The 144,179-nt window shown below is 38.1% G+C and overlaps 1 non-coding gene and 1 pseudogene across 1 annotated transcript; both read right to left on the reverse strand.

Moving 5' to 3' along the window:
* Positions 1-45,430: 45,430 nt before the first annotated feature.
* On the reverse strand, positions 45,431-96,266 carry LOC118631476 (annotated as a pseudogene).
* Positions 96,267-96,450: 184 nt separating this feature from the next.
* On the reverse strand, positions 96,451-96,554 carry LOC118631971. The gene has a single exon (XR_004959953.1). It is a non-coding gene; the product is annotated as a U6 spliceosomal RNA (small nuclear RNA).
* Between the last annotated feature and the right edge of the window lie 47,625 nt (positions 96,555-144,179).

The following is a 144,179-nucleotide window of genomic DNA, read 5'->3' on the forward strand; positions in this document are numbered from 1 at the left end:
TGAATATCAATTCCCAGTCCTTGAATGTCAATTAATTCTAACAACAATAATAATAGAGGAGGAGGAGAATGGTCCATTTATTCTTTCCTGTATGAGTTTAAGCAGAACATCAGTCCCTTAAAACATGAAATGCTCATTTAGTCAAATTGTCAGATTATCTCCCCCCACTCCACACACACACACACACACACACACACTCACAGTCACACACACTCCACATCTCTATGTTTTCTTCTGCAATATAACAATCTTTAGGAACCTCTCCAAATAAGAAAGCCTTTCCAAACTCATACTTGGAACAAGTATAGGCTCTCAACACCAGACCCTAACAGTATTAAGTCACAACCTAAGGCAGTAGGGAAGGTGCTGGTCCTGATAAGGGATAAAAGGGATTATTTCCCCAAAGAGCTGCAGGACCTAGCCAGCATGCACTGGCAGGATCTGGAGAGAGGATGCATAGAAGTAGATTCCAAAGATGTTTGATCAAGGGGTCAAGGGGACTGGAACATAAGATTGAATAAGGAAGAATTTACCAACTTGAGAACACTCTCCTGATATGCAGAAGTTAACATCCTGGCAAGAACACCAGATGTCACAAATATGATACAAAGATGACTTCTGGGAGAATGGAAAAAACTATGGCCAGGATTGCTGTGACAGATGATGGAAGAGAATATTAAATGTCTCAAAGATGTGGACATGCTAAAATGAATATTTTATATAAGGCCAGAGAACTCACCAGAGGTCCCATGGGAATACAAAGAGGATGTACCATTTACCAAAACAATAAAAGAAATGCACAGCTGATTAGGGCACCAAAGTAATTTAGAAGTTCAGTGGTAGCCCCTCATAGACAATAGGAGATGCTATTTCAGAACTGGACTCTGTAATACAGTAAAGTTTATAAGATCCCCAAACAATAGAGGTCATGTGGTTTTGCTTAACTGTCAGAAGCCAGGTAGACAACATCAGATGGATAGCAGGGGTGCTTAACTACAAAGAGCTATAGAGAGAGTTAATAGAACATGGTGTCTTTACAAAGATGGGTGGCCAAAAAGATTACTAGTCAATATGCATAATCATAAGAAATCAGAGTGGGATGATCAGGAAAATAAGGGCAATATCCCCATTAGAAATCATGATCCTTTGCCCAGTTTTTGGAATTGAGCCCCCTTTTTTTGGACTCAACACCAGTTGATTAAAAGAAAAGTTGGATCTATTATTATGGAAGGATTCTACAAACTCAAGGCAAATTTCCATGGCAATTATTGCACATATCTATTATGTAACTGTGGGTATAAAAGAAAACAGAGCTATAATAGATACTCCAAATCAGATGAGAAGAACGGGAGACATCCAGCAGTTACTGAGTTACCGAAAGGAGAAAATGCAGCCTAAAGATATTGTGAGACTCCATCATCTGAATGTGAGAGAAGTTCCTTGATTCAATCCTGACTCTGCTCTTTGGGAGCAAGTCCAATGTTTAGTGTTCTCCCTAGCCCTTGGTTATGCCCTCTGGAAGATTCTCACTCCCTGTTATCTTTCAGGATGACAGCTAAAGAAGGCATTGGGATCATGTTCCAACTAAGGGGTATACCACTTCTAAAGTCCATTCCAGTTGGTGCATGCAAGGAGCCTAAAGTCATTTTAAGTCTTGAAAACATAATTTATTTTTACTCCAAGCTCATTTTTTAGTGGCAATACAATTCCCACATTCCCACAAAAGTTTAGTAGGCTTCTGTTCTATTTGTTTCCAGACAAATTTATATTCTAGTACCCACACTGATGCTATTTTTTATTCTACCTTTATTATTTCATTTGTTTTAAAATATGCTATCTTTTCTCCCTCCCCTCTATGATTCTCTTTCAAGTTTAATGATGGTTATTTTGAAGCTCCTTGAGATAATATTCTCTAGTAGCAAAGACACATCTCTAAGTTTATTGCCCAGGTCTGAATGTTAGAGACTTTTCTGTTCTAATCTTTTTATAGGCCTACATCTCATCACTTGGGATGGTAGATAAAACATGTTCCCCTTCTTCAAAATTGCCCATGCCCTAGAACCTATGATCATGTTACTTGACAGGCAGAAGAGACTTTAAGTATCTGAGATGGAGAGATTGCCCTAGATTACCCAGGTGGGCTCAGTGTAATCACAAGGGTCCTCATAAGAGGCAGTAGAATCAGGGTCAGAGAAGATTTGCCATCAGAAGCACTAGTTAGAATGATATGAGCACAGGAGCCAAGGGAAGAGGCAGCCTTTAAAAGCTAGAAAATTTGGGTTTCTGTTTGTTTGTTTTTTTCCTTCTACCACTCCTACTTCTTAAATACTTCAGCCTGAAAATGACATATCCCAGTTCCATTCTAATTCATTAGAGGAGTACTAGTCACATGTCAACTGAGATGCAAAAATGTTTCTGTAGAAAGCTAGGGAACACTGGGAATTCTCTCTCATTGACAAAGATGGTGCAGGGGATTGTTACAATGAAAGCATCGAAAGTGAGAAAGATGAATGAACAGGGCCCGAGAATTCAAAAAGCTAGAAAGATGACCAGATAGAAAAAAAAAAAACAAAAAAACCCTCCCCTCTCTATTCCTACAAGAACCATGGGCTTGAACAGGAAGGGAAGATGATCTTTGAGATGGGAGTCCACCATTCTCCCAGGTTGCAGCACCTGAATAAACCCATTTCCTTTTGTACCAGCACCTGTCTCACAAGTTTGGCTTTCATAGTGGCAGGCAGACTTTAGTTACAAAAACAGACAGAATTGTAGAACTGTGACCAGGAATAAAAGTAAATAGGTTTTACTGAACACCTAGAAGTTTCTGTCGTAGTCAGATGAAATCTTCTTGTGGAAGTGGTTTACATGCTACAATCTGAATACAGGAAATAACGAGGTAAATAGGAAGAGAGCTGCTTGATATTTAGTACTTAATATAAATTAAATGGGTGCATGGATGAAAGAGAAGACCTTTGGCAGAAATGAGTATAGCAGTTTGAGAAACAGAAGATCCTGTAGGTGGAATAAAGTGTGTAAGGTAAAGGGTATTTGGTGGCGAGGATGAAATAAAGGCAGGGTCAAAATCATGGCAGATTTTGTAGATCATATAAATTTATTTATTTAAAATTTTTTTTTAATTAATTTATTTTTGTTACAGACATTTCTCCTTTTTTTCCCACTGATTCCCCCCTCCCCCTCCATCCCTGATTATGTAAATTTTTAAGTTTGTTATATGTGTGAAGAGATTTACTGATGGATTTTAAGAGTGGGAGTGACACCAATGATTTGCATTATTGAAATCTCCTTAGACTATGGCATGAAACTATGAATAGACAGGTACAGTGGATATAAGAAGATGAATGTGAGATTTTTATAGGAGTTTTGGTGTGAGAAGAGTAGTTACACTATGACTTTAAAAAATTAAGATGAAAAAGGATGGAGAAATTCATATTTTTTGGAATTTGTTTCTCCCATTGGAGTCAATATTCCTTCCAGTTTAAAATCACACACTCACACACACAAAATTTTCTTTGTTTTCATCACCATCATTCATAAAAAAATTACTCAGTATTTTTATTCCAAAGAAACACCTGATAGTGGGGACAAAATGTGGAAAATATACATTAAATTTAAATTAAGAAGGTGATAGTGCCTGCAAGTAGATAGAGTGCCAATTTGAGCTGACTAAGTTAAATGTGCTGAGAAGAATTCACAACTTTGAGTCTGAAAGAGTATTGTAATTGACCCTCATTGTCTACCTTGGGCACAGAGAAAAGGAGAGGCAGCAAATGTGCCTTATATGTACATTAAGACACTAGAGGTGAGGCAGAACATCCTATTTCCAGTCTGCCTCCATCTCTAAGTCTTTCGTTGGGTTGAAGGAAGTAGAACAGGGTATACACACACAGAGAACATGCCAAGAAGGGCCATTCAGGCACTGGCAGTAGCTGGCCGGCACAGGGACTATAATACATGTCCCGTGATTGCCAAACCATACTGAATTCCCTGTTCATTTAAGTCATGTTTCACATCTGGTCCATATGTATAATTGGAAATCTTAGAATTGCATTTTCATAAAGGAAGATAAAGATGCCAAATGCTTTACTAAGAGGATTTATTTATTTGTGAGTAATGTGCATGGAAATGTGACAAAGGCAAGGCTGTGACTGGAACTGGGATTTAGCACTAGTAAGTGTGAAGAAACCTCCTTGGTAAGGAGGTATAGAAGCAGTTGAAAACTTGCACGTGATTTAGCATAAATTAATAACTGAAGACTGAAACAAAACATAAATGACATAAAGTCAATCTAGAGCCTTCTGGGACCCTTTATTAAGACATTTAAAAACGTGAGAAAGAGTAGAGATTGAAAGTCTGAATTACTCAAAGCACATTGCTCAAACTCAGAAGACAATTCCCTCCTTAATGCAATGCTTAAGTTAATTGAATCTACACAATGCCAAAGCATCCAGATAGTTCAATAATTAGAGATGAGGATAAAGAATAACTTGATGAATAGTAGAATTCTTGACTTGTCATCCAGATGTTCTGACCCAATAATGAATAAATATTTTATTACAGATGATAGTAATTTTGCTTCAACGTGTTACGTATAAACCATCGAAACCCTACAGCATTCTTATAATTATCAATAATTCTGACATTTTTCACAATGAGCATTTTGCTGCCTTCATTGTCTCCTTACGTTGAACAGGCAGGTGAAGCAGAGCCATCCCCTTACCCAGTGGCCACAGAGTTTGCTTGTGTCTACCCTGGAAAAGGCAGGGGCTCCTGTCCTGTTCTTCTCACCAAATATTTCTATGGCTCCAGCCAAATGGCTTGTTCTCACTGAGCCTCAGTTTTCTTCTCTTAAAAAAAAGAAAAGGAATTAATAACTATAACAGAAATACTTTTGGCTGCGAGTAGCAGAAACAAAACTAACAGTGACTTAAACAAATATAAGGTTCATTTTTTTTCCCCATAAGAAGTAGACTGGAGATGAGCAGTCCAACACAGGCCAGTAGTTCTATCACACTTTCATGATTCAGGCTCCTTCCAGACTTCTGCTGCACCATTCCTAGCTGTTTGCTTTTTACCTCATGGTCACAAAATGGCAGCATTAGCTCCAAACATTGTGCCTACATTCAAGCAGCAGCAGAAAGGACAAACAGTGCTGCCTGCTGTGCTGGCTTCTTATACTAGGAATACATAATTAAAAAAAATTTTTTTTTATTAGATTTTGTCTCATATGTTAGTAGCCAGAAATATGTAACGTGGTCACATCTAGTTGAAAAAGGGACTCTAAAAGCAAATACAAATGTGAACACATTTTAACTCCTACTCCAAAAGGTGTTATCAGCAAGGGAAAGATGAGGGGATGACTAGTTCATATGCATCTGTTGCTCTCAGGGGGATTTCTAAGGCCCCATCCTGATTCAAAACTCAACTCTGTGATGAGGAAAGTTCAGAGAGATAAGGTTTAGTTGAATTGCCAAGCTGGTGTTAAGAAATCTTTGTGCAATTGTAATGACTATTTGGAGAGTTGCCTGTAACTGAGAAAAACCCTTTGGGTCTTCTCATTTATGATTACAAAATATAACTTACACCAAAAAAAAAAAGAAGTAACTTATAATAAAAAGTACCAGGATAGCTTCTAAGTTTTTTGGAAAGATTATCAGTATCACTTCTAGGATTTATGGATTTTGTGAGAAAATTCCTGCACAACTTTCAATTAAATTAATAGTTGTCAAGATGTTGCTTTTTAATATGGGAGCCAGATGTCTCCTTTCAGTCTGGTTATGTTCAGTTCTTCTCTGCCTTTCTGAAAACGATTGTTGAGAGAGTAATATTATAAATATATAAAATTTTGGTTTTTAGTTGGCTATATTTCTTTATTTGTGTGTGTGAACGCGCACCTGTGTGTCTGATGACCAAAGATAAACTACGTTGCCATAGGATTCTGAAAGTTGAGCATACAGAAACAAAACTTGGCTGGAGTTTTCAAAGGGTGCAGATATATCAACAGCTATTCTCTTCTGCAGAATTACTAGAATCACGAAAGCTCACCTTAATATAGGGAACTTTAGGGCATTTATCCATTCCTTCAACAAATATTTATAGAGCACCTACCATATGACAGGCACAGTTCCAGGCTCAGGCAGGTATAGTAATCAACAAGGTGGACACATTCCCACCTTCATGAAGCTTATACTTTAATGAAGATATCAAAGTAAAAAGTAATGTATACTCAATTTAGATAGAGCAATGGGATAGAAAGTAATGAGGCAAGGTGGGGGTGGGGTGCAATTTGAGATAGGGTGTCTAGCAAAGGCATTTTAGTGACTTTTGAACTAAAGACTAATGTTCCTTTCCTCTGTTTAACCCCAGTTCTCTCTACATGTTGTTAAACAAAACTCCTTTGTAAGAGCTTCCCCTTCTCCCTCAGGTCATTGAATAATTTATCACTTTCCTCCATAGGTCTCAGTGTACACTTTGGGGAAAATCCAAATTTTGTGGAATTTGATATATTCTTACTCTGGAGGACACTCTTTAGGAAAAATAATACAATTGCGGTGAGAAAATTAGATATAAATATGAATATTTATTCATACTAAGAAAAAGTACAACAAAGTGGAATTTTTAAAAGCTGACAAATCACAAAAAAGTCACAGAACCCAGGGAAGTAACGAACAATATTTTAATTACCTAACTGGTTAACATCCCTCTATAATCATTTTCATTTGGATTTTGGCTACACATCTTTTATTAATTTGCCATAATTCAACAACCTTATAATACTATTTTAGAATCGTAATAAAAAAGATAATTTAGTCTTCTAGCTACATAATTTTATCTTAAAAGATAATTCTAACATGAGAGATTGATTTTTATGTATGTTTAGAATGCATGAAACATGAAAGTTCCCATAAAATATACTTTCACTTTATATTACAGATTGTGTTGTAAAAAATAAAACTATCTTATTATCACAAACAGTAAAAAAAAAAAAAAGAAGAAAACTTCTTTTTTGATTAGTTATCAATTAATTAAATCACACTTATACTTTTACACATCTGATAATTTGAAGAAATTTCCACAGAACAGCTGCTAGAGTAAGACATTTCAGATTTGCCTTATCCTCTCATTCCCAACCTGTTCCTGGCACCTGGTATCATGGGACATATTAACATATGTTTCTGTTCTCAAACTAACATTATCTATATTAACATTAGCAGTAGAACTTCTGGTCTTGAAGGTCTGTGTCATGGATGAACCTATCCTATATGGGAGAACCAGCAAGAACTATACCTATAAGTAATGTTTCAAAAATCACACAATTCTATTCCACTATATCCAATCTAACTGTACCCCAGCCCAAATTCCACTTAATCATATCCCATAAATGCCAAGCTCTGTTCCAATGCCCTCTAGATATAAAGGGGACTGTGGCAGAAGGAAAAAGCAATTTACTGATCTCACAGTTTTTCCTTGTGCAAAGCCTTCCTTCCTTTCTTATTTCAGGTAACAGAAGAAAGAGTTCTGGCATCACTTAGATGATCTGGTTAAGACCCGCAGAAGTCCCATTTGAAACACACCTGGTTCACTGGCATTCCACGTAGAACACTGGTGAAAAGGTGAGCATAAAAACAGGCAACCCATTCAAATTTCTTTGCTGTGCATTTGAATGAAAATAAATCAACACAAATAAAGTCAATTACCTTCCATTTTCAATAAGTTAGAATGCTTTGGATTTCAAAAAACAGAAATCTCAAATCAACTGGCTTAAAATTATAAAAAAATTTATTGGAACATATATCTGAAAAGACAGAGGCAGGGCAGGATATAGCATAGTTTATTAGTGTCTACTCCAGTTCTCAGTGATTTTCTTGGTTTCACCCTCATGGTAGTAAAATTGTAGAAGCTTCAGGACTTATGTCCATATCCTGTGTGATCTCGGAAAAGAGAAAACTTCTAGGTCTCATGCTCACATCATGACTACATCCAGGGGGCAATTCTGTAGTAATTTTCACAAGCCCAGATATGAGCTGATCCCTGAATCAGTACTTGGGGGAAGGAGGGGTACCGGTTCACCAATCAGATTTGGCCATTTAAGTCAAAGCCTTTCACGAGTTGACTTTAAAAAAGGAACAAGTGGAGTGGAATCTGAGGGTACAAACACTAGTTCCATGTCTAGAGAGCATTGCCTAATTGACAAAGTACCTTCATACATCATGTATGTATATCTTGTTGGAGACACATTTTCTATATGCAGTGAAAAAGTTTAAAACTTAGATATAATCTCCCAATAACTCTTTGGGTCTCTTAATGGACTATTTAAAATGTTTTCCAATTACACTAGTTTGAGCAACAGGTCCGAGGAGAATATGAAATGGCTTAAAAGAGCAATGGGGAATGAGAAAATTTGGGGCAAATTTGGGTTTTAAAGCTTAAGCTGTTTGTCTTATTCTGCACAAGTCACACAGCTTGCCTAGGTCTCTTTTACCATCTTAAAATAAGAAGTAATGAAATGCCCTATAACGTTCCTGTGTTTTCAAAACCAGAGGTATATGAATGTTGACTTTCCGTTATTGGAATGCAGCAGGGTGGAGAAGGAAGGGGATAAAAGATTGATGGGTAGACAAGATAAAACCCTTGTTGATAACCTCCCTCCACTTCCTCTTTGTGGAAGCCCTGACAGGTAGATGGATACAGATCGCCCAGCGCAAAACTCGTTCTCGCAAAGCCTCATCCCGAGTTACTGTGCCTGAAGTTAAAAGATAAGAGCAAAATTGCATCCATAGTGATTGCCAAAAATTAAAATATGGAGAAGAAAGTTAAAATAGGTCAAAATAACAAGGGTTTAGTAACTCCCCATTTTCCCCTCGCCCCAGCCCCTGGCAAATACCATTCTATTCTTAGCTTCTGTGAGTTTGACTATTTTATTTTTTTAACTCATCTTTATTGTTGACTGTATTACAGATGTCCCCCCCTTTTTCCCCATTGACCCTCTCCTTTCCAATGCCACTGCCTTCCTGCCTTCCCCACACTATTGTCAGTGTCTATTTGTCATGCATATATGCATAGAAGTTCTTTGGTTTATCTCATTCTGCCATCCCTCCCCCATTCCCTTTGAGTTCATTGGTCTAATAATCAATTTGTACTTCTTAATTCCTTCATCTTTTTCACCCATCCCTCTAGCCCCCACCCATCTGGCAAACAACAAAAAGTTCTTGGTATCTATGGGTCTGTTTCTGTTCTGCTTGTCCATTTTGTTTGTAGATTCAATTATGGTAGATATGTATTAATTGCCATTTTATTGTTCATATTTTTGTTCTTTTTCTCCTTGAAGAAGACCCTTCAAAATTTCATATAATACTGGTTTGGTGGTGATGAACTCCTTTAGCTTTTTCTTGTCTGGCAAACTTTTGATATGTCCAACAATTCTAAATGATATCTTTGCAGGATGGCAAGAGATTTCAAGGTAATGAAAAGCAATGACCTACAACCAAGAGTTTGACTATTTTAGATACCTCATAGGAGAGTATTTGTCTTTCTGTGACTGGCTTATTTAACTTAGCATAAAGTCCTTAAGATTCATTCAATTTGTCATATATTGCAGGATTTCCTTCCTTTCTTTAAGGTTGAATAGTATTCCACTGATATAAGCATTATGTCAATAAGTAGCAATACTGTATTGTATAGTTAAAAATCTGTTGTGAGGACAGATCTCATGTTAATTATTCTTACCAAATATTTTTTAAAAGAAAAAAATGTGATAAGGGTTTAAAGGAGATATTGCAAGGTAGATGATTCACTATTAAAGAAAAGTGAAAAGTGAATAAACAAAAGATTTGGGAGTCTAGGCTGAGCAGATTCAATAGCATATGAATGATTATTATAAATTCATTTGCCAACATGGGACACGGTATTGTTTTTGAACATGATAAAAATGGAGGTGTTAGTGAAGTCAGCGTTTTATTGAGACATTTTATATTTTGAATCATATTCAGTTTTCAGTAGCACACCTTTCAATAGGTATGCAGAGAAATATTCTATAGAACTCAGAAAGGACATTCATTTGTGTTGGGTTTATAATAGGCAGGCCTCCCCAAAGTAGGATAAAAAGCAAAAATCATTTGTATAATTTTTAGACATTATATTAGATAAATACATTTGCTGGGTGGTATGCAGAGTTAAATCTTTGATAATATTTTTGCTTATGGTAGAAATATAGTTGAAGTTATGAAAATATGAAGAAAATAAATACTCTTTATTCTTTTATTTATTTATTTTTAATTTTTTTTCCTTTATTGATTTTAGAGAGCGAGGAAGTGAGAGGGAGAGAGAGATAGAAACATCGTTGAGAGAGAATATCGATTGGCCGCATCCTCCATGTCTCCTATGGGGATCAGGCCCACAACCTGGGCATGTGCCCTGACTGGGAATCAAACCGGCAACCTCTTGGTGCATGGGTCAACACTCAACCACTGAGTCACACTGGTCGGACAATCAACTAGCCAAATAATCTAAATACAGATGCTTCAAAGTAAAATGTTAAATAAAATATTCAGCAGTATAATCTGGTTTGTTTGCTTTTGGGAGGGGTGTGTGTGTGTGTGTGTGTATGTGTGTAAGAGACAAACTCAGAAGTGATCTTTCTTTCACAGTAGAGAGAGTATATGAAAAAGAAGGTTAGAGTGCTAGAGAAATGAAACTCTTGTGCTTTGTATATTTAAGATAAAATTGCCCAGTCTTTGAGATATGCAACGATGGCTTCCCCAATAGACTGTAAGATCCACAACAACAAAGAACATGTTTGTTCTTGTTTCATTTTGTTGTTAATGTTTGTAACCACTGAGCATCCACCATCTCCCACAATGCCTGGGACTGGAAATGATCAGATCTGTTGAATAAATAGATGAGATAATTTCCAATGAGTGAATATCCACCAGAGTATCTACCATGAATAAATAGATGTTGTCATTTACATTCATCTTGAGGGAATGAGTTGTTCCTGAACATTTGGAAGGAAGTTCTTCTATCTCAGGGACTAGGAAGAAGTAGATTCTGGGCCCCAAGGACTAGAAATGAGTGGCTTTCAGCTCACAGAAGCAGCAGGGGCTTGGAACGGACTGTGATGGTGGAATAGTAAATAGTAACAATGAGTTCAACTAATTAATTAATCAGTTTGTTTGCTATATACCAAACTATATAATTATAGTTATGTGTAGTATATATTTAAATATAGTTATATATTTATGCTTTACAACTATTACCCTAAACATTTTTAAATACTATAACCTTGTACTAGCAGCATTTGACCTAAAGTCACAATTTTTAGGTGATTTTCAGAGAGCCAGTTTAAAGTAGGATGACCAATGGGAGAGACAAGAGCCATACAAGATAAAGTTGAGACAATACATATTTTTGAGGAGAAATATCAGGTAATGCTCTGGAAGAGGAAGCTGGTAGAACCAGAAAGGATAGGAGTTTGAATTTATTGAAATTTAGGTATAAAGGAAATGTTACCTTGTTTCTAAATACAACTGATGAGATCTGTGGCTACATCCACTCTATACATGGCACCTGCAGAAGAACAGTATCTAGCATGTACCAGATCCTCCTCCAGTGCTTATCACTGTTACTATTGTTATTTTTATAATTATTGCTCTGATCAGAGTTATTATTTTTGTAATTATTATTCTGTTTGGTGTTGCGCCGAACCAAATAATACACATAAAAGCATTTATTGAATGACCCACACTTTTGTAGATGTGATGGGTGATACCAAAACTTGATGTCTAAAGTAAGAAATGTAAATTCAGCCCTTTAGATAAGGGTCAACAAAGACATAAAATGTATAATAAAATACAAATGTATTTAGCACTTAGATTTTGTATGTGAATGCTCAGGAAGCTCATTCTGTTTCATGACTCTAAGTCATGACTAGTTCTGAAGGCAAGTGGTCATAGACTCCTAGAGAAAAGTTGCTCTGTCACTAGTTGAGGCTAAGATAAAGATCATACAAACCTAAGGGCTGAAGGCGTCCTTCAAGAGTGACAAATGAGAGGCAGGACATGGTTTTTGGGTCTTCCATTTTTGCCCAAAAAACCAAAAAACCAAATGTCATTTTTTCAGTTTTCTTTTTTTGACAGAGACACAAGCAATTGTAAGGAAGCTTGATTGCTGCAAAGGGATTCCGATAGTGAAATACATGGAAAAATGAGGTGTCTTTTTCAAGGGCCATACATCTCCAATCCCTTCCCAAGAGTTGAGAACAAATGTGTTCTTCAGTGAGCTGGGTATTCTAATTAGAAAATGAGCTAACAACTTCCTTTTGAGGAGCCCCCTGTATTGCAGTTGTCTGAAGCAGAAATGTTCAGAGAGGCCAAATCTACGTTCACATGTTATTGAAAACGACAGCACAGGAAACAAGATTTTGGCCAATAAATTTAGCCAAAATGATTTTTTGCATAAATTATGCAAAGAGAACATAAATCTTCTGGTTTCTTAAAGGTTCAGCCAGCCGTCCCCGAACAGAAATATTTTATATCTTTCTTTTGGATCACAGACTCGTTAATGAAAAGTAGGAAGGGACTCTAGAGATATAAAGCTTAATATCTTTTTTCTCTGAAGATGTAATAAAAGACTGATTTAGTGGTTTTTATGAAGTCTTCTTTATGCTTTTTACCAAACTAGAATAAAAGGGAAACGTGAATTGAGTGTATTAGGAATGTTTTAAGAACAGCAAACCCTCAAAATGCAAGCTTTAGCTTTAGTTTCCAAAAGGAAAATGTGTTTTTTTCTGGCACTGTTGTGGCAGAAATTCTGTTGGTGGGAAGAGACAGACTACGCGCACTCAGAGGATTAGAAAATGACTGTTTAATGAGCACCGATGCTGGCCCAGCAGAAGGCTGAGCCCCAAGCCTGGGTTCCAGCTGCCTTTTATACATGATAAGCCTCTGGGTATTTGGGGACTTTCTAGTTCTGCTGTAGTTTAGGTGGTTGGCGGATGTAAGGGAATTACAAAAGCCAGGGGCGGGGTCTCCACACTTCCTGAGGGGGTTGTCTGCACCTGGCTGGCCTTCTCAGTACCTAACAGGTGCGCATCACAAATGCTTACTGCAAACTAAAGAAAATAACTTGTACAGAACTGGGAATGGAGAAAGTGAACCTAAGTATAAACTTGAAATTCTGAGATAACTAAGTGGTGGGAACAATTTAAAGGTAATCAAATGAGAAATTTGTATAAACAACCTAAAGGCGAACAGTGAGCCTCTCTTTCTGATTTAATAAATAAGAACTAAAACAGAAAGATATATTTGAATAGTTAGTATGTGGAAGGCATACAAATTGTAAATGAGAGGTTAATGAAACATTTTAAAAAGTGTGGTTTACAATGGGATAAAGAGAGAAACTGACTGTTGATTATTTATTTATTCATTCACCAAGTACACCTTGGCCACTACTAGGTACGTGAAAATGTCCTAGGTTCTAGGAACAATATAGTGTACCAAAATGATAGAAAGGAACATTTAAAATGAATATCTAGGGGGCAATAACCAGACTCTTTCACATCTACCCAGGACTACATCGGTGAAAGCAAAATCTAACAAACACAAGAGAGGCCGTCCGTCCTTCTCTGTTAAACTGGTGACCTGACGGATATAATATATTGGCATTTTTGGGTTATGTGATTCTAAGGATCTCAGAAGAAATAATAAATCAAAACTAAAATCTGGGTCAGATGCAAAGGGCAAGTGCTGTTTTCCCTTGGCCTAATGTATTAAAAGCGTGCCATCAGGGATCTTTGACCTATTCCTGTCAATTCAAAAACAAAACAAAATAAAACAATGATGATAAAGGAAAACACACTATTATGTATTCATCGTAGCTACCAAATATTCTCCATATTACCTTATGGTTACAGGATTCTTGATCTTCTTCTACTGTAATGTTAAATTTATTGTTACCAGATGCTTGGCCATGTGCCTTGGGTTACCCAGGTTCACTGGCCCAACAAACAAAATACAATTGGAATCATATTGAGTACATACATTTGATGAAATAATGATATGTAAGAGAAGTCAGAAGGACAGAGCCAAAGGGGAACAACAGACCGAAGTGCTGTCTTGGAGGGTAGAAACACCAATTCCAAGAACCTTGAAGAACTTAAATCAGCGTTCTAAAGAAAACTTTCCTGTGATAGCAAATTCCAGTGGCTACCAGGACAAACTGTACTTACAGATGTATCAGTCCGAAAGCTTTGTTTTAAGGGCCTGGGAGGACTGACCATGTAAACGATGAAGTACACATTTCCCCCACTTCCAAAACCCTCTTTCAGGGATATGTGTCAAAACTCGTCTGCATAAAATTCGATTTTTAATTCATTTTTATATTTACATTAGATGGATCTTGGCAGATGGCTTTTTGTAAACTTCTATGTTCAGTAAATCATGCTGAACAATTTACCTTAGAGCACAGACTTCCCTGCTGCTCAAATAAGCAAGACTGTGTGTTTCGTAAATTAAAAGAACTTTCAGGCAGTCCAATTGACCCTCACCTCACAGCTTGCCCTCTCTCCTGCTCCTATGTGCTAGCGTTACTCCTTCAGTTGGCCACTTGCCTTCCCTACCTCCTGAAAGATGACAGACAAGAGCAGTCTGTGACCTGTTCAGGGTAATGGAAACGAATGGGTGACTGGAGCCAGAAAACCATAGGAAGAGTAATCGCTGTCATACTTCCAAGGTACGGGACCTCTCTGGGTTTCTGCGTCGGTATTTTTATCTAGGAAAAGGCGAGTATAATGCATTCCTTGTCTATCTAATAAGGTAGGTGTGAGGACTAAATGAGAACATGTGTGGACGAGCTTTGTTTATTAGCAAGTGCCTTACCGTTGCAAAGTAATTGCAAGGTGCGAGAATAACATTTAAATCTGAAACTTGAAACTTAAGTACATTTGACGGTGTACTATTAATACTTCAAAAAAGATTCTGGAGACATCTGAACACATCCTGTCACATCCTTCAGTGTGATTTCAATTCCATCTGATTTTCGAGAACCCTGACTCCTTGTTGTTATAATGCCCATGTAATTGTATATTCAGAAAATACCAGGCTAAGAACCAACGTTAAACCACGCCATGCTTCTCTGGAGGTGAATTTCCGGGAAACAAAATGTATAACAAAAGCCAGATCTATAACTTTTAACTTCCCGATTAAAGAGACCATTTTCTTAGCCAGGACTTGGAAAGGTGTTTAAACTTTTTGGCAGTAAAAAAAAAAAATTAAATATACTATCTTAATATTTAAGCGTACAGTTCAGTAGTGTTCAGTATAGTCATATTTTTGTGTAACAGGCTTCTATAACTTTTTAATCTTGCAGAACGGAAACTCTATACCCATTAAACACTAATTTTGCCTTCCCCAGACCTTGGCAAGCACCTCTTTACTTCCTATGATTTTAACTGCTTTGGATACTCAATACACGTGGAATCATATAGTATTTGTCCATTTGTGACTGGTTTATTTTGCTTAGCATAATGTCCTTAAGGTTAATCCATGTTGTATCATGTGACAGGACTTCCTCCTTTTTTGAGGCTGCATTATATACCATTGTATGTATAAACCACCTTTCTCTACCTGTTTATCTGTCAGTGGACATTCGGTTTGCTACCGCTTTTTGGCTATTGTGGAAAATGCTGCAATGAACATGGGTGTGCAAATATCTCTCCGAGTCATTTGAATACATACTCAGAAGCAGGATTTCTGGATCCTACAATGATTCTCTTTTTATTGTTTTGAGGAGCGTCTGTGCTGCATTTCCATAAAGGCGGCACCATCTCGCATTCTCGCCGACGGTGCGCAAATATTCTAATTTCTCTCCGTTCTTGCCAGCCTGTTATTTTCTAACTTTTGATAGTGGTCATCCTAACACTGCTTTGATTTTCCTTCTCTTATGATTAATAATGTTAAGCATATATTTATATGCTTGTTGGTTATTTCTGTATCTTCTTTAAAGAATTGTCTATTCAGGCCCTCTGCCCATTGTTCACTTGGGTTATTTGGGTTATTTATTTATTTATCTGCTATTGAGTTGTATGAGTTCCTTGAATATTTTTTTATATTAATCCCTGGTCAGATATATGATTTTTCTCCCATCCCATAGGTTTCCTCTTCCCTCTGGTTAGTGTTGTCTTTGATGTGCAGGTTAAGTCTGATACTGTTAAATGTTCATACTACCCAAAGTTATCTACAAATTCAATGCAATCCATACACAAATCCCAATAGCATTCTTTGCATACATTAAAACAAAAAAAAACTATCCTAAAATTCATGTAGAATCTCAAGGGACCCTGAATAGCAAAAAGAATCTTGAAAAGAAGAACAGAGTTGGAGGCCTCATACTTTCTGATTTCAAGACATATTCTAAAGCAACAATAATCAAGACTGTAGTTTTGACATAAAGGTAGATATATAAACCAGTAAAACAGCATAGAGAGCCCAGAAATAAACCCTTGCATATATGACCAAATTATTTTCTTCTTATTTTTTAATCCTCACCCAAGGATATTTTTTTTTATTGATTTTATATAGAGTGAAAAGAAGGGAGAGAGAGAGAAACATCGAAGTGAGAGAGATATATCAATTGGTTGCTTCCCAAGCAACCCCGACTGGGGCCAGGGATTAAATCTGCAACCCAGTCCTGGCCGGTTTTGCTCAGTGGTTAGAGTGTTGGCCTGCGGTCCAGAGAGACCCAGGTTCAGTTCCCGCTAAGGGCATGTACCTCGGTTGCAGTTTGTCCCCGGCCCTGGTTGGGTTGTGCGGTTGGCAGCCACTTGATGTGTCCCTTTCACATCGATGTTTCTCTCTCTCTCTCCCTCCCATTCCATCTGAACAACAACAATGACAAAAAAAAAAAAGGAAAAATGTCCTCGGATGAGGATAAATAAATAAATAAATCTGCAACCCAGGTACGTGCCCTTGACTGGGAATCAAACCCTTGATATTTTGGTCTATAAGCCAATGCTCTAACCACTGAGCACTTGGCAGGGCCCACATGATTTTCGACAAGAGTGACAAGATTACACAATGCAGCACGCACAGTTTTGTCAACAAATGGTTTTGGGGAAACTGGATGAAAATGAAATTGGACCCTACCCATATACCATACAGAAACTTACTCCAAACGAGTTAAAGACTTAAACATAAGACCTAGAGCCACAAAACTCCTAGAAGAAAACATAGGGGAAAGGGTTAGCACATTGGATTTGGCAGTGATTCCTTTCTTGGCTATGACCCCAAATGCACAGGCAACAAAAGCAGAAATCGACAGATGGTTCTATAGCAAACAAATACGTATTTTAAACTAACAAAAGTACAGTATCATGACAATTATAGTATGAAACCTCACAGTGTGTCAAATAACCACAGTAGGAGGCACTCTAGATTATACAAGGGCCTGTAGACAAGCGTGGGGGAGACGGTTGCATTAGCTAAGTGAGGTAGAAAGGGTGGACATAGCCTGAACCCCTATGAGATGGTTTAGCGACCCAAGGCCATGTGACCCAAGTGAGGAGGTTTACGTGATTTGGTTTGGCTGGAGCATACCAAGTATGTAAGTGAGAGAGACTGCAACTTGCCCTACTTTTTAGGGGATGCAATTTATCATAGTCTAAAGCAAGTACATTTATTTTTTGCTTGATTACTCTTTATCTTCATTTATGACAGATAATATAAAATTTTTATTCATTCCAACATTTCTTGAGTACTTGTTATATAGAAGGAGAGGACCAAAGCTACACTAAGATATAAATCTTATAAAACCCACATTTCCTATTATCTATATTTCATTCAATAAAAAACCTCTTTGTGTTGTTAAATGTAGTTCTTTCAGCAATTTATTGAGTTTCTGCTATCTCTGAGGCCACTTGGAAGGTACTGGGGGTACCAAGATGAGCGAATGTAAGTTTTTTCATTTGTACCCATAGATTCTATTTGTCAGTGTTTTATCTTTTCTCTGAGTCAGGCTCAGATTCTTCACGAACATCTTCAGTCATACATCTCTGAACTAGCTATAATGCTCTTCCCGATGTCTTACAGATAGAATTTATTGCAGGTCTTTACACTTGCTGGATTCAATAATCACTTATTGAGCAACTCTGTATTTGAAGATAAAGAAAGTACCCCCCTCCCTTTAAAATATAAAAGAACAAAACGGCAGTATAGGAATTTCTAGTGTTTGCCCCTCTCTCCAAACATCAATTTAAACAACTATTTACATGCAAAAATACCTTCACAAGAGCCAAGGGTTCCAGGTGAGATTATTGCACCTGAGTGAAGCACAAAAATAAGTAAAGATTCATTGAAGAGGGTAGAAAAGGTAGATACACACGAATCCATCACCTTTTCCCCAAGCCCAGGCAGCTCAGTGCAGAGACTGACTGTGGAATAAGGGAAGCAAAGTGAGCTCTGATTTCACCATGGATCCTGGATCTGGTCTGTCCAGTAGCAGCTCGACTCCTGCAGCCCCAGGGGGGCTCCCTGCAGGCTCCTACAAACCCCGACCCCCACTGCCCTCAGGTAGCAGCTGGGGTTCCAGGCATCATCCTTGCCATCAGACCCCCAGTCGCTCCCACACAGCCAGGCCCCCAGCTCACCCTAGCGCCTGCCTTCTCCAATGGACCAGACAACTCCAGCAGCCAGCCTCCTACAGCACCAGACTCCCAGTGGCCTCCTGTGACCCCGGGCTCCGGGCTATCCCCAGGGCTTCGGTGGTCCCAGGAGGCGCCCACGGCTCCAGGTGGTTTTCTCAGCTCCAAGTTCCCAGAGGGCCCCTATGAACACAGGCCCCCAACCCACCTGGGTACCGGGCAGCTCCAGGAGGCTCTGGAAGCCCCAGGTGCCTCCCATGCCCCAGGCTCCTGAAAGGTTCCCACAAACTCATGCTCCTAGCCACCCCTGCGCCAGCCACTCCCATGACCCAGGGCAAATTCTTTGGTGCCAGGCTTCCAGTCAACCCCCAAGAACGCAAACTCCAGGTGGGCACCTGGAAACGCAGTCTCCCAGCCAGGCCAACCATGAGGCCAGTTACCCGGATACCCAACAGCACGTGGGTCCCACAGCTCCAGGTCTCCAGCCCACCCCAGTGCCCGGCTGGCCCCATGTACTTAAACTTCAGACTGGCTCTCCTGGACTGAGACTGCCGGCTCCTCCATTTCCAAGCCAACGCTCATGGTCCTGGCCACGCGGTCGGCTCCCACAGACCCAATATCTGGCCTGCTCGGGGGCCAGGCTGGCCGCTGCAGATGTGAACTCCAGGGCAGCCCCACGTTACAGGCCTCGCTTTCATCGTGCATGAAGGAAAGACAGCACAGAACGTTCTTTTCTCAGGAATCTGGTTGAACAACCAGCTGCTATATATCAAGATTTTAGAATGGTGCTTGGCACTGGTAAGTGTTCAGTAAATGTTGACTATTATCTATCCTGTATGTGAATTTTTTTTTCAAATTTAAAGTTTACAAATGTAAGCGCATGACGTACAAAGAAATACATTTCCAATTGTATGCATTTCTGTCAGAGATTTAACAGCTCGCTCCAATGTTCCTTTCAAGCATCTTAAAGCTCTTCTCTGGAGTGTGAGATCCATTGGCCCAAGGTGGAGTAACAGAACTTGGTTCAGTACATGAAGACTGAGATTCTTAGGAGTTGTGAACCATATTGTCTGAGAAGACAATCTCTGGGCCATGGATATATGATGATTCATTTAACTTAAAGGAGATAGGGGTGGTATAGTCCCTGAATGAAAAGGACACGTGACCACACACGTGACATTAACTCAGATTAGGTGACACAGGAATAGTTGGGTACTAAACAGCTAGGGACTGGGCCTTGGCTGCTCCAAGGCTTGGAGAAAGGGTTTCAGTGGGCAGCATAGAAGTCGGACACCAATCCTCAAGCAAACCACCCAAACTTTGACAACACCATGTCTTTGTCACCAGAATGAAGAGAAAAACTGTAGGTTTCCCCCCAAAATGTGCATTACATAAGCTCTAGCATTGATGTGTTTGCTGTGAATCATAGAGTTTGTGTACCCAATGTACACATCAAATACGATTTCCTGAAAGATTTGAGAAAGCTTTATTTTAATAAAGCAAAACAATGTGATTTTTTTTGCATCTGAGTATCATGGAGCATAATTATACCCATCATATTGAACCACTCTATTAGGCCCATGCCAATGTCACTTTAGAGAGCATGGCCAGCTTTGCTTCATGTGTCTGTTTTTCATTGTGGTGATGGGGTAAATGAGTGGAAATAATACTAATAACATAAAATGTTCTTTCCACAAACACCGAAAACAGAGATTCAATAAATTGAAACCATGTTGGGTCTAAGGTCATGCTTAATTAGCATAAAGGAAGCCCTGGAGGATGAGAAAGACCCCCATACAGATGAGCAAGTCAAAAATTAAATGGTCACATGTGAAAAAGAAATGGATGACAACAGCACAATGTAGCTACATTGTATCAGGAAAGTTTCACCGGCTACGCTGATAGCTGTGTCTGAAGACGCACAGGGCACCTGTAGTGGGAGCAAATGAAGGTTGCCAGCATGCCATACTGTGGCAGGACTTCAGATTCCAACTGCCATTTACCACTTGTATATTTTTGGGTAAAATATTTCACCATATTCAGCTTCCATTTCTTTTATAGAAAAAACTGCGATAATACCAACCAACTGGGCAGGTTTATTAGAAGAGTTATATATTAATTCATGGATGAGAGTCCCTCACTCAGTACACAGCGCATTTTAGGGGCTTTATTGGTTTGGTTCCATTCAGTGGAGAACATTCGAATAGGCAGTAAATCTTTTTTAAAATGTTGGTCAAACATCTGGTTATTTTGGTTTCATCTAGACATGTTGGATTGACTCTTCCTTTCCAAACAGATGTAGAATCTTTCATTATCCATCCAGATGTTTGATGGTGTGCAGACACACTGGGATTACATGTTTAATTATGAAGGGACAGCCAATAACACACTGTCTAAATAGATATGCATGCAAAGACCAAAAAAAAAAAAAAAAAGACTGGACCTAAAGCATTTATGATGCTCTGACTCTCTTTCTCATACATGTAAGTGCACCAAACTGTGGAGAAGCTGAAGAGCACAAGTTTGATGGGTTTTTTTTTATCCTCACCCGAGGATATTTTTCCATTTTTTGTTCAGGTAGAGTGGGAGGGAGAGAGGGGAAAGAGAGAGAGAGAGAAACATCGACGTGAAAGGGACACATCGAGTGGCTGCCACCCGCACAACCGACCAGGGCCAGGGACAAACTGCAACCGAGGTACATGCCCTTAGCAGGAACCGAACCCGGGTCTCTCAGGACCACAGGCCGACGCTCTAACCGCTGAGCCAAACCGGCCAGGGCACAAGTTTGATTTTAAAAGCTACTTGTGTAATACTCGATCTAACAAATACAGGAATCAAATAGGGGGGATGATCTGAAGAACAATAACAAGATGGAGCCACTAAGTGTTAGTTCTACATTTTAGATGCGCGACTTGAAAGAAAACATATAGATTGGCAGAAACGTATCAACTATACAATGGCAAATGACACAATCTTACCTCAAACTGGCTTGAGCCAAAAATAAGTTAATGGTTCCTATAAATAAAAAATTAACACTCAAATGGTAGAATTATGGTCAGGCTTGACAAGACCCAAAAGCTCTCCCACTATCAGCAAGTTCCATAAATCAATCATATCACCAGAAAAAGTGAGGCCATTTCTCAGTGGTTTCAATAAAAGTACTGAAATGTAGCCAACTGTCCAGACTTCAGTCATATGCCCTTTACTCTAGGAGATGGGGCTCGCCAACTGATTGGCTCTAATATTGGGAGGAATGAAGTTGTTACTAGAAGGAATATTATGTCTACTTGAACCAAATGGACTGAGAGTGAGGGGAAAGATTCTCTAAAGAAAAACAATGGTGTTATCACTACAAAAGGGGGAATATATTTCCACTATAAATCTTTTTACACAGATGAAAAAATCTTGGGTAAAACTTAGCATGTAAAAGATACAGAAGTCTGGAGCTGATGTGATTTAGGAAGGGATGAAGATCCAGAGCTCTGCCCTCTCAGGCTCCGAGATGCCCTTCCGATACCCTTGTACCTTCTCAGATCAGTAAAGAAGTAATTGCAAACACCTTCTCCCTCCTTACACTTCTGGCTCGATAGTATTTGCTCTCAGTTCGACAAGCTCATTCAGGTCGATTGTTTAGAGAGATGCCTGGAATATAGTAAATCAGGATATGCCGACCATTAGTGTCATTCAATTAATACAGTTCACTATATACTTAATTATAATAATCCTTAATAATAATAATATTGTCTTATTATTTACTCAAACATTAATTCCAATGTATCTATGAGTAGCAGGTCATTAAGAGTATTCTTCACCATCTCAGGAACCATTTGAAGGATAATGCCAGTTGGTGCCAGGATGGTGTCTTTTGAGAAAATATCACCTAACTGACTCTGTTATATAAAATTATGTGTCTTCTTGATTATCAATACAGGGCCTTAGCTTCAAAGTCTTAAAGACAGAAACACTAAAACATGATAATGTCAACCTCCCTAAATGTGCACATATACCCCGTATTTTATTATTCTTTGCTATAAATTTTCCTCCAAGGCCCGTGCTTTAGGCTACCTCTTCATACCTAGCCTTGATCACCTCCCATGAAAAACTGAAGTTTATATTATTAGACACTCCTGCCAACCCCAAATAACTCTAACACCTCCTAAGTGTTACGAGTTCTACCGTGACTCTAGAAAGTAGTCGTACCTATCCACTCTCTATATTCTAAATGACTGATAAAAGCAAGAGCAGAAAAAACAGGTATTAAACAAAACATTTCATATTGTCTGAATGTTTTGACTAAGGTCCCAAAGGTGAAAACAACTGGTATCAAAGTCTCTTACATTCTAAAGAGAAGCTCTCAACCAACTATACAAGCAGGGGTTGCTGAGAGATGGCCCACACAGTTTCTTCAGTTCATTGTCTACTGTCCTCCTCTGTCTTATATAGACAGCAAGTCTTGCAACGCATGAAAACTTATGAGTAAGTTATTTCTGGGGAAAATTTTTCAGCCTGGTAGGAAATGCTTTGTTTTGGTTTCCTCCTTTTTAGGGGAGGAAGAATAGATAGGTTTTATCCCACCATCAAGAAAAGTAAGGGATAGAGTAGGGACTGTTAGAAAGAAGAAAAGCTAGCATCGCAACTCTTGTCTGGATATTTGATGATAAAGGAATTTGTAGCTGTTTCAAGTCACCATCAGAGAACAGTAGGAAGACATTTTGGGGAGCAGCCTGGACTTCTAGGGTTTTATGTGGAATAACATGGTTTCTCTTGGCTTAGAGTAATTATTACAGAGAGTACAGTGATTGAGTTTGAGCCATCTTGAAAGGAATTTGAACAAAAGGGCTATTTTCAAGGTCTAGGTCACCTTTGCAAAAAGAATCTATACATTCTGTGCCACTGAAGTAGAAATTGAGGAGAAATTGAAAAAAGCTAGTCAGACATAGCATCTCTTCTTTCGGGAATGATGAAAGTTCTTGGCTATGGTTGTGGAAGTGGGCAGAGGAGCTCCCAGACCCAATGACTGTGCTGGTACTGAATGTCTGCTTGACAAAAGTCATTCAAGAGCTTGGGGGGAGGAGTCTGAATAACACCATACAAGTAAAAAGTCATTTTGTCTTTTCACTTCTTCCTTTTCCCTGCTCAAGACTTGGAGGAGAACGGGGTGGGTGGAGCTGGGAGAGTGTAAAAGGCCAGAGAAGAAATCAATGACATCCTCTTCCCCACAGCAAGCGACTGAGCTTGGATCAAACACATGCTGGGAAGAAAGTGGGGGGAGGGGGAAAGAAAGAGGGGGGAGAGGAACAGAAAGGGCAGGAAATAAACTTACACGGGAAATTGAAGTATTATGATGAAAGCACAATCTCATAGTACCATACTCTTTTTTAAGACATAAAATACAATTGTGACAAAACAGAGTAACTCAGAATCTTATTACATTTTTCTGATATTCTGAACAAGGACAGGGATTAGGTCTGAAGGGTTATGTTAAAGAAAAGTAAAGCTCTGGCCGGTTAAACCTCATCAAGACTTTTAATATTCATATGCCATTTGCTAATATATTCCAGAAACCGTCTCAGAACTCGCCACCTCCTTCATGACTGCTCCCCAAGGATTCACACTTGCGCTAACAACTTTGGCACACATGCAGTAATTCAGGACAATGGCAGGTTTTTGTGTGAAGAGGTTAGATTTTAGCTATATTCCATATTCTTAAAGAATGAAGAACAAACATTCACCATATTTTAATTCAGTATTTGCTAAGTGCCAGACACCATTCTAAAGTCCTCTTGATTCAACAATAAACTGAATTGACAAGGTTTCTGACTTCCTTGCACTTATATTTTGGAGGAAAAAGAAGATACGGCGTGAATAAACAAGACGAAATATCACATGGTGATAAGTTCTAAGCAGAGAGTTGAAGCAGAGTGATATGATACAGCATGACAGCCTGGCTTCTTTAAAGTGGGACTCCGAGAGGCCTCTGCGCATGTGAGGAAGTCCTTTGCGTTGATAAAAGGCAGCAGTGGGTCGGGCAGAATGTGACATGAACCACAAAGAAAGGTGGGTTCTGGTCCTCCCATCCTGCCCTGCCAGGATTCATTTCAGGGAGAACGTTCTGCCCTTCCTTTCTGAGAACGGAACCAGCAGAAGCATCTTCTTTGGGTCTTGCTTGGTTGTGGATACGTTTATACACATACCGCTATGTTCCTAACAGAATGAGACGAGATGACCCACATTTTTTCAATCAGGAAGAGGGATCATTACTCAACCTCTTTAGAACACCTGGTGCCTACATCACAGCGAGTTGTATAGTTTCAGTTGGACACACTTTCCATTAACTAGAAGAGATGAGGAAATTGAGTTCCTGAAAAAAAAAATGAGTCATTTAAGGCTGAGTGTTGATTCTGGGGCTCAGCCCAGGCCAAGGTTAAGCTTTCTGACTCTAGTTTAAAGCATTGGAATGGTCAAACTCCTCTAACTAAGCTCAAGTGACACTGTTTGCTAATTTTATATTACATATTGAATGTCCATTATAATGGTCATTGGACAGATTGACAGAAAGAAATTAGACAAGCTGTTAGAATATCCAATGACTAACTGCTAAAATAGAATCAAGGAAAACAATGTCAAATACCCAGAAATACACAATTTGGACTACATTTTAAAGGCATCTTGTGGGCACATCTCAGAGAAACAAAATAGCAGTTCGCCAAAGAAGACTTATTTGGGCCTTAGCCATTGAGAAAAATCTGGGTTCCAAATGCAGTCACTCTAAGCACATATGTGTGTTTTTTCCCCTTGTTTCAAACCTTCTTCACCATCTGTTTACTTATCAAAGGTAGCCTCCGCCCGCAAAGTCAAGGGTGCAGATACAGTCTTACCTAATAGGTAAAGGCCAAAATCATGCTCTCCAGATTCCTTAGAGACGGTGAAGGCAAAGATGATCTCTGTTTTACCAAAGGCAATTAGTGCTTCAGCAAAATTTGTGATCTCTGCTAAGAAAGTGGCTTGATCATTAATAACTTGAAAGCCTGGCAGAGACTTTGATAATGATAGAATGCATGTGCTCTTGATATTTATGGATGCAGATTTCGAAGGGTGTTTAAAATGACTGTATAAGGGTTTTGATGTGCGTGCAACAAACAAACACGACCAAGAAATTGGGCTTTGGGAGAAGCCCTTCATTATTGAGGAGAAAGAGGGAGAAACGTATGCTGGGGGTATTCTGCCTGACTCAGAGAAGACATCTCATAACTTCAGCAAGAGGTATTCATGTTCCCAATTGAAATGATTTAAGGACCTTAACGGAATGGAGTGGGGAAGGCAAGTGGTCAACAAATGTATATTCAGGGCTTCCTGTGTGTTTGAGGATCTATAATAACCAAAAAGAAATTAGACTGTGTGCCCTTGGGAGCTTAGAGCCGAAAGAGAAAGCCAGCTCATAAGGAGATATTTTGAATTACAGACCAACATGGGGATAAGAGAGGTTTGCTGACGTTGTTAATAAAACACAGGAGGGAAGACATAGCTTAGGGACGTCAGGAAATATTTCCTGGGGAGTCTATATATTATCAAGAGTTTGTTGATTTTTCCTCATACTGATTTTGTATATGTGATAGAAAGTAAGTTAAAATGAAATCATAATGTTGATCAGTATTTAGAATAGAAAACAATCTTTAAAATCACGTGTTATCCTCAGATGGAGGGAGACCTGGTCCATGAGCCCAAGAAAGTCAGTGACAATGGCCAAGACAAATTGAGCCATTACATGGCATGCAGCTTCCAAGCACATTCTCACAGGTCCCTCAGGGTAACCAGGCTAACTGCTCAGAAATGTATTTGGTTGGATTAAATTTCGTTAGCACTATTAGGGAAAGTCAGCTTTGCTGACTTTTCCCCCAAGGGGTGGGATTCAAATATTTCCTGGGGCATGTTGACTATTTTTTAAATGTAAAATCGTTTCTCTTGTCCCTTTAAGTATGGTCCATTTCTGCAGCCCTCAAGACTAACTTCACTCAGTCTCATTTATTTATACGAGGCTCCCAAGTCTAGTGGTCAACAGATAATTTTTGGCATAGGAAAAATTTTCTCAAATGATCTTAATCTAGGCTGAAAGGAAAGCTTTGCATATTAGCTCAGGATCAATTAAAAAATTTTTTTCTCGGTATACTAGTTTCTCGGTATACTAGTTCTCAGTATACTAGTTTCTCGGTATACTAGTTCTCAGTATACTAGTTCTCGGTACACTAGTTTCTCGGTATACTAGTTCTCAGTATACTAGTTCTCCGAATGTGTTTGATACTCACATTTCAGACCATACCTGGCATTTGCTTCTTCTTTGTGGGAATAAAGAATTCCTTTAGCTTAAATCTTAGGTTCAATAGCTTGGTAAGAAGATGTGCACGTAAGTACACGAGAAGCCCACTTGGGTGTTTAAGAACCCTCATTTTGTTTTGTTTTTTTACTTTGGAAACATGTAAAAAATATTTTCTAATACATTGCATTCGTTTCATATTGCTGCCATAATAATCAATTACCAAAAATGTATGGCTTAACTTATTAATACACATTTATTGTATAGACCTGGAAGTCAGAAATCTGGAGAGTCTTGCAGGCTGACATCAGGGGTCAGAAGTCTGCTTCTCCTCTTCGGGACCGATGCTCTCGCCGCTCAGCTCCCATCCCACATTCCTTGACTTGTGGGCCTTCTTCCCTCCAACCTCTGCTCTGGTCCTCACACCTCCTTCTCTGACTCACCTCCTCCTTTCCTCGTATAAGGACACTTGTGATTAAAATGAATCCACCCAGATCATCTCCCCAACTCAATAGTCTAAAATTAATTGCATTTGCAATTTTTTTTTGCTATAAAATATTCACAGGTTTGGAGGATTAGAATGTGGCCTTCGTTGGGGGATCCATTATACAGGACATACATCAATAAGAGAAACTAAGAAAAATGAACAGCCTTCAACAAAGCAATAACTTTGAAAGCAATAGCCATGAAAGATTTCTTCTGTTCCCTTTCTTTCTCAAAAAATAAACAAACAAACAAAGCCAAAGTCATCAGAGTATCTTTATAACCAACACAATATGAACACAATACAAATTAAATGTAAGATCTTAAACTTCTTCCAAAAATTAAATGAACTTTTGCCAAGTAACATAGTTTCTACTTTCTAATGTGGTCAAGGACAAGCAAAAAAGTCACACTGCTGTATGAGGAAACTATTTAATACACACATTGAGAAGAGCTCATTTAAAAACACATTATCTGCCAAAATAAAATTGCAATTTTAACCTACCAACCTGAAATTACACAGAAATTTCAAAAGTAATTTAAAGTCATGAGCTGGGAGGGATTACAGGCAACACAATATCCTCAATGTGCAAGACAGATGCTTATTTGTGCCAGAGGTCAATGCTCAATTATACTCTGTGTGTCATCAACTGAGCCAGATAAAGAGAGGATGCTATGGGGGGTGAGGGGGGCAGATGAAATCGAAGAGGAAGGTCAGATATTAAGGTACACACAAAAAGGGGAAAGTAAAAAAGAAAAGAGAAAGAAAAGGCTCTCTAGAAGAAACCGAAGAGGAAGAGGAAAATACAAAACAAAACAAACAGCAACAACACCACAATTATTTTCTACTGGGCTGATTCCTGAGTAGATGAAAACAGGTAGGACACTGACATTTGTTGGGCATTCTACCAGCATTTGACATGAATCCTGAGTTATTTAATTTAGTTCTTTTGGAAATTCTGTCAGGTAGACCTACTTACACCTTCTTCGGAGAGGGACCTAGAGAACAAAGATCTATTGATGGGATGAAGTTCACCTAGCAGATCTGGCAGCAGAGAATTGTAAATCAGGTCTCTTGCTTCCGATGCCCTTTTTAGCATGCTATTTCTTGCTGCTGTATATTTTCTAGAAAAATGCTTCTCTAGTATATTTCCTTTACATTAGAAGATATAACTAAGACATACTATTTTTTTCAAGGCAACTAAAGTAAATTTTTTAAGCTAGTGTTACAGATGATATAATAGTAGATAGGACACATAATATAGTAAGTCAAAAAAAATGCTGACTCATGCCTACGTTCTCAAAACAAATAACAACCGCTCAAGCGTTGTCCTACGAGTTAGAAACCAATGACGAACATGGCACACAGAGCTCCTGCCCTTGTGGTGCCCACTGGTTAAGCAGGGGCAAAGGCAAATGATTAAATTAAAATTGATAGTAAAGATGGACAAGTTTACGATGAGACAAGTTTGAGTCGCCATGGGTATAGAGCAAGGGCACTAACTTAATTTCTAGAGAAGCAGGAATGGCTTCCCAGAAATGGTGTTTAGACTGAGATCCAAAGGGTAATTAGGAGTTAACTAGGAGTAACGGTGAAGTTGGCTATTATCGAATTCATCTTTGTATTTCAACCATCCCTAGTCCAGTGCCTAAAACATTTAGACATTCAGTGAGTACTTGATAAATTGATTTTAAGAAGGACATTTAAATGAGGAGGACCATTTGTGTTGGTTGTGAAGAGGGTATGTGATTAAATCCTGTAAGGATGCTGCGTCTGGGAATGGAGAAATCCAGAGTTCTTCCCCATGTCCTGGTATAATAGAAACGGGTAGGCCCTGCTAGAAACATGCTGAAAAACAAACAAAACCATATTTTTATGGTTTTAGAAGCATAAAGGAACTATAAACTTTGAGATACTATAGAACTTAGGCTCAATGAGACCTATTTTACATACTTATTTTAAATATTTAAAATTAAAAGTTTCCAGTGCATATCCAGCACATAGTCAAGTGCTTAACTGGTGCTACTCTGACTCTGTAGTAGTGCTGTCCAGTCGGATTTATCACAGTGATGGCAATGTTCAATAAACCTGCACCACCCAGTGTGGCATCCACTCGCCACATGTGGCTATTCAACCCTTGAGAAGTAGTTAGTGTGAATAAGGAACTAAATTTTTATTTAACATTAAGACATTTAAACAAAAATGGCTAATTGAATAAATCATATCTATAGTGAGAGGGGCCGACAGAACACATTCTTTCCAAGAAGAGTCTTAGGTTAAAAATGTAAAAGTGGCCCTGGCCAGTTTGGCTCAGCGGTTAGAGCGTCGGCCTGCGGTCCGGAGAGACCCAGGCTCGGTTCCCGCTAAGGGCATGTTCCTCGGTTGCAATTTGTGGGTGGCGACCACTCGATGTGTCCCTTTCACGTCGATGTTTCTCTCTCTCTCTCTCCCTCCCACTCTATCTGAACAAAATATCAAAAAAATGTCCTCGGGTGAGGACTAAAAAATAAATAAATAAATAAAAATGTAAAAGTGATCAGATGAATTCACAGTTTCATTGTTAACATAGTTGTTGTTGAGATCAAGAGAACCATCATGCTCTCCTGCAGTGGACTCCAAAGCATCAGAGTCAAGGCCCGAGTATTACCTGGAAAACAACACGTACACAGTCCTGTGGCGACTGGGAGGCCTAGCGCTGACCTAAGTGCCGGGAATGTGGAATCACCTTGGATTAAACTCCCCAGAGACCCTCCACTTAATATCTATAGGCTTTGGGCAAGTCTTTCCATCTCTCTGAGTATCAGTGCCTTGATCTGAAAAATGGGAATATTCATAACCACAAAATATAGCATATGTTATTTGACTAGTTCAGTGTCTGTTATGTATTAGGCCCTTAAGAGAAAGAAGTCGATTCTCCTTTCCAGAAGTATCCAACTTACTTGGAAGAAAAATAGCTTGATCTCTGGACCTCATTTCATATTGAGGGTTCATTTACTGGGACTTTCTGACAAGTCAATGAAACACAAATAGGAGTGACTATTAAGATGTTGACTGTGAGGAAAGAATAAGGCAACTGGTTAATTTCACACTGTCCTGAAGAGCCAAACTGGAACAATAACTGTATTTATCTATCACAACTCATGACTGAAGTTAAGCTGCTGCTAATCCTTAGAACTATTCAGACTTTCCGAGGAGGGCGGGAGGGTAGAGAAAGAGAAAACCCACACAGCACTAGCTAGGTAAATCTTTGCAACTGTTTACAAGACAAAAAGGAACTCTCTATAGGAACTGAAGATAAACAGCATATGTTATTAAACTCAAAACACATGAAAAAACAAAAGAAAGTCACATATATTTTCTCAGTGTGACAGGGTCTGAGGCAAGTTTTGGGAGAAGTTGAATAAGGCCACAAAAAAGGCCTTAGTTTCTTCCAAAGATCATTGAAATACACACACACCCCAAAAAGGATTTTGCCTCTTTAATATGGATGCCTATCGGAAGCCCACAGAATACATTACATGTTCAGAGCACACATCCATTGTCATGTGATGGAAAGCAACTATATCTGCACAATGGAAATGTATAGTTGGATAATGAGCGTCTTTCCTGATGAACCCTTGGAAAAGATGGAAATTTTTCTCTGGATTTACTTTTCATTTTAAAGGTTTCATTACAATTTCATTAAAGAGAATAGTCAATATTGTTTATTTTAGTATTAGTTCTTATAAAAAGTTAATTGTCCTGTAGATCAGTTCTTTACTGTTGTATAACAAATGATCACAAACTTAGTGGGTTAAAACAACACTCATTTACTAGCTCACTATCCTGTAAGGTCTCTGCTTGAGATCAAGGTTGAAGTCAAGATGTTAGCTGACTGCATTGTCATCTGGAGTTTGGGGTCTTCTTCCCAGGTCATTTCTGTTGTTGGCAGAATTTGGTTCCTTACAGGGACTGAGCTCCCTGTTTACTTACTGGCTGTCAGCTAGGGACCCCCTCAGCTTTTTTTTTTTTTTTTTTACTGATTTTTTAAAGGGAGAAGGAGAGAGAGAGAGAAACATCATTGAGAGAAAACAGTGATTGGCTGCCTCCTGCATGCCCCCTACTGGGGATTTGGCCCACAACCTGAGCATGTGCCCTGATTGAGAATCGAACCCAGCGACCTCTTGCTGCATGGGTTTCTGCTCAACCACTGAGCCACTTCAACCGGGCCTTCTCAGTTTTTTAAGGCCACTCACACCCCTTTTCAGATGGCTCTCTCCATCTTCACACCAACAACAATGAGTCAAGTTCTTCTCAAGTTTTGAATTGCTCTCTGCTTCTATCGTGGTTCACATGATTAGATTGTGCCCACCAGACAATCTCCTTATCTTAAGGGGAACTCTGCCACTTAACATAACATAAAAACCAGAAAGTTATCTCATGATATTTATGGTTTCCAGGGATTTAGGCATTGAATCTTGGGGGTCATTTCTGGAATTTTGCCTACCAAGCACTGTATGGAACTCACAGGTCATCTTCTGTTTAATTCAAGTAATATCAGCAGCATTAAAATACTGTGTAGAGAGGTGCTTTTTCATTTGAAGAAGCATTGCTAATGTAACCCCTTTTCCTGTACCAGATCACTCTCCAAAAAACTGAGAATTAGCTTTTGGATTAGTTCTTCTTGTTCTGAATATATTAATTTAATTGAAATTTATTGAGTCACACTAGGGACCAAGATGTGTGCTAGGTTCTCTGATACCAACTTGAAAAGTGACAAGGACTGCTGTATATAAGGAAGCTGCATTTTAGTGCAGGAAATGTCAGAAGTCACTCTGAAAACATGTGGTAACTGTTGTGCTGAAGGTTTGTATGAAGGGTCATCCCCTTGCAGCTCTTAATAGGTGAGTGGCAATTTGATGCAATATGATGGAGTATAAACACTTGCATCTCAAAGAGCTCAGAGGAATTCATAGATGAGTTTCACCACTTCCTCAACCTTCCGATATTTATTTGCTTAACATTTTAGAGTCTCAATTTATTCAACTATTTAGTGGAGATAAGCAAGCATACCTCACGTGTTTGCTGGAGGATTCTGAATGAATAAATACAGAAGCACACAAGTAGCTCTTCACACTTGTATGTCTGTTTCTCTTTCAGAGAAAGTCTTTATAACCTCTCCCTCAATGTCAGCCACGAAGTTCAGACCAAAGGCAAGCCAAACAAACAGCTATATTTAAAGGCTCGTGATAGTCAAGGGGAAGATCTTCCCCAGAAACTAGCCTACCTGTTAGCCTCTCAAGCTTTCATTTGTGGGATTTTGACTAAGATTTAATGAATGGTGTTATACAAGATAATTAGAGTATAGGTATGGAACAATATCTAGTTGTATTGTTTTGTCTTTCAGATTACTCACAGATAATAACCACTTAGCTTGTGTTGACAATTATCTTGAAATAACAATATACCAATTAACAATACAGAACCCAGACAGGGACTTAAAAACAGTGAGTCTGTTCTTGCACCTCAGATCTCTAAAACTCTCATTTGCACGATTGGTTTGCTTATCAGGATTTTTTTTTCACAGGTAGATAAAAAGATATATTTCCCACCAAATGTCTGAATGATTTCAAGATCCTAAATTAATGGAGCTTGAATCAGTAGAAGAGTCATCAGTGTACATGTTCTTTCAAGTATTTTTCTTTGTGAAACTGCAGAATTCATCCCACTGAAGACAGGCTCGGAGTTAGGCTTAATTCTGCGAATTCTGAACTTCCTGTGTTTATAGTAAACACTGGGAATTTGAGAGGACTGGGCTCTTTGTCAATCTCATAATGAGTGACTTTGAAAAGGTGAACAGATCCAAATGTAAGATAAGGCTGGGAGAGCTGGATCATATATCTCAGTTGCCTAAACTTTGTCAATCTGTGAGATTTAACTACAAAGATTATTCACAGTGAACCACAGTGGGAACTAATAGCAACTTGCTGGTCCTCAATTTAAAGAGAACCTCAATTAGGAAAAAACAGTCTTAGATTTCAATGCTTCCTCTTCCATCCTAAATCATATTTTTTTTAAAAACACAGAATTTTAAAAGCAGTATATACACGACTTAGTTTTAAAGGTTCCCTATAACTTCATAGTACAGTAAGTAGTCCCCTCTTCTCCACAGAGGATACGTTCCAAGACCCCCAGTGGATGGCTGAAACCGCAGATATTCCGAACCCTATATATTCTATGGTTTTGTTTTTATTTTTATTTACACATACTTACCTTTTCTCTTAAAGAAAGCACTTTTTGGCTTTTCCATGGCATATCCAAGTTGTCAGCATCATTATCCTTGCACTTTGGGGCCATCATTCAGTAAAATGGGGACATTTGAACACAGGCACTTGATCCCCGGACAGTGGATCTGATAATGGAGAGGTGCTACTAAGCGCCTATTGTGTGGGTAGCAGACCCGGGGTGGATTCAAAGGACAAAGGAATGATTCATGTCCTGGGAGGGGCAGAGTGGAAGGTGTGAGATTTTATCACACTGCTCAGAATTGCATGTGACCAAAAAGTTATGAATGGTTTATTTCTGAAATCTTCCATTTACTATTTTCAAACTGCATTTGACCAAGAGTAACTGAAACCAGGGAAAGCACAACCTTGGATTAGGGGGTGACTATTGTGAACTCCATTGATCTCTTTTATTCTACTTAACAGATGCTCAATAACAGTTTGACGCAGCGTAGTTGAAGAAGATTTGAATGTTTCCATCATTTTTATTGCCTGGAGAAGAATGTTCCTCTGCCTTTAATCTTTGCTATGATCTTCTACAGAGAAGATTATATAAAACTATATAATATATATTTTTATTATGGTCAGAGGTCTAAGCAGCAACTTTATGCATCTGAGTTAATCAGCCAATCAAGCAATACATTCATCACTTAATTGATTTCTATATAAACCAACTTATTGATACATTTTTGAGTTTTAAATGGAAATATAAATATATATGAAAAATGTTAACTTTTACTGTAAGCCTGATAAGTATGTTGTCTTACTTGATGCTGAATTTTGGAGAAAAATGCCCAGATTCTAGTGGTACTTGGTTATAGCTACTCTGTTATCAGAGATTGAATATATCAGATCAAAACCATCCTCCTTGCTTTTCTCTCCTAAATTATGACCACTTCACTGATAAGTAGAGCATTTTCCTGTAAACGTCAGCACTAGCAACTATAAATACAAAATGGTAAAACTATAAAATAATTTAGGAAGACAATGAATCATATAACAATTAAAACACACTAGGTAATTGGTCTGTGATATGACTATTTCGCAATAGCAAACGTATATAGGCAATGTATTTCCATACCCATTAAATGTGAAGTGATTGAGCTCTCTAACAGACTTCATATCAACTGCAATTGTATATATTTTTTAGAAAAAATAATATCACAGCATCACTTCTCATCCTAAAACTCTAAAATTTTAACTCATGTTTTTATTTTTATTTATTTATTGTTTTTGTTAATCCTCACCTGAGGATATTTCCCCACTGATTGTTAGACAGAGTGGAAGGGAGGGAGAGAGAAACACGATGTGATCCACCAGCTGCCTTGACTGGGGTTGGGAATCGAACCTGCAACCCAGGTACATGCCCCTGACTGGGAATCAAACCTGTGACCCTTTGGTCCACAGGCTGACGCTCTGACCACTGAGCCAAACTGGACAGGGCTTAAATGCCTGTGTTTTTAAACAATACCTCATAACTTTCTATACTTCAGAAAAAAAATCAATTATCTATAATTATCCACAAAGTTACAATAATCCTTGGAAACTATAATTAATCTCTATTTTGAAGCTTAGTCAGGAGAGAGCTGTGATGCAGACGGGTCTGTTTTATATTTCAGCCTTCTCCTTCTACCGCACCACCTATGCCATGGTAAAGGCTGAATTGTTAAACTATTTGTAACCGAAGATCTCAGAGTTTTCAAAATTAAAAAACACACAAAATACACACTGCCCTCAAATCTTAACATAGTTTCTTGGAGAACATGGTTCTTCAAGTCATTTTCAAAATTTATATTTGACGTTTAGATTGATTAAACATCAGTCCACCAAAGACTACGGACTTGAAAAGTTGTCATATGTACTATGAGTATGTTTGCACATTCCAATTTGAATTTAAAATTTTTTATCTTAATTTCTTTATTTTACTTTGGATCTAACAAGTTGCAGTTACTAAGAGACACTGAAAATTTAGAGCTACAATAACAAGCAGAAACAGTAGTCTGAAAGTGTGTGTTACCCTGTGAAATGAAACAAACAAAAATGATGTCTTTATGAAAGTTCCTGGGTCTGCAAAGGGCCCTTTAGTTGCCACAGGACAGATGAACCTTGTGGTTCAGAGATGTGTGTTCAGAAACGGAGCAATAATTATAGAGAAAGAACCGCTTCATCTTTAAGTGGCTGGCATCTTGTCAATCCAGGTTGAGACTAGTTTGCGAGAAGATTCAAATTTATGGGATTATTTTTAGTGGATAACTCTTTTCCAAGCAAAATAATTTCCCCACTGGGTTAGATGGCATAATGATGCGTTCCACAGATTTAGAACTTTGAGAATTTCTGTTTTAAATATTTTTATATTTATGATGTTTATAAAACAACTTGCCCTCCCTTTGAAGCATTGACATAGCTTTATGACACAGCGAGCAGAGATTGAGCATAGTGCGGGAGCGGTCGCAACTGTTCCTCTCTTAACTCAGCCCAACTCACCATTATTTATTTTTGAAAATGCCCTGTGGACTCTCTAGTCATTAAATATTATTGAAACCCCATGTAAAATAACTGGAACATTTGTATTCAGATTCCCTATGGATTATGCAGGGGTTTCCAAATAATGCCAAATATATTTGGCTAGATTGTCTTGCACTTTGTGAACCTAAGATTAAAACAAACCAACAAAAATTATCAGGTTTTCAAAGAACTTACATGCATATGTATAACCAATGGACATAGACAACAATGCTAGGGCGAGGGGTATTCGGGAAGAGAGTGCCTAGGGGTAGAAAAGGAGAAACATTTGTAACAAAAATAAATGAATAACAATTGCAAAAATAAATACAATAATAATAAAACAAAACAACAACAAAAAATTAACAGGTTTTCTTTGTACAATATATGAACCTAGTAGACCTCTGCTTTGCCAGTTCAGACACTAATAAGGAAGAGCTGTAGAATCAAAAGCCCAAAGAATGGATCTTCTTTCAAAGCAAACTAAATACTCATCCGGCAGTAGAATGATCACAGTCGGAAAATCACTTGTAAAACAATAGAGCATGATGAGTAAGGTCTGTGCTTGGGGTCAGAGAGACGGAGGCTTCGGAACTGCTCTGCTTTCGTTAGCCATACCCCACGACTCGCTCCTTGTCCTTTCTGAGCCCCACTGTTATTTTTTTCCAAGTGCACAACAGGAACCGTGGCAGGCCTCCCTCGTGTAATTCCATCTGTTGAGTTACACGGTCTTCTGCTGCCAAGAAAACAGCAAGGGAGTAAAGAGACCGAGAGTCCCCGCCCTTGCGGAAACTAGCATTTTAGTGGAGGTGGGAAAAAGATGAACATAATAAATAAATGCTAGTATACCAACAGAAGAAAAAAAGGAAGACTGGAAGAAAAGAGAGTACCAGGGAAAGATAATTTAAGTAGTATGTTTACTGTGTTATTACACTGACATTGGAACAACTGCTTTAAAGATGGAGTGAGTGTACCTTCCCCAGGTGAAGATATTCCCTGGAGAGGAGATGTGTCCACTTTCTTGGCCACTACGCTCTTATTCTCAAAAATAAGAACACTTTGCTCTCAAATGCAATGTCCCAGTAGGATCAATTTGGAAGTAAGCCTCAGCAAGCCTGGACTCAAGGTTGTCTGTCCAACAGGGGATGGAGGTAGAGGCCTCTCTACATGGGAGATAGCAGGCCGGTGTTAGAAGACAAGGTCATGGGGCGTGACCAATATATCCATCATGTGCACCACAGCAGAGAAACAGGTTCGAAATGCTGTTTCAGAAATGCAAGAATTGGATTTGAAATGCATAGATTGGCAATTCGCCTAATGGATAAATCAGTCATGAGAACAGGAAAAGAAGAAAAAAATCCAAAACTTAGTAATGCTATTCTGAATGCGTGTTTAAAATTAAACAGAATTGCAAACACCAGGCTCTAGTGATTCTTTTTCCAGGTTTTCTCCTTCACAAATAATGTTTTAAAAAATTCTCCATAAAAATCCAGGCTAAAGGAAGCCATATACAAAAAAATTCTAGTCAGTTGGAAAGTTGAATCGTAAATAGATTATTTAATATGCCTATATGATCTAGTCACATTTTATTTTGTACGTCATTTTTGATATGTAGAAAAAGCTTATCAAATGCCCCTTGCCTTACTTATAAGTGTCCAATAAACTTATCTGGCTATTTGTCTGTTGGTTATGTAATGGGAACCTTCTAGGAATCATTTTGTGAACCAAATCAGTCTCAAGTCCTCTGGGTGCTTAGATATTTATGTATTGGATTTTTCCAGTATGGGGAACATCGGTTTCTCCAGGAGGAAGGGCAACTCCGTGCTGCAGGAAAAGAAAGCTAGTCACTTTATTTATTCTCTTCACTTCCTCCTGCCAGGCTAGTTTTTGTGTAGCCCAGGGAGGAGCTAAGTTGAAATGACCATTAGAATGCATTGCGCCCCTCCTGGGGAAGTGAGTAAGGGTTGACCTGCTGACCGGTTTCAGCATTCACATCGAGCCTCTGCTGAGTGGAGAGGGTAGGTAAGCAGCCCATGTTGAACAGCTCATGTTCATGACCCAGGGAACACGGAGGCTGCCCCACTTCTCTGTCCCACAAGAATCCAGGTATATGTGGACTTTGCTTCCTGCTTTCTCAGGAATTTCTCTTCCACCTGGCCCCGGGATGGTGTTTACCTCCAAAGCACAACTACTTCAGCCTGTCCTTCTCAAGTGTAGGCAAACCCCTTTCCTTGTGCGAGCTATGTTGGAGGGAAGCTCTACTTGTGCACAGATATAACAGGAGCCACAGCAGAAGTCACATCCAATTTTGTGCTGGATCCTTTGTTGGCCCGTGCATACAGCTCCCTGTGAACTCACACTTAACCCTTCTATCAGGCTACTTTTTATATTTTTTATTTTTATTGCTTTTTTTGAAGAGAGAGAGAAGAAGGGAGAGGGAGAGAGTGATAGAAACATCAATGAGAGAGAACATCGATTGGCCGCCTCCTGCATGCCCCCTACTGGGGATCGGGCCCACATCCTGGGCATGTGCCCTGATTGGGAATCAAACCGGTGACCTCTTGGTTCATGGGTCGACACTCAACCACTGAGCCACACTGGCTGGGCTTGGGCCACTTTTAACAGAGGATACACCACAAAGAGCATGTCAGCCTACAAAACTCAGCCTTGTATGAGTTACTACACAGCTTGTTGGGCTGATGCCATGTCTGCCCATTCATCCACTCACTCCACATTTTGGTCTTAAATGAGGCACCATAGAAAAGTCAAATTTCATCCATTCACCTGGTCTCCAAGATACTACTCCAGTTTTTACTTACTTATAATTTCAGGTTATAAGATTATGCATGAATGCTATTCTTAAATCTGACAACTACAGTTAGAAGGTTTTGTCCCTACTTGCTCTAGCCGGGATATGACATAGGATGCTAATGCCTTAACTTTGCCTGCCAGCAAGCTCATCTGATAATAATAGCTTGCTGGGGGTTTGGGAGAATGATAGATGGGAACTCCATAAAGAACACATTTTCAACACTCACAAACAGGAGTTAACTATATTAGAAATATAGTATAAATTTATTTTCTATCTGCCAGAAAATGTTTTTAAACAAACATTAAGTCAAATTTACAATCAATTTTGAGTAGGCATTGTGTACTCTTATTTTCCTTCATTTCCTGTTTGTGTGTAGATATAGATATAGATATACTATAGATAGATATGTAGATATATAGATATCTATAGATCTATAGATACAGATATGGATAGAGATATATCTATGCATTCGATCTTATCTTTGTGATGTGTTTTCTATCGAGGAATTCACAAATCATCATGAAATTTAGTCAAAGCAGTGTTAAAAATGTGACTAGTACAAGAGTAATGATTTGAATAAGAAAATATCCAGGCTAAGCTGGTGTGGCTCAGTGGTTGAGCGTCGACCCATGCACCAAGAGGTCACGGGTTCGATTCCCAGTCAGGGCACATGCCCAGGTTGTGGGCTAAATCCCCAGTGGGGGGCATGCAGGAGGTAGCCAATTAATGTTCTCTTTATTGATGTTTCTATCTCTCTCTCCCTCTCCCTTCCTCTCTAAAATCAATAAAAAAGATAAAAAAATTAAAAAGAAAATATCCAGGAAACATAGGGTAAAGAGCAAGAGAGAACACAAAAAAAAGGTAAGTTATCCATTTTCCTTGGCCTCGCTTCGAAGTTAGAAGGATCAAGTATTTTCCCAGAGTAACACTCAACACAAGAAAGAACGCTTTCCAATTATGCTAGAAATTCTTTTTTTCATAATTCTATTCAACCTTTGGCTTTGTTTATGTGCAGATGTGCTTGCTTTCTCTCTTTTAGGCAAATTAAGCTCAGTAAGCAAGGGAAAGAAGGAAGAGTAAACTACCTGTGAAGGGCAGGGAAAGTCGAGCAGAGTAGGTGGTGGAGGCTCGGATTGGATTCTAAAATGTGATGCCTCCGACTGGATAAAAATGGAGAGAGATAATCAAGGAAGAAGGACCAGAGATTGTGCTGGCACAAAGAATGAAACTTCTAGGCTTGTTTTTTTAAAACACACACACACACAAAATAAAAAGCAAACACACACAACGGTAAATTAAGCCTTACAACATGGCTTTTAACTTAGCAGTGATGCAAGGAGTAACTTCCTATCTTAACTTTGATTTCACCAAAAGATCCCGAGGCAAAGATAACAGTGTATACAGTTTATGTGGCAAGTAATCCTAGGAAACACATGGCGGGGAATATGGGAGTAAATAGGAAGGGGAAAATGTCACAAAAAAGATGAGCTATGTAGTCATTTATCATTGCAGACAACTGGAATTCAACCCTGTTAGGACACTTTGGAAGAATGTGTAGAATATACGTTAGAGGTTGCCAAGGGCTCAGCAAGCTGGGACATGAGTCGACTAATCGCCCTCTCATCATTGGATAAAACCTCGGACACTCCTGGCTGGTTTTGTGAATGGGTCAAGTACGGTGTAGCAGTGAAAAGCAGCTCGAGTCACAGGGGCACGTAGTAAGCAGCTTCCTGTGTTTAGAAGTAAATCTGAGGTGATGTGAATGGGGCACCTTACAGTTTCTGTCTAGCTTTCTTTCTTACTATCTTAATGCCATTCTCCTACTCATTCTGCCCTCCGCTCCCAATGCCAGCTCTCTTCATTACTTAGAAAGGCCTCTGTCAGGGTTCAATACTGCCCCATGGACAGAGATGTTTTCCTCAGCTCTCTCAACACATTCTCTCAGGAAGAGATGGAGAAAATAAGAGTCTGATAAACTCTAAGCTCCCAGCTCACAAATTGTTTGGGTTTTAAAGCCTTCTACCAGATCTACCCAAAGATCTATTGGGAGTTGAAGTAATAAAATATTTGGTGAATTAGAAACAAGAAGAATAAGTTCCTTTTATAAAAGACACCAGAGACTCAAAACTTCCTTTTGATGTGGTTTTTGACAGTCTCCTTTGAAAAAAACCTCTGGTCAAAACACAGCAGCCCAGGTGTATGGCCTTCCAAAGAGGAAGGTATTTTATACCATTTTTTAGATTTTAAAAAATGGAAATGAGAATTTATGTTAACTTGCAAATTCTAAGGGTCCCTGTCTCCCTATTTAATGAACTGATGTTGAGGGACATTTTGCTAAAAAGCTCAAGGAAGTTTCTGGCTTGTGGTTACTTCAAGTCATTGTCATCTCACATAAATGCATTGCTGAAGTAGACAGGGATTTTGAGATCTGAGTTCAAATCACAAGTTGACTCCACTTCATCCACTGTGAGTCAAGTTATTTATCTATAAATGGGAATAAAGTTGGCACACAAGTCAGCTGAAAATACAAGATTAAGTGTTTTATATGTATGTAAAAACGTGTGCATGTGTGTTTACACACATTTTATTAGTTCTACCTTTAATGCAAGCACTGGTTTTGTTGACCTTGAGTAAGTGATTTAACCTCACAACTACTGCACCTGCAAAATGGATTGAATTACATCAGTGGTTTGTAACTAGGACAATTGAACAATTGTCACTGTCTAAAGACAGTTTTGTTTCTACAACCGGAGGAGGTGTGCTATTGGTATGGAGTGGACAGAGGTCAGAGATGTTGCTAAATAGCCTGCAATGCCTAGGACAACCCCTCCCCCCCCAACAAAGACTTGACTTCTGCACGTCAAAATGTCAATATTGCCAAAATAGAAAAATCCTGCATTTGATGATCATTGAAAACGTATAGCAATACTAAGACTTTTTTCTCCCTCAGATGTTATTGCTTCAATAAAGTTCAAATATGTATTGAGTACAACTGGTTTCCCATTACAGTTGAAGAAAATCTAAAATCTTGGCAATAGCCTGAAACGCTCTCTGTGATCGGCCCTGGCCTGCTTCTCTGGCCTCGTCCCAAGCTCCGCTCCTCTGCGCTCCCTCTGGTTTGGCTCTGCTGGCCTCCCTGCTGTTCCTTCCCCACCGCAAACTCCTCGGGGATTGGGGTATTTACTGCACACAGATCTTCTTCCCAGTTGTCTGCTTGTCCAACGTCCTCACTTTACCTAAGAGATGTTCTCTAACCACCTGGTGTGACATGCCACCGCGCTTCGTGTTTATCTCCTCATGCTCTGGCCACTTTAATTTTGTTCACAGATCCATCCCCAGAGCTTGGTACACAGAAGGGACTCAAGAAACCTGTGTCAAATGAACAGAGCACATGGGGGCCCTGTGTCAGACATTTTTTAAATGGTCCATAATATGTTTATACTTTTCCACTTTCAAATATTGGTTTTAATTCTGTGACTGTAACATGGAAGATGACAGACATTGTAATACTCATAAAATTTAAGGGGAAAAAGAGCTTAGGAGGATTAAACAGATTGTTGATTTTCTTGTCATGGAGAAAAAAGGAACACTTCTTTTTGCACGGTTTTCATATCTGCAGGGATCAAGATGTTTAGATTAAGGAGAGAGAAATTTATGAGAAAAGGCTCAAGTCTGTGCTTGTTCGGGGGATTAGTGATTGATAGAATGATAGTTTTCTGTTTGTTTATTGTGTGGGTTTTCTTTGGTTTTGTTGTGTCTGGGGTGCAGGTGGCTTTATCTTCCCTCTCTGTCTCGCTGGCACAGTATACAGGGTGCTCCCGACTTCTTATGAGGGCTGAGCAAGATATGAGTTCTGCTTGTGTTACGTTCTTGTCTCTAAGGCAAGGATTTGACAGGATTTATGAATTTAACAATCTTCCAAATCAGTATGATTTATTTGGTGTTTTATTTGCCTGGTTTATTTACTTGAACACCATAAGAGCTGCTGATTAATCCACAAAGAATTCCTCAGTGTCTAGTTCAGAAAGAGTCTTAAATTATATTAAAACTTAAAAAAAAAAATCACTTTTCCCCCAGTTTTATTGAGGGGTAATTGACATCCATCACTGTATAAGTTTAATTTGTACAATACAATGCTTTGACCTACACATATGGTGAAATGATTACTGCAATAAGTCTAGTTAGCATCTGCCATCTCATAAAGATACAATAGAGGGGGAAAGACAAAAAAGGGAAACAATTTTTTCTTATGATGAGAACTCTTAAGTTTTTGTCTCTTAATAACTTTTATATATACCATCCAGCTGTGGTGACACTAGTCGTTATGTGGTACATTACCTTCTTAATATTTATTTATCTTATAACTGGAATTTTCTATCTCAGGATCACCTTCCTTCAATTTTCCCTCCCATATCCCGCCCCTACATACCTGTGATAACCATAAGTCTGATATCTTTTTCTATGAGTTTTTTAAAAAAAATTTAAACAATCTTTATCTGGAGATTTTTATATATTCTCTGAGGTTGTAATTTTGAATTTTGTATGCCAGAAATATCTAGTTGTCTTTATCAGCATGTTTACAGATATCAAGAACCCGTGATTATCCAGTTTACGTCTCCAGTTTGAGCCTGGCCTACATATAACCGCAGGAATATCTTTTTTTTATGTTGAGATCTCCCAGCTTGCCTATGTCTCTTGCCCGGCAGAAAGAGCCATTAATTAACTTCCAATAAAATTTCCTCTAAACTCAACAATAAGAAAATGAATAACCTGATTTTAAAATGGGCAAAAGATCTGAAGAGATACTTCACTAAAGAAGATATATAGATGGCAAATAAGCACATCAAAAGATTCTTCACATTATATACCATCAAGGAATTGCAAATTAAAACAATAATGGGATACCACATGCCTATTAGAATGGCCCCAATCCAGAACACTGACAACACCAAATGCTGGAGAGGATGTGGAGCAGCAGGGGTCCTAATTCACTTCTGGTGGGAATGCAAAATGGTACAGCCACTTTGGAAGATAGTTTGGCACTTTCTTACAAAGTTCAACAAACTCTTAAATCGTGCTATCCAGCAACTGCCCTCCCTAGCATTTAATCAAATGAGTTGAAAAGTTGTGCCCACACAGAAACCTACGCGCAAATGTTTGTTGCAGCCTTATTCACAATAGTCAAAATATGGAAGCAATCAAGATGCCCTTCACTAGGTGAATGCGTAACTAGACTGTTCCATCCAGACAATGGAATATTATTCAGCAATGAAAAGAAATGAGCTTTCACGCCATGAACAAACATGGAGGAAATTTAAATGCATATTGCTAAGTGAAAGAAGCCAATCTGAAAAGGTGATATATACTATATGATTCCAACTATATGACATTTTGGGAAAAGCAAAAGTATGGAGAGAATAAAAAGATCAGTGGTTGCTGCGGGTTAGGGGAAAATGAAGAGATGTATAGACAGAGCATGACTTTTTGGACAGTGAAACTATTCTCTATGTACTGTAATGGTAGATATATGTCAAAATACATTTGTCCAAACAGAGAACGTGCAACACCAAGAGTGTATCTAGTGTAACCTATGGATTTGGTGTAATAATAATGTGTAGGTCCATTGACTGTATACCATCCCAGTGTGGAATGTTAAAGGGGGTGTGTGCTGTGGCGTGTGGGGTCCGGAGTACATGACAACACTGTACATTCCATTCAATTTTTCTGTGACCCTATATCTGCTCTAAAAAAATAAGGTAGATTTAAAAAGTTACACATAAAAAACTAAAGGTGTAGAAATGGTGTTTTTCTTCCTCACCCTCTGGGCACATTTGGGAGAGCTGCCGCCTTCTGAAAAGTAATGCAAAAGGAATTTGGCAAACAAAGGACGTAAGGAAAAACAGGTTCTGGTAAAAACTCCAATTAAATGATAAATATGGTCTCTTGAAGTAGTATGTTTTTACTAAGGTGGTTTGGTAATTGATTAAAAGACTTACTTTTGAATGTTTTGTTAAATATCAAGCCAATACCCTGAGGTATTTTCCGCTTTTCCTCCATTCTCATGCCAGGTAGATGGCATATTTTAAATTACTTTCTAGCTCACTTTTCCCCACAGGCTTAAGTAATGACTTGCACACAGTAGGGATGCAATTAGTGATTTTTAAAAAATGTGTAATACAAATTTATTCTATGACATTTCCCTCATTGGAGATATTTTTTAAAATAGATAAAACATATCATATTGCATGAAAAATAAATACCTAGTAGAAGAATTTAGGCAATACCTGTAATATCCTTAATTTGATACTATTCATTTTTGTTTTCATTTCACTCATCATTTTTTTAAGTAACATAAAAATGATAGAGATTGATGCGTACTTCATATGTCCTATGTTTCATCAATTTTAATTCAACTTTCAGCTCTTTTCTTAACTATATATGTTAATGATATTTGCTCCTGTTCTTGAACAGGAAGAATATCTTAAGAGTGATATTTAGGTCTTCTTTCTCTAATTCTTAAAAACAATGCTTCATGCTGAGTTCACATAGTAATCAGAGGGTCTCACTCCAAAAGTGGTGGGCAATGGTAGACCTATCTAATTTTGAGAGACTGAAGCATGAGTCAATCCGAGTGCTTGGCTGGATTTTCATGAGAAGGTGTGTGGATACCCATTCTGGCAATTAGGGATGACCATGCAAGCTCCCTGCAACTTTCTTCTGTCTGCTGCCGAAACACTGACCGGGTTCTGATGTCCACATAAGCTTTTGCAGCAAGCTGTAGTCCACCTTTGTCAGCTTCAACCTCCACTGTTCTACTGTATGGTCTACCAAACATATACTCCTGCCATTCAGACTGTATCCACTGTCCCCAAAGTTCCAAGCTATGTCCAGGACAAATGGCCCAAATCATTGTGAAAAAAAAAATCAGACCTAGGAAATCCAATAAAAAACCCTAGAAGTGCATGTGCTATTTTATGGCCCAGAAGGAAAGAAAGTAGATGAATATCAGTAGAGTTACACTATTTAAAAGCCCAGGGAAGACAAACACGTCCATTTGGAAACATAAAAACATTTATATTTGGAGAATCAACCACATGAATAACTCAATCAATCTCAGAGATTCCTGGGATAGCTTTACTGCATTCAATTAGATGATAAACCCCTTCTTTAACAGTCAGGTATCAGGCATCCTTCTCAGTCAGCATATCATTTTGACATTCTTCAATCTGTTATCAGTGGGGTGCTCTCCATGTCCCCACCTTCTGCTGGTGGAAGTGGGCTTCTTGTGATGTCATGAGAAAAGGAATTTTCTGAAACTTGCACAGGAGAATAAGTGATATTTATTTGAGTGGAATTAAACTCCTGAGTTTCCAATGCCCCACCTCCCTCTGTCCCACCAAGGACAAAGTCCCATTTTGTCTTCAGCATAGCTAGGATTAAAGCCAGTGTCCAGAGTTTCCACTCCATATTTGCACAGTGCAGTCCAGCATCAGGCTAGTTTAGCTTGTGTTCCCAGCTGCAGTCCATGGCCATGTGGCTTCTAGGGCCACAGGGCTCTGGAGGAAGCATGGGTGAGTGCAAGGAAGCAGGAACAAAGCCAGAGGAACAAGAGAGAGAACTCCTTTGTCAGGGGATTTTAATCTTCTTACATTTCACCCACTTGCAGTGGCTCCACCCCCTCTAGACAATGACCTCTTTTCTCAGGTTAGACTGACAGGCAAGTATTTTCCCTACACCACCCCAATTTTACTACACATGTGTCCATCTCACTCTTTGTCTTGTCCCTTCCCCCAGTGATCTGCAGGGAATGGACCTGTGGTTCCCTGGGGAGTGTGAAATTGCAGCTTCCTGGTGAAGCTGCCCAGATGCCCATGCTTGTAATGTCTGGGTTTCCCTTTGATCCTGTGCTACTAATAATATTAGCTAGCTAATTGCAATGCTAATACCTCTATGCTTCATATTCCAGTTCTGATAAAAGTCAGAAATGGTCTTTCCTCAATAATAGTAGCTCTCTCCTTCCCGCGATTGGACTCACCTCCAGGTAAGTGAAATACAACACTACGCATAGCAATACTAAACTACTCAAACTAAGAACTGGCTTCCGTTTGTGTGTTCTTTCTCTCACTTCTTTTAAATAGTTTCTTCTTGTTAGGAGGAAGTGCCTGAGCCATTTCCTTATGCCCCTGCCTACAATGACTGCAAGTTATTTCTGCACTGGTTTAAGAATTATCAAGGGAATAAATGAAGTGGCTTGAAATCATGGAGAAGTGTGGAACCCCCTGAAAAGGCAGGAATGACTGCAACTTATAAAATCAGTAGCTGTCTTTAAAAAGAGTCATTTCATGCAGTACATTTCTGGGCGATCATCTAAATTTTCTTACTTTTGGTGCTCAAGAGGTATCCTGTTCTTTTGTTATTAAAAGTCCTATAGAAATGAACGTTTCCAGGCAGAAAAGTCAACCTATCACCCTGATTCCCTGATTTACTCTCAGGCCCTGATGCTATGTGGTTGGTTTGTACTTGACAGTCTGGTAAGTTTAGAGCTAATGTGCTACATTGTTCTCTGGTTGGTCAATAAATGAGAAGAAAACAGTTTCTAGTAGCAGACTACAGTCCAGAGATGGAGCTCATCTTTATTTTGTTTGATTATCCTAATGGTGGCAAAAGTGAAGATGACTTCTCCCAATGAGTGATTATGTGTGTTTGTTTATTTGCTCTTCTAAGTATTGCCATTGCCTATATCTTAATGTCCTCTACTCCAAGCTCAAGGAGGGAAGGGATTTTGCTTGATTACCATTAATAATATCAACACCAATCACTATATCTGTAAATAATGGATACTCAGTAAATATATTGAAGAAAAAAATATGCGTAAGTGAGCACAGCTGTTTCTTGAATGTCCATTAGAGCACTCTGGTGTGACCAGTTAGCTTTGAACTAGAAATCAAACACTTAGGTTCAAGGCCCAATTCTATCCTTTTTCATTATCTATCCTTTCATAAATCTGGAAAGTTCTGGGAATCAATTTTCCTATCTGAAAAATGAGCAGAAAATAATCTGACCTACCAATCCAAGACTTGAGAGACTCTATCAAGAATGCAGACAAAGGCACTTTGAGTTTTAACCTTCTGTTATAAATTCATATCAGACATGACATGTCACCCTGACATTGATCAGTGAGATGATTTATAAAGTGAGCAGGAGTGTAAGAAGTTAAATAATGCTTAATTTGCCAGAATTCTCAGGGGACTATGATACATAGTTGGAAGAAACATTTGATAAGCTACTTGTGAGACCCTTACCACTTCTACCCTCAAGAGACATGCTTTCCTTTCAAATGATGCTCAGTGAAACTCCTCTCTGAGAAGGAGGTCTCCGCCTAATGGAAGACCTTTTGAATACAGAATGGGAGAGACTATGAAACCAGAGATGCATTGCTTGAGGCACAAAGCATGAGTTCTTTTCAACAACTTTTCCTGAAAATTAATCAAAAGGATAGAATTTTATTTCCTTAAATTAAAACTTGGAGATGATGCCTGCCTACCAATGATACCAAATTAAAAGCCTGGCTGAGATATGCAAGTATTATAACCCAGCCTCATGTATAATCATGCCAGAAACATATTGGACTTTACTGGACCTAAACAAAATCTGGCCTATATTCCATAAAGTCAGAATATATCACTGTCAGTGGGACCCAGTTCAATCTACTTAGCCAAAAAAGTTAATCTCACATAGCAATGCAGAGGCAAACCTGGAGTCAGAACTGAGTATTCCACATCACGGTGTACTGAATGTCTAATAAGAGATTGCATTTTAAGTATTGATTCAAAGGCATTGAATAGATCAGTTATATGTGTCATGTTTTTCCATTCCCTCTCTTCAAATGGATGGCCTACATTCAAATTAGGCGGATGAAAACTGGTAACAGCTTGCTAATAGATGTCAGAATCTTAGCTCATTTTATCCAAGGGCTCCTTCATTTATTCTTTAATTCGTCAGACATGTATTAGATGCCTGAATGGTCCAAGCATCTGGAGTTGCATAGGGAATTATAGTAAATACAAACAAATATTGTGTGTATGTGTGATCTGAAATGTTTACTAGTTGTGGTATGAGAGAAGAAACATACCATTAAAAGAAAACATTTGGCTCATGGGCTAATTTCCAAGAGAGGTTTGAAAAAAAAAAAAAAAAAAAGTCAATTTTCTCTGTTCCCTTGTCATGACTGTGTTGAGTCAGAAAAATAAAGCCACTGGAGATTTCATGGCAGTATTTCATGTCTCTTTACAAATTAAATAGAATACTGACATTCAAATTATGCCTCCATTCATCTTGATATTTTTCCAAGATTACCTGAACACTTTAAAATGGTTTGATGTAGACTTTCCTGTACCTTAATTAATTCATTCAGCGAACGTTTAACAATACCTATTATGTACCAGACACAGTGAATAATTACTGGAGAGTTAATACATTACAGATAAGACTGCTCCAGAAAATCCATTATTTGAAAATAAACAGCAACTGAATTAATAGCTTACAAGTCGATGTGACAGTACAACTGTATCAATTCATTCAAGGTGCCCAGGGTGCAGAGAGGCACCAGAAGGAAAGGGTGGTTAATTGGACCTGAGTGTTCAGAGAAGGGTCCCTGGAGAATGTTAAGCTGCTGTTACATTTGGAAAGAAGAATAGGAGTTGAAGGTAGGGATGGGCACATCAGAATGAAGGATCAGCATGCACCAAGGCACAGAAGCCTACAACAAAGTATGTGCCCTGGGAAATATGACCAGTTCATGAGTGCCAAAGCAAACACAGATAAGGGACATTTATAAGTTGTTTTGGATACCACTAACTTGAGTACAACAAATCCATCTTCCTGTGATTCATTAGTTGAAATTCGCATGAAGTCCTCTACATTCTCTCTCTCTTTCAGACTATGCTACCTGTGTGATTATATAGTTATGGTATGGTTAAAAATAACAATGACCTTGTTAAAAAAAAAAAAAGGCCAACCAAATTTAGAATTGACTATATGACTACAAAGATAAAATTGGGAGGCCACTTTGAAATACCATTCTATGGCCTTAGCAGGTGTTTCCCAAGATGTTTGTCCCTCCTTACCATTTGTCTCTCCAGTGTCTCTTATTATCTAATAAGCTTTTCCATTTCTTCTTCTTCTCCTCTTCCTCCCCCTTCTTCCTGTTCTCTTCCTCTTCCTTCTTCTTCTCTTTCTTCTTCTTTTCATGGTTGACCCTCTATGTCTAGGACTACATACCAAACCTGGACTTTCATCTGGCCCAGGGGTTATAAATCTATATTTCCAGAATTCGTTAGCACTTCCTGTGGAGAGTCCTTGGGGATGACAGGCTCACTCTCGTCACCCAATCCCTGGCAGCTTCACAGAGATCTGCTGTTTCCATCAGGGCTTTGGGCAAAATTTCATTTGAAAAAAGAATTCTAATGCTTCATTAAATTTTAAAATCACTCCTCATTTAATTCTCATCTTTTGAGCATAAACTGAGGCAAATAGAGAAGCGATAGTATCGATACTATCTATATAGCTACCTACACAGACAGCTGCATTCAAACATGTCTTCTAGTCTCAGATGCTCATCTCATTGGGTTATTCAAGCAAGGGTTTCTTCCTGCCACATGGCCCATGGCAGGAGAGGAACCCCCACCTGGGAAGTGTAGTGACGTGAGGGTCACCACATGCCCCGTGTTTCCCCTTAGATGTAGACTTAACTACCTCTAACCTCCTTTTAGCTTTAATCAGAAACCCTGTCTATAATTTTCCATATTTAACTCAATTTAGGAAACATTAACTATGAATTAACAATACTCAGCCTTATATTTTCATATATTCCTGGAAATGGAGTTTCTCATCAACTTCTTTGGAGATGGGGGACATAGACATGCATACATTTGACTCCTTTAGTGAAACTGGATATATATTAGAGACAAGTTGCTTTGCGTTGTGTTCCCAAAAAGATATGTTGAAGTCTAGTCCCCCACTACCTCAGACAGTGACCTTATTTGGAAGAGAGGTGGTTGCAGATGAGACTTGTTAACATGAGGTCTTGCTGGAATAGGATGGGGCCCTAATCCAACATGACTGCTGTCCTTGTGAGAAGATGGCCACGTGAAGACACGGACACGGAGAGAGCACCATGTGAAGATGGAAGCAGAGACCGTAGTGATGCATTTACAGTTTAAAGAACACCAAGAATTACCAGGCATCATTAGACGCTAGGAGGAAGGCTTGGAACAGATCCTCTCTCAGAATGCCTCAGATGAAAGCAACCCTGATTTTGCCTGCCCGATTTTAGACTTCTAGCCTCCAGAACTGTCAAACAATACACTATTGTTCTCAGCCACCCAGATTCTGATATTTTGTTATGGCAGCCACAGAAAAGTGATACACAGAGTCCACAGATGTAGAAGCTCTTATGAACTATGTTGCACGTCAGACGCATGGCTGGGAGCAGGTGACATTTGAGTTGGGTGCTCAGGGGTAATTTGGAGTTGTCTAGAGGGAACAGGGAGGACATACATTCACAGCAGAGGAGAAAGCAGGAGCAAAGGACAGGCTTTGGAAAAGTCTTCTGGTGTCTGAGCAATGCAGAGTAGCCCTGGAAAGTTCCAGTCTGGAGCGCGAGGTGGAGGTGCTCTGGGCAATTGCAATGCCCTTTGCAACAAGCAAGTTTACTTAAATCAAGGAAAACTTCAAGTTTTGGAATCACTGTGTAGTGTGTGTGTGTGTGGGGTGTGTGTGTGTGTGTGTGTGTGTGTGTGTGTGTTTAAATATGTATCTACCCCCAGATGGTTTTTCTTTCTTTCTTTTAATTTCTTTTTAATTATGGCAGCTATTCTCCAAACATGTTTTTGTTTATCTCAAACTAAGTATACGGTTTCAACATATGGAGCATATTTTGCTTTACTTCAGTTTATCTTAAGAAATCAGCTTTCCTAACTCTTGTTGGCAGTGGACCCAAATGATTCCTTAAATTTTATTTCCCTCTTTATTTTCTTCTCTTCCTTCTTTTCTTTCAGTTATGGCTTATCTCTTATCTCTTATATCTGGGTCCCCTTCTGCTTTATCTCCCTCCCCATTTCTCCTTTCTTCTCTCCCTCCTTTTTTTTCCTCCCTACATCTTTCCTTCCTTCCTCCCTCCCTCCCTCCCTCCCTCCCTTTGTTCCTTCCTCCTTCCCTCCCTTCCTCCTTTTCTTCCTCTCTTACCTCCTTCCTTCCTTCCTCTCTTCTTTCTTCCCTTTCTCCCTCCCTTCCCTTGTTCATTCCCTCTTTCCTCCTTTCCCTCCTCCCTCCCTCCCTTTGTTCCTTCCTTCCTCCTGAAATGTCACAAAAGATTTTCCAGATTGATGAACTGGCTCACTTGGTGGCAGGAACCAACGGCTCCTTGGCTGTTAAACATTTAGTCAATCTAGAAAATGCATAAACTGGAAATAATGTTAATGAACAAGTCAGGGGTATTATTTGGCCTTTCATTTATAGTGTCATGAACATGGCGTTCATCTTTCTTCATAATCTGGGCCCAAACTATTGGATCTGCTTTGCTTTGTATGATGCATTTCCAGCCTCAATGCATTTGACTCCCCCGTTTCTTCTTAGAAACTTTGTTTTCATCTCCTTAGCCCTTACTCTTCAAGAGCTAGCCCAAATGTCCCTCCCTTTTAACAACATGTTATAATGCCCCCCGGGAGAATATTAACCCGTTTCTGTCTGATTCTCCTAGAGCTTTGTACATCCCCATATCCTTGCATTACTGTGATTGGTATCTATTCGGATGTATGTCTCTTCTACGCGACTGAAGTAAAAAATGGTTTCTCATTATCCTCAAATCTGCAGTGTCCAACAGAGTAGCTGGCAGAAATTCTCACGGAAAACACGTCTGAGTGAAAAGAGATTGTGATCTTCCTACAAGGAATAAAAGAAAATTGTTTTGATCAGGAAGGAGATGTGTCCTCATCTTCATCTCCTGCTTTGGAGAGAGGGTGTGGTCCAGTGTTCATTAGGAAGCAAAACCTAGAGAAAGGTAAGCAAGACTCCCATGCGGGAATGTGTTATATTTGTCATCAGAACCCTTCGGCTACTATCCCATCAGTCACCAGTTTGCAGGTTTCTCCCCGCCTCTTCCTCCACTCTTCCATGGGGGAAAATTCTCCTCTGTTCTCCGGCCTGGGAGTCAGCCTGGGTTACTACAGCTGCCCCCTCTTAGCCAAGAAGCATACATTTGCAATGAATCGAACTATGAATGCACATTGTCTTCTTTAGGAGCAGCCAGGAGCTGCATATTTAATGCTCTGAAGCACATCTTCATCCCAGGAGTTAAACCAACTGTGTCTCCAGCTTTGTCAATGCTGAATCGGAAGCTTCTCCATAAACCCCAATTTCACGCCATGAAAAGATTCCACTGCACTAAGACTTTAAGAATAGTTTGAGGCAAATGTTACAGTCTTTTAAAAAAAAAGAAACCAGTAACTCCCACAAATCTTCGCATTAACATAGTGCTTTCGAATTTGCAAAGCACACTCCGCTGGCTGGCCTGGCCTTTCTTTGACTTTAAACCACAGAGCAACCGCACTGGGTCAGGAGACTGTCAGGAAAATCTCCCCGTGCCCAGCCCAGCTCCACGGGCTACACTCGGGGCTTAGAGAAACCACACTTGTCTTGCCACCAGCATCTGCTCTCACTTTTTCCTCTGTTAGGGCTCTCCAAGGGGATCCTGCTCATCCTCTTCCTCTTTTTCTCTTCCTTTCATCATTCGATTGTAAGCTCAAAGCAGATTTTTAGGGAAGTCTTTTCTGATCGTCCCAACACCAACATTTTCTTTCTTGCTTGCTTTCTTTTTTTTTTTTGAAGGATTTTATTTATTTATTTATTTATTTATTTATTTTTATCCTCACCTGAGGACATTTTTCCATTTTTTTGTTCAGATAGAGTGGGAGGGAGAGAGAGGAAGAGAGAGAAAGAGAAACATCGACGTGAAAGGGACACATCGAGTGGCTGCCACCCGCATGACCAACCAGGGCCGGGGACAAACTGCAACCGAGGTACGTGCCCTTAGCGGGAACCGAACCCGGGTCTCTCCAGACCGCAGGCAGACGCTCCAACCGCTGAGCCAAACCAGCCAGGGCCAGGACCATTTTCTTATATCCATATGAATAAAACACAGAAGCGTGTTTCTATTTACCAGAGTATTAAGAATCAGTTATTTATTTTTCAGTATAATTATTTTAATATTTGTCACCCTATTAAGCTGAACATTATTTCTATGATTAACTTATTGTTATATCTATAGCACATAATAACTCAATAAATACCTGAAAATGAAATGAATGACCCCAATTATCTTCCTTTTCAGCTGAGAAATTTGAAACTCAAAGCGACGTGCTGAATGTCATATTACTAAGACTTTTGGGAATCAGAGAGACTTGAAATTTCAGATTTCAGCATTGCCATTTACTCATGGGTGATTTTCATTGAGTCTCTGGTTCTTTTCCCCTTTATCTGTTGAATTCAGATAACAAAAACTAAGAGGATGATTTCAATTTCTACAAGAGATAAAGTATATACAGTGCTTGTGTACTCTCAATACATTTAATAAACCCATTCATGTCTGTTAAGTCTATTAGCTGGACTACTGGTTCTAGTCAATGAAACTATTTTTATATTGTTCACAAACATCAATACCTCTTTTTCCAAGTGAAAAATTGGAGCAAAAGGAAAGTAGTGCTAAATACAATGGTTTTCCTTTTTTTCCTTTAGCTCATAATATCATGCCAGAAGAGATTGAGAAATAAGATTTTCAAGACAGTATTTATTTAGCATTTTCCTAAATGCCTTGTATAATTCTCATTGCCTTCTCACTTACTCCAATTAACAAAGATTACTTGAAGGATGGTCCAAGACAGACATGCAAACATCCTGGAAGAAATAAAATGAAAGATTTCTTATGGTAAAACCAGAGAGTGAATCCACAGTGTTTTAACTGGTGAATATACTAAGGGATGGGAATAAGAAAACAGTCAAGATGGTAGTTAAAGAAATTGTCTGAAGAGAAGACTCATGTACTTAAAAAAGAAAAATAGGAAAATAAAAAAGGGGAGGAGGAAAGAGGGGAAAAAAAAGGAAAAATTAGCATCATATATCAAGAGATGTTCCACTCAAATTTCTTGACACTGAATCTTGTGTTTGATCCACCAGGCCACCTTGAGGTACTCTACACTATTATTATGTCTAATGTATAATTTATATTCTCTGTATCATATTCCTAAACTATTAAAAGCAGAGTACAGACCAAGGATATTTATAAAAATTATAGTGCTATAATAGCAAAAGGATATAAAAATACCACTATACTCTAAAGATTCCATTTTAGGTTAAAAATGAAAGAAGAATATTGAAAAACCCACCCCTATGTGATTTAATAGGTATTATCTAATTCATTTAACTTCAAAACTGCTTTAAGACAGCTACATTTGAAGCAGTAATTACACATTTAAAACTTTGACTACAGAGAGCTGACTGAGAACATCAGTCTGTTATGGGCAGCAAGATGTTTGTGTATAAGCATGGGCAGGAGAATTGGAGTCAAAAGGATCTGGCTTCAATTCTAGCTATGTCACTTATAATCTCTGCAACATTAAGGTTAGTAAATAAAATATGGGGACAGGAATGGCTATACCATAAGGTAAATATGAATAAGTAAGGTTGAAAACTATATGAGTAATATCTATAATACTAATACCTGTAAAATAGTCCTAATTTCATAAGTGCTGTTTTTTCCCCCAAAGCATTTGTTCTTTCTGACTCAGATATCCTGAAAAGGAGGGAAAGAATAAAGTATCTTAGAGATACTAAATGGTGTGTGTGTAGCTGCCATGCAGCTAGAAACAAGAGAGTAAATGTGTTTTGCTTGGTGGCGTGGCATCACTCACATCCACCTTGCATCCTGATTCCTTCTTCCTCCTCTACTTGGACCTTGGCTACTTTAAAGGGAAAACATGATTAGGAGTGAGGCCAAGGTCTCCCTAACACTAAAGGGGACCAAAGATGATACATACACATCTAAAAAGTTGATGATCTTTAGGGAGGCAAAGGATTTAAGCTTTTTGTATTCTGTACATAAATACACCCAACTTATTTTTTTTTTTCTTCACTTATTGCACTGGCTAAAACCTTTATTACAATATTGAAGAGAAGTGAAAAGACTTGTCTTGTTCCTGACTTTCAGGGAAAACTGTTTTTTTTCCACCAGTAAGTATGATGTAAACTGCATAATATTTACAGATGCCCTTTATGAGATAAAGGCATTTGCCTTCAATGTCTATTTTGATAAGATTTTTTCCAGAAATGGATTTAAGATTTTAAGAAATTTTTTCTGCACTGTTTAGGTGATCAAAAAGTTTTTAGCCTGTTAATATAGTTAATTAAATGAATAAAGTTCAAATATTAAAATATGAAGTGAATCTTGCATTACTGGCACACAATCCTTTTGATCATGTGTTATCCTTTTTATATATAATTTATTCAAGTTGACTAAACTATATTAAGAATTTTTAGATTTATATTTATGAGCGATATAAGTCTGTAGTTTCTTTTTCTTCTTTGTTTCTTTGTGTGGTTTTGGTATCAGAAGAAGTTTGGCCTCATAGAATGATTTAGAGTATGTTCCTTCTTCAAATTTCTTGAACTTTTGCAGAATTGTATTTTTTATTCCTTAAGGTTATTATTTAGAAATATAGTAATTTATTGCCAATATTTGGGGATTTTTTTAGGTGTCTTTTTGATATTGGTTTTTAATTTATGTTTGTTGTGATAAAAAGATGTACTTTTTATTACTTACATTCTTTTTTGCCAGAATATAGTCCATCTTGATAAATTTTCTGTGTGTACATTAAAAAAAACTTATTGTAGTGTTGTTGGGTAGAATGGTCTAAAAATGTCAATTAAGTTGGTTGATGGTATTTTCTAGTCTTCTATATCTTACTGATTTTTTCTATCAGTTAATAAGGAAGTAATCTTGAAATTCATAACTCTAACAGTGAATTAGTTCACAACTTTTTGAGGTTCTACTAGTGTTTGCTTTATATATTTGTAATTTCTGTTGTTTGGGTTATAAACATTTAGGATTACTATGTCATCTTAATAAAGTGTTCCTTTTATCATTATGAAATAACCTACTTTATCCAGATTCTTTGCTTTGAAATATATTTTGTTTGATGTTAATTAAGCCACCCTGCTTCCTTTGATTAGTGTTAGTATACTATATTGTCGTCCATTGTTTTATTTTATCCTGTTTTTATTTTTATACATAAAATTGTTTTACTGTAGGTAGTATATAACTGAGTCTCTCATTTAATGCGAATGTTTATTCACTGTTCTCTCCTTTGCATTGTTTCTAGTGACAAATTGCTGTCCTTTTTTTCTTTGTTTCTTTGTATGTAACATATTTTTGTTTTTACTTGGCTGCTTTAAGATTCCCTTCTTATGACTGATTTTAAGCAATATGATTCTGATGGGCATGGTGTTCTTTTTTAATATATGCTCCATTTGATGTTCATTGATTTGTTATGTTGTACAGTTAGTTTTCAGCAAATTTGGAATATGTCTAGCTATTATTATTTCTTCAAAATATATTTCTTGCTTTCCTCTCTCCTTTTATGTAAGGACTACAATTATGAGTTAGGAGTACTCATATGTTGGTCCTCTTGAAGCTCCCCATAGGATCATTGATCCTTTCTTCATTTTTTTTCAGTCTTTATTTCTCTATATATTTCACTTTATATAGTTTCTATTGTTAGGCTTTCAAATTCACTAATCTCTTCTTCTTCAGTGTCTAATCTGCCATTAATCCCATCCAGTGTTTGTTTGTTTGTTTTTTTCATTGTAAACATTGTAGTTTTAATTGGTAGTTCAAATTGGATATTTTTAGTATTTTTTTTGTCTCCATAATATATTATGAACATTCCTTCTGGCTCCTTGAACATATGAAATATAATCATAATGTCTGTTTTAATATTCCTGTCTACCAATTTTATTTTGTATTTATTCTATATCAGTGTCAATTGATTAAATTTTCTCCTCAGTATTTATTATCTTTTCTTGCTGCTTTTACAAACTTAATTTTTTATTGGATGCTACACGTTGTGAATTTTACTTATTTATTTATTTTTGAGTATTGGATATTTTTAACTTTCTAAAATATTCTGGAGCTTTGTACTGAGATGTTAGGTTATGTGGAAACAATCTGTTTCTTTGACTTTTCCTTTTAAAGCTTGTTTGACTGGGACAGAAGAATCTTTAATATAGAGTGTTCTCCGCTATTGAGGCATAACCACTAGCAATATATTACCCAATGCCCAGAGTATGTTATAAGGTTTTCCCCTCTGACTGGTGAAAACAGGTGCTATTAATGGCACTATGTCAGCTCTGGGTATTGTTCCCCCTAATTCTTTCAGTGTCCCTCCCCCACTCTCAGCCTTGGGTACATCTTTTATATGCATGTGCTAATCCGTATTCAGCTGAGTACTCAAAGAAAATTCTTTACAGATCTCTAATGTTTTTGTTAGGCTCTCTCCTCTCTGGACCACTGTCCTATGAACTCTTATTGTCTGGTCTTTCCTGAACTTCCTACTGCATCTCCTCAATGCAGAGACATGGGTTCTGCCTGGGGTACCCCTTCCTGCACTGCAGCCTGGAAACTTTCTCCAGGCAATAATTTGAGACAATAAAAAATAAGATTCATTACATTTGTTTTCCATCTTTCAGCTATTCTTTTTCATTATGTTATGTCCAATATATTGCAAATTGTACTTTCACGTATTTTAAACAGATTTCTATTTTTTCTAGTGTTAGGATAAATTATGTCCCTTTTATTCCATTTGGCAAGAAGTAGGGGTCATAAACCAGATCTGATTTTTAGTTCCAGGTTTATCCTTTACTTACTTTTAAAAGTCAGTAAGCAAGTTAGATGTTTTATTGGTCCAAATGAAAGTTAAATATCTACTTTAATTTCAAAATTTTGCTTGTATTTTTCATATCAGATATGACATTAGTGTGAGTGGTTGAAACCAACTGGAAGGCAAATAATAATACTTACTCTGGCACTGGGTGGTTTGGCTCAGCAGTTAGAGCATCGGACTGCGGACCAGAGGGGCCTGGGTTTGGTTCCTGCTAAGGGCATGTACCTTCACTTGATGTGTCTCTCTCATGTCGATGTTTCTCTCTCTCTCTTCCTCTCTCTCTCCCTCCCACTCTATCTCAAGATAAAAATGCAAAAATATCCTCAGGTGAGGATAAAAAATAAATAAATAATACTTACTCTGTAATGATTGAATGTATTTTATACTTTCTTCCTTTTTTTAGAAAGTTAAACCACCTAAGAAAAATCATTTGAAAACTTAAAAAAAAATTTGTATAAAAATGGTTTAATTTGAAATTAAAGTAAATCTATAGTCATTCTGGAAAATCAGAGGGGTCTACATTGACAAGTAAGGACAACAAAAACTCTTTTTGCTGACTGAATCAAGAGTTATATTTTCATAGTTACTTCTCTTCTTTTGAGCATTTCAAATTACAAACAAAAGTAATTATAAAAAGCAACATAAAAAGTTTTGAAATTTTACAAAGGAATAGATCATGGTACTGTACTGCTTAAATCATCCTAATACTACCTATTGAACTTTGAATTATTATTTTATATGAATCATATAATCCAGCCCTATTATTTATCTTAAAATTTGAAATCTGCATGAGCTGCAAGACCCTGTATTATCTAGTTGCTACCTACCTAACTTCGTATCTTATCCTTCTTCCCTTGACCCTGAATCTTCGGTTTCTTGTACCCACAAAGTTATCTTCCACAGAAGAGCCTTCACACCTTCTTTCATGATTTTTATATGGCTGGCTGCTTCTCAACATTCAAGTTCTACTCGAATATTACTTCCTTAGGAAGTCTTTTTTGACTATGCTAATTAATTTTGTAGGCTCATTCAAAGTGGTAGTCAGAATTCTAAGATGATCCACACTTACCCATGTTCTTGTGTAATTGGCTCTCTGAGCATGAATGAGATGCGACTATACTGGGATTTCACTGTCATCATTATGCTATTCTTTATCTTTATGTTACTTGGCACAATGGAGTATGCAGATATAGTTAAGGCCCCTAATACATTGACTCTAAATTAGTCCAAAGGGTCATTATCTTGGGTGGCCCTTACCTAATCAATAGAGTCCCTTGAAACTGGAGATCTTCTTCTATGAATGTGGAATAAGTCAATGACCCTTTCATGAGAGAGTCTATAAAGGAGGTCGCATGACAGGGACTGGAGAGAGGCCTCAAAATGCTGAGATTACCTTTGGCCAAGAGCCAACAAGGAAACAAGGATCTTGGTGATACAATAGCAAGAAACTGAATTCTGCCATCAACATAAATGAGCTTTGAAGAGGGCCCTGAGCTCCATATGAAAATATAACCAGTTAACATTCTGATTTCAACCTGAGAAGACTTCGAGTAGATGGCCCAGTTAACTCATCTCCAGACTCCTGACCTATGAAAACTATAAATCAAGTTGATAAACTATGCTGCCTTAAATTAATACATTTCTGGAAATTTGTAATGCAGAAATTTAAAAAATGACTGATGAACCTCAAAGGGAAGGGGGGATGGGAGTGGGAAGAGATAAAGCGAAGAACTTTTATGCATATATACATAACCAGTGGACACAGACAAAAATGTGGGGAAGGCAGGAGGGGGGGCAGGAGCAGGGAGGAGGGGGGCAATTGGGGAAAAAAGGGGGAGGACATCTGTAATACATTCAACAATAAAGATACATTTAAAATAAACAAATAATGAATATATCCAAAGCCACTCTTTATCACATTGAATTATTTTATTTTTTCATAGCTTAAAAGTCTTTCCCAAAGAACTTATATGCATGTATGCATAACCAATGGACATAGACAACAATGCTAGGGGGGTGGAGGGGGTGGGATGAGGAGGAGGACTTCTAGGGGGGGAAAAGGAGAAACATCTGTAACAAAAATAAATCAATAAAAATTGGAGAAAAAAAATTGTCTTCTATATTTCCTGCTAATGTCATTATTTACCCCTAGAATATATGTTTTCCGAGAAAAGCAACTTTGGTTGCCATTCTGCCAGGTTGATTCTGTGATTCTGGCCATTCTGGATGTTTGAGAAGTAGATCGGAAAGAATGATAAATCTGTTTCTGCTTTTCTTCCTAAAAAAGGAGGAGCTAATATATACTGTATAATATGAAAATTTTCTCACTGGGACAAAATAATCTTTCTTTGGTATTCTTCAATTTTCAAAATAATTAAATATGAGGGGAAAAACTAACAATCCTTCAAAATAAGAGAAGCACCCAGCCAAAACTTCACATACATCAGAGACATGCAGCTCTGTTATTTTTCAAATAATACAGTTGTTTATGGGAACCATGCAACATTTCAGCACAGAATTTTATTTTATATAATGCATATATTTTTTCTATCCTCTGTGTTATTGTGACCACATGCAGTGATGGTGCCAAAACATTCTCCCTCGTATGTTTCATGCCCAAAGCAGTCCTCATACTCAGGGTTTCCAGCAGAGCTGTTTTGTGAGTTCTTGCTATTATCCTAAAGAGGTAATCAGCAATGGCCTGTGCCAAAGAAAAGGAAGGGAGAGTTGCATCGCTGTCTTTTGTCTTCCTATGGCAAGCATTGAACTGTGGGGCAATCTTCTTTTTTTTTTTTTTTTTTTTTTTTTATCCTCACCAGAGGATATTTTTCCATTTTTTGTACAGATAGAGTTGGAGGGAGAGAGAGGAAGGGAGAGAGAGAGAGAGAGAGAAACATCGACGTGAAGGGACACATCGAGTGGCTGCCACCCGCACGACCAACCAGGGCCGGGGACAAACTGCAACCGAAGTACGTGCCCTTAGCGGGAACCGAACCCGGGTCTCTCCGGACCGCAGGCCGACGCTTTAACCGCTGAGCCAAACTGGCCAGGGCCAATCTTCTTTACTTGTACTGAACTAGCAAGCAAAAAATACTACTCATTGTATTTAAATCATCATACTTTCAGGTAATGCATTTCCTTGGGTAAAAATTATTCAAGTCTAGAACTCTGTGGCTCAGTATATATTCACGTTCAAAACTTTAGAACTAAGCAAAGAAATGTTGCATTTGTTAGTATCTTGAATTCGAATATATTTCAATATCCAACCTGTAGTCTTCCTGACTGTCTAATATTGGTGGTCGTTAGCAACTGTAAACTTGTATTATATGCAATGTTGCCTTGAAATCCTAGGTCTTCAAAATGTTATAAAAGTATAAAAGTTATAAAAGTATAATGTTATAAAAGATAAAAACATTCTGCCGTCAGCTGGTCAATCTGCTTGGTCAAAGCTCTAAATCTCAAATTCTCCACTTAAACCAGTTTTAATAACATCTTCTGAATCCAATCCAAGATTTAAAACATGGCGAACAGCTTCAGACATATGTATAGAAGCTTTCATATATTTTTCACATGAGTTAACATGTTCTAGAAATCACCCCATTCAAAATAAATATATCTCCCATTGATACTCTCTGGTACCTAAAATTTTACCATTAATATATATTTTTAAATTTCTTGTGCCCAAGATTTACTGCTGACAAAATCACAGGGGTAATATACCAAATCTCTCACATATTTGCATTCTGTTTGCTGAACAGAAATCCAGTTGAACCTGGTTGTAGAAAAGCATATTGGAAAGGAAACAGCCAGGTAGTTCTGGTCTAAACCTTGTCTTCATCTTCTGTTAGAACAGTAATAAAAACTTCTGGGCCAGAGTATTCTCAAATGTTAAAACCCCAAACAATAACATTTACTTTACTAGACTATCATAAATATATCATATAATGTAAGGCAAAGATTACAACATGATTAGTAGCTATTATTGCTACTAGTTTAGGTGACCTGCTACAGCATTTATTGTCTTTTATATGTAATTCACTATAGCTACATGGAGATGTAGTGGGTTTTTTTTATGTCTTCCAGGACAAAATTAAGAATCAAATAACTCATAGATAGAGAGCAGGCAGACAGCTCTGGTGTATGGAGGGTGTTGGGGGGCAGAGGAGGTATTGAGCAAAAAAGGAAAAAGAAGAGAGAATTCATGGACATGGACAACAGTGTGACGATTGTGGGGGTTAAGAGAGATTAAATGGTGAGGGAGAAAAGAAAAGAAAAGAAAAAGAATCAAATAAAATAATACAGAAAGAGACAAAATTCACTTCACTCTAAAGAAAAGAAAAAATAAATTATTATTAATCATTTTAGTATTGCACATGCTATTATTTATTGACTACTTACTATAGGCAAGATATTGTGCTAATTGCTTTCATGTATTATCTCATTAAATCTTCACAACCTAATATTTATTACCATTTTATGGCGTCACATATCGATCAAGTTCACAAAGAGCTAGGGAGCTGTGATCTGATCTCAGGTATGTTGGATTACAGACAGAATAAAAATGGGATTTGTAGGACAGCTGACTGGTAAGTACAAGCTATTAACTCTCAACTAGACTTTGCATAACCTCACTTAAGTTGCTAAAGATTTATTAAGTGTATAGTGTGAATTAGATGTCATGGAAGTCTTACTTCATACCATGACATTTATTCCATGTGGACATTTGGAGAATTTTTTAAATGTCATGGTAATCACATGTGGTAGAATGTGGGAGTATTCTGTGTCTGTGATATTGTGATGCATAATACAAAATATATATTTGGTCTTTGTCCCTATTTCTGGCGCAGAGTTCCTAAAACTCTTGGAATTTGCTAAGTGGTGAGAGCTATAAAGGTGTTTTTCATTATGTTAATGACATGACTTTTGGAAAGCACCTAAGGATGGGGGCTGGTTGCCAGGAGAACCAATATCAAGATTCGAGGGTTGTAACTTTCAGTCCCACTCCCAAGGAGGGAAGAGGGGCTGGAGATGGAGTCAAAGCCCAGTGGCCAATGATGTAATCAATGTGTGTCTACGTAATGAAGCCTCCAGAATATCCCAGAAGGACAGGGTTCGGAGAGCTTCTGGGTTGGTGAACATGTGGAGATGCCAGGAGAGTGGCATGCCCTGAGATGGCTCGGAAGCTCCTGTAAAATGGAAACATTGTCCTAACTCATGTCATTATTGATAGAAAAGAAAGAAAGAAAGAAAATAAAGTCTTGGCCAGTGTGGCTCACTTGGTTGGGTGTCATCCTTTCCACCGAAAGGTTGCCAGGTTCAATTCCCGGTCAGGGCACATGCCTGGGTTGTGGGCTTGATCCTTGGTAGGGGGGTGCAGGAGGCAGCCAATGGATGTATTGCTCTCACATCAATGTTTCTCTCTATATAAAAATCAATGTAAAATATTTTTTTAAGAGATAAAAAGATAGCATATACGAAGATGCTTTATAAATAACTCAGTGATCTGCAAATTTAGGAAGCCTTGAAGATGTTGATGATAGTGGTAGTGGTAATGATGCTGCTACTGATGGTCATGGTATTGGCTAAGGAATTCAAACCAACACAACCCAATAAAATTTAGTTATTTGCTCATCTATATCTGTCTGTCTATCTATCTATCTATCTATCTATCTATCTATCTATCTATCTATCTAATCTATCATCTCTGGGGCCAGAAAGTCCTATATGAATGATTGGAGCTGATTCTTTCAGCAAATGTTTAGTTAATCATTAAACTTCATCCACAGAAGAAAAGATATCACCCTTGGTTAGAAGGCTCTATTTATTTCTTATTCCAAATTTGACCTGTACAATTTTGCCTACAAAGGATAAATTTGAGTGAGATGATGGTTTGGGGACTTTTCTTGGTGGATCTTGTGAGTTCTGCACCCCTGAGAAGATTGGACAGGGGTATGAACTATGTCTTCCAAATAGCCTCTTGTCTTCTGAAACAGTAGATTAGGGTTATATCAGCGGAACTTCATTTTTAGGTCAAAGTGCTAATTCTAATAAAGACAGATCAGCTTGATTGTTCTTCTGATCACAAACACAGAGATTTCATTTTGAGTTTTTGTTCCTTTGCTAAAAATAATTTTTGATAAGAAAGTAAAATAAAAACCTAGGGAAGAGGAGAAAATTAGAAGAAAGGGAGATAACACTTTCAGAATATAGGTATAGGTTACAAAAGAGAATTTGGCGGAAAGAAATACTTGAATCAGACTGTTAAATTCAATTCAAGGATACTAGGGCTTTGGGCTAGATAGTAACATATCAAAATGAACAATTTTATATCTTTAAAATAAGTAATAATAATCAATAAAAATATTTAAAAAAACAAAGAAGTAATAATAATACATACTTTATTTAATTTGTGGAGATCCTATGTAATAGTTTATGAAAATTGCCTTCTGCAAAATACTGTTTATTCTACCTTACTTAAAATAATTTATTTTTTTCTAAATTCTGCCAAATTCCTGGAAATTATTTTTATGGGTCTTACTTTTTTAAACATATAATTAATATTAATTAGGGTACTAATTTTATATTTATTATAAATATATTTTATTTATCATATTTTTCTATGTTTAAGCTACTTTATTGTTATCATTTAATTACTAAGCACTTATTGGTTCTATAGTGGGTATTGTGGCAACTGTATGTAAATTTAGGACATGAGGACAGGACATAAAACAGTAGATGTTTTGGGAAAATGTGTTTTAATTTGGTGATGAGACATTGATAAGGATCAAACAATCCTTTTAAAGCTTACATTTGATACTTAATGAAAGATAAGTGTAACATATGTATGACATTTTTGTGTGTGGTCTGTGAAAACTTAGGAAGTCACGAGATTTTAATCTTAAATCTGAAAGGCACTTGAGGAAACATTTTAGGAAGTCCCTCAATTTATAGGTCAAGAAACCATGGCTCCATATTTATAATATTTTTACTGTCCAAATTTCAAGATAAAATATGTAGTATGATGTGTACTTATGGATGAATACTCATAGGTAGTAATCTGGAAGACAATGTACAACCTGTTAGTTGGCTACAAGGCTGACAACACCTGGAACTCTCTTCTACACTCCTCCCTTGCATTTTTTAAATAAACAAGTAGACAAAAAAAACTTCTCTCATTTAAGATTACTGCTCAATTGTCATTCCTTAGAGAAATTGTCCCTGAACCTCCAGGTCTAATCCCCACAAGGCTTTATAGAATGGAATGCACATAGAATTTCTTTAGTTTCAGGTTTCACATATTTTTTTACTGTGAAAATAACACTTAACATGAGATCAATCCTCTTAGCAAATATTTATGTGTACAATATATTATTGTTTACTTTAGGTACAATATTACACAGCAGATCCCCAGAGCATATTCATTTTGCTTGATCGAAAATTTATGCCAAATGACTGTAATTCAACCTTTGCATCTGTCTGTATCCCCACTGGACCATACACTCCAATAGAGTAAGAGCAATGCCAGATGTTTCTCACCATTGAGTTCCCACTGCTGAACACAAGTATTGGCTCACCGTACATGCTCAATAAATATTCATTGAATTAATAATAAATAACAAGCAAAAGGCAATCAATGCCATTTTTCAAATATTCTAAAAATTCTAGAATTCCAGAGAAATTTTTCTGACATTTGTCATCCTAGTAGTCTTTGGACTAATGTCAGTCTCCGGTTTATTCCTAATCATAAATATTTCTGGAAGAATACTGAGATTCCTATTCTACCTATATTACAGATCAACTCTGTGTGTGTGTGTGTGTGTGTGTGTGTGTGTGTGTGTGTGTGTGGTGTTGAGACAGAGAGAGAAAGAGGAGGAGGAGAGGAGGAGGAGGAGGAGGAGGAGGAGGAGGAGGAAGGGAGGAAAAGAAGCAAAACATTAAGTAGAGATTAGCCCTGGCTGGTTTTCCTCAGTGGTTAGAGCATTGTCACATGGACCAGAGACCTGGGTTCAGTTCCCACTAAGGGCATGTACCTCTGTTGCAGTTTGCCTCTGGTCCCGGTTGGGGTTGTGTGGGTGGCAACCAGTCGATGTGTCTCTCTCACATCGATGTTTCTCTCTCTCTCTTCCTCCCTCTCTCCCTTCTGCTCTATCTGAAGATAAATGCAACAATGTCCTCGGGTGAAGAGTAAAAAAAAAAAAAAGGAAGCAGGAGAGATTAATTTGTAAGAAAATGGACAAATTCAATAAAAGAAAAAACAAATAATACTTATGATGAAATTCTAATATTAAAGACATAAAACTTAAAGTATGGGGTATATGTGGACAATATAGCACATATAAAAAAGAATATAATAACTGTTTTTGCAAATACAAAATAACAGTAACAACTATATTTTTGAAAATTTACTCAGTGATGCATATCCATTCTCTGATTCAAATCTTTATTCTGATAAACCCAATTTTCAACCAAGAAAGTCAGGCTAATAATAACTCATGTAGTGCTTATTTACATAGTTAGGTACTCTTGCTAAAGTATATGCATATATTAACATTTAATTTTTTTCTCAATCTTATGATGTAGGCATACTTATTTTCATTATCTTGAAGTAGGAACTGAGCCTTAGAGAGGTAAATTTAGCGAATGTCACCAAGCTACTTGATCACTTACCCTACGTTTCTTCTCTGCCTCCTCCCCACCTACTGGGAAATGCAGAATGGCAAGTGGAACCAGCCTCCTTGAATCCAAAAATACAAGCCACATTTTTAGGATGGAGAGCCATTGCCTGGATCCTCAGATAACCTCGAGGAGTGGAAAAATTGCCCACCTTTGACCAACCACCTAATTTGGAGCTGTTACATCTAAGTGAAAGAAACCCTGATCTTATTTAACATTGTAATTAGGAGTGAATTTATTATAGGATTGTACCCTGTGCTGGAACAAAACAAACAACCCCCATAATACATGGCTAAAAAGTTCTTGAACCAGATAGAACTAAACTAACGTTTCAAATAAAAGAAAATCCTCATCAGCAACATTGTGGTCTTGTTATAACAGCAAAGTCCTGGCTTAGCCCTTCCCTAAGGAAGAGGTACATACTCTATTGAATGTTCTATGTCTCAGAACCTCAATGTTGCAGGCTCATACAGCTAATTTTGTCATCCCATGAAACAGATCCATCTGTTGAGATCCAAATGGACCAAGATCATGAGACTGATGTATGAAAACAATGTCAATTTGGGGGTTTACAATGAGAAATCATTGTCACACAATCAGAGATACTCAAGTTGGTGTAACCAATTTGGTTTCTTATGTAGTCAAGGTACACAGGGTGCCAAATTGTAATCAGAAGCTACCACACAGTTTTATGAAGACTGGATATACTTAAAGTCTATATAATCAGCCCCTCGAATCCCTGTAGGCAGATGTACACGGGAAGCCAAATCTTAATCAGAGATTGCTTCACAAGCATGGAATCAGATGTAAGGAGCCTGATGACTCAGATGTCACGTGGTGCATCTCACAACCCTGATTATCTTGGCAATGGGAGCAGACAAGCTATTGGACAGCTTTCACTTAGATCACTGTCACAGTGCTAAGCCATCCACATTTCCAGATTTGGAGTGGCTTTATCATGGGGATCAGAAGAGCTCAATGTCAAAACAAATGCTAAGGATTCCCCAGCACTTCTATAGTTTGTTTTCACCTCTTTTTTTTTTTTTTAAATTTGGTGTAGGTTTTATTTATTTATTTATTTTTATCCTTACCCAAAGACAGTTTTCCATTTTTTGTTCAGGTAGAGTGGGAGGGAGAGAGAGGAAGAGAGAGAGAAACATCAACGTGAAAGGGACACATCGAGTGGCTGCCTCCCGCATGCACAACCCAACCAGGGCCGGGGACAAACTGCAACCGAGGTACATGCCCTTAGCAGGAACTGAAACCGGGATGTCTCTGGACTGCAGGCTCACACTCTAACCGCTGAGCCAAACCAGCCAGGGCTCTTTTCTTTCTTTCTTTCTTTTTGCCTCTTTTTTTTAAGATTCCTCTTCCGATCCACTTACTCAGTTTTAGCTCTATTACTACATTACTTGGAACTAACTTTGCCACACTTTTGCTCCAGTCACCTGAGTTGATTTACTGTTTAGTTCTCAAAGGGCAACATCATTTCAATCATTTCTGCATTTTGAAGGCCCATAGTTAGAGCTCCCAGGTACTAACAATAAAAGAAACTTTTTTCAGAAGTTCATTTTCAAAAGAGAAACATGTAAGTCAAGTACTCCAGATGACCAGAATGTATCACTCCTTTACCCTGCTCTGAGACTCAACTTTCTTTTTAGCTTTCTTATGGCATTTGACCAGGTATTGCTTTATAATTTGGTAATTATTAGACCTTTCTAGTTCAAACTTCCGTTTGCAAGTGACTTAAGGGGAGTAGCTATTTGTGACTCTCCACTGCAGTCAGGTCAACATGGGACAATGCCTTACAAAGATCAGTTTAATTAACATTTGAATGATTGAGTTAATAAAAAGTTAATGGGAACAACTGTGATGAAAAGTGTGCTAAGTTCTTTCTGTCCATATCCTATAACTAGGGCAGCCTGGCTAATATAATGACAATATTTCTTAGTCATTATTCATTACATTATACAAAACACTTTAATTCCTCCGAGGATAATAAAAAATCACACTAGTATGTTTCAAATTTCCTGAAAAGCTGGGGTCAGTGGTCGTGGTGTTGGTAGGGGTACAGTATTTTTCACATTTTGCAGCAAATTAAATATGCCCTTACTCTCACCTATTAGAAGTGCTCAGTGAGCATTGCAAAAATCCCTACATCCGGGCATCCCCCAAGCAATGAAATCAGAAGTTCTGAACATGAAGCTCAAGCAACAGTCTTTGTTGTTTTCAATTCACCTAAGTGAGGTTGGAGAAGCACTGAATACTTACGCCCATTAAACCACTCCAAGGGTGTTTTCTGGTACTAAAACAGGTCACCAAGATATTTCTGTAAATAAATGTAGACTCTCCACTTGAGGAACACCCCTTCCCCCTGACTTCCTGGCTTTCATGAAAAGCATTTTCCCACCACATTAGGCTGATTTATTGTTTCATCTCTATTTCCTTTGGTAGATTCTAAACTCCATGAGGACAGGATTAAGATATTTGTCTTGTTCATTATTATATCTCAGAAATAAAAAAATAAAAAAATTCCCACAGTGTCTGAGGCCTATTAGTCACCCAGTAAACATTTGTTGACTGAGTCAATGAACTTAGAGCTAAAGAAAATGTGTTAACGATGCAAGAATATTTTATCCATTTAAAAAATGACATCGAAAGAGCAATGAAAGGTAATACATATTTATACTAGAAGATAATATTTTTATTAGATAAAATACTCCCATGGGAGTTTAGGAATATAAATTTGCATGATAAACAACTTTGATTTCTCATAAAATTATCACACCAGATCATTAAATTTAATCACAGGCAAAGAATCTAGGAGGAAAACTGCCTTTAATCTGCTAGTCTTTAGAACCCCGACTGTCAGAACGGCTGGAATAAGAAAAAGAATTTCAGACCGTGGGGAAAGTTATCAAACATATTTTCCCAACAGGAAGCAGGCAAACAGATTTGGAAACTTCAGCAGGAAGCGGTCTAGGAAGGATCTGTTGCCACGGGAGACCTGGGAAAGAGGACGTTGGGCTAATGCTCGTCTGATACTTACGTCGGTGTTCTTGAAAGGGAGGAAAGGGACGGACTCTCTCCACAGCTGAATTCCAGATGTATCCAAAGGAGCACATTCTACTCTCACTGATGTCAACTGTCTCCTGACCCCTTTCACTAATTATTACAAATGAGGCACTATAAATCCTTGCAACAACTCTCCATGCCCTTGGTGGACGGTGCCAGTCTGATCTCTATCTCATAGCTTAATGATAACAATAATAAAAAATAATAACTGTCAAGTAATGAGCGCCTGCTGTTTGGCATGTCTTTGCATACAGTATCTCTTGTAGTCATCGCAGCAAACCTAGCAGAAGTTGTTACAGTCTATATTTTACAGGTGAAGAAACCAAGGACCAGAAAGTATTAGGGAGATTGTCTGTGTTCACAAAGTTAGTAAACAATTCCATAGAGACTCAAACGAGGGGTTTTCTTGTGGCAGTGTAAGAAGGTTGTCATTAAAAATGAAGGTCAAGATTAAATGTATGTTCATTTCAGTTCTGTCGTTTCAACTCCTTGGGTCTCCATAGTGTCCAAGCAAGGGTTCCATTCAGATCAGTCTTTGGACCCGTGAAATACGCAATTAGCTGACTAATCAACCCACAAATGAATGAATTGTCAGTTTGATCTTTGCAGGGTGAAAAATATGGCTTATTAACAACATAGTTCTCATTTTATTGGTCTTAGCACTGTAATTGATATACAGTTATTAAATGAAGTAGAACTATAATAGCTTTTGTGCCTTGCATATCTTATTTTGTCTGCTTTACATTACTTCAGAGATTTGATGGTTAAAAAATATATTTATCTTGTTCAGCCAAAAACTTGTTTCTAACCTACTGTCTAAGAAAGGTTGCAGACAGAAGAGGCAGGGAGATGGCCAATTCAAGCCCTCTTCCAGATGTGTTGGTTTTGAGACAGCCAGTGCTATTTGCCAGCTGGAACGTAATTGGATTTGGAAAAGGATGCTTTCCACCATGAAACTTGAATAAGTCATTACTTTAGCCTTCAAGACGAGATCCCTGATAAAGAGCTAATCCTAAAACTCTAGAGGAAAACACAGTGCTTCTCCTACAAGAAGGACGTAGCACACTGGAGGTCTGATGCTTGGGGGAAGTGATTCTGAAGGATTGATCGGCGAGAGACAGAGAATGCCTTATGCCATGATGATTCTCTAACCATTGATGGACAATGGTCTTTTTCATGCTGCCTATCCACAGTCTAAGTCTCTGCTTGGCTTCTCTTCCTTGCCCACCCCTGCTTTCTCAGATCAGAACAATTCAGCCTAATTTAAAGGCTTGACCTGGTCCTAGTCCTTAGGGATCCTCCTATCGCAATAGAGAAAGGATGTAACCAGTACCCTGAGACTCAGCCTCAAGCTCTGATTGCTGCCCAGTTCTACCCTATTTCTGAGACATGGTCCATACGTGAGCCGCACATTTAGTAACCAGGTCTCTGTTTTGGTCCTTGTACTTAGTTTTTTATTTGGGGTCCCATACCTCTACAACTGGGATCGGGATTAATTTTTTTCAAGCCAGTTGCCAGCAACTAAAATTCTGGTCCTGGCTCCTTGCCTACATGCCTCAGACGTCTTTATCCCATTGCAGATTTTCCCTGACACCTACCAGCTACCTAGATTCTTGACTGTCACTTGCTCTGATTTCCATCCCCTCAGTAAGCCTTGATATCCCTTCCTCCATCCCGTCTCAGAAGAAATGCTTCCTGATAACCACTTCGCCCCTCACTCTTTGTTTTGGGGTTATGTTGACGGAATGGACTCACTCCTGGTGTCTATATCTGCTCCATTTCCTGCTCCCATCGCTCTGGGGACCCTTCTGTTTGCCCCATCCCAGCGCATCACGGAACTTTGGGAAGACGTGTGACACACAGGATCTCATAAATTCTGAGCGCTGAATATGCAAGCAAATACCTCATTCTGGTCAGTGTGTGGAATTGCATAATTCTACATGCCATACAGTGCTGCTGGCACATTTTCTTGCAGAAACAGTTCCTCTTCCTGGAAATAATCACAACCAGAGGTATTAAATTTTGCAACACCCTGGGAAACCACTTGAATTATTCTGTGCGAGGGAGAAAGATATCAAGTGTCAGTCCTGGAATCAACTTTTGTTAGAACAAGAAATCTATGTTTGTACTGTCTTGATCACAACGATATTTTCCTGCATTCTTAAAGAATACATATGCTTCTCTTGTTTTATATATTTAAGGTGTTCAGTGCCTAGCTTTCCCAATTCAAAGTAAGCAATGGGGGTGCTTACTTCTTTAAAGGTCTTTAAAACTAGGATGGGTTCTCACTTTTGGGAATTTATTATAAAAGCAAAATTCTACCCAAATTTCTGGCTCCATATCAAGCCCTGTATCTCTAGGTTGCATTTTAGTGGTGTTCATTTTGCCTCCTGTAAGCCTATTTTTTATATAGTATTTATTATTAAAATTAAAATTTTGAGAATTACAAAAAGTAAATATATGTAGAAAGACACACACACACTATATATACATATATACGTGTGTGTAGTCACATGACAGTCTACAAAGTATGTCTGCATATACTATTTCATTAAAATATTCAAAATATGGTGCAAATTAAATATTATTTTTATTTTATAGCTATAGAAGCAGAAATCTTCAGTGACTTGACTAAGACCTCTGGGGAAACCAGGAGCTGAATTTCGGTCCCGTGGTCCCAAATCTTCTATTATTTCACCAGATCCCATTTATCTGGGTCATCGCCTTAGTCACCCACCACCCCTAGTATGAAGTACGCTGTACTTTTAACTGCTTTGAAAAAACACAGGCCAACAATTTCAACAAAGCACCCAGTCTGGTAATTCGTATTTTATATTTTACCTATCCTTGAGAAAAATTGTTGACTTTCCAGACAACCTGCGATGGAAAATTCTATTATTTCAACACCCTTATGTAGAATGGGAGAGGGAAGAGGTAGGATCATCAGACACCTCTCCTTGGAAATGAAGCATCGATATTTTGTTCCCTTATTCATTTAGTCATTCAAACAACACATTTTTGATTGGGCATCTATTATATGTCAGGCTGCGATGGAAACTAAGGGTCCAAAGGTAAAAAAGACAGTGTCTACTCTGAAGTCACTCATAGGTTAGTGGTGAAAACTAGAAATGTTTTCAATTAAGGTACCCACAACATGTTTTGGTACCTCAGAAAGGGAGCACCTAGCACTAAAAGCATCACTGAGTAAAATAGTCCCTTAAAGAAGGCAAAGGAGAAAAATATAAATCTGTGAAGTGAGGAATGCAGATTGAAGGAAGTCTGTACATTAAGGCTTAAAATAAGGAAATTATAAAGAGTATTCTAGAACAGTTGTGTTGTGGAGAAAGAAGGATTATGCATGCATCTAAAAGTTAGGATCATGCTAAGCAGAATCCCAGATGTCACCCAGAGATGTTTTCGCTTATTCCATAGGCAGGGAGGAGCCCTTTGAAATTCTGGCTAACACCCTGAATTTGATTTTCCTTGAAGGAGATCCTGAAATCTCCTGGCTAACACCCTGACTTTAATTCTCCTCAAAGGCAGAGCCTGAGACAAGGATTTTGGTGCCAGTGGTTCATCAGAAATATAGTTTCAGGAATCAAGGGGAGGAAATAGAGAGGGGAGATAAAACCATTCGTGGATGTCAAAATGAGTGGATTATAGAGAACTTACTCCATACTATGACCTCGAAGGCTCAATTCGGCTTGGGATACACGAACAGATGCCAAATATAGTGTTGTACCACCAGCTCTAAGGACCTGGGGCATTCATTCATCCACACACCCTACTCTTCATCCATGGTGGGTAAGTCTTGGGGCACTAACTCCCCAGAACAGCCTGGATCTGTACTAGGAGCTCTCTCTTGGGAGAAAGACTTCAGCTGAAGAGACACAGGAAATATTAGCTTGTCGGGGAGCCATGGGTAGGGGACCCCTTAGGTGGACCTAGTTTGATAGGATTAGAAAGACAATCTTTTTTATTTTCTCTACAAAGTTTGAAACTAGTCTCCTCTACCTGGGAGGCACTGGTGGAGACACCCTTGAGGCGGCTGTGCATTTTAAATCATCAGGGTTTTCTCTCTTGTCATCTCCTTCAGTGAGTCCGCCTCCATGGTAAATCTGAAACATGCCCACTGCCTGCCGAGAGGGTCGGCTTTTAAAAGCTGGGGCGTCCTAATTGCAGTCAACAGGCTGTTTTTGAATGCCCATGGGGCTTGGGAAAGCCAACTGTGCGGTTGTTATTTGTCTTGCGGGGGATACACAGTATCAAGAAACAAGTCCTACCTTCCAAGGCTTCCATCTCTTTTGTTGCGCCAGATTGCAAATGACATCTTTGTGTGGGATGCATTAAGGTCCTTTGTGTCCCAGTATCAGCCGGAGGCCTGCTCAGTGTACACCCTGGCAGCTCTCATTAGGAGGAATAATAGGCAACATGTTTCCTTAAGATTTGTTATCTTTTCTCACTCGGTCCCAGCCAATGTGTCTGCTGGGCATTTTCTGGGACCTGCTTTGGTGCAATAATGTGGAAGGCGAGATAGCAGAGCAGCATTTGTTACGGGATCCCAGCTGCAAACCTAACATCTGCTGAGTATTCTGTAACTTTCTTTGAACATAATTAAATACAATCACCCGTCTCCCCCTTGGCTTCCCACCATAGACCCCATTAGAAAAGGGGTAGACTCTGACATCAAACCTGTGTGCAAAATGCTGAACAACGAGACGCATTCAACTCAGTTCTCCCATTTCTGCTGAAGAACCACTTGAATCGTTCCTGTCCTAAAACCTCTGGTTTTCTTCCTTCCTGTTCTCTCCTTTCCTCCCTCCCCACCCCCTTCCCCCTCTTTCCCTCTCTTTTCTTCTTCTTTTTCACTTGAGTAGGGCTTCCATGGTTCAGAAATCCTTATAATCTCTCTCTCATCCTTTCCTTAAACAATTAATCAATACATTCCAGTCTCTGTGCAAGACAGACATCTGCCCTTCTGAGTTGAAAATGATCACGTAACACAAGCTAAGAAACGGAAGCACAACTACTAAACAAGCACCGCCTTTGAAGCCAGACATGCGTGGGTGTAAATGCTCCTCAACTGTTTCCTCCTCCACCTCCTCAGGCTCTTCTCCTCATCTAGAAATTGCTGGTGCTGTCTTCTCAGCTCACAAGGTTGTTGGGGTGCATAAACCAGTTAGCAAACCCCAGTACGCGAAGCAGCACCTTATAGCTTTTCTTTTCTTTTTTTTCCTATTTGCCTTAGGTAGTCTCTTGAAAAGGGTTAGACACCCCTGCAACAAATACGTGTTGCAAGAAAGGATATATGATAGTCTGTGGTCGGGATGTATTTCCATACTCTTAGAAACATAACATTTCAGAGCCAGAAAAGACACTGTCACTCTCTGTAGACTAGGAGATAAAGAACTTTAAAGCAATCTACCTAACTGAGGATTGAGTGTTGGCTGAACTCAAGCCTCCTGACTTTTCTGCCCGGACTCCATCTACTTCATTGCTCTGCAGGGTCAGCCTGAGCCCCAGGCAGCCAGCACACGGCAGCCCTGCAGCCCACCTTCTGTTTCCATCTCTCTCACACCAGCGTATTCTGCTATTAGATTCATTTTCTTTTCCAAACAATGTTTACAACGCAATCCTATTTTTGTGGTAGAGAACAGTGCTTGCTCGCACTGCAGTCAGCCCCTTCCTCTTGCTCATTTCTGCAAAAATCTCCCTTCTGTGTAGAAGCTAGAAATGATAGCTGGTTCCTTTCCCAGCCTCTCCTGAAGCCAGGGCAGGGTTATGGAATTAGCACAGGTTGATGGTGCACAAGGGGCGTGTTCTGTCACTTGCAACTTCCAAACTATTTATTTAAAAAGATAGGTAAAACTGAGAAAAGCATTCTAATCTTACCATCACATTTGTTTACATGCCTGTGCAAACACACACATCTATGTGAGCCCACACGTACACATACATACATATATATACAAGGTCATTTGTAAGTCATATTTTGTCATTTTTCATATAATATTACAAATCTCCCATACAATTAAAAATTCTTGTACACCATTATTTTGGCTACACGATAGTCTAATTTATGAATGGATCTTTATTTAAGTGGCCTATTGTTGATCGTTTAGGTTAATTTTAACATTTTATATTATAAATGGCATTGTCATGACCATCCATGAAACTGGAGTTGATTTTCTTTCCCAGGGTGTATTAATTTTCTCAAAACACTGCATTTATAATGGCATTGCTTTCCTGAAGAGCTTAGAAATAGCAATTCACTTTTGTATAATTCTACACTTTCTAAAGAGCTCTTATATTCAATGTCTCCTTTGATGTGAAAAATTATCTTTTGAAGATGATTGAATAGCTATTATTAACTCTTTTTTTTTAGATTAAAAACATTGAAGATTATATTTGACTGGCTTTCTTTCTTTTTTTCTTTTTTAACTTCACTTTTATTGCTGACACTACTACATATGTCCCCATTTCCCTTCTTTGCCCGCGTCTACCCTGCCCCACCTTTCCTGTGGCCGTCCCCACACTGTTGTCTATGTCTATGGGTCATACATCAATGTCTTTGGCTAATCCCTTCGCCTTCTTAAGAGCTAAGATAGTATGTGGCATGTCATAGAGGCTTTTTTTACTTTAAAGTCTAACGATACCTTATATCTTTCTTTTCTTACCTTCCTGTCTATCTGCCTGCTTCCTGTTTTTTAATATATATTTCTAAAATATGTTTTTATATTGATTTTTTTTTTGAGAGAGAGAGAGAAATATCGATGTGAGAAACATTATCGGCTGCCTCCTGCACGCCCCCTATTGGGGATCGAACCCACAACGCGGACATGTGTCCTGACTGGGGACCAAACTGGGACCTCTCAGTCCATGGAACTCTGCTCAATGCACTGAGCCACACCAGCTGGGCTTTTATTTTTTTAACCAGAAAAATGACATGCATTATCTCTGTCTTTGAGTTGCTATAATTCGCTTGGGGAAAGTGGCAAACAAATTGACATTTACATTATCTTGTAAAAATGTAACCAGGGAAGACTAAAGAAGTCACTCTTAAATCAAACAGGAATATGATGAAAAGCTCCCTGGAAAACATAAAATTTAAGGAGAGGTACTTCATATAAAGCTCATAATTCTAACTGATATATTTAAAGTTCCCTCTAATCAATTATAACCTTACTTTATCTCTGTTCCTTTGGACTTACAATACTACATGCAAATAAGGCAGAGTTGGTCCCTGTCTTCCGCCATCAACCCCTCCCCTCAATGCCAACTGGTTCAACATACCCATTCTCCCCCATCACGAATGCAATCTGTTGTTTTAGGAGCGCTGACTCCCACTTTACACTCATCTCTTGGAACTCAGTTCAAGATTTGTGCCTTTCATGAAACCAAAATAAACTCCTATTAGTTGTGCCTGAAAAAACACAGAATTCTCACAGCATGTGGGAGAAGGTTATGGCCTCATTCTGCAAAATATCCTCTTCTCTGACCACAATTACAGAAACACTAGATTGCCTACTAGTATAAGATATTGTGCTTTGGACCAGGGCTGCAGAGATATTTAAGGTATGGTCACTGCCAAGAGAAGGGCATTGTAAAACTAATCCAGGGATAGTGGGGTGGTGTATTAAATCATCATGGTCTTACAGCTGAATTTTCTTAATCTCAGAAACTCAGAAGAGCTTCCCAACTAGGACAAAATAGGAGGAGGTTGAGAAGAGGCCACTCAGGGAGGAGACTGAAGAAAGTTGGAGAATGGAAGACTGTCCTTCAACTATAATACAAGAGGCTCCATGAGAAGGTGTTGATTGACAAGCAAGTCCACTCAATGAGCTTTGCCTTTGGAAGCCACTCTGTGGGATGCTGAGATTTCTGATTATGCTTGGCAACACTGTTGCTATTGGAAATGGTAGTTAGCATTATGTCAGTAGACTTCACTATAATTAAAATCAATCAAAGCATTCAGGGGATTTTGAGAACCTTACCGTCTTGGCATGAGATCAATGCAATGGAGATAAGGCATTTTGGTTGACAGCAAAGCCATACTCCTGGAAATATCACTCACAAATTCAGGATTTTTGGCACTGGAAACAAAAGTACTTAAATATATTGCTGAGGGCAATTTCCGTAAACTGGATCTGAGCTGCCAAAATATTACTGAGGGCCAAAGGGTGGGTAAGTTAGGTAAGCCATTAAAGATTAAGTTGGCAAAGGGAAGTTTAAAAAGTTAGCTACAGAAACCTTTTTTTTTTTTTTTAAATCCTCTCCTGGGGATATTTTTCCATTTATTTTCAGATAGAGTGGGAGGGGGTGGGGGGGAGAGAGAGAGAGAGAAACACCGATGTGAGAGCAACTCATCAATTGGTTGCCTCCTGCATGACCCCTACCAGGGCAGGGGATCAAACTTGCAAACCAGGTACATGCCCTTGACCCAAATCGAACCCACGACCCTTTGGTCCACTGCCCGACACTCTAATCACTGAGCCAAACCCGACTGAGCTACAGAAATCTTTTGTGTTCTGGAGGATCACACTTGTCCACAAAGAGAAATACATTTAATTTTATAATAAATACTTACACTCATTAGCTATTGTTGTATAACAAATTACCACAAACGTAGAGAATTAGAACAATACGCATTTATTATCCCAAAGTTTCTGTGGGTCAGGAGTCTGGGCACAGCTTATCTGGGTCTCTGAAGGACTATAATCAGGTGTTACCTGAGCTGCGTTCTCAGTTGCAGAAAGGATTGGGGAAGAATCTATTTCCAAGCGCACATAAGTTTCAGGCAGAATTTATTTCCTTATTGTAGGACTGATGGCCTCAGCCTCTCTCTGGCTGTCAACTGGAGGCTGTCCTCAGTTCCTAAAGGCTGCCTACAGTTCCTTGACATGCGATCCCCCCAACATGTCCTTTTAATTTGTCATGCTAGTACAGTCTCTAGACAGTACCAAGGACAGTCTCTAGAGCCAGCTGGCTAGCAAGGTAGAGTCTCATATGTTTTAACGTAGTCATGAGAAGGATGTCAGATTCCTCCCCTTTGCCATATTTTATTGATTAGTAGCAAATCACAGGTCCTTCCCACACTCGAGGAGAGGACATTGCATAAAGCTGTGACTACCACGAGCCAGGGATCTTGAGTACGAACTTAGATGTGTCTGCTACTACAAGGAATAAACAGTTCAGAGTTGAGTGTGGATACACTGAGCTCTAAACTCAAGAGTCATGATGTCTCTGCACCTTCCCTCTCTGGACGACTGCCCCGGCTTCCTAACTGGTCTCTCAGCCACTCGTGGTGTTCCTAGAAATCATCCTCCAGAGAATGAGTTTTATTTAAAATCTAATTTTTAACATTTACACACCTGCTGCCTCCCCATCTTGCCCCCAAATTTTCTTCAGGGTAATTCTAGAGTTTTTAGATGGAACTTCCAGCCACTTTAGCTCTGCCCCGATCACATCTCTTGTATTTCCCTGCATACAGGCTTCGATTTCTCTCCTTAGCCTTTGCATATGGTACCCACTCTCCCTCAGATAACTTCCTCACCTCCCCTGGCACTTCCTTCATCTGGAAAATCCTAACTTGTCCTAACTGTAGACCATTTCTGGCTTCACCTCCAATAAGACGGATTCTCTATTATTTCTTTGCAAAGTTTCTCAAATCCTTCCATACTTTCACATATCTCAACAACTTAGCACTAACACAATACATTACATTGATCATTTGTTTTTCTGTCTCCTCCACTTAGCTCTGGACTGATTCATGGAAGGATTCTGTTTTGGTTATGTTCAAGTTTCTGAAAGTTAACATTACACAATGTCATTTGAATAAAGTAACAAAACAGTTCTGATCAATAAATATATAATGTCAATCTTCGCTTTGAGATTTTTTACTTGACTAAGCATTCTTCCTTAGATATCAATGTCTTACAAGTTTAGTAATAGTAACAGAATTTTACCTATTGTTTTGAAAAAAAAAAGTAAAGTTTATCAACATTAAATTTTGAGATGTAAGTTGCAAATATCCCCCCTTAAATTATCTATCATTGAATTTTGCCTATTGTGGATTTGGCAATAGTTTTTAAAATAAATTTTTAGAAAGGTAAATATTTTAGTTTGAGTGTTTCCGTGATTTTATCTTCTCTGCTTGACATAGTAAATTAAACTGTTCATGTACTAAATGAAGAGGAAAATTTACTTATTTTTTGGTTAACACTGATGCAATAATCAGAATAGTCACATAAGATCTAGTTTAAATAAACATATCTCACACACATCAGCTACTCAATAACTATTAGTTGCGTCCCACTATGCTTTCCACTGTCTCACACACAATACCCACACCTACAAACTCATACAAATGTAGAATCACGTTCACATATTCCTAATTCAGAAACGGAACCTGTTTATGGGCTCTCTGGAACTATACTTTTGTTTTTCAACATGTTTAACTTAAGCCTAAAATGACTTGTCATGTCTCACCATTCATTCAGTGGGTTGGGTTTGCTGAGTGGTTGCTCAGCTGGGGTCGCACAGGTGACTGACTGCAGTCGTCTGGTGGTTTCCTGGGGTCGGATGGTCTAGGAAGGCTCCGCTGACATGTCTGGTGATTGGTGTTAACTGTGGTCTGGCCTCTCTTCCCACGTGGCCTCAGTGTGCCCAGAATGCAAGTGCAGAAACTGCAAGTCCTTGTGAGAAGTTGTACAAAATTATTTCCACTGTGTTTGACTGGCCAAAGCATATTATAAGGCCCAGCCCAAGTCAAGGGTTGGGAAAATGACTTTTTGTGGGAAGGAACTGCAAAGAACTTGAGGCCAGTCTTAACCCACCAAGTCTGGTAGCTGGATTTAAGACCCAGCCTTACAGAGATTTCATTCAGTCTTTGAATATGTATCAGAATATACGAGGACCCTAAATGCAGCCCTGAGCCAAGGAAACACTTTAAAAAGAGAATATTCTCCTGTTCATTAATCATTATAAAAATATTTTGTCGTGTTAGGTACACCCCACACACATGGGAAATCTCCTTAGCTTTTGCATCCTACCAACCTGGTTTCCTTTTAAACTCCTAACTTTGCTTTATGTCTAGATATGTGTATGTTCATATACATAAAAATATATAAACATATGTATTATTTACATATAAGCATGCTGTTATTCGCAAAACATATATAAATATATTTCCACGATGAAAAATATTTTCAAGTTTCAATCCAACTCCTTTATTGTGATTACATAAGAGAGGAAAGTAATTTATATAAATGTAGCCTGAAAGCCTTTCAAAAATTCCCAGTGGCACACTTTTTGGCATCTCCTGTCGTTAGCTGATATGTTATGTGTAATAAAGACCACACAGGATTTCTCTCTATATCTTTTTTAAAATTTACAAAAAAAAAATAACTAAACAAAAGAACATTTGGAACTTTTTTGCAAACTTCAGCAAACTTTCTAGTTTCAACTGTCCTGGCCCTATATCTGTCTTCTTCAACTTCCTGGTTTCCCCAAGTGCCACCTCAAAATACTTTATTCTGCATATACTTTCCTTAAAAGTCAGGAAAGTAATCCTGTTAGGCTACAGAGTATCATAATTCACCATGAGTTATAGAATGATGTGAACAGGAGATTAACAAAGAATAGAGGTTATTTTTTTATGATCAGTCATAAGGATTAAAGAAGCATTAACCAAGAGATTTTTTAAAGACTACTAGGAGAATCAAAGCAATGAATTATGAGTTGTATATATCACAGACTACATGTATCAGTATATCACAGTTCATTATGTGGATTCCTTCCGTTTCTAGGCCTGCAGTTGGCAACCTATGATCCGTGCTCTGAATCCAGACCACCCTCTACTTTGGTAAATAAAGTTTTATTGTAACACATTCATCCACTAGGGAGTTTGCTCTGCAGTAGCAGGATCGGGGTCATAACAGAAGCCAACCTCAAACATTTACTACTTGCCTCTTTACAGAAAAGTTACCCCAGGATTTGATGTCCTCTGGCTAGGTCACTTAGAAGAAAAAGTAGCAAATGAATACAGGAGACATTTGTGGTTTACTGGGAAGAATCTTTTTTATCAGAATATTGTCAAAAATTTTGGGTTTGAATTTTGGTTGGCTATTTGCTAGCTGTACAACTCTGGACAAGCTATTTATCCTTGGGTTCTTCTGCTCCAAAGTCCCTGCTACCTTTATTTCTGACCTTACAATAAAAGATGATAAACATTCTTTTTAAAAAATTAATTAATTAATTTTTGACAGATCTCCTCTCGCTCCCCCCCCCCATTGACACCCTTCTCCCGGTTCCCGTCCCCCCCCCCCAGTATTTTTGTCCATGTCCAGTGGTTATGCACATACATTCTTTGGTTTATTGCTTCCTGCCATCCCACCCCCTCTCCCTCTGAGGTTTCCATGTCTCTGGGTCTATTTTGTTCATCAGCTTATTTTGTTCATTATATTCCACAAATACGTGAGATCATATGGTATTTGTCTTTCTTTGATTGACTTATTTCGCTCAGCATAATACTCTCCAAGTCCCTCCATGTCATCTCAAAGGGTACGAGATCTTTCTTCCTTACCGCTGCATAGTACTCCATTGTGTATATGTACCACTGCTTTTTTATCCATTCATCTCCTGATGGACACTTGGGCTGTTTCCAGATCTTAGCTATTATAAATAGTGCTACTATGAACATAGGGGTACATATATTCTTTCTGATTGGTGTTTCAGGCTTCTTAGGGTATATTCCTAGAAGCGGGATCACTAGGTCTAATTTTTTGAGGCAACACCATACTATTTTCCATAGTGGCTGCACCAGTCTGCATTCCCACCAGCAGTGTACTAGAGTCCCCTTTTCTCCACACCCTCACCAACACTTGTTGTCTGATGATTTGTTGATGGTGGCCATTCTGACAGGTGTGAGGTGATACTTCATAGTCATTTTAATTTGCAGATGATAAACATTCTTGAACATTTTTGTGAACTATAATAATGCAGTACACATGTGAATTACTATTAACTATAGTATTTATTTAGTACCATTGATCAAAATATTTGTATTTTTTTAGTCTCCTTTAAGCTTTGTAAAATTGCGATGTTTTCCTGACATAAGGTATGGCTGTTAGAACTTGCATTGTTCAATGAAATAAACATCAAAGTAATCTGTGTAACTTCGCAGGAAGAGCCATTTGGAAGGATCTTGGAACATAGCTAAAAACTAAGAAAATCCAAATTAGGTGTCTCATGAATTATAATGTATCAATATCAATATTGGTTCATTAGTTATGACAAATATACTATAATAATGTATAATGTTAACAATAGGAAATGCTGGGTGTAGGATTTATGTGAATTCTGTTTTATGTTTGCAACTTTTCTGTAAATTGAAAACTATCCTAAAATAAAAAAGTTATTTTTTAATATCTTCACAAAAATTCCTATACACATTCTCAACAATCAGGGCTTTCAAGGTCTCGTCAAGGCTTAGAACAAAATGTTTCCTTTTCTGTCCTATTAATTCAATAACACATGAATTCATTGAAAAACTGTCATGGAGTAGTGGCCTTTTAAAAGACCACACGTCGAACACCATTCGAGATATGGGAGATACGCTGGTGAATGTCTCGGACATCAATCCCATTTTACATTTTCTCTTTAATAAAAAAAAATACTTGAATCATTCTAAATTGGACTTGTTTTCCTTCCACCATAATTACATGAATTATTTAAAGAGTAAAATCCTCAGTTTTCGAAGGGTATACTGACTGAGTTCAGTCATCTCTGTAAGAGATGTATTTTTTAGATTTTCTTCCTGCCAAAAGGTACAGAGATAAACCTTAACTGGCCATCTTGGCTCGGAAGCAGAACACAGAGGTCAGTGGTAAGAGATGAGGATGTGTCCAGCCGGTGTGGCTCAGTGGGTGAGCGTCGACCCATGCACCAAGAGGTCGCCGGTTTGATTCCCGGTCAGGGCACATGCCCAGGTTATGGGCCTGATCCCCAGTGGGGGCATGCAGGAGGCGGCCAATTGATGTTCTCTCTCGTTGATGTTTCCATCTCTCTCTCTAAAATCCATAAAGGAAAAAAAAGAGATGAGGATATAATGCAGAAGGAGGGAGAGCGCACTGTGCAGCAGGCATACCTCAGTGAACTTCCCTGACAATAAGCGACTTTATGAATTCTAAACAAAGAGCCCAGAGTGACTAAAGACAGAGAATGAGAACTGAACTTTGAATGATTGCAAATTAAGGGATTGAGTATTTTTCTGTAATCCTTTAGCATGTGCTCTCATACATGAAAATAGCTAATGCAATACAAAAACATTCTAAACAAAAGTAGCAGGATGTGCATAGAGAAGACAACAGGGTTTCAGTTCTTAGTGCTGAGCTATTGGAAACTGTTACTTCTATATGTTATTTATCCTTTGTTTTGTGACTACACACATTTAACCCTATCAGTAAACTGTAAAATCCTCAGTCTCTAGTGTGAAGTTCAATCAGTCTAAAGTAAAAAAATCTCTTCCTGAAATATTCTCTATATATGCAGGATAGTTGAAACGTCTGACAATTTCTTTCGAAGCTGTCATTTAGGTTTGCTGGATAATGTACTGTGTTGTTTTCTACTACACATTCTCACAATAGCACTGAGAGTTTCGAATTACTACTATTCCCACTTACAAATGAGGAACCCAGTTCATATAAGGGAAATAAACCGACAAATAAAATATGGCAAATTAGCATTGGTGTACAGATTCAAACCTATCTTTCTAACAGGTACAATCAAGATTGTGATGATCAGAGTCGGCAAAACGATCTCCTATGGAATGCTATTTCAGCCCTAATTATTTCTGCCTGGTATAATAAAGATAAAATACATATGTTGTCACCAGTGAAATGAATCATGATGAACTATTGAGAAACAGAGAGGGGAGCCTGATTCTTCCAGGGGGTTTCTCGTTAAGCATTAATGTCTCGAACCTGGAATGCACCGAGTGCGGTGGAATGACAGAACCAAAAAGACTTCCTCAAGAGACAGCAAATACAATTGACTTAGCAGAATGATGTTTAATCATCCAGCAGGAGATACATATATTTGTTCAATCTTATTTTCCCAGTCTGCTGTTATATTATCCTTTCTCATCTACAGCTTACTGAATTTTTGATATTTTATATTAAAATATAGCAAACGTTAAAAATTATATGAAACACATTTGAACAGTTAAGTAATGATTTTAAAAAATAAAACAAAACACAAACACACACCTGGTAGCCCCTACCCAACCAATAGTTGTAGCCATCAAGTGATCTCGACCCATCTCTTCTCCTCCCTGCAGGGGCAAGCCCTAATCCTGATTTTGTTTCAACCAATTCCTTACTTCTCTCTAGTTGTACCTCCTAAGTATGCATTTGTATTTAATAAATTATGTAGTTCAGGATAATATTTTCACCTTTTAAAGTAGCTAGGATAATTACATCTGCTTATTTTATCCATGATTATACAGTTGAGATTCATCCCCGTTGATAGTGGAAGTATTCTTGTTTCCTCTGGTTACTATTTCATCTCATGAATACTCCAGAGTTTATTCACTCAGTTGCTGGACTGAGCCTTCAGGGTCTTTCCCAAAATGTTACTCACTGGCACCGTTGCTGGGACTCTCCTGGTGCTGCCTCTAGGACCCGAGCACCTAGGCACATTTATGCACGATATGCTCCAAAGAGAGAAACTGCCGAGTGTCCGAACATGAACGCATTGAAATTTACTAGATAATTCAATCCCCCCTGCAAAAGGATTTGTACCGTTTTATACTTCCACTAGCAGTGGATAAAAGTTCACACTGTGGCACATTCTCATCAACATTTTACATAATCCAGCTGCATGATTTTACCAAACCAGTCTGTGCAAAACACCGGATTAGCAATTCCATTTGTATTTCTCCTGTAATGCAATGGAGCGACATTCCATATGTTTATGACCATTTGTGTTTCTACTTCTGAGAAATGCCCATCTGTGTCTTTTCTCTCTTTATAATATTTTTGTTTCTGTCTCTTTTATAAATAGGGATTCTTTATATATTCTAGATCTAAAGTGTGTTAAAAAGATCTTCCTTTATGCAGCTTGTCATTCTCTTTGAGGTATCGTTTCATGATTAAGAGTTTGTGTCTTTTATTTTAATGTTGTTTAATTTCTCAGTATTTTCCCACATGTTTCAGATTTTTTATGTCCATTTTAATTCCTTTAAATGGCACTTCAGGGGGGTCGTTTCTGGCCTGTTGAACTGTGTTCCTCTATCATGTAGGTGGTATTTATACCACGGGAACCAACTTCAACTCAATCTTCAAGTTTCAATCCTTCTTAAAAGTTGCTCTGGCCTTCACTTTCCTGTCTGAACTTTCTTGGTAAGATATTAACATAATGAATTAGAAATTATTCTAAATACTCCTCAAGTCTAAATTAAGAAGCACTGCCTATTGTCTTAAATATCAAGCTCTTTCCACCAACTTGAACTCACATGCGGCATAATTCCTGAAAGGTCAGGAATGGTAGTGTCCTCTCTTTGTTGACTGATCGTAGTCTGACATTATACCCATCAAGCTCTGTGAGTTCCCTCACCTTGGGTGTGGAGAAATACTTTATTGAGAGAAAGAGAGAGAGAGAGAAAATTGATTTTCTTTTTAATTCTACATAGGGATACATTTCTTTTTGTAGCCAGAACTACATCAGATGCAATCAATTGCTCTGATTTTTGAAGACACTTAAGTGATTTGTCTATCTTAGAAATGGTGCAATTATTATGATACTTTTAGGTTTCTATTCAGCCATGCAATGTGGCTCTTGGCCCAGGCTTGCTCTTAACCACCAAACCTCCCACCAAACAGTTAATGCACAGAGATATTTGCAATCCTCATAAAATATACAGATAATCTTCTAAATATTGTCTTTTTGTTATGAAGTGAGAAGTAGTATTGCAGAGAAATCTTCGGATTGAAATTTAGGACATGTGTATTCTAACCTTAGCTCCACGTTAGAATCACTCGCTGTGCCTCAGCTTCCTCGTCCACCAAATGAGGGAATTGAGTTAACGATTTCAAAGTCTCTTTGTTGTTGTTGTTTTTATTTAAATATTTATGTGCTGTTTTAGCACTGTTTCTGGAAGGAACAATCCCACTTTTCCTATTGGTCAGTCAGTATAAGTCCTTCTGATTGATTATGCCGATTTATTGCTGGAGGAGGGGCAGCAAAGCCCCTAAAACCCCTGGTATTTTCAGATAAAATTGGAAGCCCTTGACCAGGTTGACTAAATAAAACTGAACATGATATCTTACTAGACACTGACCTCGTTTACCACTGTGGAAGGAAACAACCTTAATTCTGTCTAACTACTTCCCAGCCATGTTTTCATTGCCAGTGTGTGAGCCCAGATAAAACTTACAGAACTATTTCAACGTAGGTCTTGACGACAAAGCGGCACCCCAAATTTTAGATTCATTGTCAGGAAAGAAATTAGTTTGATTAAAATATGTTTGAATTTAGACCTTTTCAATAAATATTTTTATTTTTTTCCTCCCGCACAGGTATATACACTAAATTCTCAAGTATAAGACTGACAGCTAATTCTAAGTTCTTTCTTCTACCTGGACAGTACAATGTGAGTTAACGTAAGTGCTTACTATGGAATAAGAACTTCCATAACTGCCCTAGTCATTCATCTAAATATTTTTATTGATTAATTTATGAGAGATGTGTCAGGCTAACTTGTCCCAGCTATTGTAACACTTAAACTCCACTGGGAAACAAAGGTAATAAAAGTGTTCCACAGGCCTTATTTGCTCAGTCTGGAGGTGTCTGAGAAATATAACTTCATTTTCAATAGCTTAATATTTGTTTCTAAGTCCCCATTCTCCTGGAGGAAAATCACCTCAGTCTTTCTGAAGATTTTCTGTCTCTGGGGTAATGCCGCTGATCGTGAGTCACTGTGGTGACACCACTATGGTCCTCGGCCCTGATCTGCGTGGCCCTAGGATCACCCTTGTCTGAGCCTCCTGGCTCTTGCAGGATCTAGAGTTTTCTCTGTTATTTCTGTGCCATGTTTGGGGCAAAGTGACCTTTCACTTGATTTCCTAGTGGCCGAGTCACCTGCACAATCATTGCCTCCCCTGGGTCTTTTCTGTCCGGAAGCGGTACCGACACCTCTTCCTCCCGATACTTTCTTTCCCCACGCAGGGTCTGAGCGGTGGGTAGGGTGGCTAATTTCTTCCTATTCTTAGAGAAAATTTTCTCACTTTCTGTTTCCAGCCAAGGCACCCATTCTCTGAAGAGATCATGTTTAAACCAAAGCTCTAAAAAGAGAAGGATCCGGTCAGTACAGGTTCAGAGAAAAACATTTTTGAGTGTGTTCAGCATGGCCTGGTTGTGTTTCCAATACTATTCTAAATCTAGTTCTTCAGTTATGTCTCCCTATAACCCCAGGAGATAAGTACTTCTGATTTCATTGACAAAAATTAAAGTTCATATGGATAGGTAATGCTAAAAGCCCTCAACTAATATATATATATATATAAATAAGTTTAATTATGGTACCTCCTAAGACTGAAAAGAAAAATATACAGGATAGGATATTCCAGGGTACCTGAGCTTGGAGGAGAGGAAGAGATGCCCTGAGAAACTGATGTATATGTGAGTCCTAAAGAATTTTTTTTTAAAAAAGCAGCTAAATAAAATGTTGAAAGAAAAGCTTCAGGTTAAGATGATATTGGGTGTGAAAACCCTTATATGATTAAAAAAAAAAAAAAAAAAAAGGTGACACTTTTGATGAGCCAAATGAATACTAGAATTATAACACTGAGCATACATGTGAGGTCTAAATTCAAAAGGGTTATGAAATAAACTATGGAAGAAGGGATCATCTGAGTCATTGGCAGCAGTGGAAACAATGTATTCCTTGGCAATTGCATCTGGGAATCTCCAACCTCCTTACTGTAAAGTAGCTCATGTAATCTGAGCATTCAGTTTGGCACCTATGAGTTAACCTTATTGCTTAGAAGGGGATGCCCTGCAGTGAACCTTAACATTAGTTTTGGAAGAACTCCCCAGCTCTCTAGTCCAAGTTTTAATGTCTAACTTAGTTGGGGTTCTTGGTAAAATGCAGACCCTCATTTAGTAGATCTGGGTTAAGTACTGAGATTCTGCATATCTAACAAGCTCCCAGAGGATGTCAACATGGCCGGTCTGTGGACAACCAGCCAAAATATCATTTTAGTGAGCTGTAACACCTGTAAGTAAACTTGAGATTGAAGTGATATTTTGACTGCAAAAGTCTTGTGAACCAAGATAGCAGGTCTCATTATGGACATTAAATAAATCACAGATAGAGCTCAAGAGTTCTAAAGCTGATAGGGACCTTACAGATTGCTGAATAGATTAACCAAAATGAATAAGGATGGCCCTAGCTAGTCAGTAACAAGTCATGGCTGTGCAATGTCTTTGAGTTCTAGATGTCCCTAGTGATTCAAGAAGGCCAAATACCTTGAAAAGGGATTATCAAATTGTATGAGGACAAAAGGACTCATGGCAGCCATGACAGTCCTTATTATAAATAATAATAATAAATGATTTTATTATTATAAATGTAGAATCTTTACAGTAATATGTTTACAACATTATTGCATATTCCACTCTGATTATAGACCTCAGCATATCACTTTTTATGATAAAGATCTCACTTAAGAGGAAATATGACATAGCTCCTTTCCTGTTTTGGCAAGCCACCCATACTGCTCGATATTAGAGAAGGAAATTTAAAATGAGATAACAAGTCTCCACCTGGTCGTGCCTATCTGTCAGATTCTTTCTCATATACTCCCTTTGTATTGCGTAGAGTATAACACAGCCTCAAGCTCTCTATCACTCTGCCCCTTAATTAGATGGGAAAATTGACTTGCACGTAAGAGAGAGTACAGATTTTACATGAAGGTGTGTTTGTGTGTGTGTGTATGTGTACCTACATATCTATATCTACATATAGAACTATATAAAACATTTTTTAGAGAAGACTCTGGAATCTGAATTAGATCACAATAAATCAAGGTGACTGGGAGACTTTTCAGGGCTGGCTTAGGGAAAAGAGATTTTTCTGAGGGACTTTTATAGGAGAGTCAGATATATGGCTGAGTCTGTTTTTCCTAGAGAGGGACTGAGGAAATAAACCCCTCACTATTCGAGTCTATTCAGAATGATCCTCAGCAGTGGTTACTTGAAAAAAATCTGATCTGAGGACTGTGATTTCAAAGTTCAGGAAAAGGAACTTGCCTCCTGATACTTCCTCTCCTGTTACTAATGCTAACCTTTCATCTCACATTAAGACACAAATTGCAAATGCCAACACCCCCGTTGATAGGTGACTTATTTTACTTCAAAGAATCAATTTAATTTAATATTTCTGAATTTATCAAGGAGTACAATGTGCCCGTTACTGCACCAGCTACCATGGAATAGGAGTCACTCAGACATGCTCTTAACCTTGGCTCTCCGAGAGCAAAGCTCAAGGCACGGTGAGAGCACTGGCCACACATTTGGGGGCAGGGTGCAAGCTCAGGCAATGTGCATTAAAAGTAAAAATAGAACTGAAGCAGGAAAAGATGAGAAGTAATTCACTGAGTTACTCTGCTGACCACTTCTTTATTCCGAGTCTCAAAGAGAAACCAGTGGATTCTAAGAAGATTGTTTTCCAGCACACAGTGCTTTCCCTGGAGGGGCGACACAGCAAACAGCCTGCCCGAGTGGCTCACAGAAGGAAGGGGCAGGAGAAATTGGTCTGCCTGGCTCCCTCCCATCTCCTGCTTCACATCGTTCACACAGGGTTTATACCTCACGGAGGTCTGATTCCTTCACATGTTCAGTTCATGTCATTCCATCCTTCATTGACCACTCAGATGCCATGTTCCCTAGTACGACTGTTCACCCAACTCCAAAGAAGAAGAGCACACAGCAGGAATAGAGCTCAGCCTGAGGCTGCAAATTAGACTCCATCCAGTGGATTCATGAAGCCCAGTTACGGTGCTGAACCAAGGGGCAGGGGTAACAGTCTGATCGGGGAGGCAGGTGAAATATTGGAAAAATGAAGCAAAAACTCCTTACTGTACCATGTCTCATGCTTTCCAAAACATCTGGCTGCTATACATTATGAAACATCTGTTCTATTTATCTAGCTATCTATGCATCTATCCATTTATTTATGCATTTATTCTGAGAGAATTAAGATACCTTCAGTCCTTCCCAAAGAGGAAAATCATAAAGCCAATCAGATACAGAACTTTCTTCAATATGTTAGCTAGTGGTCATGTCCTAGAGGCCTGAGGTGACAAGATGCTCCAAAGAGCTACAGAGTCTGCTGTGTATCTGTAGGAATAAGTGGGTCTAGGAATCAAGGTGTGGTTTAAGGGTCTAGAATCCAGTGACCCAAGGCTCTGTGAACACTGGCTAGGGGACGGCACCCAAGCTCTATGAACCTCACATCATTCATCATTGTATAAAATGGGGTTACAAGACCTAACTGGCCATGTGGCAGGGTTCCCACCGTCCACAGAAATAAAAGTATCTGAATACTTAAAAGCATTATAATATGTAAGAGACGAACTTGATTAAGTCAGCTTTGCTGGATTCCCCTCTCACGGACTCCCAGATGCCTCTTTGTCTAAGAGCCACCCATGACTTGTTCTATGAGCGCATTGCTCGGAATAAATGGGATTAACGCGATGTTATTGCTTATGTTCATAAATATCCATACTATGGAGGCCATACTACTTTGACGGGACAGGGGACTCACTCTCCTGACAAGGGAAGTCATTTTAGCCATCAACGTTCTGGATATAGGTAGAGTCCTCAAATAGGAAACTGGCTTTGAGATGCCAAGCTATTTATGGACCACAGGCAGGGAAACTGGGAAACACTGAGGCATTTAAATGTCCAGGAATGTGTTCCCTTGTCCTGGGGAACTAGGTTCCGCCATGTGGAAGATGACCAGGACCTGTGAAGTAGGGGTAGATCCAGACAGAAGACGACATGCTGGAGATGAAAGTAAAGGTGCGTATGCTCACAGCTCCTTGGCTTTTACTTTCTATAGTTACCATCCCTTTCGGTGCTGCCCTAAGAAAAACAAAGGGTTCGGTTACAATAACTGGTCCACAAGAACAGAAGACAAGCTGTGATAAAACAGACAAATTATAGAGATACACACATCTTCCCTGCTTCTGTTACTTCCAGGCTGATCTCTTAAAGCTGGGGTAAGCTTATTCTGTAAGGGGTTAAGTAGCCCTCAGTGTGGTATCTGGACGATAATCAGAATCAGGAGCCCTCTGAAAGTTCTTTCTTTTCCCTCTGAATAGAAAGACATCCCTCATGGCATCAACCTTAGCCTTTTACAAGAATTTATCTCATAAATGCAGTAAAGATATTTGTTTTGGGCCCTGGCCATTGACTAAAACATAATTACTTCACCGGATAAACCATTGTGTATTTGCCAGAAAGTCCTATAAAGGATGGCAGTCAAAGAGCCATGAAAGATGCTTCGTATTTTTTTCCTCTACATATAGCAGAGTTGGAAAGATATCTGTGGATGGATGCCTGAAAGCTATGTGAGGTTTGGTCAGGGCAGTCTGATGTCAAATTGGGAAATCATGATTCCACTTCACTAGGCACTTACATTTTTGAAATCCACAGAACACTTGTGTAATCTCACCCAAAGCCCACCACAGCATGCCGTGACTCCCATTTTTCCAGAGGAGCGAACCAAAGCTAAGGCTGACTTGTCGAAGTCATACAGCTCTTGCAGATAGAGCCAGACAAGAGCTCAATCAAGCCTTCTGATTCGGGAGCATACAATGTTCTCATTTGTAACTGCTCTTTCTGCAGTAGTGACCAGAAGGAGTAGGAGAGAGAAGACCAAAATCTGGGCAGCCACTTAATATAAGTCTTTCCCTAATGTTCCCTTAGAGATTAGCAAGGGGTACATGTTCCAAGCAATCTTTCCCCACTGAGTAGAAACTGTGACGCATATGAAAGAAAAGAGAGCAGCACAAAAGACCTAAAACAGAAATCCATGCACTGACCTTGAATCCAGAACCCCACCACACGTGGTTGAAACCCTTGCCTAGAGCAGATTAGAGATACCAGGTCATCGCATTCCCCTGTTTCTAGATCCCCATACCTAAAGCAGGGAGTGAGGAGATCTGGGAAATGGGCTGCTTCCAGATTCCTTTTTCAATGGGAAGAACACTGTACAAGTCTGTTTTGGATGAGCCAGGAGAGATCAAGGTGGGCAACTGAGAAAGGGACTGTGTTATTGTTCAGCCATAGCAAGTTCGGCTATTGACTGCCATCTGTAGGGACCCTGCTACAACCCAAGCCGTGCTGATGTGTTGACCTAGTGTGTGCCCACAAAGTTTTTCTGACACCTGGCGAGGATATGGGAAGCCTACCAGAGGAACAGGAGTCTGTTTGTGGATTAGGTTCGAGCCAGTGCCTGGCCACGCACTGTTCACAGAAAAGACCTAGATGCTAAGACTCTTTGAGGGCCCTTGGCTCTGGCTCAAAACCGAGCAGCAAAGGATGCAAACATCTGATGAGTAGTTGGAATAGAAAAACAACATTTGTCAGATCCAGCACCCAAAGAATCTCAGAACGACGTGCTGTGAACCAGATAGTTTCTAAACAGGTGCCGGCTCTCTCAGGGACTAGAGTCAATGACACCATGTCCCCCTTCCAAGTCCCTCACCTGTCTCTGGGAAGTGAATTCACCAAGTACATCAGTCTTGTTGAGTTGGGATTAACAAACTTGTGTTTTTATTTTAATTTCGTTTTAAAGAAAATCATACTTGAAACCTAGCATCAACAGTGTAGAAGGTAATAAATAACAACAGCCAGCAGCTTGCTTTTCAGCTGAAGAATGAGCGGCTCATAGGTGTGAGACTATTCATACAAGGTCTAGACCAGCGATTTTAAACCTTTTCATCTCCTGGGACATAAACTAATTACTAACATTCTGGGGCACACCAAACATATATATGTTTTGCTGATCTGACAAAAAAAATAGGTATAATTTTGATTCAATCACACTGGATGGCTATTGTGTTGGCTGTTGTCATTTCTCATTTGACAATCTAAGGGATAAGAGGTCTGTGCCCCTGACTAAAGAGTCAGGTATCGCATGTTTTGAAAATTCTTGCTGCATACCGCCGTGCTCTGGCACCCGGGTTGAAAATCCCTGGTTCAGACCATTAGTGGTAGAGATAATATCCAGTTACTTGTACAGGGTGTTTCTATGCACCAGGCGCCACAAAGCACTTCATAGGATGTTCTCTTAAACATTCATCACAATCCATTCACGTCTACAAATAAAGAATAGGAGCACCAGAGAAATAATTTGTCTAAATGCCAGTGAGTGGCAGTGATGGGTTTCAATCCCAAGACATGATCTGAGCCAGGCATCCTTGATTAAGTTTATGTTGTAAGTTAGAATTTCAGAGCATTCAATTTGCTGGCTCCTTTTCAAGGCAACAGAGCTGGAGAGCTGTGGACCCATAAGTGACTGGTCATGAAGTAGAAGTAATAATTAAAAGAGAGAGAGAGAGAGAGAGACAGCCCTGGCCAGTTTGGCTCAGCGGTTAGAGCGTCGGCCTGCGGTCCGGAGAGACCCGGGTTCAGTTCCTGCTAAGGGCACGTGCTTAGGTTGCAGTTTGTCCCCGGCCCTGGATGGTCGTGCGGGTGGCAGCCACTCGATGTGTCCCTTCACGTCGATGTTTCTCTCTCTCTCTCCCTTCCTCTCTCTCCCTCCCACTCTATCTGTACAAAAAATGGAAAAATATCCTCGGGTGAGGATAAAAAAAAAAAAAGAGAGAGAGAGAGACAGAGAAAAATCTCTCTCTCTCTCCCCCTCCCTTTCTAGGCATCCTAAGCTAGCTGGCCTGAATAATTATTACGTTAAAACAAAACAACAACAACAACAAAAAATAGGCATATTCCAGGTACTAGTATTACTTTTTTCAACCTGCTTTGATATTTTTCCTCACTTCATTTCATTGGAAGCTTTCTACTATTCATGTGAACCAAGATTAGAGTATCTTCCACATTAGCATTCCCTTATTTTAGCTCCTGGCTCATTCTTGGAAAGCACAGCCTATTTGTATAGCTCCTCCACTAAATAAACCTCCATGCATTTCCCTTTCCTCTGATCCAGTGCTCCTCTCCCAGGCTTGTTTAGGTCGCTTCATTATGGGCACTCACCCTCCTTCTCACCCTGGTCTTGCACTGGCCTGTGACCAGGAGAAGAGAACCAGCCTCTCCGAACCTTACCTTTCGAACTTACACATCTCACCTTCTGGTCTCTGAGTCTGTGCTTATTTGGTTCTTTCTCAAGACAGTAAGGTCTAGTTCTTTCCCTACTTCCTCTTCCATCATCCCTTCCAGGGAAAACTCCACACATCTATCAAACTGCAGCCCAAGTACCATCTTCCGCAGGCAGTATTTCCTGTCTCATGTTCCCAAGATAGGATTTGCTTTCTTCCCTCTGTGAATTCCCATAACACTTTATTTTCCCCCTGATTAGTTACCGCAACTCCAGTTCTCCAAGAAGTAGACTCTGAAGATTAGCATCAAGGAATTTTTTTTCCCATAATTTAGATTTCACTGGTTGAGAAATATGGAACGCTTCATTAATTTGCACATCATCCTTTGCATGGAGGCCATGTTAATCTTCCCTGTATCCTTCCAATTTTATTATATGTACTGCTGCAGCAAGCCCTGTGAGAAAGAATTTTATTGGGGAGTTCTCTGGGGATCAACAGATCTGGGGGAGTGAAGGAAGTGGGATTGTGCAAAGGGAAAGGGGCTTCCAGGCTCTCTCTACAAGGGCCATTGCCAACCACACAGGGCACTCTGCAGCTGTGATGGCCCTTCGAAATTGTTCTGAATTATTCCAAGAGGACCAGGGCTTTTACATTTCTCCCTCTACCAGCCATTGGCCAAGAGGACCTAGGGCAAGGACCAACACCCCTGGAAGGTAACGAGGATTTAGCTGTGAACTGTCAGCTGTCAGCACTCCAGGGGGAATGAGTCCTTCTCCCTGGAAAGGATGGAAGATAGGGTAGAAACGTGAACTGCACACCACGGTCTCCACTACATCAACATCTAAGGAATCCCGCATCTTCTGCTTTGTTGATAATGTTTTGACCTCCTGGAAGCTAGAAATTGTGTCCTAAAAATTTCATGAACTCCTTGCAGCTGTGACTATAGTCCATAGAGATGCTGGGTAAATAATTTGCTGAGATGAATTTATTTCACAGAACTTCCACCCCAAAGATATTAATGAGGTTCATCAGACACAGGTGATCTCTACTTTACAGAGGAGACAACTGAGGCAAGAGTGATCATTGATATTGGTCAATGGCACAATTAATTTAAAAGTCCTCCCCTCCCCCGACCCAATAACAAACCTAGGTCTCAGGATTCTCAGGCTAATTGTCTATTTTTTTTTCTTCAAATACTCAATTAACCAAATACAAATAGTAGCTCAGAAAGGGCTCCAGTCAGATCAAGAGTTAATAACCTCGCTCCCTAGATCTCTTCTGAAACATTCCTGCTTCTGGACCTCCCTGAGGTGCCTCAACTTGATAAGTTATTAGACTTCCTTTTGGCCCATATTCACATGAAAAGAGCCAGAACTTGCAACTGAGATTTAAAACAACTTTGGCCTATTGCCCAGGGCTCATACTGTGAAGAGAGCAGAAACTATCCTCGAAGAATCTTAAAAAAAAATAATAATAATAACCCACTACGAAGGAGATGACCTGAAGTATCATTCCTGAAGTCATTTTTAGGAGACTTGTCACAGTCATAAAAGCAGGTAAAGTCACAAAGAAACCATTTTTTAAGGCAACAAGGTCTCCTTCCCTCTCCCAACTCTGTCATCTGCCACACACATTCCCATAACCACACTCTACCCGTCCCCACCCTAAATCATGGTGTTAGTAGAGAAAGTCACCTGTGATGTAGCCTATTGCCAGTCATGTTCATGAATGCTTGTGTTGAACAGACGAGGCCTGCCATTTCACAGGGTTTCTTGTTGAAGTGTCAGGCCTGAGAATCCCAGAAGATTGAGCCAGAAAGCAGGTCTATTTCTACTACCTGCAAAATCCAGTTCTGAGCATGGCCACCTTGGCTAGTTACCTCCTCTTCTCTGGGCTTATTGATAGTTGGACAGAAACATGCACCTAGAAATCACATATAAGCACTGGTATCCTGGCCTTATTGACTGAGTTGTTAGAGCAGTTCTATGATCCCCAAACTCTGGAAGAGCAATTACAGAAACCCAGGTCTGTCTTCAATAGGTTTCTATCTCTTCTCCAGTTACTGATACATTTTCATGTCAATTCATTTACACGCTGGCCTGGAGATGTTTCTCACAACTCACATAGACCATTTCATCCTTTATGTTTTCACATAGATTACACACACACACACGTCTTTCACATTTTCACACTTGCATGGTGTTTTTTATCCTATTTGTTATTACAATTTGCATTTACCACTTTTTTTGTATTAGTTTCAGTTATACAGCACAGCGGATAGACGTTCACATAGGTTACAAAGTGTTCTCTACGATAACTCAAGTGCCCACCTGGCACTATTGATAGTTATTACAGTATTATAGACTATATTTCCTATGCTTTACCTTGCATCCTATGCCTATTTTTTAACTACCAGTTAGTACTTCTTAATTCCATCACTTTGCATGGTTTTTAATGTTCTTTTTTCCATCCTCTGCAAAGGATTTTTTTTACTCTCCACTAGTTGAAATCCTACTAGTTGGAATCCTTCAAAGTCCAACGCAGATGCCCTCTCTTCCTTCAAGACTTCAGTGGTCCCTTTTGTAATTCATATGTGTTTCGCATCACTTTCTGCCATATATTATTATTTGTACTCATAGCTCATCCTGTCTCCATTACATAGTAAGCTGGACCAGGGCAGAAGCCAGATGTCAGCTTTCCTTCTGTTCCAACAATATCTGGCACAGTGCACTGGAGAAACTCAACGTTCAATGAAGACCTGAAAAAGCATTAGGCGTACCTTCTAATAGTCACTGAAGCATATGACAAAACAAATTTGAGGACTACCTCAAAATATTTGTATTACCTTTTATTGAAGTTTACCATATGTAAAATGTTCAACCATTAAGTACTGTATATAAGTTGAAATTTTGTAAAAAGTGATTAAAGGCATGTAACCATCTCCAAGATAAATATATAGAACATGATTTATACTTCAGAAATAACTACCTCCTCTTGACCCACAGTCAACTCCCAAAAATAATCACTATTCTGATTTCTATCACCTTAAATTTTTTCATCAGTTTATATGAATGGAATCATATGGTATGAACCCCTATGTGTTTATTTTTTATTTTGATTTTTTGCTATTATGATTATAGATTTATCCATTTGTTTATCTTGCAGCCTATGTTCCATTTTTATTGCTAAATATTCTAGTGTATGAATATGTAATAATTTATTAATATTCATGAACATTAGGGCTATTTCCAGTTTGGAGCAATTATGAGTCAAGTTGATATGAACACTTGTGTATGTGTCTATAACAAGAACTGAAATTGCCACATGGCTGTGTACGTGCATATTCGCCTTTAGTTGATATTACCATACAGTTTCCTAACACAGTTTTACCAGTCTGAACTACTATTAACATTGTATCAGGGATGCTGTTGTTATTGTTTTTCACTATCACTTGATACTATCAGATTTTTAAAATTTTAGTCATTCAGGTAGGGGTTTAGGGGTAGCTTCATATGGCTTTAGTTTGTATTTCCCTGATGATAAATAATGATAAAGAAAACACATTTTCTTACCCTTTTGGGCCATTTGAATAACCTTACTGGTGAAATGCTTACTTACATCCTTTGACATGTGTTTAAATTGTATTATTTTATTTGTCTTATTAATATATAAGATTTATTTATATATTCTGGATACAATCTCTTTGTCAGATCTATACAAATATCTTTCTTTATGGCTTGCTTTATAGCTCTCTTAATGGTGTTTTGTGATAAATAAAGTGATCCATTTTAATGAAATCTGGTGCATTAATCATTCACTTTATGGTTAGTGATTGTGTACATGTGCATATATGTGTTTCTTGTTTAAGAAATCTTTGCTAAATTCAAGATCATGAGGATTTTCCTCTATATTTTCTTTTAGAAGCTTTGTAACTACCTTTCCATTTTAGTACTAAGCTACATCTGGAATAAATTTGGGTGTATGGTATGAGAAAAGTGTCAAATTAATTGTTTCAAAGACTGTACAGTTAATCTTGAGGCATGTGTCTATAAGACTACCCTTTTCCCATTGCATTGCCACAGGACTCTAAATCAGTGAAAATTTATTCGTGGGCCTATTTTGGAAAGTTCTTTTATGTTTCATTTATCTGTCTATCTTTGTGCTAACATCATAGTTTATAATTACTGTTTTATTGTTGTTGTCTTATCTTTAGATCTGTTGGTGAATGTCTTTAAACATTGTACATCTTTTAGATTTTCTTTGATTCTTTTAATCCTTGGGATTTCTATGTATATTTTAGGATTCGGCATGCCAGTTTCCACAAAAGTAGTCATATGTGATTTATAATTAGAGTTTTATTGATTCTATAAAGCAGTTGGGAAAGAATTGACATCTTTAAAATATTAAATCTTCAAATATATGAACATGGTGTGTACTTCCATCTATTTGGATCTTTTAAAACTTTTTCTCTTTAGTAATGTTTTATAGTTTTCAGTGTAAAAATATGAAATGACTTTTACATTTAGTCTGAGGTATCTGGTATTTTTGGTATTAACATAAATGAAATGATTACTAAATTTCAATTTCCACTTGTTTGTATTAATAAGTAGAAAAAATTTAGCCAACAAGTCTTATATTCAGTTACTACATTTGACTTTTTATCTATTGAATTCCTTTGCATGTACACAATTAAGTTGCACATGAATAATGACAGTTCCCTTTCTTTTTAACTCACACTTTTCATTTATTCTTCTTGTTTTGTTGTATTTGTAATGATAAAAATATTAAACATCCATATCTCTTACCATACTTCAGAAGAATCTCTAATATTTAATAATTAAATAATATCTGGAGGGGTTTTTTTCATAGCCATATCTGATCAGACAATTAAGGCAATTTTCTTTTTGTTTATTTTTTTATCACAAGTTTATCATTGGTAATGAATTTTATTAGTTTTTTATGTATTTATTGAGATCTTCATATGGTTTTTAACGTTTATTCTATTAATTTATGATTTATTGTCAAGTATTAAACCAACATTTTATTCCTGAAATAAACTCAGGATCATTATAATATAGTATTATTTTTCTGTATTTCTGGATTTAATTTTCTAGTATGTTGTTTATATTTTCTTGCATGCATGTTCATGAGAGATGATGGCCCACAATTTCTTTTTCTTTGTTGCATGCTTTTTGTCAAGTTTTGTGTTAAGCTCATGTTGGGCTCATAAAACAAGTTTGCAAGTGTTTCTTATTATTCTGTTCTCTGAAAGATTTTGTTTAAGATTGGTGTTTTTCTTAATGTTTAGGAGAATTCACCAATAAAGATATTTCAATCTTAAATTTTATTTGTGGAAATGTTTTCAATTAAGAATTCACAATTTTTTTTATACTTTTTATTTCTTTTTATGTTAACTTAGCTTCAGGAAGTTAAGTTTTCCTAGATTGTCAAATCTATTACAATGAAGTTTTTCCAACATCTCTTTATTTTTTCAATCTGTGATATTTGTAGTATCCTGGTTTTTTTTTCATTTTTAAATGAATAAACTTTATTTTTCTTAGAGCAGTTTTAAGTTTACAGCAAAATTGGGCACAAAGTACGGAGAGTTCCCATATACCCCTCCCCCACATAGGCACAACCTCCCCCACTATCCACATCCAGTGCCAGAGCAGTCCACTTGTCACAATCCATGAGCCTACACTGACCCATCATTATCACCCAAAATACATAGATTACATTAGGGTTCCTGCTAGATATTGTACATTCTATGAATTATGACAAATACATAATGGCATGTATCTACCATTGTAGTATCACGCAACAAAACATTGTTTCACGGCGCTCAAAATCCTCTGTGTTCTAGTCATCCTTCCCTCCTCCCAAACCCTTGACAATCACTAATCTCCAAAGTTGTATCTTCTCCAGAATGTCATACAGTTGGAATCATACAGAATGTAGCCTTTTCAAATTAACTTATTTAACAGCCTCCACAGAGGGAATGGTGATAATGTCTCATTTCCAAATAGATTGTTCTATGACTATTTGCATATTCACTTGTGATAGTTGCAGAACACTGTCTATGTAGCAGCCTCCTAGATCAATGAGTCCTAAGCTATCTGTGATAAAGGAGATTTTTACAAAATAAATAAAATAAAAAGACACAAAATGCATGTGCATTTTTGTTGTTGTTAAACCTCACATGAGGATATTTGTTCATTGACTTTTTTTTTTTTTTTTATCCTCACCCGAGGACATTTTTCCATTTTTTTGTTCAGATAGAGCGGGAGGGAGAGAGAGGAAGAGAGAGAGAAACATCGACGTGAAAGGACACATCGAGTGGCTGCCACCCGCATGACCAACCAGGGCCGGGGACAAACTGCAACCGAGGTACGTGCCCTTAGCGGGAACCAAACCCGGGTCTCTCTGTACTGCAGGCTGGCGCTCCAACCGCTGAGCCAAACTGGCCAGGGCTCATTGACTTTTTTAGAGCGAGTGGAAGGGAGGGAGAGAGAGAGAGAGAGAAGAGAGAGAAACACATCTATTGGTGGTCTCCCACACAACTCCAACCAGGGCTTAGAATAAAGCCTGCAACCTAGGTAGGTGCCCTTGACTGGAATCAAACCTACAACCCTTCGGTCTGAGGGCCCATGGTCTAACCACTGAGCCAAACCGGCCAGGGTGCATGTGCATTTTCAATTATTAGATTTAACAAACATAAAACTACTGTGAAACTCATTAAAAATGTCTTTTAAATTTCTGTACTTATATGGAACAGCACTCTGAACTGTGCTTGGGTAGAGCTGCTTGAAAAAGAATATCATATTCTTGTGCTTAATCCTCAATACCTTATCAGGTAAGTTCTTTTATTTTCTCCATTTTACAAACAAGAGACATGAGGTATAAGGCTTTATGTGACTTGTGCGAGGTCATGCATCTTATAAATGCTGGGGACAATATGACCCAAGATCCAGAGTTTACATTCTTAACCACTACACGTATTGGAAGAAGTAAAGATGTCTAATATGTTTTGAGCATCAAATAATCAATGACAGAGTTACAGAGTTTTTTATATTTGTGTCGTACCTTGTACTATTCAAAGTACCTTTACATGTATTTTATCATTTGCTACTCACAGAAACCCTGTAAGTAAGTAGTACAGAATTATTTCCCATTTTCATATGAAACATTTGAGTCCCTAGATATTAACTGACCTAAGGCAATAGATATGACCTGAGCTGAATGCACTCATCTCTTTTTCTATAAGAATCACAGAGTAGGAAACGTGATTCAGACAAGGTAGACTAAGGTATTGGGAATCCCTTTTACTAAATAAACATAGCAAAAACTTTGTGCTGGAAAATAACAAAACAAAAGATGCGTAGCTATGCTTATAAGAAAAAGAATGATAGAAATCAGAATAAAGATGTTACTTAGAAATAGAAAGCTAGGGATATGACCTGAAGCTGGCTGCCTTGATCAGTTTACAGCTGATTTACTCAGAGGCCATGTTTCAGCATGTACCAGGGAACAGGAAACGTGGAAATGACAGCCGTAGGCAATGATGAGGACTTCAAAGTGCTGTGATCTCAGTAATGTGGAGTAGAAAAAGAAACCCAGCAGATTACAAGAACACCTGTCTGTGTCTACTGTGATCTTGGTGAATAAAAACTATTCCCTCAGAAATCAAATTTTGGATTTCTTTTTGGGTATATTTGGCATTCAAATTCATACTATCTGCAATTTTTTTTTTTATCCTCACCGGAGAACATTTTTTTATTTTTTGTTCAGGTAGAGTGGGAGGGAGAGAGAGAAACAGAGAGAGAGAGAAACATCGATGTGAAAGGGACACATCGAGGGGCTGCCACCCGCACAACCGACCAGGGCCGGGGACAAACTGCAACCGAGGTACGTGCCCTTAGCAGGAACCGAACCCGGGTCTCTCAGGACCGCAGGCCGACACTCTAACCGCTGAGCCAAACAGGCCAGGGCACTATCTGCAAATTTTGAAAAATGAATATAAAATGTCATTCTAGGTAGGCAATATTTTTGATATCTCTAGAGGCAATGAAACCTGTGTTATATGTATATTACCAAGACTCTTGCCAAAAGAAATACCCAAACAAAATAAACAAATAAAAAACCCCACTAAAGGTTTGAGTTTTTATACATTTTTATGATTAAAGGAGTAAAAGTAGAAATTTAAACAATGAAAATTCAATATTTAAAAAAGTATTTGAAATTGAGTGATAAAAATAACAATAAAATATATTGAAAAGCATTTAAACCTTAGTGCTTTTCTTAACTGCAGATTAAATACAGCTGAGGAAGGCATTGGTAAACAGGAAGATAGATCTGAGGACATTATGCTGAAAACAGCACAGATAAATAAAGACAGCTCAAGAGACATGCAGATTAAAATAATAAACCCGAACAAACTCATAAAATGAGTTTCAAAAGGAGCAAATACAGAAATTGGGGCAAGTGTAATAGTCAAAACTGATAACTATGGAAACTTTTCAGTACACAATGAAATATATGGCTCTTCAGTTTTAAGAAGCATAGTAAGTCTTGAGCAGAATTAATAAAGTATAAATTCTCACTGCAAAACAAGCAAGTGCTGATGATGAATACATTTTAAAATAGCCATGGGGACAGATTGCTTTCATTTAAATTTGCTTATACAGTTATAATTTACATCTCAACAGAGGCCATTCAGAGATAATTCAGTTGATGCTTAGTTTCTATTCTGACTGTAAAATGCCTTCAGGTAATAATAAGAGCCTAGTCTTGATCCTGGACCAGTGTGAAACCATTGAAGGGTGTTGCGCGAAAAAGTGACAAGATGATATTTGACTTCCAGTCAGATGACTTTGGATTATTGCAATGTATTAGAAAGCTCTTTGTCCATAGATTCAGGAAGAACCTTTGACAATTCATTAGTCTAATGCAGCTGATTGCCTTTCTAAGTTCTTCTGAGTCTCCTCTTTATTTATAAAATGGAATAATTTTTCTTTAAAAGGTCGGTTCTTGCAACATCATGGGGCTGTGATAACCCTTAAATATAAAATTTATATAGAATTCACTGTCAACTCAGAAAAGACAGAAGCATTATTACGCAATCTTGTTTAGGGAGAAATAAGCAGTGTGAACACAGTATGACCATCCAGCAGACTTCTCTGAAAGTTTCATTAGCATGTGGACAACAGGGATGCACACTGGGTCCACCATTTTCTGGAGATTTTTGTGTTCATAATGGGTAAATTATTGCTTCCTTTCATGAAGGGTTGTAGGATTTTCCAGGAAAGCCCAAAGGATGGTCCCCCCAAACTTACAAAAGCGATATTCTTAAAGCAAAGAAACGCCACTACTAGGTCCTTAATAGTGAAGAAAAGCCACTAGTTTTATTAATGTTTTAAAATTTTTACAAAGTATTTTCCAAGGTAAACATGAAGACCTTCTAATTACAGTTGGGTCACTGCATCTTTACGGACAAGACTTCATCCTGGCTAGGAAACTGGCTCATATGATAAAATAACACAAAACTAACATCATTAAAACAAAACACAAAGAGCAGCATAAAAGATGAAGTGTTTGCGTGGAAATGGAAGTTTCATAGATATTCAGTTAATGCATGGTATAACACTAAGACTTTTTGTTTTCTACTAAGACCTTAGATTTGTATATATTACTTTCGTGTTCATGTTCATTAACTTTTGCAATAACAATATTAAATAGAGTGACTATTCATTTGAGATGAAAATGCTAAAAATTACAGGGCTTAGAGAGAGCCCTAAGTTGAGACATGAAAAAGCTGAGATTGAGTAGTTTTCTTTTGGCTTGAAATCCCAAGGCGTTTTCTTCAATATTGTAGCAGTGTCAACTGAGACTTCCTGTTTTACAAATGCTTCCATGATCTCCTGGATCATGAATTCTAAGGACAATGGAGGTAATGCACATGGAAGTTAGAAATGTATTACTTGAACTTCAGTTTTGATCAGATAATGGTTTAAGAAAGAAGAATTCAAGTAATAGAAATACCTTTTCAAGGAATACCTTATAGAAAAAAAATTGTCATCAACCAATCAAATACCTATAGGCCAAATTTTAATTTGTTCATTAAACAACACTTGAGAACATCTTATATGACAAATTCTGAGATAGGATAGGAGAATAAGAGGTGGCATGGACTTAGTTGTTCTTATAGGTCTAATAGTCCATTGCAATGAATCCTTTAGCCTTGATGAACAACACACTCCTTCAAGAATTTAATGAAACCATTGGAGTCCACAAAAAACTGTAGAGGTGACATGAAGTTGTAAATACAATTCTGTTTACAATTTGAAGGGCTTATGCAAAGCACACCCTTTCCAAAATGCAGCACACCCACAGACCCTCTAGAAGATATAAACCTCACCTAGGCAAATCATCTCGGCCTGAAGTACTGGCAAAGAGAAACAATAAGCAAGTTGGTAATAATAAAGGTATGTACTAGTCCCGCTGGTGCCTGCAGAAAAAATGGTAAGTTCTGCTAATGAGAGGCCAGGGGCAGCTTCCAAAAGGAGGAGATGCTTGGGCTGGGTCCTCAAGAATGAGCTCAGGGGTCAAGAAGTCTCTTTGGAATTTCAATTTCTTAAGTTGTAAAATATAGGGCTAGAAGATCTCTGATATCCAGCCATAATATTTCATAATTTTATGGACTTCAAAGATGCTCATAAGCTGATGTCCTCCTATTGATTGGCACCTCTCAATCTGTCTTTAACATATTATGTTATGACCTTGCTCCCAAACAGACATAATCAGAACTGGCTTAGAAGAAAGAGAAAATATGGTATAAGATGCCCTTATCCCCTTGCAAAAAAAAGTCCACAACTCCAGATGTCACGTATTTGAACAGAAAAACCTGAAAAACTTATTTTTCTCTACCAGCTGTGCCTTGAGAATGTCCCCAAATATTTTCCAAAAAAGTAAGGGAACCCTGCCTGGCCAGTGTGGCTCAATGGTTGAGCATCGACCCATGCATCAAGAGCTCATCAGTTCGATTCCCAGTCAGGGCACATGCCCAGGGTTGTGGGCCCAATCTCTGGTGGGGGCCTGCTGGAGGGAGCCGATGGATGTTCTCTCTCATTGATGCTTCTATCTCTCTCTCCCTCTCCCTTCCTCTCTCTCTCAAATCAATAAATTAAATGAAATTAAATTAAAAAGTAAGGGAAGACTTCCATCTGTGCTGCTGACGTTTTGGCCAGGGTCACCAAAGAGTGACCACGTAGGGCAGGAACACATGAAAACATTTCTCAGAAAACCACGTTTCTCCCTCTTCTACTGAGACAATGTTTTGTTTTTGTTTAGGAAACATAGAAACTGGGAATGAACATGCTGTATTGGGTCATCTAGTCTTCCCTCCTGGGAGCTGATGAGTTGCTGCACCATGTTCATTCAATTCTTGCCCAGTTTCACGTGGAGCCTCCACTGGGGGTTTTCATCACATTCTCTGGACAACGGCTCTGTCCTCCAAGTCAGCTTCGCATGGGTGTTAGCGTGACATTGAAAGCAAAAAGAAAAAGAACCTTCAAAAAATATGTGTTTTAAAGTGGGTGATTTAAAATGTTAATTGTTTATAGATATTAAAATTGAGTAAGTAAAATAGATCCAGAGACATAGAAGTAGGGTTTAGACTGACAAACCTCAAAGGAGGAGGGTGGGGAGAGGGAAGAAATAAACCAAAGAATTTATATGCATATTTACATAACCAATGGACACAGACAACAATGCCATGGTGGGGGAGGATAGGGAGGAGGGTGTCAATGGGGGAAAAAGGAGAAACATCTGTAACAAAACTTAATTCATTCATAAAATAAATAAAAATAATAAAATAAAATAAAATTGAGTAAGTACAGAGAAATTCAACTTCTCTAAACTGGAACAAGTAGTGTTTCATCATTTTTGATTAGGTAGAGAGGTAATTATGCTTCCATTTCCAATGGCAAGTGCATTATCTTGTATCTGTCAAGATGAAGATTTTTGAATTCTGTAAGCTTCTTGATTTAAAAAAAATTTTGCTTTTTAAAACATGTTATTCTTCTAAATAATTTAAGCTTACAAGAAATCCATTGTTATGGGAATGTTCTAACAGAGCATATAATACATATTCTGAATTTTGTTGAATACTATGTTAAATATTTTACATGAATTTTCTCTATCATTCCTCATAAAACACCATGATGTATTTTATCCCCTTTCCAGATAAGTGACAAAGACATAATCAAAAACTGAGCTTCATAAAAGTTAACCAATGTGTTCGATTTCATAGCCGTATGTGACTGAATGGAGTGTTGAGGTCAGATCTGTCTGATTCCAAAGCTCTGAAACATTATCTTTTATATTTCACCCCCATTATACCTAACTACAGGTTCAGCAATTACCAGGTATTTAAAAAAATGTTTTTGAATGGATTTTCTTTTTAGATAGAGAAGTCAATGATTTACTGTTGGATTTCACATACTTGGTTTTGTCCAGATATTTATAAAGAGTGTATGTTGCAGGTTTCAGAACATAACTGACTTAATTTGCACACCTGCTCTACTTTTTTTTACCTTAGACATGCTACATAATACTTTTTCTTTTTTTCTTTATTGATTTTAGAGAGAGAGGGAGAAAGAGGGAGAGAAAGATAGAAACATCGATGAGAGAGAACATCGATTGGCCACCTCCTGCATGTCCCCCACTGAGGATTTGGCCCACAACCTGGGCATGTGCCCTGATTGGGAATCGAACCAGTGACCTCCTTGGTATGGGTTGACGCTGAACCACTGAACCACACCAACTGGGCCATAATACTTTTGTGTCTGCCTCAGTTTTCCCATCTCTAAAATGGAAATTTGGTATATCCTTGATAATGTGAGGATTTAATGAGTGGATAGTTCGAATGCTGTCTGAAATTTGGCATAATTCAATATTAACTATACTGTATTATATTATTATATGTTTAGGATTCTACTAATATCTTAATTAATGCATTCAGTGTGTTTATTATTTATATTATACTAAATGTATGTGTTTTAATGTATTAACATTAGTTATTACTATCATTAGCTATACACTGATGGTCATTTGTTCCAAAATCTCTTCAGTATATATATATTTTTAATATATTTTATTTAGAGAGAAAAGAAGAGAGGTAGAAACACTGAGAGAGATACATCGATCAGTTGCCTCCTTCACGCCCCCTACTGGGGATCGAGCCAGCAACCCTGGGCATGTGCCCTGACCCAGAATTGAACTGGGATCTCTCAATCCACTGAGCCACAGAGGCTGGGCTCTTCATTATATCCTTATATCTTTAGATACTTTCTAAATCTCTTCTGTTTTATATGGTCTGCTAATTGTGTGAAAATACCTTTGAGAAGAATATTAACATATTCTTTATTTTCAATCTGATTGTGAATTAATATACCAAATTGTGTCCTTCTACCCAGAGTCTGGAGAAGGTATTCCGAATGGAGGGATCCAGCAGCAGGTGGCAGGCACTCAGAAGGAGTTGCGAGGGTAAACAATGGGCTAAAATCAGAGTCAACAGGCTGCCCAGGAAAAACCGGCTTTCTTCACAGTGCAGGCGGTTCAATCCCTGGACTGGATGCTGTTTAATACATGGGATAGTTGTCCTTTCACGAATAAAAGCATGACTTCCATTCATTCCCTCTGAATATAAGACTTTTTTGGATTTTTAGCAACTTTTACAGTCAGACAGACATTTAAGTTAATCAGCTGACATTAAAATGTTTTTGCAGTTAGAATTCTGTAATTATATATTGTATGCATTTTTTCAATATTTTTTGAAAATTTAAAAATTACATTCAATATTTGTACTTAAAATGTATGCTCATGATAAAACATCAAGAAAATGCATTAAGTAGAAATAAAGAAAATAAAGAAAAATAAAATTGCTTTTAGTGCCAATATTCAAAGATAAGCCCACTTAACATTTTTGTATTTTTTTTTTTGCTTTTTCTTTATTTAAATATTAGCATTTGTCCTGTTCTTTTGCTCTGTTACTGTTATAAGAATCTAAAATACAGCCATGGGGGCTGAAAAGGGAATTTAGCTAAAGCATACTGTATTTTGTCCATTTTAACATTTCTAAGATTGGTAAGTGAATTGTAATTTACTATTTTCATTTAATATAGAACTATTTTCTCTTAGAACATATTATTAAACTGCTGGTGCATTTTAGCATTTAAAGACATCTTAGAATGATTGAAATCTGATAAATATGAATATAGACAAACATTCATGCATGATCATTTATCCATCATTAAAACAATAATGTTAAGGGAAGGATGTAAAGTGGGGTTATATATATACATAACTTTCTATGAAGCCTGATTTTCTATAAATGTATTTTCTCTTTCTAGTTATTAGGTGTTAAGTTCCTTAAATTAATTATGCTAAGTGAATTCACATTTGAAGAACTGAAGACCTGCTGGTGAAAAGTATAAAAAAATGAGCTAAAAATAACTATAAATAGATTTTCTAATATTTTCTTCCTTCAACCTAATGATTTTCAGATTTTCACTTATCTCCTGTGATGCGTGACCCCCCAACCCCCGACCATTATGTTGCAAAGATCATGAAAACATTAGTATGACCTTTCTTTATAGTATGACTCTAGTATTAACATTAAGATTTTGAATTACTTCTTATTAAACTGTTGTTTTTTCTTAGAACTAATATGGAAGAAAAAAAGTTGGGAGTATAAAAGACTAAGTAAAAAAAAAAAAAAAATCTGTTTTCTTGCAGCCTAAAATCTAATGGAACAAACTGACATCCAAGCAACGGAGTGAAAAAAGGCTCAGTAGAGTAGATGAGAAATAGAAGAGCAAATAACCTGCCGTAGGGTATAAGGGTAGGAGAAAGCCATTCTGCTTAGAGGTCAGAACAGATCTCAAAGAGAAGAGCCCCATCTCTCCACAATATCATCAACCCAGTTGAGTTCAGTCCGCACACTACATCCTAGGACACTCTTCATCGGAGACATGCCATTTTGATATCAAAATGGAATCATTTAAGGCACACCAAATAGGTCAGGATCACAGAATACTGTTAATTTTTTTTTGATGCCACAATCTCTAGATGAACTCTGTGGAAGAAGATGGACAGAATCAGCACGAGAGTATTTTTATATAAAATAGAGAACAATCCCTTCTCTCATGACAATATTTCATTTCACAGTCTCACCTCGGTTTTAGCCGATTCTGTTTATCGTGACAAACAAGGTCATCATGATGGAGGAGGGAATGTCTGACGCCTAAAGAATACATGTCAGTGCTACAACATCAGGCAGTGAGGAAAACTGAAGTGTCAATTTTGATCTAAGGGGCTTTTGCAGTGCTTCTCTATACCGTGCATTGAACTGTCAAGTTTATCTCAACATTTCACTCTAGAAGGAAATGGACATTTTTGTGTATTTAATACAAGAGTGGAAAGTGTCAATTTAACTAAATCAATATTTATAGAATCCAAAATATGCAAGGAATTCTGATTAGAACTATGAAGAAGACCTAACCCTTTATCCAAGGAGCATAGAATTTACCCTAGGGTGATTAGTATTTAGAGATCAATTCTGCCTGTCTGTATCTACATTCCCAAGAAAAGTCTGGATACTTCATTTCTATTTTAACTGTATTAAAAGCAAACTCTGGCCCAGCCGGTGTGGCTCAGTGGTTGAGCATCAACCCATGCACCAAGAGGTCGCTAGTTCGATTCCCGGTCAGGGCACATGCCCAGGTTGTGGGCCAAACCCCAGTGGGGGTATGTAGGAGGCGGCCAATCGATATTCTCTTTCATCAGTGTTTCTATCTCTCTTTCCCTCTCCCTTCCACTCTCTCTAAAATCAATAAAGAAAAAAATTTTTTTTAAAAATAAAATGAAAGCAAACACTGTTCATTTAAGTGTCTGCTACAGTTATAGACCTGCTCTCCCTAAGAAAAAGAATACTGTGAAAGCGGGAGAATGGGGAAACTAAGTCAAAAATAGTAGCCTCTTAAAGATGTAATTTCATCCTAATATAGTTATCCTTAGGTCTAGCTCTTTTGACCTTTAAAAGGGGTTCCTATTATTTTTCACTTCCTTGTACATTCTTGCAATAATCCTGTTTAATGTGAACTAGTTCTTGCCAATTATCAACTATACACTTAAACACTGTACAATGACCCACTGTTGTGATCACTGTCACTTTCTTTACAAAGTCAGTAATCAAAATTGTTCACTGTTTTTGTCTTTTGCGATATGATTTTTTTCATCTAAATTCCTGCTTGTACAGTCAGGTTCTCTAGATTCATGGACTCTGCATCTGTGAAGTCAACCAACTACAAATTGAAAATATTTGAAAAAAAAATGTTACATTGTTGCTCACATATACTATGTTGATAGGTCCAAGATGGTTGCATCTGTACTGAACTTGTACAGACTTTTATTTTTTGTCATTATTCCACAAATAATGCAGTATAACAACTATTCACATACATTTACATTGTATAAGGTATAAGTAATCTAAAGAGAATTTAGCCTGTCTGGTGTGGCTCAGTGGTTGAGTGTTGACCCATGCAACAGGAGGTCACTGGTTCAATTCCCAGTCAGGGCACATGCCCAGGTTGTGGGCCAGATCCCCAGTGGGGGGCATGCAGGAGGTAGTCAATAGATGTTCTCTCCCATTGATGTTTCTATCTCTCTCTCCCTCTTCCTTTGTCTCTCTCTAAAATCAATAAACATTTTTAAATAAATAAAAATAATAAAGAATATTTAAAGAGGATGTATGTAAGTTATATGCAAATACTAACATATCCTTTTATATAAAGGGCTTGAGTATCTTCAGATTTTGGTATCCATGGGGGAGGAGAGTTCTGGAACCAATCGCCCATCAATAATTGAGGGACAACGTACTTGATTTTATGAAATAAGATCCAGAATAATGCGTATTTTCTTGTCTGCAAGAGAATGAAGATTTACAAGACTTGTATCAGTCAGAGGAAAGGTATCAACCAGCTAGTTGCTTCTAAGTCATTTTCAAATTGAAATAAGAAATACCCTTTGCCTGCCAGTGTGGCTCAGTTGGTTGAGCATCATCCTGTGCACCAAGAGGTTATTGGTTCGATACCAGTCAGGGCACATGCTCGGGTTGTGGGCTCTATCTCCAGGAGGGGTCATGCAGGAGACAGCCCATCAGTGTTTCTCATTCATCAATGTTTCTATTTCTCTCTCCCTCTTCCTTCCCCTCTCTCTAAAAAACAATAAAAACACATTAAAAGAAAAGAAATACCCTTTACATGTCAACGTGGAAGCTTCTTCTGTACTAGGTTAGCACTCTCAGTATTTAAATTTGCCTCTCAAAGCCCATCTGTCTGGATTTCCTCACAGTCCCCAACCCCTTAGTGCTAATGAGAACCTCATGACGTCCAGTCTGAAAGCAGGATTTGGAACCTCTCTCCTTGTTAATGTAAAGCATGCCATCCTGGGCCCCAAGCAGTATCATTTGCTTTCCTCACTGCTGAATCTGGCTCTTCAATGGTTTTGCTTCATCCAGAAGATTTCATATTTCAGTATCATATTGACTCTTAGTTCCCTGGACTTAGAATCCAGTGAGAGATATTTGATTCACTAAGAAACTAAGTCTCTTCTTATATTCTAATGAGATCTGTAAGAGATGAATGTGCGATTTAAGGGGGAAAACGTTCTTGAGGAAATGCCTATCTTTTCTTTGGTCTTACAAGTGATTGTTTAGTAAGTGATTAAAGCTGGTCTGGACAGCCAGCAAGCGCCCGGGAGTAGATTTACAGCCTCAAAAACAATACCTTCAAAGACATTTTTTCCAGAAAGCGTGGCCCAGAGGCATCCTTTGATTGATCTGAGTCTCTAAGGAGTTGTTTCAGAAGCAAACAAAGACTCACTATGCTTCTTTCCTGAGAGACATTTTATGGTTTTCTAGAAAATTTTGAGCAGGAGTAAGGAGGAATCTTAACAGCCTTTCCTTGTCTGAATAGTAGGCAAGCTTCATCCCACAGCTAAATCAGTGACTATTCTCATGACCTTACACAATGCGTTATCTACCCAGTTTACTGTGTCAACAACAATTACCCATGAATACTCCTGTTCTTGGGAGAAAAATGAGGGAAATTATATATACCCATATTTTGAGAGGTGATAAGTTTGCCATAGGGAAATATAAAACCAGTATTCTACTCTTCACTAAATATCAGAAAAGGTAAGAAAGAAAAAAATAAATAAAAGAATGTTATTTGGAGAAAGCTTTTAAGTCTTTAGTATTTTATATATATATATTTTGTTAATCCTCATCCAAGGATATTTTTCTATTGATTTTTAGATAGAGTGGGAAGAGGGAGAGAGAGAGAGAAACATCATTGTGAGACACATCAATTGGTTGCCTCCTACACAACCCCAACCAGGGCCAGGGATTGAACCTGTAACCCAGGAACATGCCCTTGACTGGGAATCAAACCCACAACCCCTTGGGCCATGGGTCGATGCTCTAACCACTAAGTCAAACTGGCCAGGGTAAGTCTTTAGTATTTTAGAACTTCACAAATAATATTTTATACAAACTCTATGTAAAATTTTGAACTTTACTCCAGAGGAGGTGCAATTTTTGAAGCGATCTGAGTTTTTCAGAAAATGAGAATGATCAAAGAAGATAATCCTGAGTTTCTTCCACAAGAATTAACTTTCTGACTAATTCATTAGCACAAAGCTCTAAATAAGAGGCAGGCACAGTAATGGAAGTGACCATCATGGTCCATTTATTGGCATCTCATACAAAATGGATGCTATCATGGATCTGCAGTGTCCATTTTACAATTGATTGTTCCTCACCTATACTCATCTTTGAAGTGTTTCAATATAAAGTGCACATTTTGATAAGTGTCCCCCAGTATCAGCAGCAGAAGAAAGGCAGAAAGAAATCGCCTTTCTGTGTTGCTCACCTCAACTGTCTTCTTGTAAGAAAGATCCTTCATTTCACAGTGATAACAGCTCTTACGTTGTGAGTAATAACACTGTGCCTGCTGAGATGCTGAGAACTTTACATGAACACGCTCATGTAATTCTCATCTCAAACTTATGAGTACTATTATAACCCTTATTTTTAAGAACAAAACAGAAGCTTTCAGTATTTAAGTATTGTCCATTTCACAGCAAAAAATAGAGTTACGATGGGAACACTATCAATTGTCTAATGCTATAGTGATAGTTTCTATACCATATGCCTACTTTTAAGTTTTATTGATGGGGAACTAAAGCTTGTGTTGTGTGATCATAACAAGTATAACTAGGGTCAGGGCCTAAAGTTATAGAGAGGAGTTCCACTTAAAAAAAAAAAAAAAAAAAAAAGACATTTCCAGACTTGAGTTCTCCAGACTGTTCTGTTTCTAGCATCATGCCTGGTCATTGTAGATGTTCAATAAAAGATGGATTAGATGACTGCCTCCAGATGCTATGAGACGAGTCCCTGCAACTCTTTTAAACTGAGGCTGAACAACTCATTTGGAAGACACTGGAGATGAGTCCTTGCATCATAAGATTAAATGAAATGATCTCTATGTGCTTTTCAAATATGTAATCTGATTAGTTTAAACATCTAGATATTTTTAGAAAAAGAAGAGAGGCATGAGGGAGAGTAGGGGAGGGAGGGAAGAAGAAAGAGAAAAATAGAGAATGAAAGAGAGGGAGAAAAAAATGAGAGAGTCAGTGAGAGAGAGAGAGTTGAGTTTCAGGACCTAATGTTCAATTATTTCTAGGAATTGGGAGTAAGTAGCCTAATTTATTATAGGTCAGCCAAACCTATATTGTGGGGTCATCCCACCTTGAAGAGAGGAAGCAGGAGATACATCCCCAATTCACAGAAGGAGGAGTTGAGGTAAGGATGGAAATGACAAAATCTCCCATGATCTCTTTAAATGGATCATGAATAGTTTTTCTGCAAATCCCCTCTCCCCATTGCCACAAGTAATGCAGTGAAAACCAGCACACGGTCTTCTAACCCCCCAGGGTCAGATTGCCCCATCCCTATGTGAAAGAGTGTTCTGGTGGTGTTCTCTGGGACTTTCGGAGTTTAGAAACCGAGTCAACTGTCAGCAAGCTTTCTCAAATAGGGTTGAGGTTATATTCAGTAAGCCAACCAATTGGACAACTGTAAATCAGCCCTCACTTTGCTACTCTGTTGCCAAAATGTGAAACAGATACCTGTTTATGTACTGATTAAGGTGGACATTTATTTAGAGCTGTTGGATCCTCTTCCAACAGAAGAGGGTCTAGACTTTTTCAATAAAGTAAATTAAGATGGCTAGTTTGGCATAGATTATGTATTTTTTTCTTACTCAACAAATTCATTGGCTGCTTTTCTTGTTTTGTTTTGTTTTGATTAAACTGTCTTTACCAGAGGAAACTCTCTTTGATTTAGATTTTTGAGAAGAGTTACCATTCACTCCAACTTGGGCCTAATCCAAGGAACTCCCAACTCGTTAGCATATAATGCCACTTCCCCTTAACTGTTATCTTTGTTGTCAGCCAACTGCAAATGTCTTGATCATGATGGATTTCTCTGGGATCATGACTTAACTAAAATTCCAATTGCTGAGTGATACAGGCAGGGAGGCCTTGTCCATTGACTAGCAAGATGCATAATGTAAATATGAATCTTTTCTCCTTAGTTCCCCACAAGACAACTATAAATGTCAAATGTGCTCAGAGCTAAAGTTCAGAAAATAACAAGGACTCCAGTGCTCAGATAAAACTATACACACTGGTATTAAAGAAATAAAATTTTACAATAGTGAATGCTAGCACAGAAAATGGAGCTTCTACCAACAGTTACTGAGCAGCCATCATTTCCAGGGTGCTGCAGCAGCTCCTGTGATGTGACACCCAGATTCCCCCTTTAGCATGTGACACTCATTGCCAAACTGCTTTGAGTGGAGGATAACTCACAGTTGACTACTTCTTTGGGAATTACCTCAGTTGGAGTTGTAGGCTCAAGTCTACAGGCCAGCCCTATCCAATAAATTGTTCACGCAAGGGCACAGTGGCCTGTTCTCTTTGTCTCAAAGTGAGACATCCTCAAAGAGCCAGCTCAACTCTGGAGCGGCCTATGAGATGAGTGTGTTGCCATTATAGTTGTATAGCTCAAGTTTTTTTTCCCTCTGTCTAATCCTGCTCTCTTATCCCCTTAAGAGGTCTTATTGCCAAGAATACTGCCCAATAATTTCTGCTTATAAATCCCCATCTCAGAGTTGTTTCCTAAGGAGTTTGATCCAAGAAAAATACTCTTCTTTGTACTGGACGGTGATGGTTGGTTTTGGTTACAGACATGGATACTTACTGTGCCTCTGCTTACTTACAATATAGCGAAAGAGCCAGAATGACAGGCAACTAACTATACTATAAAAAAGACCATTCCTCTCCCTGCACGTCAGAATTCTGTTGTCTCTTTTCTTCGCTTCCATGGTGCTGTGTGCAAACTTCTACTTTGATTGTGTCATATCACATTATATCATTTCATTGTTTTGTATGTTTCTTACGAAACACTGTGAGCATTTTGGAGACAAGGATTTAAATTTTGTTTACCTTTCTGTCTCTGGTATACTGTCTGCTATATGGTAGATGCTAAGCAATTTCTGTTGAAGTAAGAAATGAATTAGTGAACAAAAATAAGTAACACAGTTTGGAAGTTTAATGACTAAAGAGTGATCAAATTCAGAGAAAAAAATGGAATTTGGGGTTTGCCTTAAAGAAATTTAGTACATTTGGGGTATAGGGTATTTTGACTGAGAAAGAAACATTGACTGTCACATTGAACTAGTGACTAAGTCACATATTTGTAGTCATAATAATGAGAACCTATTCAAGCTAATTTAAGAAACAAGGGGCCTTTACTGAAATATAATAGTATAGTTTTAATCGTACCACAAGAGGGCTTAGAACCAGGAACTCAAATAACAGTTGTTATGAAAATAAGTTCCCCACCTCTATTAGTCTGCTCACTGTTTTATCTCTGTGAGCCCTTACCTTCGGGTCACCTTGACCTCTCCATTCAACAACTGTAAAGAGACCACATGAGGCTGTGAGTACTTGAAGAGATAATTGCCCCAGCAGTGACCAACTATCAGTTTCCAAATCAATCTTTGTGATCAGCAGGGATGGTGGGAGACACCTTAGAAATGGACCACGAAGGAGACCATGAATGGGCAGAGGAGTAGATATGACAAATGAGGAACTCTAGGTGATTGCTAAGGTATAAACCTCATAGTGGTTTAGAAGAATTCCCATTCAATAGTGGCAATCCCTATCAAATTCAGTAATAATTCACTTTGTCAAATTTTATAATCCAAGGTGTATGTATCTGTGTGTGTGTGTGTATGTGTGTAACAGGCTGAATTAAACATTAAAATTGTAGCAGCAGACTTCTGTTCCAGATTATATCTTGATTAAACTAACACTGGAAACATTCTGAGTTCCTTGAGTACATTCAGTGCTAGAAGGAAGAGGTGTTAAACAGAGAACCCAGTTTGGAAAGATCACTTTGTCCAGGCTTAAGAGTTGCCACACGTAATTGTCAAAATGAACAGATCCCAAAATATGCAACCTCTCTAAAAGCCTTATATGTGCCAAAACCCATCAGTATAACAGTAAATAAAACACCACTCTTATCTTCAAAAACTCATAGACTAATGTATATTACTGACAGGAAGTAATGGGCTTAATGCAGTGACAGAGGAAGAAACAAAGTGCTCTGGGAGCCTGTCTCCCGGTAGAGGGCCAAGATGGCTTCACACAGGAGGTGGCACTTCTCTTGGGTTTTAACTTGTAAGTGGCCACGGCCACTTGTAAGTGGAGAAGGGGAAAGGAGAGCTCAGCCAAGGGAACAGCATGTGCAAAGGCAGAGCATAAAAAATCGTGTGTTCAAACGATGGTGAGAAAACTCAGTAGCCAAACAAAGTCGGTTTTCTTTATTAGCATATTGGGGTAGAGAGACGTAGAAAAATGGGACAAAGAGGAGAATTTTGAGAGAAATTGGGAGGGATAAAAGGATTTCCATAATTTACCCAAGCCCTCTGGATGACGTTTTCTTCTAGGCCATTGGACGCCAATAAGAAGGAACTAGGAGAAGGAACGAGGAAAAGAAAAGAGAGAAAGATGGGTGGGGAGAGATTTCCAGTGAGAACACTCATTAAAACAGGGCTGAAAATGGAAGATATTTGAAAAAGTAGAAAGGTCTGTTCATTTCCATAGAGCAATAGAAAAACACAGTTTTGAGCCTGGCCGTTGTGGCTCAGTGGTTGAGCATCTACCCATGCACCAGGAGGTCACCGGTGTGATTCCAGGTCAGGGCACATGCCCAGGTTGTGGGCCCAATTCCTAGTGGAGAGTAGGCAGGAGGCAGTCAGTCGATGTTCTCTCTCATTGATGTTTCCATCTCTCTCTCCCTCTCCCTTCCTCTCTCTCTAAAATCAATAAAGAAAAAAATATTTTAAAAAACACAGTTTTGCTGTATGTGCATCTCTGTTGCAAATGGCGCCCTCAGTTGTATATCAAAGGAAATTTATGTGTTGAAAACTTAATGTATAGAATGCCCAATGGTCCCATTAGATATTCTCAGTTTCATCTTTTTAAAATTCTCAAAAATAAAAAAGTCATTAGCTCAAATGTCTTGTGCCTATAATTCACCCTAAACACAGTTCTTATGGAAGGGAACAGGTTAGGTGGGCGGAGTGGCACCACTGTGGGAATCACGGACTCTGGAGCCACAGAGCCTGGGTTCAAAATCCTAGGTTCATGGGTTTTGGGTTTTTTTTTACTGTGACCTGGGCAAATACTTAACTTCTCTGAGCCTCAGCTTCTTATTTATAAACTAGGAAGAAGAAAAGTGCCTCCCTCATAGGGTTTTTAGAAAGAGTAAATGAGTATGTGTGATTTTAATATAAGGTGATTTTAAAAAGCTTTTACTCCGTGCCTCTTCTCAACATCACGTGCAGTAGTTACAGTTCTTTTCTTTCTTCCTAATTTGCTTCTTTGTCTTTTTCACACAAACCCTCTCCTGGAAAGAAACCAATGGTCTAGCATCAAACATTTGGAAATGCTAATTATAATCACTAACTTTGGCACCTCCTCGTACATGGGCTTTCACTCTTAATTGGACATTACCCATATGTATGTCTTATCTTTCCAAAGAATGTCAAAAGTCTTCATGGGCAAAGACTCCCTCCCACTACTTCTCTGTATGCCCCCCAAATCTTGCATATTATTGATCTAAAGTAGATGTTCAGCACTACATGCTGAATAACAGTTGTATAGCTTTGGAACAGAGAAGTACTAGTTGACTGACTTACACATACAGGGTACCTATGCCTTCCCTTGTAATGCGTGTTTAGAAGTGTCAGCGCCCCACAAACTTAAACTGCTTCTGATTCTCAATACTCTGTACTATTGGAATCTATTGCACCTCCCAGTTTAATGTAACAACAACATAATAGCTAATGTTAAGTGATTGCTTACAAAGTGCTAACGTTGTTCCAAGAAATCTACCTTAATTATCTTATTTACTACTCACAGCAAACTTGTGAGTGAGGTAATGTTATCCTCATTTTATAGATGAGGAAAGTGAGGCACAGAGTTTTAAAGAAACACGTCCAGTTTAGTTACGCAGTATAGCAAGTGGTAGAGTGAGAGTTTAAATTCTGTCAACTCCTGAAAACTGAATCCGATTTTCGCCACTAAACTACCACCCCAGAGCATCCACCAGCAAATCAGTCTATTTCAGAAACGTGTCATACCATTCCTCTCTACTGTCACTCTTACTGTTCCCCTGACAATAAAGGTCAGGATAGCTCTATGCCTGTCTTTTTAAAAATATTTTTTCTTTATTAATTTTAGAGAGAGAGGAAGAGAGAGGGAGAGAGAGATAGAAACATTGATGAGAAAGAACATCCATTGGCCACCTCCTGCATGCCCCCCATTGGGGATTGGGTCCACAACCTGGGCATGTGTCCTGACTGGGAATCAAACTGGAGACCTGTTGGTTATGCCTGTCTTTTGACATCTACTACTAAGAAGATTTCTCCCAATACTCAGCCCATATAAGTTTCTACATTATCTTGAACCTTCTGAATTAGATAGGACATAATTAAATAGTTTTATACATTGCTTATATATGTTCTACTAACAATTTTGTTTGATAGGCTCATCTCTTTGGAAATACATTCTTTTTTCTTCTACTGGGCCCAGTGCTAAACCCATATTCAACACTCAATACAGACATAAGAAACAGTGGATCCCCAGAGTGCAATTGTGGGGGACACATAAGTCATTAATGTAATTCGGTATGATTAAATGCCACCTATAATAGCATGACACAAAAATTCCCATGGGAGTGAGGAGAAGAGAAAAATCACTGAGGTTTGGAGAGGCTGTGTCTTCCAATCTTCATTCTAACATGAAGGATAAACAGGCTGGAGAGGCCATAACAAAGAACAGGAAGGCACGGAGAGCAAGGTACACACACCATCTCGAATCAGTTTCCAAAGTTATTTAGCAGTCTTGTCCCAACTATTGGCGCGCTCTCTCTCCCTCTCTCAGTGGTAAAGGTCTGAATTTCGTAACTGCAACACCACTGCCTGCCTGTCAATTCCCTTTGGTAGCAATTAGCATTTATTTTACAAGCCTTTCTCTTGTTGGGGGAGTTTTGGCTGGAATAAGCTATAGAAGTGAGTGGGGCAAAAATAACTGGATCCAAAGTTGAACAAACAATGAAAATCTACGAAGTTGTAAAGCAAACTAATCCATGATGGAAATATTTCTCCAGAAGCTTCCATCACTTCTCTATCTGCTCTTTGTGATCTAGACTCAAGGCCAAGGCAAAAGGGAGTCTCTTTGCTACCTTTACTCATTGATTATTCCATGTGAAGTAACAAACACACAAAATAAAAATTAGGAGTCTGCTCTGTAACAAGGATGACATGTGGTTAATCAAGTTTAATGTGGATTTTTTTTTTTTTTAAAGTATATACAACCTGTTCAGAAATAACAAATGAACATATGTCAGGAATCAAACAAAAACCAGAGTTGCAGAAGAAAGAACTGTAGAGATTCTCTCTTAAGTACATTTATGATGAAGAGGATTAGGTTAGAAAAAAACACTGGTCTAGTGGGCTTTCAACTGAACTGTAGTTTAGCCCAGAGCCAAAGTCTTCCCTTGCTTACTCTGTCAGTGACCTATGCCACTTAAAAGGAATTAAAGAGCACACTGGGGCATCAGTTTATGAAGACTAGTTAGAGTTTCATCTTGGTGGTGAGAAACCATTAGGGGTTAGAACAGGAGTGTCAATGAGCAGGAAATTTAAAAAATGGCCTGTGGTTTTATCACTTTGTATGATGTTGTATTTGATCTCTTCCTATGAGTTATCCACCCCCTCAAGTCCCCATTCCTTCCAAGCATTATTCTGCTCTTTCGTGATTTTAAACCATCTCTGCTCACATGTTGTACTATAGAATTCAGAGTAAATAGGAACTAAGTGGGGATGATGTAAAAAAAAAATTTTTTTAAGTTGTACATGATGAGTCAAAATAAATAAATAAATAAATAAATAAATAAATAAATAAATAAAATAATAGCACTAAGACAAGGATTTAACCCCAAAATTCATTGACTCAAATTCTGCCAGGGTAGATGTGGCTTTCTGGGGAAATGTTTTCATGCTAGGAGATGTGATACCAACGCCTCGATGCCATCAGAAACGGCCTGTTACCTAAGAAGATGTCACCTACTCTTTCAGCTGAGAGAATCTCATTCATGACTCTGTGTCTTTATTTATGGCACTTTACTCGCCCATGTAGATTACCCTTCCTGACACTGTTCCGTACGCCATGTCTGTGCCAAAGCTTGTGCGTCACTGAGGCCTTGCTTCCTCTGGAAAGCCATGTCCACATATTTGTCAGCCTTTGACACCTCTGAAATGCCGAAGCTCAAGATTTCACTTAGAAGATTTGACTTCTTGTGCTCTGGACGCTCACATTCTGGTATAAATTAAGGGGTCTCCTAGAAAGAATATAATTTTTTTTTTAATTTATAAAATAACATATGTAGGATCACAATAGAACTATTCAATAGAAATTGTATGGAAATACAGCTACCTAAGTATCAAATACATTTGTGACATATAATTATTTAGTAATGCATTAAAAATAAGGCCTAATAGCAGTCTAATTAGTATAATTTCAAAGTAATTGTGACAAATACTATTTTGAAATCTTTACAACATTGTAGTGGGTTATGACAAACTAGAAATCTAGTGACAATACAAAGGTGTTGCTAAGACAACTGTGTGTGTGTCTACATGGTGTGCTTTCCTACATTTATACTGGGAGAAAATGCTAAATTTTAGTCGGAAGTTAGTGAATATTACTGAATTCTTCCAGGCTGAGACCCTTCAATTTATTCCTTATTCATCTGACTTACTATTGCAACTAGCTGGTAAAATCAGGGCCTGGACACACATCTTATTCTCTTTTTATACTTCCTTCAGAGAATAGACTGGTTCTGAGGCCTCTGTAGTAGCTGAACTAGAAGTTGTGAAGCAAAATGAAATGAAATTAAACAGCAACTTACGTATAGCTAAAATGTGCCAAGCCAATCACAAGCATTCCCAGAGTTATATTCTTATTTGGCATAGTTTCTATTTTGCTTTATAATATACTTAATTATGTGCATTCCTGTCTCTTCCAGTAAACTGTGCATTCTTAAGTGTAGAGTCTACATCCAGTTATCTCTGTTCAGGTAATGAAAGCTGAAATGAAAGTGGTCAAAACAGTACATCTGTGGAACAGGTTAACATAACATAATGAGAAGGAAGAATTGATATATTTCTCAAGAGAGTAAGGAGAGCCAAAGTTTGATGCAAGATTTTGGACTAGAGATTCTTGGAAAATTCATACAAATAGAAAAGCTGAAGTACAACGAGTGTGGTTGGGACTCAACATACTGTTCTTTCATGTCTTTCTATATTGAAATTACAATGCCTTCCCCTTTAGAATACAACACAATCTGTAATCGTCAGAAAGGCGATAGAATATGAAATATAATAATACATAAAACCAGCCTTGACTATTCTAAAACATTAGTCACATTCCCATATATTCTGAAGAAATCATAGTTTTCCCCTTTCACTCATAGAAACTAAAAACAAGATCAACTAAAAGCATTATTTTGTGGTGAGATGTATGCTCATATATTGTGCTTTTTATCTTTATTTCTAGGAGGCGGTAGGTAGGGGATTTGGACAGGACTTGGAAACACAGGAGAAAGGGATATTGTGATACTTTCTCCACATGTTATATGTAGGATTATTCATGTAGGACAATTAGAATAAAAAAAGTATATGTCTCTAGAAAGATAAATGTATGTATGTTGAGGCCATATGCAAATCATTGGGAAGATAGAAATAAAGGACTACATACAATTCCCACAAAAATCAGACTAGTGCTTTCTGGTCAGGGACCTATAATTTTTTGGTTTGTCATACTATGCTTAGTGAAAGTTACATTAATTGGCATTTCTATTGTGTAGTCACTAAGAGCATAGGCTCTGGAATTAAACAGACTGAATTTATATTTCAACTTACTACTTATTAGATAAAACATAATGTACTTACTATGATGCCTGGGTCATAAAAGGTACTCAGTGAATATAAATGTGTTATGATTGAATGGTTGAATAAGGTCATAAGTTGTGATAACATTTTTAAAAACTTCCTTTCAGAGAATGGTTGACTTCTATGAGGAAAAATAAAAAAGTAGTAAATAAATTTGCTGATGGTATTGTGCAAGGATAATGTAATAAACCAAGTATCCTTATGGAGGCCTCTGAGAGTAAGAGAAAGAGAAACCAGAAGGGAAATTGTAGGAGGAGGTATTGGAGAACAGAAAAAGAATTAGGATAATGTGGTAACTAACACTTAAGTCTTATAGAGACAAATGTTTCAAGCAAAATTAAAGCCAAGAAATTTTACTGAATTGAATAATTGGAAGAAAATTAATAAATGTGCCAGTTTACTAGAGTTTGGGAAGTATCACGGAGGAAAATGTAGGAATTAGAAGCAGTAATTACAGCAGAAACTCTTCGTTAGTAACTGGAAACAGAAATGTTCAACAGTAGATGGTGGTTGGGCAGCATTATGAAAATGGTTGTCCTTCTGTTTTTGATTTTGAGAGACAGCGAAGGCTAGACAAACCTTTAGAGTAGGGTTGCAGATGACAAACAAAAGATGAGATCAGTGATGAATCAAAGTCTCAAAAGGGATGGGAAGGAAGTAAATTCCGATTCACATTGAGGAACATACTTTAGAAAGGAAAATGAACACATATTTCTCAATATAAAAAAAAAAGATTTAAAAATGGGTATAGTTAGAGAGAACTAAAGGTCATGCATTAGTAGATGAAGAGCTCAGACCAAATGACCTGGATATATTCATTAAGGTGTAAGGGGTAAACTGAAGAGTTACTGCAGTCCTCCTTGGCCCAAGAGCCAATTCAGTAGGGTTAACCTCAGTTCTCTTTTCCATAGAAATCACTGAGGCCAAAGAAACTAGGTTGGCATTCAGCTCTCCTGCTAAGGATAATAGGCATAGGCAAAGAATGAGTGAAGGTGAAAGGGGCCATGTGTGAGGAAGTACTTCAAATTCAGAACATTCAAAGCAAATGATGCGTATGTATGGCTCAATTAAATCAGGTTTACCTACTTCACAGTTAAACATCAATTCTAAGAGTTAATGGATATAAACTATTTTGGGTTTGAAGTTAATTAATTGCATTCGACCAAATGGAGGGTAAGTGTGATGAAAAAGAGTTACTTTATTTTTGTATTTAGGCATGCGGAAGATTTGCAACATTTGCAAATGCCCCATATGAAATTCATCTTTTAGAATGCTGAGACCCGTTGGACTTCAATAGAATTCTGACACATACGTGTAGAACAATTCTAATTCCATCCGGTTGCTCATTCCTTCTCTTGCATTATGCGGCGCTGACAGAGTGGCCACGTTTCCCAAGAGCTCCCTTTTCCTCAGCACAGATGTTATTCCAATTGTGATTTTTTTAAAAATTAAATATTTCAGATTTACCCACTGTTTTCTTTTCATGGTGTGACTAATTCAAACTATGGCCAAAGGTTGACTTGGTCTCTAAGACTGAGTTACTGATCTGCCTTGATCTTCTGTCCATGGAGAAGTCAGGAACTCAGGGGAACAGCCCTCAATTACTAGATTAGTCATTACTAGTAACTAGTAACAATTACTAGTTACTCTTCTGTGCCTAGCCAAGTTCCAATTGAGACACACTTTTAAATACAAGTTTATTTTCTTGTTTTCATTATTCCTGACTTATGCACCAATCTTTTATCTTAGAGGAAAAGTGCTTTCTATCAGATATGCACATATTGCAAATTTTATTTTACAGAGCCTCTTTCTTCTCAGACTGAAAGAATAATTCTAATGTATTTGTGATGACTCTTTACATGTAGCTAGAGGCATTTTATTCCTAGCACCTCTCTGGGTCAATCAGGTGCATCTCTGATCTCTTTGTTGAATTCAGGCTAGAGGTTTGAATGTAAAATGCTAAGAGATATTAACATCCATTGGATGACTGTTTTTATAAAAGCACAGATAATGGAAAGGGTAAGGGAGTAGGGGAGAGTAAAGGAAATTAAAGGGAAACAAATGTAGACCAGATGTTGCATGACAAGTTTGCACTCTGAGAATAATAAATGCAGGCACAGGGCTGCCAGATGAGGTTAAAGAGCATGGATACCAACTTAATCAAGAACTAGATGTTCTTCAGTAAGAAGGCCAGTGCCAATTGAGATAAATAACAATTATGCAAAACTGCATTTTCTTTTCTTATCCATCCCTGTTCCTCATTTTTATTTGGGGAAACATATATATTCTTTGACATAATCAGGATTCACAACCACCCCAATTCCCCTGAGCTTAAACATCCAGGGACTAAAATAAAGAAGCACCAATATCTCTAGGGTTTCAGTTCTCTGGGATACTTTACAAGGATGGAGACATAAATAAAGAAGGAAACAATACATAACACACGCTCTTGAGTCCAATCCGTATTCTTCTGAGCACATGCTGTATGTCCAGAAACTGCTTGACTCAAGCTTGGAGAACCTCTACTAGTGAGTTATATTGCTTAAGTTGTGGATGGGAGAAGGTTGAGTACAGATCTACTATGTGATCTAATGAAAGTCGTAGTTTTAAGTGGCAGATGGAAATTTTGGGCACCAGTCTCTCTACTACAATCCCAGTGTATGAATCCTCTTCCCACATTTGCTCTATAACTGGTATCAGCCTTGTATTAATAACTGCTGACAAACTTACCACAGACATAGTTGCTTAAAACAACACGTTTATTGTCTTCCAGTTGTCTGCATCGAAAGACTGATACAGATCTCATGGGGCTAACATCAAGGTGTCAGCAGTGCTGTCTTTCTTTAGGGAGACTCTAGGGGATAATCATCTGTTTTCTTGTGGGTTTTTTTTTTTTTTTTATTCATTTGTTTTCAGCTTCTTTGGACCACTCACATTTTTTGGCTGATGGATACCTTGCTCCAGCTTCAAAGCCAGCAATGTTGCACCTCTCTGACTTTTATTTTTATTTTATTTTTTATTCCCTTTAGTCTCCACTATCTGCCTCTGTCTTCCACTTTCAAGGACAATTGTGGTTACATTAGGTTCACCTGAGTAATACAGGATGCTCTCTCCATTTCGAGGTCCTTAACTGAATCACTTTGTCAAGATGCCTTTTGTCGTGTAAGATAATGTACTGACAGGGTCCAGTGTAGGACTTGGACATTCTAGGACTTTAGTCTGCCTACCACAAACACACAACCTCTTAACTCCTCTAATGAACCTTTCACCACCCCATCTAACGTTGCTCCTAGAATTAACCTTCTGCAGTGTTTGTGTCTTCTTTGCTCAGTTCTGCCTACTGAATACTATCCTTGATTCTCATGTTCTAGAATAGATCCATGGTTAAGGATTAGTCCTCTTGATTGGTTCCTTTTATGCCTGTGAAGGTGAGTGTGAGAGAGGGATACAGAATAATTTTCTTTCTGTGGATGGCTCATCATGCAGACAAAATACACGGGCAACACTGATGTAACAGATTGACTTCTAGGGAAGCAGACTCTGAGATGGAGTTCAATGTGATAGGTATTTATTAAGGAGTTGGAACCAACATCTGAAGAAGGGAAGAGAAGATAATAGAAATGGCCTTAGACAACCCAGTCGAGTGCTCCAGAGCTAAAATGATTCTTCTGAGACACACCCAGCAACCAGCACTTGGCTACACAGAATCACGAATCAAATACTGCCGTTTATACTTGTTGCTTTCAGCCATTGTTTATACCCTTTCTAACTTCCCAGGTCCATCTAGGTGATTCTCTAACTTTCTAACTGCAGTAACTCCTTTCTGCTTCTAGTTTCTGCCCATGGTTTCCCCCCAGCCATTTCCATTCTATAGGTTACAGAAAGAACAATTATGTTGTTCCACGCATCCAAGCATGCTTGAAAATCGTCAATATGTTTGCTGGCTATTTGTTTTCCACAAAATATCTTATTTCTATGAAATAGTCACCAAATATGTGACCTCATAAAATACTAGTTTATACTATCCAAGTATATCTTTGTTGTCTTGTTTCCATGCCTTTGTCTATGAGATCCTTTTTACTTGACATGTTCTCCCTGAATCTCTGAAGTATGAATCCTTATAATTCAGAAATTTTCTTCATAATCCCTCCTCTCTATATCCTGCCCTTGTTTCTCTCCCAGATAAGTGCTCTCTTCCTCTTCCTCTTCTCTTCCTCCCCTCCCTTCCCCTCCCCTCCCCTCCCCTCCCTTGCCCTCCCCTCCCCTCCTCCCCCTCCCCTCCTCTCCTCTCCTCTCCTCTTGCCTCTCTCTCATAAATGCTTGCTTTTACTCTTAGGTAGGTGAGAAAACATTCTACTTTATAGTGTTGTATTAGCCAACTCATCAAAATGTAAACACCATGAGGACAAGGACTCTGCTTTAAATGGCATACTCTCCACATGGTCTTATTCAGGGCAGTGGAAACATTAGATACTGGATAAATTACTGTTGGGTTGCACTTAAAACGTAAATACTCTTGCTGATTGCACTGAGCTTGGTTTAAAAGGAGCTGGAAATTGTGAAATATAGTCATTAAAAATTCAGAAAATCACCAGAGAAAATGCTACAGCCAGAGTAGTCCTCCTCAGAGGCCATATTTAAGAACTTCTTGGTCCTTTTCTAAGAAACACTCAATATTTTTACAGCTGGGGAAGCCTGAGAAAATGTTCCATTTTAAGAGATCACCTTTTTCACAGGCTGATGCCAAGCTAAAATAAATCCCATGAAAAAAGAAATATTCCAAAACGAACCAGAAAATAACAAACAGAAAATGCCCCTTTCTTTATTCTTGTGAGTTTATTTTCTTTGCACTGATCTTTCCCCTCTCTTATAGTTTGGTGTTTCTTGTTCTTTGGAAAAATAGGCACAAATTGTATGGTTTCTTCTCTACAGATGCCCATTTGTCTTACGTCTGAGAGTCTGTTATGTGATTATCACACACACTGTGCTACATTTCTATTTTAGTAAAAATTGGGACACATTTCACCCCTCTTTCTCCTACAATAATATAATTGGGTGTCTCATAATATTTATGTCCATATTTTCTTACGAATGGAGTGGTGTCTAGTGACAAATAACATTTAGGAATAGAAAAAAATAGTTAAAACTATGAACATTCTAGTATATTGCTATAACTTATATAAACTAAAAGATAGTTCTTCCAGAACCCTCTTCTAGAAAACACTCATCCAGGGAAAAAGACTCCACAGTCGAATGATAAATGTGGAAAGCTATTTTCTTCTTAGAGACTGATCATGCTTATTGGCATTTAAGATTCTGAGAAGACCTGCACAGGAGAAACCTGTTAGAATGTTTTTACAGCCAAGTATTATCATTGGTTTTGCCTTATATTAGTCCCTTCTTTTTTAATGGGCAATTTATTAGCATTTATAAGATATTTGAGGTCTTTACAGCTATACTAAATTAGATTTAGCTTCAGATTAAAATGACAAAAAATGTACAGTGTTTGGAAAAGTTTGCAGTTTATTTCTTTCTCATGAGAAAACAAGTCCAAAAGTAGGCACGACAAAGCTAATATGGTGGCTTCATAGCATTGCTGGGGACAACACAGGCTGCTGTTTTCCCATTCAATGATCATAGCATGTGGACTTGGTCTTCACGGATATTACGTGGTAGAAGGTGGCTGGTGGTGGTCTGAAACACCAATCAGAAAGAATATATGTACCCCTATATTCATAGCAGCATTATTTACAATCACTAATATCTGGAAATAGCCCAAGTGTCCATCAATAAATGAGTGGATGAAAAAGCTGTGGTACATGTACATAATGGAGTACTATGCAGTTGTAAGAAAGAAAGATCTTATATCCTTTGAGATGACATGGAGGGACCTGGAGAGTATTATACTAAATGAAATAAGCCAATCAGAGAATGACAAATACCACATAATCTCACTTATTTTCGAAATACAATGAACAAAAAAAGCTGATGAACAAAATAGACTCAGAGACATAGAAAGGAGTATGGTTCAGACTGACAAACTTCAGAGGAGGGGGTTGTGGGAGAGGGATGAGATAAACCAAAGAACTTATATGCATGTATGTGTAGCCAATGAACATAGACAACAAGGCTTGTGGGGTGGGGTTGTGGGTTGGCATAGGGAGGAGGGTGTCCGGCGGGGAGGGGGGAGGAGAAACATCTGTAACAAATATAGATTAATTAAAAAAAACCTAAAAATAAATAAATAAATAAGTCGGTTTTGTAGCCCAGAAGAAATGACAAGATGACAAAACCAGAATGGAATCCTTTTGAAGGGACTCTTCTGATATTACCCCTAACATTACTACTTATGCTACTTTGATACTTGGTGTCACGGTTTCGTGTAGTTCAAAAGTAGAAGCAACAATAGTCTTTGATCCTAGGTGGGCACATTTCTACTAAAAATAAAACTTCTACTACTAAAAAGAAAGGACCATTTAGATGTTGTGGTAGGAAATTATCAATCTTTTTGAGAATTCCTTTAACTCTAAAGTTTTTGATTGAATTCCCATTGTGTGGATTGGCTTTAATTTTTCATCCTCTCTTTAGTCATATCTTCTGGTAGGTTCTTTCCACAGTGACTCAGGCTCAACCATGGACACTGATTTGGCATTAGGATAACTACAGACTTGCCACGTACTTGTGCGTGTGTCCACTTTCTCTTTTGGACCCCTGCCACACTGTGAGAACAAGCCCAGATATTTATTGGAAAAACAGAAACCGTATGGTATGAGCCACATTGAGGATGTTCTAGAAGAGTTAACCTGTATCCAAGAGACACTTACGCATGAGCAAGCTCAGCTGAGATCAGCCCCGCCTGGCTCACAGGGGCAGAACCACTCAGTTGACTCATGTACTTAGGGAAAATTATAAAAAGGTGTTGTTTTAAGTCATTACATTTTAGGGAGGTTTGTTACATGGCACAACTAGTTGTAGCTAGCTGATAGAAAACATCTGTCTATGTTAATTCTCTTTGCCAAACAGAGTATCTGAGCCATGATTAAGTAAACTATTAAAATAAACACCTACTTGAGATATGTTTAAAAAGTTGGGAAATAGTGAAATTTATAGTAAAAGCCAAGGCAACTTTGAAGTAGAGAGTATCTGTGGTTGTCAACCATCCTCATCATGATTCACCCCATTTGATTTAGTAGCTTCTCTGTACCTGTGGCTTCATGCTGTTAAGGCAGGGCCCTATCTCTGTGGATGATCTACAAACCCTACACCTCACTCTACAATATTTATTTGAATTTTAGATAACTCAACTTAGTTCTCATAGAGTCCTCCTCTCGGGTCAGAGTCAACTGATAAATCAAATAAATACTCTCTTTGGTGTAATGTTATGAAACTGAATGTTTATCAACATGTAATGATACGTTGTTAAGATTTAGACAGCAGTTTCCAAACTACAATGCATTTCAGAATTACCCATGCTGTTAATTTATATATTTAAATCTTAATACATTGGATACTTCTAAGCATTTACATTGGAAAAACATTCGCAAGAAATGATAAGGAACACTATTCAAAGAAATGTTCATTTATACTGACATTTGCAGTGTGGAATGACCAAAACTGAAGGATAGGACACCTTGGAACATTCTAAATCACTTCAAAAGACAGATGGCGATTGAAATATAAATAATAGATGATGCCTTGCTGACCGGTAGAAAAAATAATGTAAATGTATTCTTTTAAATAAAGATGATTAATTAAATGTGATTCTTCTTATTATTATTGTACCTTGACAATTATTTGATTTCAGATGCTTTAGTGTCACATAAATCTAACAGTGGCTGAAACAAATAAGGGTTTGCCTTCTTCTCTCTCCCCCCTCCCCCCTTTCTAAATAACAAGGAGTCTGGAGCTAGCTAGCTGCTGGCCTGGGTTCAACTATATCACAGTGACTCTCATATCTTCTTGGCGTATTACTCATGCTACAAGATGACTGCAGCAGATCAAGTTTTTTTATCCATGGATTTGAAGGCAGAAAGAAGGAGCTGCAGTATACTCTCTAAAGCAAACATTCTCCCAGAAGTCTCTGCTTATGTTCCATTTGTCTAAAAAACTATCCCTGAATGAAAAAAAGAGATTCTTGGGAATATCATACAAACCTCATAATAGAAATAAAGTGCTTAAGCAGACTGCCTAATACATCGTAAACCTGCCAAAAGAGGTGTTATAAAAGCAAATATTAACAACAACAACAAAAAAAACCCACAAACGAATAAAAATAATTAATTCAGGATTTTCTATTGTACTGCAGCAATATCCCTTATTGTATTATTAAGCAAATTAAATGAGACAATTTCACAGAGAAATATATTGAGTTCTTACTGTATCAGGTATTATTCTTGGCTTTGGGGACATAGTTTCTCTAGTCACAGAACTCAGTTTCTAACAAGGGAAATAATCATAAATAAACAAATGTTGTCCAGGACTGATAAATTCACAAAGACAGAAGTAGATGGAGTTGTAGAAAGTGATTTATGGTTGCCAGATGAGGTGGAAGGCAAACTGGTCAAGGAAGCTCTCTCTGAGACAGAGATAAGCTAGATTACTAGAAAGTAGAACGTTCTTCCTAAACAAAGGTTTAGTTAGGTAAAGCATCTTGAGAAAACAAAGATTTTGTGTGTTAGAACAAATTTAAGCCAGTGTGGCTGAAACTCAATGTATTGAATAAGGAATAAAGAGAGATCATTTGAGTCCAAGTAAAAGGACCCTGCTTACTGTAGGGCCTTATATTTTGGTGTAGTAAAATGAAATATCATTGGTTGATATTTTAATCAACAGGGTTTTTGATGTAATAAATGCTTTTAAAAAGATGGCCATGGCTTTCACGTAGAAGACAGAATGAAGGAATACAATATTGCAGGTAGGGAGGCCAATAGGAAGCTTCCGTGCTGCCCTAGGTAAGAGGTATAAACCTTTTTCACTGTACCAGTGGCAAAAGATAAGGGGTCAGATTCAGGGTAGATTTTAAGGGTATATCCTCTTGAATTTTCTGGTTTATTAGATGCATAATGTGAAGGAAATAGATGGATTCAAAATAATTTCTAGGTTTTAAGACAGAAAAGCTGGATGGGAAAAAAAAAGTGCCATTTATTGTGATTAAAGAAAGCTTGTAGGAAGAGTCATTTGAGGGCACGTGGAGGAAAATAGCTCCGTTCTTGCCAAAGTAATATTTAGATGCTTACTCGGCTCCCCAAAACAAACATAAAATAAGGCATATGCATTTATGACTATGCAGCTCAGGAAGGTTAGATTGGAGATATAATTTCAGTGTCACTAGTGTTCACTCATTAATTACACAGAATATCCAAGAAGAAAATGTAAATAGAGAAGAAAAAATGGTGGAAGACAGAGCCCTAGAACAAGCCAAAGTTCATTGAGGTAGAGGAGTAAGAGATAGAAAAGGATCATGAGAAGGAGTATCCAGTGAGGTGGAAAAAAGTTTGAGTCATGAAAACAAGAAGGGGAAAATGTTTCTAGAACAAAAGAATCAGATCATCAACTCTTAAATGAGCCCCAGAGTTTTGGTAAAATGAGGGCAGAATATTGACCATTGGTTCTGACAATAACGAGTTCCCTGGTGGCCTAGATGAGAGATATTGTAGTGAGAAGTTGGAATTAAAAGTCCAATTGCAGGGGTCAGAAGAGGGACTGAGTAGCAAAGAAGAGGAGATATGGAGAGTTGGTGATATTTTGAAGAGTTTTGTGTTGAAGTATATTGGGATCCTGTGTAGAGGAATCATGACGCCAAGACTTCTTTGCCTGTGTGTTTTGTTTGTTTGGTTGATACATTTTATGTGCCAGCTCTTGGGCAAATCCATAATAATTACTGATAAGGAAGAGAGTAATCCATGGCATATAACAAAGTAAATTTGGTTTAGTGGTGTCTCTTCACAAGACAAACATAGCATTATAATCAGCCTGTCCAAACCAGAAAACGTAACATAATAAAGAGATAACAAGTTGGATTTCAAGATATGGTACAACAGCAAAGACTGATGTAGGTCTATGGTGCTCTACTATTAATTATGTGCAGTTGATAAAGATGAAAATTTGCCCTAAGAGACATTAAAGAGAGTTTAGGAGGAGAGGAAAAAAATAAGTGTTGTCTTCAGCTACCTCTTCCAAAGAAAATCCACAGAATTTACAGAGAAATAAACAAATGAGGTTATGACATGCTCTCCACTTCTGAAATCAGTGTAGGGGGCACAAAAGTGAAAAGAAGTCTGTGGTTGAGATGACCTTAATTAATAAAAGATAAGGGGTCAATAACTATAGAAATGTAGTCAAAATTTGCCCTGGCCGGTTTGGTTCAGCAGATAGAGCAGTGGCTTGCGATCCAGAGAGACCCGGGTTTGATTCCCACTAGGGGCATGTACCTCGGTTGCAGTTTGTCCCCGGCCCTGGTTGGGTCGGGCGGGTGGCAGCTACTCGATGTGTCCCTTTCACATCGTTGTTTCTCTCTCTCTCTTTCCCTCCCACTCTATCTGAACAAAACATGGAAAAATGTCCTCGGGTGAGGATTAAAATAAATGAATAAATAAATAAATAAATAAAATAAATTTTTAAAAAAGGAAATGGCAAAGTTCATAACTGCAAGTTAGGTTCTTCTTGACATGTTGTGTGAAACTGGAGATGAAGACAAAAGGGAGGTCAATGCCAGTGGATCTCATAAAGGCAAATAAAAAATGTGTGAAAACACACAAAAAGCAATGTCAATTATTTTTCCAGTGAAAGTGATAGAATCGTCTTAAATGAGTTATTTGAGTAATAAAACCAATGACTCTAGAAGATGAGATGTTTCTGTGTTGGTCCAGCCCTATGCCCAGTTTTGAACAGTTAATACTCCAGATTCCCTGGGCAGAGGTGCTATGTTGCAAAGGGACACCGCATGACTTGCAGTATCTTCGTATCACCAAACGGACAGACCATGTCACAGATTCTATGCAGGGTGCTTGTTCTAACGACTTTCTCTGTAGTTTCTAGTTTAAAGTCTTTGAATTGATTCAGCATCAAATTGATATTACTAAAAATATTTGGGAATAATGTGACAGTTAATTCCCAAACTTCTATTCAAAATGGTTTGGTTGATAATTTTATATTCCCAAGCACACAAAAAAAGTTTCCTCAGGAATCCTTTCTATTTAGCATCTGTATTTCATAACATGTATCACACTCCTGCAATTCTCTTAATTCCCCATAACACCCAAAATACTTCCACACGTGGACTTGCTTTAGACTCTGGACATCTCAGGGAGACGGTACAATGACCATATTCACATGCATTTTATAAGCTAGAAGTTTCTTCAGAATGGGAAGTAATTTACCTCCCGTAGCCACCGAAACCTCCATGAATGGCCTGTGTAGGACCTGCCCTTCCATTTGAAACTACCTGTAACTAGCCATACCTGAACTCTTTAAAAGCACGTTCTTTGGTCAAATTACTTTACATATTAGTGATCTGAAATTTCAGCCAAACATTCTTACACATGCAGACACATGGACTTGGCAGACATGTTAAAGGAAGTGGGCAACATGCAAATCCATAGAGCAGCCGTGTAATTGATGTATTTTGCAAGACCAAGTATTTCTCTACAGAAAATATAGAAATAGTTCCTTTAAAATATCCTCAAAGATTATCCTTTATTAAAACTAACTGGGCTTTTAAATTTACAAATATTTTCCTATACAATAATTAAAAGCTGCTGCTGCTTCTCAAAAAAAAAAAAAAAAAAAAAGTGGAAGAAGAAGGAAGGGTGAGGGGAGACGGAGAAGAAATTAATTTAGCAGAGGTTTTGCCTTCATTTAGGTATATTTATGACACTGTTAATTCTGAGCTTTTATTTTGATCGTCATAAATATAATCCATTTCTGATTATTTTTTCAGTCTTAATTTTTTCTCTTTATCTACTTAGTTATAATTAGTTATTATTTTTATTTCCTTTTACATTAATAAGAGGAAGACATGTTGTGATCCTAAATTATGACTCCAAAGAAGTATCTATTGCATATCATTTTCTTGTAAATTGATGTTTAACCAAGTTGACCCATAGACACCTCGTTTCAAAATTTTCTGATTTGTTTTTAAAAGTACCCTGCCTGTGGTGGCCCCTAAGAATGAAGTTCCAGAAGCAGAGGGTTTAATCGCGCATTTTGCCGTCTAAAAACGTCTACCTCAGAAAAAATAACTGGTTCCTGTCCTCTTTGATCACACACACAGTGCATGTGTGTGTGTGTGTGTGTGTGCGTGTGCATGTGCGCGTGCGTGTGTTTTAACATAGAGCCCAATTGTGACATAATATTTGTTTTCTTTCATAGTCTCCAAATTGGCTGAACAGGAGCCAGATGATTAAGCTGACGTCAGTTTCTGGTCCTGTGTCCCAAGCCTGGTGTTAGCAGTTGAGCAGTTCATTGGACTAACTCTCTCCACTCCAGCTCCAAACCTTCTGGAGAACCGTACTACTTAGTACTACCAGCACTGAGTACTACTTAGTTGCCTTAAAATTTAATTAATTAATTAATAATAAATAAATGAAAATGAAATGCAACAACAACAAAAAATCCTTTGCCCAGAAAACCTCCATTTGTCGAAGAATTTCTAATAAGAGTGCCAACTCATCGTTCAGGAACTGTGTGGAAATTTTCTGGCAGCTGTTACCCCCACAAACCACTGGGTGCTGCCTTTCTCCACAGAGCCCCACGGAAGAGGGGAGCCCCACGGAAGAGGGGAGCCCCACGGAAGAGGGGAGCCCCATGGAAGAGGGGAGCCCCACAGAAGAAGAGAGTGAGCTAAAGTTTTAACAGCACCCTGCGGTGGGCCAAGTCGTGAAATAAAGCCTTTTCGAATTGCACAGAAATTATGTTATTTCAAAGCACTTTCACAGTTGTTACATTATTTGCACAATAACTCTGTAGGAGAAGGGTCAAGCAGACAGCATCCTTCTTATTTCATAGATGGGGAGACTACGGGCAGCTCCCCGTCTCAATGTCCTTGTTTCTCTCAATGTCGCCCGTATTCTCTCAAACACAGAACCTTGGTGTCTTCTTGGAAGTTCATCTGTTCATTATTGTTCAGTAGAATCCATTGAGCTATTACTAGGATCCATTGTTTTCCCTTCATATCTGGTCTTAACATTCTAGACCCCAAATTCTCCCCACATGCCTAGATAACTTCTCTAACTTTGCAGATGTCCTCTTCCTGTTAGGTTGTTCAGCGGTTACATAGTTACAGAAGATTGGTCAAGAACTACAGCATGTTTAGCATCACTGGGGATTGGAGTAGAAGGCGAGGATTTGTGAGAGATGAAGCTGGGGAAGGAAGTGGGAGCAAGTCATACAAACATTTATCTTCTGTGCTCCGGAGTGTCTATTCTGAAAGCAAGGATGTGTTAGGAGTTTTATATATAAAAATGGCATAATCAATATACAAAAACATGTATTAACCAATGTCACCCCAATAAGTATAATAAAAAAGGGGGGGAATGGCATAATCAAATATGGTGCTCACAAAATCAATCACAATCAGTTATAAATTAAAGGAGATATTAGTGCACAGGGAGACCATACAGTACAAAGGATGGGACATCGTTTGAAAGCCTGAGTTAGTAATCCAGCCACGTGATTATGGTATTCTTTATTAACGTACTGGCAATGGGTGAGTGAAGGTAGATTGCTTTAAAAATATACAGGAAATAGACTTAAAACACCTGGCTAACAACTGGAGTAGAAGTGACTATCGAAGGATCAAGAATAACTCATAAACTGTTACTGGAGAAATAGATAACACAAGAGTTAAGTTCCATTTAAAAAATGATCAGTTTGGGGTATTTGGGGTCATCCAAATGGAGATGTCACACAGACAGTTCAATGAACGTGACTGAGGTTCAGGTAGCAGGTAGTCTTAGGTGGCACCTGTATCTGTGGAGCAGCTCTTGAATGAATACATAGTATATGACTGTAATAGGACCTGGTTCAGGCAGGCTGTTAAAAAGAGTGAGTACCATTTACATCTATCTTCTCCACCAGTTTGGGGTCAAATCTATAAAATATATTTTTTATCCAGAGTATCATTTAATCTACTCAGAAACTCAACAGTAGCCCCCACTTTACAGTATGTATAAGACATGAAATAAAGGACCTTCATTTACTTAGAAATCGAGGGATAGTGCCAAATTACAAGTAAACTTTTCTGAAACAATGCGGTAAATTCACCTTTATTAATGATTACTATACATCTAGTACATCTGTATACTAGGCACTAAAGTCTCTATTTTATTTATTTTACATTAGGTTACATTACATAACCCAATAAAATAATGGTACTATTAAATGTAAACATAGACACATATATGCAGATACCCTGTGAGTAAGCTGTAATTCATAGACACCTAAGTTCGGTGTATTTTGAGTCCCTCTTTACTGAGATCACATAGCAAGGAGTGCCATCCCCCTGCGCCCAGGGCCCTTGGCCCCAGACCTGGCAGTAAAGTTAATTCCCCAACACTGAACAAGGTTTAGAAACAACGTGTTGCTCTCATTTATGCCTTGGCTTCTAACTGAATGAGTCCTTAAGCTAACATTTCTGATTTCCTATATACATCGCATTTTAAGGTCATTCAATTTGAATGGTTTTCTTAAAACAGAAGTTCTGATTCCCATGCTCTTCCCTCACCAGCCTTGTTTACTGGGCTCTCCTGATTCTTGTTCTAATTCTCCTTAGCTGCTTCCATTTAACAGGTGTCATCTTACCCTCCCTTGCACTAGGCAGGGTTATTCCTTCTAGTAACTGTTAATTTGCACATATCATCTGGGTTTAATACCCTACCCCTTCATCTTATTCTGTTCTATTCTATTTTGCATTCTCTTTCTTTCTCCCTTGGGTGGATCCCTGCCCCCGCAACAAAGGCCTAAAGGACTCATTATGAGGTTGGCTGACCCTTCTGTGTTTGGAGACATTCCTTTAGTTTCTGGGCTGTTCCTTTGCCTCTGTGCTCTGAGATCCAATCCCCACACTTTTCCTGCTTTACTCTATCATGAAAGTCAGATCTCCACAAACTACAGTTCTGGGCAGTTTTAACTAACAAATAAAAAGTGTTAGCGGTGGATTAAAAATGGAGAAAGGGACAATCCAGGGTATTCCTTCCCTCATTTTGCTTTGGGCCTCAGTTGCAACATTAGCTGTTTCTCCTCCATGACTCCAGCATTCACTGGAGGCTGTAGCCCCTGGCCTCTGGGATCTCTACCTCCTTTAACTGTCCAGCTCAGGAACGCTACAAACTCTGTGTAGTTCATCTCTGGGACGATTCAGCATCCTCTGATTGGCTTTCAGCTTTCCCAATACTTGTACAGCTATTTTGTTGTATTGAATTTCTTTCATTACACTCTCCTTGACTTCCCTTAAAGTGTGTTCTTTATAGTCCTCTCTTCCTAGTTTCTTAGTTTTTCCTCACTACCTCAGGTTGCTTTTGCTCATTAGCTTGTCATTGTTGTTCGTGTGTTGCCATATTCCATATATTTTCCTACAATGGGATTACTACTTGTTTATATCACATCTAACACATTTGCTAAGATTTTTTCAGACTTTTCATGAAAAGGTTAAAATTTAAATTTTGTATATATATTTTTGCATAGTAGATGTCAATTTTATTTTGAGTTCATATTGGTTTAATGTGAAAAATACAACTCTTTATTTGCTTCTATAGCATTGCCTACAAAATCGTTAGGTACAGCAAATACTCAAGAATTCAAGAGTTGCTTTTGGATCTCTGCTAAAAGGGTGGCCTTTATTAAACTTCTTGGCTTTCACAAGGAAAAGAATCTCTTGTAATGCGTCTTGATTTATCACACTTTCAGTCATGCACACATACACGCTACAAAACAACATCAAAACTTTTTTTTTCCTGTCTACATTTTCTTTTGCATTATTAATCATTCTCTCTGTCTGGCTTGTGTTTTTAGCCACTTCCAGCATCTCTAAGTTTGGGTTGTAGAAACATGAATTACATTTTATCCTTTAATGGAATTTTGTCTATTTTTATTTCTTTCTCAATAAATAATAAACCTTCGAAGACCTTAATCATATTTGAGGGTTCGAGAGCCCTTTTATAAGACTTTGCACACAGTGTCAATATACAATTATTGTTAGTTGAATAGAACTAAATATAAAGACACTGAAATGCAAAAATGTTTAGAATTTAGAAGTAATTTGTCACTTTGGAAAATTGTGAGTTATTTTTATATATTTATTTTTTGTCTTTTTCATTGGATAATGCCATGAGGGCTTTAAAAGTAATAAATGCTGTTATACATTCTTCTTGAAAAAACTCTGTGGCCTAGATTTTATAAGATTGTGATGGAATGATCTTCTAGTACAAAACTTGAAGAAATGAATTATCAGTCCCTGAGGCTGAGTCTCATTCATCTTTTGAACCTTTCTTTCATTCATATTTTCATCCCTTAAGATTCTTGGCACCGATTATTTTCTCAATATACTTTTAGAAATTGAAAGAATAAGACAATTTTTAGAAATTGATTCTCACCTGCTTTGATTGTTTTGGAGTTTAATTACAAATTTTATTGTTGGAAGAGTGGAAAATACTATACCATTCCCTAGGAAGTATTATGAGAATCCTCTTTTGATAATGTGTTTACAACAGGATTTTTATCATTTTGTTAATAGATGGCTTATGATGTAATCCCTCTCCTTGGAGCACAGGTAAGGCTCCTGCATGTTCAACAGCCATATCCTTTTCACATATAGTTTATCATATTTGAAGGTGGGAACAGTGTCATATTCATTGTCTTTTAGAGCTTCAAATCCCACCCCACTGCTCCAATGGCACCCCGTACCCCAGTACATAGAAAAATGACAGGGATATAGTTGCTATTTAATAAACGCTTACTGGATGAATGAGTAATGTAAGAAAGTAATATATTAATATAATTGCCCTGAAAAGCAAGGGAATGAAGCAGCCAGCAGTATTCCAGGAAGCAACTGAAAAACACCCATTGGCACCCACCATTCAACCATCTTAACATCAGTCTTAAAGCTTAAGTAATAAAATTAAGGGCCAAGTAAGCATAGCTCAAGCCAACTAATTTTTCATTCCCTGGGCCTCTGCCTCACTGAATCTCTCTCACTTTGCTGAATATGTGAAATCAATTATTATTCAGGATGCAAGACACAGAAACTTTTTGGAAAATTGTTTTGATTATTAATAAGAGACTACAGTGTCAAGGCACGGATCACTACCGTGAAAACCTACACTTAGGCATTATTTAAATTCAGAATACAGACAGAAGTAGATTTGACAAATTACACCTGTAATTTGTGTCTCCCGTGCCTTCCATGGTGAACTATTTCTATACTTGAACCAATTTTATTGTTCTCTATAGTTGCTTTCTTACAATAAGTAGGGCAAGACTGCCAGGTCTTATAAAATTATCTGACTTCTAGGTATCCCCAGGCCCTGAGGGGAATCTCTCCAGATCTGACCTTTGACTCATCCTTCAGCCCAGAATACGTCAAAACTTTGTTCAGACCCTCAGTCCTTGGCTATGTGCTTACCTTGGATGCTGCCTTGAAGATTTTTCTGATTTGATTTTCCTCTCAAGAATTAAGTTACCTCTACTGTCATTGTTCTGCCCATCTCTGGCCTTTAGAATCTCAAACATCATCCAACAAAAGCCCAGGGCCCTTTTACCATGGGATCCTACAGTTATGCTTTCTGGCATGATGCCTTTGGGATTCATCCATAGTGTTTCATGGATCAGTAGTTGATTTATTTTAATGGTAAAATAGCATTCCAACATATGGACATATCACAATTTGTTTATATGTTTACTAAGTTGTTGGACCTTTAGCTTGATTTCAATATTTGACTATTATAAACCATATATAAATATATATTTACATATAGATCTTTATATGGAAAGTGTTTCCATTTTTCTTGGGTAATAATGGTAAGCGAGATTTCTGGGTAAGGTATAGGTATAAATGTTTAACATTATGTAAAAATGCCAACTGGTTTTGTAAAGTGTCTGTACCATTTTACATTATAACAAACAATCTGTGGGTGTTTCTGTTGCATCACATAATCAAAGTTGGTACAGTACTGTCAGTGTTGTTGTATTTTTAATTTTAGATATCTAGTTGATATGTAGTGACATATTATTGTGGTTTTAACTTAATTTTCCTAATGACTAATAATATCAAACATTGCTTACTACTATCTATATATCTACCTTGGTCACATGGCTGTTCAAATATTTCACCCATTTTAAAAATTGGATTGATTATTTTATTATTGATTCTCAAGAGTGTTTGCTTTGCTTTCTCCTGTCTCCCTAATCTACCACCAATGAATTTTATGTAACTCTCCTTATGCTTCCTCCTTTGACTGTAATGTATCAAATAATGACAAAACTACCATTCTCTGGAGCATTCTCTCAATCCACTGAGATTTTGCTTCCTAGAATTTCTCATCAGTTTGGCTCAAATAAACTCATAACAATTCTCTTTAGGTTTGGATGTTTTACATTGACAAGTCCAATTTATCTGTATTTTTTTCTTATCTGGATTTTTGTTGAGTCCTGTTAAAGAAATCTTTGCCTAATCAAAAGTCACAAAAGTTTTCTTCTAGAAATTTTACAGTTATAACTTAAATATGTTTAAGCCTATGATAAATATAAAGTTATTTCTTGCCCTGGCTGGTGGGCTCAGTTGGTTGGGCATCATTCCATGCACTGAAAGGTTTCCTGTTTGATTCCTGGTGGGGGCACATGCTCAGGTTGCAGGCTCGATCCCCAGTAGGGGGCATGCAGGAGGCAGCCAATTGATGTTTCCCTCATGACACTGATGTTTCTCTTTCTCTCTCTTCCCCTCTCCCTTCCTTTCTCTCTCTAAAAAGAGAACCAAAAAACAATTAAAGTTATTTCTTGTATAAGGTGTGAGGTAAGGACTGACATTAATTTTTTGTATGTGGATATGTAATTGTTTGAGCACTATTTGCTGAACTAATTATAACTTTCCTTTGAATTACCTTGACACTTTTCCCACAAACCAATAGAATGTTTATGTTTCATTTTGGATTAGTGGAAAGATGATGATTTTAAACATTTAATTCTGTCTATTTTCTAGGTGTGTTTTCTAAGTCATTTATAGTCAATCAGATTTCTGATATAGAAAAACAAGTGACTATAAAAGGTAAATTTTGAGATTTCTTTAAGAATTCCATGAAACAGTAAGACATTAAATTTTAGTATTTAGTAGATGCAGGGAAGTGGTAATTTATTTTCTTTTAACACTTTAGTTAAAATTA

The sequence above is a fragment of the Molossus molossus genome, unplaced genomic scaffold (assembly GCF_014108415.1).
Source record: "Molossus molossus isolate mMolMol1 unplaced genomic scaffold, mMolMol1.p scaffold_m16_p_16, whole genome shotgun sequence".
NCBI lineage: Eukaryota > Metazoa > Chordata > Mammalia > Chiroptera > Molossidae > Molossus > Molossus molossus.